The sequence below is a fragment of the Danio aesculapii genome, chromosome 7 (genome assembly GCF_903798145.1).
Source record: "Danio aesculapii chromosome 7, fDanAes4.1, whole genome shotgun sequence".
NCBI classification, from domain to species: domain Eukaryota; kingdom Metazoa; phylum Chordata; class Actinopteri; order Cypriniformes; family Danionidae; genus Danio; species Danio aesculapii.
In genome coordinates, this window is record NC_079441.1 from 33,949,474 (window position 1) to 34,089,544 (window position 140,071).

A 140,071-nucleotide genomic window follows, 5' to 3' on the forward strand; every position below is an offset into this window, starting at 1 on the left:
AGTTGAAGATTACAGAAGTTTTCTTTTAATAGGTTTTTATATCTGGAGACACTAATCCATTGGTTCCTTATACAAAAGTATGCATGTTGCAATAATCCTCATTTTGCTAAGCTTTTTTCAATTGAGAAGCAAGTGTTTGTTAGATGTTAAACCTGTAGCTAATCCTGACTGGAGCAGTTCTGCAGAAGCAGGATCTGTTTTGCTCATGTTTTCGGTTACATAATAAGAAACAGCCAGTGTTAACAGTATTTCGTAATGGCGATTACAAAACAGACGTTCACATTACTGTAATGGTCGCAGAATTGTTTCTAATAAGTTTGCAGGTTATTAATGTGTAAAAGCCTCACTGTTAAATTGTGATATCCATCAGAAACAGTTGTTATTCATGATGGGTTTTTTATTATTTAAAACCGTAATGATGCTTTGAAGATAAAGGCCTGCAGGGTTTATATGAGATGTTTAATAAAAGTTTAAAGAACTTGTAACTATGAATACTATAAAATATTACTGCTGGAATTTAATAATGCCTCTCTAAAGCCATGTGTTGAGTCTGTTCATCTGATGTTTTGCAAACTGTCACTTTAGGATCAGGTCTGTTCAATCAGTGTTTCAAAGCTAGAGCTGCCTGGCCTAGGAATAAAAATGATCATAATAAAACCTTTCATCAGTCAGAAGCAATAATTATCACAATAAATGTCAAATCTCGTTTAGAGGCACATTTTTGCTCCTGAGTTTTTTTGAGAAACCAAGCAGTTAATTGTGGCTTCAAACTAATTTATTGTTACATGACAAACTCTTGCCAGACAGGTGAATTAAGTCTTGCTCCAAGCGCTTATAAAAATATATTTTGATGACAAATTTCTTCAAGCATATGTTGAATAATGAAGAAAACAGCTGAAGTAGAAATATAATGAATGTAGAGATATGTATTTCACAAAATGCTTATTTCTATAGGGTTCTTTCTTTCTAGCTGCCTAACAATTTTATGGTCAATAAATGGTAAAATTGAATGTTGCGTGGCATGTCCAAATGTTTTGACGTCTTTATGTGGTTGACAGACTGATTGAGTGATTTACACGAGACGTGACGCATTCAATAAGTTGTAATGTTTCTTTCAACACCGTTTTTAATGTTCGTTCATGTTTGTTTCGTGTTGTTACTGTATGTGCCTCTTAAGTTGAAGCTCCTACAGCAATCTGTCACTGTACATTAAAGAGCAACAAACACACATTTATTGACTATATTTCATGGTGATTTTTTTTGCATATTAAAAGCAAATAAAGCCAAAGCACATGGTGAAAAATTATTTTAGCATAGTTCATTTATCAACAGAAAACAGTATAGATTTAAAAAGGGATCTTGAGGTTAAACAATTAAGAGAACGACTTCAGCTTCCAAAATTTCTATGCATCTTTAAAATCATGTGCAGAAGCTTTATTCTTCATCATTCTACCATTTCAAATGGTCTCATAAAATCTTATTTCCTGATAAATTAAAGATGGAACCTTCGTGAAATCGGATGTTTTTAGAGAAAGGCAGGATTACACTTTTAAATGGAGGATTTGCATTTCAATTTACTCTGTCTAAGGATGACATGTTAAAATTCATGTGCTTAAAATGTTGTCTTATAGCTTACCAAGATATGATTTTAAAGTTTGTACTTTTTGATGTGTACATGAATGGAACAAGGTCATTTTCAAAATAGTCTGATCTATATGTTACTTCCACATATGTTACTATTGTGCATCGAGTGTCTCTAGTTCAAGTCCCGACTTGTGGATCTTTCCCGATTTCATCTCACCTCTCTCTCTGACTTTGAAGGAAACAACCTGTAAATGTGGACACATCTTAAATTTGCACACCTTATATAACATTACATTATTTTTAAGATTTAAAAAATAATCACATAAGGTATAATATTTATTATAGCCATTTGAATGATGTGTTATTTCAGTGCTTTTGGGAAACGTTTGCAGTTGTCTTCAAACCATCATAGGTGACCGTGGACATATTTCTATTTGTATAAGAAGTCTATTGTATAACGTCTGATGGGAATTTTTAAATGAAATTAGATTTGTTGTCTGTGTATAATGTCTTTGATTAATTCTTGTCCCTCTGCAGGCGTTATGGCAATGGCCGGATCAGATGCTCATCTGAACACATGGATGAAGAAGAACACCTCCCCTCTGTCTTAACTGAGCAAAAAGCATCACCTCACCCTCACAAACATGCACAGGTTTGACACACTGGCACTCACACACCACAACCATAAAAATTACAGTAAAACCTACAGAAAAACAAATCTAATTTCTACATTAATTTAGTTAAGGCAGGAAAATAATATATATTCAATTTAAGCTTTTAGAAATTAATCTTTGAAGTTGTAGGTATATTTTTCGTGGAATTGTTTGTTTACAAGGATTCTTTGAGGAAATATCAAAGTAAGACAATTAAGTAAAACTTGGTCAACGTTCTGATACTGGTGTTTCCATTATTCATCAAAATCTGATGCAACATATGTAAACACCATCGGATGCAGCAATGATGATTTGTCAGCTGAATTTTTGCTGAACAAAATGTCTAATGCTGGTTGTCATTGGTCATTCTTAATTTCTCATGTTTCATAAAGTTCAAAATCAGTGAGATTGAAAAAGTCTCCAACCACATTTTTTTTTTATAAAACTGTGGTACAGTTTGAGTGTGAAGCCTTGCAAGCCCTTCACTTCTTAATTAATATTTTGATTAATTCAAAACATTGCATGAATTAAGTAATTCTTTATACTTGGATAATAATTTAGTTTTCTTGTTGCTTTTGCTGTTAGGTGTAGTAACTTGCTGTTACAGATGCCATGGCATCTGGGGTTCATTTTCGATTAAAAGTTACATTTATTATTGAAATTATTTACATTTATTTACTAAATTTACTTAAAAATGTAGCATTTTATACAAAAAAAACATTGATTGTTACTAGAGTTTTGTGGTGTGCTTCAAGAATTGAGGTCTCATCATTCAGTTAGGTACTGCAACTCATTTGTGTGGATATGTTATCATATTGTAACAATAGATCTATCTTTTTGGTTACATAATTGTTTTACAGTAGGTACAACTTCTTTTATTGTTTGAATAAAACTTACAAACAAAAAGAGTAAAATCTACTTGAAACAAAGTATTGCAAAGTAAAATTGCCAATGTAAGGAGTACACAACATTTCAACTAGCTTAATTCCATACATGGCATTTATTAAGGAAAAAAACAGAATGGAAAACTTGATATTTATTTTGAACAAAAATTTGACTTGTTTTTTTAGTGCAAACACAAAAAATTGATTTTAGAATAAATTGAGGACATTATTACATGACCATGGTCTTCCACAGATGAAAGTTTATTTATTTCCACAGAAGAAAAAGAGGAAAGTGCGCAAACTTGCAGCAGAGGTTAACGGCGACATGTCCATTGACACTAGCACCACAAGAGTCCTACAAAAGACTTCTGCTGAGCAGGGTAAGACACATTTACTCAATCCACTCATGACTGTAATGAATAGTCAAACATTTAAACAAAAGTAGTCTACAAAGACTACAAAGCTGCTTACACACGAGGGATACAACAAAATAATTGAATGCAGTGACGTGTTTTTAAGTGATTTCAAGATCAGAATTGAAATGAGAATAAGACATAGTGAAAGTAAATTGTGAATTGATATATTTATATTTGCAACAGATAATGTATTGTTGCATTTTACATGCTGAACACCAAAACCAAGACAGAAAGTGGACTAATCCTAACAGTGCGTCACTGGTTTAGGAGATTAGTACGTTATGGAAGACGTTGCTATGTTATAATATTAAACATTGTGGTAGATCTTGATCATTGAACACCCTGTTTGCTTTAGAGTGAAGTAACTACTATACTACAGTATGACACTTAAAACCAGATTATAGAGTCTTTATTTGATGTATAATTTAGCTTCCAGTGCTTTGTTCAGTGGTGGTTATATTGAACAGTTGTGCTGTCTTTAACTGCCTCTGTGTCTTGATAATTGTTTCATTTAAAAATTTTTGAAGCCATTTCTTCCACATAAGTCGACTAGTTCTTATGATGACACAAAGGGTCAGTGAATTAATAATAATAGTTAATAGTAATTGATTAATAATAAGATATGAATTAATAAACATTGCATTAAAAATGATCAACTCAACACGCTAAGTCACACTTTTGTCAATACTGTTTTTACCTTAACTGTGTTTATATCTCATAATTCTGACTTGTATTTTAAATTCACAGTATTGTTCTCTTTTGATCTATTTTTAAAAGTGATTATGGGAAGTTATGACTGTAAAGTAAAGTTAAATTGTGACAGCTGAAATTGTGAAAATTAAAACATAAACAAATTGAGAGCCAGCTCGTGTCATAATATTTAATTTTAGCATTGTGATTTTTTTTACAATTAACAATCTCATAATTATGATTGGCCAGATCTACACTGTAAAAGAAATTCTTGCTGGCTTCGATTATTTAGTTGAATCAGATTAACTTTTTTTAGTAGTGGTGTAACGGATCACACATCTCACGGTTCAGATCACATTATGGGTTTTTAGTCAGGGGTTGGACCATTTTTTCAGCTCAGCCAAAAAGGGGAGGAGACAAATATAATTTGCTTTCCATTTATTATAAAAACATATTAAAATATATTTAAAATATAATGAAGAAATAATCAGCTGAATAAAATAAATTGTAAAATGATCAGTACTTTGAAAACTTCACTGTAACTACTACTGTTGCTGATAACACTGAATGTAGAAATCTAACAATATAATTTGTACAACTTATATTTATTTTAAATCTAATTTTCAATAAATTATTCAGTTATTCACTCATAAAACTTCATGTTTTATTGCTAGATGTGTAATTTATGACGAATTATTTAGGGGCATATTTTTGATCGCTGGTTGTCGCTACCTATTAGTTACATAATGTAATTGCTGCCTAAAACTCTGAGTCAGCAATTTCTAAGCGTCAAGTTAAATGCATATGATGATGATTTTAATCTTTACCATAAACATCAGTGGTTTTATCTAAACTATAAACTGTTCTCCCAGTACTTCTGTGTTATTTGACTGTTCGTGACTTCATAACTAACTCAAAACACTAAAGACTGAATCTCTTTTTTGATTTATATGTTTTTCAAACACAGATTTGAATGCAGCGATTCAAATGATTGCTAAATGTATGCAAATCACCATCATTGATAATTTATGTCGTGTGGATTTTGAGATCTCGAACTTTTAGTGATTAATCATGCAACTTACAATGAGTGCATTAATACAAGCTGAACATGTAGTGACAGAAAACACCTTTAATAACCCACAAATTAAAAACTAACACCTTTTAAGAAACCCACCACATCCCAAATAACCACAACTTCTTCCATCATCATAATATTTTACAGGAAAGCCTAAATGCTTTCATACATGTGATTCGAATTACACAAGAGCCAATTTCTCAGCGGTCGTTACAAATATAGGATACAAGTGAAAAAATTTATTAATCCGTGGGTCACGCATGTTCCGAACCGTGGGTTGTGACCCGTATGAATCACGGATCAACAGTGATCCGTTACACCACTATTTTTTTTTCATTTCAACTTGCATCAATCAATCTGATTAATATTGAAGATCAACCTGATTAATGTATTCAAAAAATTTAAATCAACATAAAATATTTGTTGTCTTGACCTTTTGTCATTCCATTTTTATACAGGGTAGTTTGTTGTGGAAATTTGCTTTCATAAATAAGCGGTGTGTGTGTTTTCAGTGGTCTGTATTGCTGAACCAGTGTTTGAGTAGTTACCTGTGTGATTTGTGTCTGTGCTTTACACAAATAGAGTCCTCTGTAGCTGCCGCCACTGTGTCCTCTTCTCTCGGCCAACGCTTACCCTTCCCAGCATTCCCCCTGCGGGCCTCTCTCCCTCCTCTTGCCCCCGTACAAGCCGCTGGTCCCCCTGCTGAGTATCATTCTGACTCCGCAGAGTCTCTGGAGGAGATCCCTGTAGCGATGGCTCGGCTTGGCAGTGCAGCCCTGGCTGGAGCTCAGATTCCCACCACTACTGCTACTGCCTCCTCCAGCTACTCCTCCATGCTACAGTGCACTTTGCCCTCCTCAGCAGCCGGCCACTCTGCGCCCTCCCCTCAGCCCCGGACCAAGAGGAAAACAACTGCCCGTAAAGCGGCAGAGCAGAGGTTTGAGATGCTGTACCACAATCCATCAATGTTCATGACTCGAGAAAGCGGCGAACCAGCCATTCCTCCAGAGGAGAGTCCTCGAGCAGCAAAACGCAAACAGACAGGTAAAAAGAGAAATATTGAAGACGCTAAACCCAGTTCCAGGGTAGGAACCTCGCTGGCGTAGTGAACGCTATACACTACAAAGATGTCAGGAGACATCGGGCACATCTGCCTTGCCTCTTTGTTAAAAAGCTTGAAGATAAGCTGATTTGGTAGGATCAGATCAAAACTGATGTAGCCTATGCAAACACCACTGAACGTCAGCAATTAGGGTGGAAAGAATGTCTAATGCTGGTTGTCATTGGTCATTCTTAACAGCCCATATTGCAGGATGAATGCGTTTGACAGAAGTCTTCAATCAGAATCGCTTATATTGTATGTATTTAACTTTCGTAAAGTGATTAAGCCTTGGAATTGGGCCTTATATGAATATGAATTAGGCCGCTATATGAATCATATACTTATGTAACTTTTATGAATTACAGTGCATTTCACTATGACTTTGTTATAGCATTAACTGTAACACTTAAAGGGATGGTTAACTCAAAATTTTTATTTACTCTCTTTTCACTCACACTCAAGTGGTTCTAATCTTTTCATGAATTTCTTTCTGGTGATGAACACAAAACAAGATATTCTGAAGAATGTTGGGAAACAGCAGCTTTTGACATCCATAGTGGAAACAAAAATACCATGGAAATCAATGGCTGTATGTTTCTTTTGTGTTCAATGGAAGATATAAACTCACATGGGTTTGGAACAAGTGGAGGATGAGCAAATGAATTTTCATTCTATCCCTTTACTGCAGTGCTGCACTTTTAACTATTTATTTATGTATGTTAAATGCCAAAGTTGACTTAGTTTTCCATGATGAAACACCTGACCACTGATATTAATTTTCAGGGATTTTAGTCCATATTTATATATTATTATTCATTAAGTTATCTTATTTTTTAACTATTGTTGATGATGTGTTTTTTATAAGCTTTTACTTGTCTGGTTGTTTGAATCAGATCCAGTTGTGATTAGGTGAACATGAGGTATGTACAACAGATTTTACTTCTAGTGGTATATGAATGTACCGTCATTTCTGTCATTCCACTTTATGTACTTACTCAAGTGCTTTAGTCACGTTTATATGATGCAGTGCCACACGATGTCGGCATTTGTGATTGTAGTTCACTCCCTCCATCTCAAATGCTGCTCTGACAACCCAATAGCATTGTGTTCAATCTGTGAAGTCAGACATTGTTGGTACATGATGTTTTGGGTGGAGGGAGTGGTTGAATGATGGCAGGATGAGGAAGCAATATGATTTTTTTTTTTTTAAGTTTAAATAAAATCTATTTCTTTTTATTTGTTTTGTAACACGTCATCAATGGTTGTATGTTGTTTGCATTTATTTAAGGTTACTTTTATTTGTTTTTAAGCGTCTAAGTGGTACTGAACCCCTTTACCTCTCTGAGCTTCTCTGTCCTTACACACCTTCTCGTTCGCTCAGGTCAGCCAACCAGCTTCTCCTGGGTGTGCCCAGGACCAGTCGAAAGCTCAGAGGGGATCGGGCTTTTGCTGTGGCTGCATCAAAATTGTGGAATGAGTTGCCGTTGTATATTAGACAAGCCTCTTCCATTACTGTTTTTCAATCTGTTCTCAAAACCCACTTGTTCAGTTTGGCTTTTAGCACAGCGTGAGATCTTGACATTTTATGTTTGTTTATTTGTATTTTAAAGTTTGTTTACTCTCTGTTGTCAGCACTTTGGTCGACTGTGTTGTTTTAAAGTGCTTTATAAATAAAATTGAATTGAAGTTATTTATTTATTTTTCATTAATATATCTTTTTTTTTTTTGGTAAATTTGCCAAAAAGCCAATAAACTTTAATCAATGACTGCACTGCAGAAGACTTTGCTGGGTAAAATTATAATTTTCAAATCTAGTCACAATAATTCAACTCGATTTTTTTCAATTCATTTTTATTTCTATTTCGCTTTTACAATGTAGATTGTGTCAAAGCAGCTTAACGTAGAAGTTCTAGTAGATTGAAACGGTGTCAGTCCAGTTTTTAGAGTTGAAGTTCAGTTTAATTCAGTTCAGTGTGGTTAAATTTCACTGATGAAAGTCCAAACACTGAAGAGCAAATCCATCAATGCGCAGCTCAACAAGTCCCAAACCAAGCAAGACAGTGGTGATGAACAAAACTTTACCAATTGACAAAAGTGAAAGAAAAAAAAACGTAGAGAGAAACCAGGCTCAGTTGGGCACAACTATTTTTCCTCTGGCCAAACTTCCTGTGCGGAGCTGCAGTCTAGGTGCCGGAGGCTGGAGAACACTGGACGTCCATTGTGGAGAAGCTACAGGTGTGAGTAGGTCACCGGCTGGTGTTCAGGCTGGCCCACGGGATCAATGCGAAGACTCTTATGTCGCTGTGGTCTTCCAGGAATCAGTCTCATGCTCTCCGCTCCTCCATGACCGCCATAGCATCTGCTCAGGATACTGCCTGGTCCAGGATTATAAATACCTTGGCATCATTTCTTTACAGGTCTTGGATCTCACCAATGGCACGGCATAATCTTTAGAGGCCCTGGGGATTGAAGACTATAAACAGGAAATGACTCTTAAGGCTCAGGCTATTTTTGTTTGAAAAAGAATACTAGTTTATGATGTATAATTCAAATAATACTTGTAAATATGGGATCTGATTGAATGCCTTGTGCCTTCCAGTACTGTCTTTTGCCATTAAAAACTAGAGGCTGGATTTACTAACATTGAAACAATGATGATTTTGTGTGTTTTCGATCGACTCTACTGCATAGATTGGAGTTTCTATTTTAGATGCTATATTTATGAGGGAGAAAGTATTTCATAGAATCAATCAACATGAAGGTTTGCAGTAGTTTTCTAATGATTGTTCATCATAAAATTCAAAAAGAAATTTAATTACTCAACCTCAGGCCATTCAAGATCTAGGAGACTTTTTCTTCAGTAGAAGATTAAATAAGATTTTTAGCTGAAACTGTAGTCCTTGGTGATTCATGTATTGCAAGTCAATAGTTATCATTCCTTTGCGAGTAAAAAAACAGACAAAACATACTCGTATGAAGACTAAAGAAGTGAAACAATCAGACTGTGCAAGACATGTCAACACAATCTCACAGCAATTCGTAACTTTTTGATTTAGTGGATAATTCGTATGAATTCGTACGATCTAATTCGTACAATTTTGTATGATTTGCTTATCCCCCAATGACGGTTAGGGGTGGGGTAAGGTGCCTCCTTTTTAAAATCGTAAAATTTCATACGACTGAACTTGTACGAATTCGTACGAATTAGCCACTAAACTGACAAAACGTAAAATACGTAAATTTGACAAAACGTTTTCTGGTGGACATATCAGATAACTTACTTTTATTTGCTAAAGACTGTACAATGTCTGCAGCACCTTTAACAGACCACTGTTCCATTTCCTTAATAATACAAACAGTTCATACCTCATTAAAAACTAAGGGTTATTGGAAATTTAACTCTGATTTAATTAATAATGAAAAATTTTGTCTAAAAATAAGGGAGCTAATTCTAGATATTAAAAACAGTAACAATTTTAGTTCTAATAAAGCCAGATGGGAATTTCTGAAATATAAAATTCGTGAATTCTCTATTAATTATAGTAAAATACTTGCAAAAGTCAGGAAACAACAGGAACTTAATATTATTTACGAAATTAATAAATGTTGTAATGATAGTACATTAACTGAGTTAGAAAAGACAAAAATAATTTCTTTACAATTAGAACTTGACAACCTCTACATTAAAAAAGCTAAGGGTGCCTATATACGTTCTAAGGCTAAATGGATAGAAGAAGGTGAGAAAAGTACTTCTTATTTCTGTAGATTAGAAAAGAGACGACAACGGAATAACTCTATACTTTCTCTATTGATAAATGGCACAGAATGCTCAGACCCCACTATAATCAGGGAAAACGTTTTTAAATTCTACAGTGACTTGTATTCTTCCAACCTCTCTCATTCTGATTTAAATGAATTTTTTTGATAAAATATTACCTAATATTCCCCATATCAACAACGAGTGGCGAGAAGGCTGTGAGGCCGATTTACTAATTGAAGAACTTGACTCTGCTGTTCAAAAGCTTAAATTGAATAAATCTCCTGGTCCTGACGGTCTCACCGCTAATTTTTATAAATTTTTCTGGAATGATATTAGATCATTACTATTTGATGCTTTCCGTGAATCTATTGAAGATGGATCTTTAGGTCCAAGTATGAACCAAGGTTTAATCACACTAATTCCAAAACCTGATAAAGACTTAAAATTGATTGATAACTTTCGCCCAATCACTTTACTCAACAGTGATTATAAAATTTTCACACACGCATATGTTAATAGATTAAAAAAAGATATTCATAATTTAATTAACGAATCCCAGTCTGGCTTTCTGAAAGGTAGGTCTATTCATAATAATATAAGGTTGGTGATGGACTTGGTAGAGTACTGTGACTTAATAGAGGATGATGGTTTTATCCTTTTTTTAGATTTTAAGAAAGCCTTTGACATGATTGAGCACACTTTCATTTTCAAGTCCTTAGAATTATTTGGCTTTGGTGAGAAATTTGTTAATATTATCAAAATGATTTATGGAAATATGAATAGTTCAGTATCTCTCCCTTCTGGCACTACGCATAGATTTCCGATTGGCCGTGGGATAAGGCAGGGATGCCCTTTGTCACCTTTTTTATTTATTTTAGCGGTAGACATGTTAGCCACAAAAATTAAATATGATAATTCAGTGGAGAAACTAAATATTTTCGGAAAAACAATAGGAATTAGTCAGTTAGCGGATGACACCACATTATTTTTAAAAAATAAAGACCAAATTTCTCCAGCTATCTCTTTAATTAGTTCTTTTTGTAAAGCATCTGGCCTCCAATTAAATTTAAACAAATGTGAACTTTTAGCTCTTCACCCTAGTCCAGACCTATCCCTGTATAACATCCCAGTTAAAGAAACTGTGAAATATTTAGGCATTTTGATCTCAAAAGATTCAAACACTAACATCAAAGAAAACTTTGAAAATAAAGTACATAAAGCTAATGGTATCCTGAATTGCTGGCTGCAGAGAGATATTTCAATTTTTGGACGAATTCTTCTATCCAAGGTTGAATATCTATCAAAACTAATTTATCCTGCTCAGGCTTTAGCTCCCTCTTCAGCAATCATAAAAACAAGTAACCAAAAAATGTATGACTTTATTTGGAGACACAAAACCCATTATATTAAAAAATCTGATATTATCAAATCGTATGAAGAAGGTGGTCTTAATATTATTGAGTTTGAAAGTATGAATACCATGTTAAAACTGAAATGGCTTCAAAGGTTTTTGAGTAATACTGAAAGTTTCTGGTACAATGTTCCTTGTGCCTTGTTTAACAAACTAGGTGGCATCCGATTTCTTCTTAGATGTGACTTTGATTTGCCTAAACTCCCAGTGAAGCTTTCAGCATTCCACCAACAAGTCTTGTTATCTTGGAAACTAGCGCACACACACAATTTTACACCACACAATACCCCTATCTGGAATAACAAGTATATTCTACACAGGAACAAATCCATTTTTTATGAAGAATGGTTAAATAAAAATATTTGGTCAGTGACAGACTTAATGGATGGAAGGGGCAATATTCTAGATTACAATACTTTCACTCTAAGACACGGATTTGCTTGTCATCCAAAGCAATTTTTCACTGTTATTAATGCTATACCCTCAGGCATAAAAATGTTAATGAAAAGTTACCTATCCTATTCCAAAATTACTCCAGTTCTTCCCTTATTATATATTGGTGAAATTGAATTTGATAATAAACTTTGCACTAATAAACATTTAAGACAAATTATTATCCAATCTTGTTTCCCTCATCAAGTATTAAGAAATAGGTTATTTCATTCAGTGGATAAAAACACTGTTAAATATTTTAGAACAACATATCTTAAATTTCCTATTCTCCCCAAGGTAAAAGAAGTACAATTTAAAATATTAAATGATATATACCCTTCTAATAGATTCTTACACCTAAAATTTAACTTAGAAAACTCACCATGCCATTTATGTAAACATCTCAGTGAAGACACAGAACACATATTTTTCTCTTGCAGCGCCATTCAATCATTTTGGGAAAAACTACAAGACTGGTTGACAATAAAAAATGTGAATGCTGAAGGTTTGACTTTTACATTACAAGACATACTATATGGAATTACTAAAGATTGCTCTACTTTGCACGATTTGATAAATATGATAATTCTGTTAGCCAAATATTTTATTCATAAATGTAGATACTTCAAAACACCTCCATTACTAATTGTATTTATAAAAGAACTTAAAATATTTTCAGATGCCCTGGTTAAAATGAAAACCAAAATTGCCTTAAAAATGTTCAATTTATTTGTAGAATATAACTTGCCATAGTTGATATATATGCTGTACTTATTTTTTATTTATTTATTTAATTTTTGCTTTTTACATTTACTCTTGGATTTATTTTACCTTGAATGTTTTTTGTATATTACATTTGTATCTTTGTATATTATTTTGTGTTGAGCCTTCCATATATGACACACAAGTTGTAAAGTTGAATCCCACTTTGTTGTATTTGGATTTTGGATTTTCAATAAAAAAAAAAAAAAAAAAAAAAAAAAAAAAAAAAAAAAAAAAGTTTTCTGGTGGACATGTTCATCCAGAGATGAATCACTTGGTGGTGAGTAAATGAACAGCAAATTTACATTTATTGGTTGAACGATTTTAATGACCAAGAAAACGTAATTTGTGTATGATGTCAGATTGCCCACACCTATTATGAGCTCTTATTTGTGACCTAAGCTAATATGTACTTTGCTGTGCATTTAGTAAATCGGTCTCATTAATGATTATCAAAGAGATGTTAAAAAAATTGTTTGACACTCCTTTCTGATTCATACTGAAAAATGGACATCGAGTGTACAGCTGTATTACAAAATGCATTTCACAATGTCTGTGACATGGTTGCATTATTGCACATTGAAAATTTGGTGGCATGTAGTATACAGTATATACTGCAAAAATAGCATGTGCTTTTTAAATAGCATTTAAACAGAACCAAAGTTTAACTGTCATTACCTTTATACTTTCTTAACTCAATTTGTACTCCTCGATAAGAACAGGAAGTTTAATATCGCAATATAGTTGTCTCAAATTTAAGTGTCAAGAATCAAGTATTCAATAATAAAAAAGACAGACTATTGTAGCATCAGCATGTTTACTGCAACACGAATGACAACAGCAGTCTACAGACCCCGCTTAAAAAGAATAAGGATATTTTGTACATTTAGTTGGACAAAAGTATGTACTGTTGCATTCAAGGGATAGTTCACCCAACTATGTATATTTACTCACCTTCAAGTGGTTTCAAAACTTTGGGTTTCTTTTTTTTCTGTTGGAACACAAAAGAGGATATGGCTACTGGTTTCCACATATAATGAGAGTAAATATCAGAACCTCCCTTTAAATCTTTACCAACAAAACCTGCACACCAGTGTCACGCAAACCTGCTGTAGCTTCTGGTATATTTTAATGCTATTCATATTTATAGGCTTATCAGCTAAGAACACAATTACTGATCTCTATCAGTTGTCAGAGAGCCTGTTGCCAAAGCAATAATGTACAGTAGGTGCAAACAATAATCGGTAATGTGCACAAAAATAAAGTTAATAAAACTTTGAAGATAAAAATAAAACACGCTCTTTGCAGACATGATAGAGTTTGTCAGATGTTTCTTGAACTCATGGCATTCACTGAATAAGACTATGGCAAACTACGGAAGTTTACTTACAAACTGCTTAAGTATGATATCATTGGCAGAAACGCTTGTGATTTCCTTGCCTTGAGAATGGGGCTATTGTTTTGGTCTTGAAAATAGTACCGGCATGATAGATCCTGCTCCCTGAGCAGCTGGAGAAAATCCTTCCTCTCCTGCTTTTAACGCTACACTTCATGTTCAGCTCTTGACATCCATTTAATGTCAAGCTACTATGAAATATGCTGCCTATTCTGTTTTTAATAAGCATATTAAAAGACTTTCATTGGTATATTACTTTACTCATAACCATTTTAAATGTAAAACCCTTTTAAAAGGCCAATTGCAAGTGTTTTTTTCTTTCTCTCTCCCTCCAGTACCGTCCTTCTGAAACACAGGTGGCTCTTTTGGCAGTGGTGTGAATCCAAAGTAACTATGGTATTAGGATACTATAACAAGGTAAGAGTTGCTCTGCTGAATAGAGGATTTGTGACAGGACTCAAAGCGACATTGGCAGCATTACTGACGCAAGCCTTTTAGCTGGAGCCAGCGGTAAACTGACTGCATACACCAGAGATGAGAGCTCAGTTTCACCTTGCTTGATTTATAATGTGTTTAAACCATTGTCACTGGAGCAAATTTATTGGCTGTGCTGATCATCACAGTCAAACAAAGGCCTTATTGTGACTTGCATTACGACTGCTCATGAATTACTCTATCAGCACACTGAAGGGAATTTTGCATTGTCAGGATGTGATAGTGAGATCAAAGGATTTTATGCTCAAAGCTCTAACTGTTGTTATTTTTCTTTTGCACATAATTTTCTCACTTTCCTTTTTTATGTTTTAAATACCATTGATTGTAGTTTTCAATCTAGATCATGTTCTCTCTTACCGTTATATAAGATCCTGTAGTCTAGTATTAAACAATAGTATCAAACCTCCTGTAGGAGATACTCTTATCTTCTGTATATGCACCAGACACTTTCTTATAAACACTCCATGTTTCTGGAAAACACTGTGCAATTCGGAGAGAGCATCACACAGGTGAGTGGGCTTGACAAACCACCTGTAGGAGAAAACCTCTTTCCTTTGTGTCTGCGTGCATTTATGACATATCAGGACAAAAGTGTATATTGACAGGGGTATGATAGGTCTATTATGGTGAATTATGAGGACATTGCTGATTGCACATTTCCAAAAGGCTTATAAATCCTACAGAATGAGCTTTTTCAGAAAGTAAAACTGTACACAGTTTGCTGTAATGTGTGGGTTTGGGGTAAGCCAATAATAATACAGTTTGTACATTATAAAAACAATGAACACCTATGGAATGTCCCCACAATTCACAAAAAACAAACCTGTGTGTGTACTTGTTTATGTAGTTTACGAGAACACAAAATTGTACAAGGGCATGGGTATGACCTAGTTGTATGCTAGTAAGCTGGTTTACGAGGACATGCCTTGTGTGCTTGAAATTTACAATGCTTAAAAAACATTTTTAACAGGGTCCTTTGACATTCAACATTTGTCACAGGTTTGCTTTAGGAGTGGGGTTTAGGGGTAGGGGTGGGGTAAGGCAGCATAATAAGCGTTTTTTTTACATTATAAACTACATTGTGCCTATAAAGAGTTCTTGTAAACCATATATACAAGTGTCTCTGTGTATGTACGTATGTATGTAACAAGGCCATGCAGCTAGCGAAGCACTATGCGGGTAAACCACACTCTTTTGTCCTTGTTAGAGCAACTGACTTCCATACAAAGAATCGCCATTTCGATCCCAGCTCAGACAAGATTGGGTGCAGTAGGACTGGTGGGTTACACGTGGGGGCTCGTCCGGGATGGGAGTGAGGTTTAGGGGGTTGAGTGTAACTTGAGGGCAGTTAGCGAAGCTCTGTGCAGGTATACCTCACTCCTCTGACCTCAAAAGGTGCTCTAGCGATAGCCAGTTCGTAATCGCCGGTTCGATCTCAGCTCAGACTGGGTTGGCTGCAGTAGGACCGGTAGTCTAAAACTAACTTAGACTTTTCATGGCATCTAGATTGCTGCTCTCTGGTGAAATGTTTCTTTATCCTCATTTGTAAGTTTGGATAAAAGCTTTCAGCAAATTGATAAAAGTAAATGACAAATGTAAATATTAAAGGAACAGTGGCACACAAAAAATTGCTCCAAAAAAATACGGTTTTAAGATGTAACTCGTCAAAATATCTAGGTAGTTAAAAAATCCTAAAGCCTTTGAAATCACTAATAACTGAAAATACTGAATAAACTGATTACTGTTAATTCAAGCCATGTGAGGAGATTTTTATTATAACACAGATTGAGACCATAATTTAGTGTAAAAAAGAATATCGATCCAGCAATGGTGTCGTGTATATGTCAGCATTAGTCCTGTAGAATCTACACAAGTAAACCATTAAAGCAGGAAGTTCAGCAAATACCTTTAACCCCTACCTACGCAGGAATAGTCAGATAAATAACAAGAAATAGCCTCCACATGCAGCTGAGAAAGGACTGACCGAGAAAGATTGGTTAAACAGAACTGTGTGTCCTTTCACTTATCAATGTCTCTCAGTCTGTTTCATTCATTTCCAGCGGTGACCTCATCATCTGTAGTCCTCAAGCAGAAAAAAGGGAAAGAAAATAAGCTATTTGAGCAGCAATCGTCTCTATGCCAACAGTTAAAACAAAAGAAGAAATATGAAGTGAGTGTTTGATGCGATTAGTTTGACCCTCACATCTCTCATTTTTGTCTTATGTGCTCATTCAATCAGAGCATTGTTGTGGACGCCGGCGGTCATACATGTTGTACTCAATAAACACATTCACACTTCATATTCTGCCACATGCAAAAACAAGATACTTCAGTGGTTGGTGGAAGGTTTTTTCCCCCATTGTACATCAAATATGTAAAGACACATGTAGAAAAGGCACGGCCTCAGACCTTTTGTTCTGAGGTGCACATCTGTTTCCTTTTGGCTATGGGTTAATCCACTTTCACAGCACTAAGTGAGCTGAAAAAGGAGAGACGTTAGTTTACACTGAAAAGCAGCTAAGTAATTGAAGCAAATGAGAATAGGAAGAGTTGGTTATATGATGTTTTTAGATTGCTGCAGCAGTAACAATAACATGGACATTGACTCACTGCATAGATTAAGGATGATCAAATATTAAATGTTAATTTAATGTACACACAGCACCCCATGTTGACAGAAAAACATAGAATTGTCGACATTTTTGCAGATTTATAAAAAAAACTGAAATATCATATGGTCCTAAGTATTCAGACCCTTTGTTGTGAAACTGTCATACTAAAATTTAAGGGGGTCTGAATACTTTCCATAACCACTGTATATACAGTATATGGGGGAGAGCGAGGCACAAAGTAACACTCTTTGGTTTTGGCTAAATAATAAACAAAGTAAGGGGGTTAGACAAACCAATTTTTTTTACCAACAACACACAAGCTTCTCGTAAATGAGCACTGGTTGTATTGGTTGTAAGACCTATGGTTTCTGTGCAGTATTGCCAAAAGTGCCAGCGGTTAAAAGTTACTATTTACCCCACCTGCGGGGCAAGTTGAAACAGACAGGGTTAGTTGTAACACATGCTTAAAAAGTCAGATTTTAAACAGCTTAAAGATAAAAAACAGTATTGAACAGTACTTAACTCATTTTTTTATGAATCTATTAATTGATTTATCTATTGGAAAAACACGTTTGGATTTATTTGCATTATTATCCATTATTATACAATGCATTTATTAGCATTATTAGCAATATTTTTTCTATTAAAAGATATTTTTATTAAAAACATTACACTCAAAATTCAAAAATGATTTTGTTTGTTTAATTGGTGTTCAACAGTGTCTTGCCAATTTGTAACACCCTGTTACAACCAACCCCGCTGTGTCATGTTTTCCACAAATCTTTCAAAATGGTTCCATCTTTTAGCCTAGAGGACGATAATCACAACAATATAAGAATTTTATGTACATACTTTCTGAGATATCGACTGTAATATTAAATAATTCTATGATGCAAAAATGGTTTCTCCTATGTTTCTCATCCAAATTTGGCCAAACTTTTTCAACAAATGGCAGGAAGATGTCTGCCAACACTGTGGTGAGAACCTCGACAACATGCCATGGTTAGCCCTGAGCAAATACTTTAAAACTCTGTGTAACATTTTACCCCGAGTTACTTTGTGCCCTGCGCTTCCCTTATTAGCCCCCAGTTTATTTTTTCCCCAATTTCTGTTTAACGAAGGAAAGATATTGACTAGATATTTTTGCAAGACACTTCTATACAGCTTAAAGGGACATTTAAAGGCTTAAATAGGTTAATTGGGTTAACTGGGCAGGATAGGGTAATTAGGTAAGTTATTCTATAACATTATAATATTGTAGCTTGTTCTGTAGACTATCGAAAAAATATATAGCTTAAAGGGGCTAATAATTTTGACCTTAAAATATATATTTTTTAAAAATTAAAAACTGCTTTTATTCTAGCCGAAATAAAACAAATCTGACTTTCTCCAGAAGAAAAATTATTATCAGACATACTGTAAAAAATTCTTTTCTCTGTTAAACATCATTTGGGAAATATTTATAAAAGAATAAAAAAATCTAAAGGGGGCTAATATTTATTCTTCAGACTTTAACTGTATATATATATATATATATATATATATATATATATATATATATATATATATATATATATATATATATATATATATATTGTGTTTTATTACAGTCTGAGTCAAATTCAGATTTGTACTTAAAATGTTCATACTCTGTATCATCAAAAGTCTTTAAATGTTCTATATTTGCTTTTATTCTTTATTGCATTTATATTTCTCCAAAATGTTGATTCTTATTGTTATTATTTTTGTCATTATTCTGAGGCCATGAGTGGTTGTGTAAGCATTTCACTCCATATTATACTGTGTATGGCTCTGTATGCGACAAATAAAAGTAGAAATTTGAATTTTTTTAATGGCTTTAAGACCATTTTGACCCTAACATTTTTGACTACTTGAACATTCAAATGGATGGATGAGTTACATTTAAACAAATTATAGCCTATATAAAACAGAATTGAAATCAGAAGTCAGAAGCCAGCCCCATAAGTCAAAGCAATAGTTAAAATCTGTAAACAGAATTTACAGAAAACTTGTGAGATGTAAACCCAGAATTAGAATTGCAAGAGCGAAAAAGAAAGATGAAAACTCAGAATTCAAACAAAGTAAGCTCAAAATAAAAGTGCAAAATCACATGATATAAACTCAAAATACAGAAAAAAAAACATTGCAAATGCCATTGCAAATGTATGAGAATAACTCGCAAGTTATTACTTAGTGAGAAAAAGTAACTGAAACTATGTGCTAAATGCATGTCGCGTCCCGCCTGATGCGCTGAAATGCTGTAGTGCTAGTGTTCAGTTTGTTTGACATGTTAAGCACTGTAAATGTCACACCACGGTAGATACTGGACCGTTCACTTTCTGCACGCCATTTTGACTGTGAAGTTTTTATATCACAACAAAAGTGTTTCCATGACAGCTAGCATACACCCACTAAATGTGTCAATCATCAAAAGGTCATGCAGATTTACAGTGTGTGTCTTAAAGCCGCTCGATGTGTAACACGCATCACTCAACGCTTTATTGAAACATAAAAGTTCAGTTAATAGGGCTACGAGTGCATATCACACATCTGCGCTTCCAGCTCATTGTTTTTACAGAAAGAAATAATCTAATCCAGCATGTTTCCATATTAGATGATAATGTCTAAAACAGAGCGTGTGTCTGGGTTTATGTGAGCAGTTTTCAGAAGAGTAGGATGGATGGGTGTTTATTGGCGAGGCTTTTTAAGCTCTTGTTGTGGATGGGTTCTTGCTTCTCAAAGCCAAAATACAAAAAAAAAGATGTGTGGAGTTCTCACTCTCATAAATGTGAAGAGTATGCAGAGGCATTACACTTTCAAAGGGGTGCTACCTCTCAGAATAATCAATGGTCTAAACCCCATCATACCTTAACCCTTATTTCAATGCTTTTAATAACAGAGTACTGCCATATTAAGATAATTAACCTGTTTTTTCAAAACATCTGACATTGCTATTCGGCATGTTCTTCAATAAAAGCAATAGTTAGAGAAGATTGGTGTTTTCTTACATTTTAATTAAGTTAATTCATCCAAGTCATCCAAATTTTCACTCACAATTCTGAAGGCTACACACTTGGGCTGCATGATATTGGAAAAATCTGACATGCGATATTATTTCTGCGATATTCTTTGCGATATGAATATAATCATGTCAACAGATGACTTGAATATTTCCATTTGTAAAGAACTCATCATTTTATATTGATCGGGATGATTTCATAGGCCAGATCATCTGCATGAATTTTAGTATTTTTTTGGTGAGTCTAACTGTATTCAGTATACAGTAGTCAACATTTGAAGTGAATCAAAATCTTTCATCAAAGTTGTCCTAAAACTATTCAACAACACATATTTTTCTCCTAGGACAATTTTGAAAATTGTTTTTGATCCTCACTTCAAATGTTGAATACTTTAAATGTAAGTTGAATAATCAACAAGCAAATAAAACTGCATAGTCTTTATTGTATAAAAGTTAAATGAAAAATATATTAAATGTATTTTAAAATTAAATAGCAAATACCACAGTTTTACGTGTATCAAAATAAACTACAAAATACAGCAGCTGCAACATGTATCAAAATAAAATACTGTATTTTGTATTTTGAAAATACTACTAATTACTTTTACAAGGGAGCATGACGTTTCTTCACAAACCTTCCATCAACAGGCATATTTGATCAATCCCTTCACCGTTAAACTGACTTTCTCTTTCATTTTAGCATAAATTTTGTACATATTTCATACAAAAAATCCCGTCTTGATCTCTGTAATCACTGTAAAAACAATGTAATGCAGATAATGAGTTGGAATATAGTACTATATCTCTTTGTGTTTCCATCCATTGCGTGGCCATAAAACTGCAATAATCACTTAACAGTCTTATATTTTATAGGGTGATATCAAACAAGTACTCTTTTACTCTATTATTAAGGTTAAACCTCACATTCACTCAACAATATAGTTCCTGGTCAGCTGTATTTCCACTCAAATTTCCTGAGGGATGAATAAACAAGCTGAACTTGCGATATCGATGCCGAAACGATATACATTATTGTGCAGCCCTACTACATACAGATACAGTACATAACATTTTATTGAGAGAATTAAACAATTGCAAGTTAGGCATTCAATTAAGCAAATAAAAATGTATTTTTTTTACAGTTTACAATTTTGGCCATTTTGGACCCAGTTATGTGACATGTACAGTTGAAGTCCCCTGGAACTAATAGCCCCCTGTTTTATTTCTGTTTAACAGAGAGCAGATTTTTTTTCTGGGGGGCTAATAATTCTGATTTCAACTGTATGTATTAGATGTCAAATGATTTTTAGTTAAATTATCTCAGAAAACCTAATTTACCTAATTACGTTCACACACATAATCTTTTTCCTGTTTCTCACACATTTTGTTAGTAATTATGAAAATGTATGACATTTAATGATCCATTGCGGTATGAAAAGAAATGTATCCCTAGCTTGTTTCAGCTGAAAGTTCATTCATTTATTCATTTATTCATTTATTCATTCCTTCATTCATTCATTCATTCATTTTCTTTTCGGCTTAGTCCCTTTATTAATCCGGGGTCACCACAGCAGAATGAACCGCCAACTTATCCAGCACGTTTTTACGCATTGGATGCCCTTCCAGCCGCAACCCATCTCTGGGAAACAACCATACACACTCATTTACACTCATACACTACGAACAATTTAGCCTACTCAGTTCACCTGTACCGCATGTCTTTGAACTGTGGGGGAAACCGGTACATCCGGAGGGGACCCACACGAACGCAGGGAGAACATGCAAACTCCACACAGAAACGCCAACTGACCCAGCCGAGTCTCTAACCAGCGAACTTCTTGCTGTGAGGCGACAGCACTACCTACTGTGTCACTAGGTCACCAGCTGAAAGTTTATGCAAGTAAATTATTTATTTATTATTTGAAAACATTTTTATGCTGTTTTGAGAAATCATATTTTGAAAGAAGTGATTTAATTTAATTCAGTTTATTCCGTCTCAAATTTCAAAGTAATTTTGTCAAAGTAAACTCAGTTTTATTTAATCGAAAAAATGGGTATATACTAATATATTAACTAATATACATTTTAGATAATAGTATGCAATTGTTATTAATGTGGGCAGTACGGTGGCACAGTGGGTAGCGCTCTCGCCTCAAAGCAAGAAGATCACTGGTTTGAGCCTCGACTGGGCCAGTTTCTATGTGGAGTTTGCATGTTCTCCTCGTGTTCATGTGGGTTTCCTCTGGGTGCTCCGGTTTCCCCCACAAGTCCAAAGACATGTGCTATAGGTGAATTGGGTAAGCTGAATTGTCTGTAGTGTATGTGTGTGAATGGGAGTCTATGGGTGTTTCCCAGCTGGAAGGGCATCCACTGTATAAAACATATGCTGGATAAATTGGCGGTTTATTTTGCTTTAGCGGCCCATGATTAATAGAGGGACTAAGCCAAAAATGAATGAATAAATGAATGAGTCACACTTTACAATAAGGTTCATTAGTTAATGTTAATTAATGCATTTACTAACATAAACAAACAATGAACAATACATTTACTACAGTATTTGTTCATGTTAGTTAACGTTAGTTAATGAAAATACAGTTGTTCATTGTTAGTTCATGTTAACTCACGGTGCATTAACTAATGTTAACAAGGATGGACTTGGATGTTAATAATGCATTAGTAAATGTCCAATTATGATTAATAAATGCTGTACAAGTGTTGTTTATGTTTAGTTCATGTTAGTAAACGCATTAACTAATGAACCTTATTGTAAAGTGTTACCAATGAATGAATGAATGTTGTTAATGTGTACAATTTAGGCACCAGTATGCTGTTTAGGGGAGAAATGGGGTACAAGGGCTTAAATTGAAAATTTGTGTGTGATTTACATTTTTTTTACAATCACACAAAAAAGTCCCTTTAGATGTTTGCTGAAGCCTTGTTGCTTAGAAGAACATCTCTAAATACCAATCTGTTGAACGGCCAAAATAAGAGTTTTGTTTCTGAATAATGTCAGATGGCTTGAAATCTTGGTATTTCAATATTATAACGTGCTGACAAAGATATTCTCCGTTTTTAATGGCTTTGATCCCATGAACACGCTGTCTCTCAACTTTGCTCTTAAATACACACCCCACACCCAAAGTATTGCCGTGGTATGCAGTTTTCTTTTCTCATAGCAAGCCACGGGTTCTGGTGGAGGCATTTGTAATGTAATCTGGTCAAGTGAGTGATGAAAGATCATTTCGTTAGATCACTGTTTACAATGGCAAGACTCCAAAGTTCCTTTAGAGAGCTCCTTAGAGTACAAACACACACATAAACATATAAACAGCATAGCCACATGCCTGAACGGACTCATAAGGTTAATTTGATTCAGCTTAAAAATTTAGGGCAACCAGGATTTTTTTTTTCGTGTGTATATATCAGTGTGTGTGTGTATAATTTATACAACAATAATTATCATAATAATTTATCACGTTTTATACTATATTTGTTTTGATTTGATAATTATTTTAACATGTTTATACATTTTGTTTATTATGATTTAATTTAACATAGCTATTTTATATGAAATCACATATTTATTACTGTATTATACTGTCAAATATAGCAGCCGTAAGATGAGATGTCAGGGCTTTAAGAATCCTAGCGGCGCAGCTGTGGAAAGATAAATGCAGAGCAGTTTAAACAAACCTCTCTGCAAAAATCTGAATGTAAAGCTAATCATTGAGAGAAACAGTATGTCTTTCAGCACTGAGATTCAGCAAATGAACAAAAGTGCTCTTTGTGTACAGACTTCAAATCTACATTTGGCAAACGTTTCTTAGAAGGGCAATTTGATCAGACTAATGTACCATAATAGAACTGGCAAGGCGAATACTCCATCACACTGCTGTTTGTATGAGCCTGAATTATTCATTATTCAGAATTATTCAGCTCGTGCAAACTTTTGTTGCGTGTTGTTTGTCATGAATATTTTTTGGATTGATGCTTCAGACTTGTACAAACCAGTTTAAAAGGCTCAAATATGGTCTTCGTTATGTATCACTCACAAAAAAGTAATTCCAAAAGTCCAAATGTGGTTTAAAACTAAAATAACTCACAGAAAAAGTGCAAAACAGACTCTTCTCAAGCACATTTGGCTCCGCAGGCTGTTGCTGAATTGATATTTTGGATTTTATATGTCCTGTTCTTCCGACAAAAAGAGGAAAGAGACAGACAGTGAGGGCAACCATGGAAAATATTAACTCAGTGGATGAAGGAGAAGTGCCAAACAAGAAGGAAAGACAGAACGAGAAGTGCAGCATGCAGAGAGAAATAGTAAAAATAGATCTGTTAGGCCATCTTAAAAGTGACATTGATCTGCACCTGCAGCAGTCAGTTAGCGTAAAACTACCTCAAGTAGGGATCTCAAATTACTCTGAAAGATATATTCTGAGTATCTGATTATGCACTTTTCCACTTATTACATGGCTAGCTAGATAAATAAATGAATACTTGAAGATGAAATATTCACGAGCATTGCTCTGAGCACTGGTAGGTTTTTTTTTACAATGCTGCTATTGATGAATCCGAACCAAGTATAGCGAAGCTTTGTGTTAAAGTCCCTGTGAAAATCAAAATCAAGTTTTTTATATGTTAGTATCAGTGTGTTAGTCTTAAGGATATCTACTCCGCTCCAAAACAGTAAGAAAATTTGCATTAAGAATATATAAATGTCCAAAGTTTGCAGTTTTTTCACTTCCACCTAGAGTGTAAATGATCTGTGATTGTTTTGACGTCACAGATCAATAAATCTTCTGACCAATCAAAAGCCCTCTAGTATCTGGGCTTTAAAAATCATATATATTCTGTCGCCTTTAAGACAAGCTGTGACCAAAATAAAACACTTTCTAATCAATTTTACAATCTGTTTCAGATTGTATTTCGAAGGCTTTTTTTATAGACACTTTTTGTTTTAGTCAGACTTGAATCATTCCGATTCATGAATCCAAACACACTGTAGTGTTTACATGAATGCTATATAAAGTGACTGGGTGATGTGTGTATTTGTCATAATTTCATCTTCTGGCATATGTTTCATGATGTGCATTCTAGCCAATCAAACTGCTTTTCTTTGTTTAAAATGTCTTAATATTTACCTAAATATTATAATGTTCCGCGTCATTGCACATGTGCACAACTTCAGCTTTCAGTCTGATTATGTGTTTACATGTCACGAATGGATAAATGAAAAGATTTAAAACACTCTTCACAAACCCATTGTAATATTGTTGGTATCAAGCTCTGTCATTTAGAGGTGTAGGTATTCCAGTCTAAGCTGTCAATCCTATTATTAACCAGTTATTTTGTTGCATGTATACAGTATGTCAAGTCAAGGTTTGGTCATGCTAAATTGTTTACATTTGATACAATACTTTGGTGGCGAGAGTGCTTAATGTGCTGCAATTTAAGAAAACACGTGCACACGTACTGCAAATCATTACAACACAAACACATTTAAAAAAAGAAAACGTGCTGCATTTTCTCACAACACAAACAATTTATGAAAACACACTGCATTTTCTCTAAACACAACAGAAATGTTTCAAGGAGACTAAAACATGGCAGACTTGACTATTTAGGTTAGGGTTATTTAGGGTAATAACATACAAAAGACAAGGGAATCGGAATATTAAAATAAACAAGCAAAAAAACGTACCTTTCAAAGATCACCTACAACTCCACTGAACAATAGTCACAGCACAGCGACATCCGTCACGTTTTTGTGTCCCTTTAAAAACATTTTCGTTGTGTTCCATACTTTTTGTGTTGTGAGAAAATGCAGCGTATTTCATTAATTTGCTTGCGTTGTAGGAAAATGCAGCATTTTTTTTTACGTGTCTGCATTGTGAGGATTTACAGCATGTGTGCTGTCTAAAGGATGGAAAATGTTCTTAATTTGCTGGCGTTTTTGTAATTGCATGTGTTTTCTTAAATTGCAGCATGTTAAGCTCTCTCAGCCACCGTACAATACAGATTTTTTGGTTGCAGTTTTAACAATGTCAATAATGCCTCTTTTTTTAAGTATGACATTTTAAAAAATAATTTATTCATTTATTTATTTATTTAGTTTTAGCCTTTTAACTTCAATGCTGTATTTTACAAATATATATTGATTTAATAATTTATTATTGATAAAATTATTCATTCATTCATTTTCTTTTCTTAGTCCCGTTATTAATCAGAGATTGCCACAGCAGAATGAACCGCCAACTTACCCAGCATATGTTATTATGCAACGGATGCCCTTCAAGCCGCAACCCAGTAATGGAAAACACCCTTACACTATTTCATTCACACACATACACTATGGCCAATTTAGCTTATTCAATTCTCCTATACCACATGTCTTCGGACTGTGGAGGGAAACAGGAGCACCCAGAGGAAACCAACGCGAACACAGGGGAGAACATGCAAACTCCACACAGAAACGCCAACTGGCCCAGCCGGGGCTCGAATCAGCAACCTTCTTGCTGTGAGGCGATCGTGCTACCCACTGCACCACTGTGACGCCCTGATAAAATTATTTCAGCACAAATATGAATAAAATAATCTCAAAAAACCCCACCCTCTCAATGTAAACAAATGAGATGGGAAGCATAAAAGGAAGAAAAAAACTGTTTAAATACATTTTCCCAAACAGGCAGTTGTCGTTTAGGTTCAAGTATTTATTTCCTAAGTTTATTTCCTTTTTTTAATTTAATATTCTTATTTTATAGCTCTCTCAGTTATAACTTTGTATTGTTTTTAGCTTGTATTCATGTCATGCTAAAAAATGGAGGTGTGGCATTATGAATGTGTGCTTGCGGTTGGGTGAGTCTGCAGGAATTTGGGGCGGATCCTCCACACCATCAATACAGCACAAGATGACAACAGCCATATATGACATTTTGGCTTCTATGATCACAATAGAGCAGAAAAGATCTGCTGCTACTTTTTTTAAAAGAGCTGCTTGCTATATTTTAAAAAGTCTTACTTAATATCAATATGCAAATGAGGATTTTTCAGACCGTCGTCAAAACTTGGTTTAGTCAGATTTGGCTTTAGCACTTCTGGGGACAAATCAGCTTCCAAAGTGTTGCTAAGTCTGGACAAACACACAAACAGGCAGCAGTGGATGAGCATTCTCACACGCACACACTAACACATGCATGCGGTGCTGGATGAATCACATTCCTACTGTAGCTCTCTTCTTACACACTCACACTGATGAATGAGTAGCATTTACATACAAACACAACACAGCAAAACAGAGGATAAACACAAACCACAAAGAAAACAAATGCGCAACCCTGGACAGCACTCAAGTCTTTTTCTGCCTTTCTTTATATATTGCTATGCTCAAGCCTCCAGTTCACCCCAACTGATAAATGACCCTGGTCACTACAACTTGAGTAGGCTCTCTTTCTTTCTCTTTCACACACAAACACTCTCTCTCTCACTCACACACACACACTCTCTCTCTCTCTCTCTCTCTCTCTCTCTCTCTCTCTCTCTCTCTCTCTCTCACTCTTTTATTGCCATCCCTTGATGTTAAACAGGACGTCTCCATGGATACAGGAATAAACAGATGATAACAAGCCCTCAGCCTTTTAAAGCCCATTTCAGAAGGGAGCAACAGAAGAGACAGAGAAAAAGAGAGAGAGAAAGAGAGCAGGACGGGACAGAAGTTGGACAGACCTGGGAGTGTGTGTGCGCGTGTGTGTGGATTGCCAGCAGCTGGAAGCCAGAAACACAGGTAAGAGTGATTTCACTGATATTAATAAGATAGAATGATCATCATACAGTATGCATCATGCATCCATGAACTCATCTTATATATGTAAGCATGCACACATAACATTATATAGATCCATAATAATATACCATGCACTGCATTTAATGAATGTCATATATGCACTTCTTATTTGTTATGCATTGCATACACACATAACATCACATAGATCAATAGTATAGCATGCAGTCAGTCTATGAACATGCATATTATACATGCATTCATCTTATTTGTATATGCAAGCACTCATAGCATCATGTTGTCTCAAATCATGCCATGCACTCCACTTATGAACATGCATACATGCACTCATCTTAATTGTCATATGCAACACACATACAATACTCTAACTTCATATTTTCTCATAATATGCATTGTATCACAGCAGCTGTCGTCTGCATATAAAAATGAGCATCGGTGCACAGCAGAGTGCAAATTAACTGTGAAATTACACATAACAAACATAACATGGTATTATTTCAAGGCAAGATGATATGTTCTTGATTCTGCCCCTCTCTTCTAGACTGTTCCATAATTTCACACCACATACAGACATACACACATTTTTCAAAGTTGTGCTTGTTTTCAACCTCCTAAAATGTTGTTCTTCTCTCAGATTATATCCCCCTTGTCTTTCTTCAAAAAACATTTGCATGCATTTCAGAAGTAATTTCCTAGCTTTAAACATAAATTGTGCTGTTTTAAATTCAACCAAATCATTGAATTTTAGTCTCTTCAATTTAAAAAATAAAGGATTTGTATGATCCAAATATCCCACATTTTCTATCAGTCTAATAACTTTTTTCTGCATTGTACATAAGGATCGTAAGTTAGATTTATATGTATTCCCCCAAATTTCAACACGATAACTTATATAAGTGTTATATAATACAAACATTGATTTATTGTCCAGACTAAGTCTTGCTTTATACACTATTGCTACATTTTTTTTTACTAATTTTGATATCACATTATTTATTTGAGGTTTCCAACAAATGGTATGATCCAATACAACACCAAGAAACTTAACTGCATATGCTCTTTCTATAACTTCATTATCATTTTTTAAATCTATATTATAACTACTTCTTAACTTCCCAAATAACATAACCTTTGTTTTACTTATATTTAATGACAATTTATTTACGTCAAACCCCAATTTCCATTTATTAATTTCTGTTTTAATCAACTCCATAAGTTTTGCTAAATTATCTCCAGAACAAAAGATACTTGTATCATAAACAACTCATAATATAGTATAGACCAGATCTAGCCCGGCTACGTGTAACCCAATTTTAGCCCGAATAACCTTAAATTTGGTTGCATGTTGTTTTTCTGCTAAATAAAGCTTATGATATGTATGATACGTCGTCATGCAAGAAAGGTCAATAACAATTATGAGGTTCCTGCAAGTAATAGACATAGTTTCAGTTTCTCGGTGAAGTATAGACCCAATCTAGTCCGGCTATGTGTAACCCATCTCTAGCCCAAAAAACCTTAAATTTGCTTACCTGTCTTTTTTTGGCAAAATACCTTGTGATATGTATGATATTTCTTCAAGTAAGGAAAGTCAATCGCATATAAGGAGTTTGGGCTTTTAAAAATATATGCTATTTTCATAGTCTGAGCGTAGCCTTGAATTATACTTGTATCATAAACAACTCATAAGCAACCTAAACAACTCTGATATCTACACATATCATTAATGTAAATTATAAACAATATTAGACCTAAAAGGCAACGCGGTGGCGCAGTGGGTAGCGCTCTCTAAAGTCGCTGGTTCGAGCCTTGGCTGGGTCAGTTGGCATTTCTGTGTGGAGTTTGCATGTTCTCCACATGTTCGCAAGGGTCTCCTCCACGTTCAAAGACATGCGGTATAGGTGAAATGAATAAGATAAATTGTCTGTAGTGAATGTGTGTGAATGGAAGTCTATGGGTGTTTCCCAGGGATGGGTTGCAGCTGGAAGGGCATCCGCTGCGTAAAACATATGCTGGATAAGTTGGCGGGTTATTTCGCTGTGGCGACCCCTGATTAATAAAGAGACTAAGCCAAAAAGAAAATGAATGAATGAATGGATTGGACCTAAAACTGATCCTTGTGGTATGCCACAATTTACATTTAGATATGAAGATTTATTGTTGCCAATTTCCACAAACTGTTGCCTATTTTTTTTTAAATATATTGGTAAATAAATTATACATAACAAACATAACATGGTATTCTTTCAAAGCAAGATAATATATTCCTGATTCTGCCTCTCAGCAAACATACACATTTGATGCTTGAAGACCTTGTACTCCCTGATATATGAGATACTTATGATAAAAAGAGTGTTGAGCACTACTATTTAAAACAGTTGCTATTTGTTTTGCTCATAAATATATAAAACACTTGCTAAAATGAACCTTAAAAAGGTCGTTTAAAATCTGCTGTTTTCAATTAACAGTAGTAAGATGTTCTGACTGCAACATCTGCAGTGTGACTAAAGGCCGTCAAGTGCCAGAAGATGAAATCATGTTCACTTTGGATAATTGCAACTGCCACTGACTAAAATGATTTAGATTGCAATTATACGCAGACTCTCTCTCTCTCTCTCTCTATATATATATATATATGTACAGTATTGCATGATGTTTTCCCAGTGGCAAATTGGCACGCAAGGATGCTATTCATGATATAAAAGTTGAACAAAACATTGTTGACATCATCGAGTTAATTATAGGATTGCTGTCTGTCTGATCAGAAAGTAAACACTCGTTAAATTGTCTATCATGCATATCAGTGTTTTATGGGTCGTGAAGTGGATTATCGCATACTTAATCTATTATACTTGAGTATGGAATAGGGAATAAGTGTGAAGAAACGTGTTGTGTGAGGAATACAGGTCTTCTGCGGGCAAGACCACAGAGAAACACAAGCTATAAAACTCTAGGGCTGGAGATTATGGAGATTATGATCTGCTCATAAAGACTTCAGGACATGCCTTTGTTATTTGGATGCATCTACTGTGTGTTTGTGTGCTTGTATGGATGGGTGGGTAAGTGTGTCTCTGTTTCCTATTTTAATACAATGGTTTCCATGGACACTTCCACTAAGTCTTGTCCTGAGTGAGGGGATCTCTTGGGAGCTGGGCAGTGTGTGTTTATGTGGACGTTTGATTGTGTGTGTGTGTTAAATGGGTGAGGTTCATACTCACAATGATGTCTTTATTCGCCCGACTGTGTGGGAATAACCTCAGCAGCAGCTCACACATGATCCCTCATGCTCTATATTTTGGGAAATATATACAGTGGCACACACATGAAACATCTTAAGCATGACAACGCATAACATGAGATCACATCAGTGATTCAATGACTGCTATTATTGGACAACCAAGTGGTGATTACAACATTGCACAACTATTCTGCATTAATTATAATTAACAAGTCGTAAATCATTTAAAAAGACACACACACACACACACACACACACACACACACACACACACACACACACACACACACACACAAACACACACACACACACACACATACACACACACTTTTTTCAAACATTTGGGGTCAGTATAAGGTTGTGAATGTGCTTGCTCATAAAAATAATGTTTTTTTATTGGCATTGATGGTTTATTCAACAACTTTTCAAATCCATGGAAACTGTCAGTTCCACAAAATAAGCTTTTTATAGAGGAAACAGGTTCTTTAGATTATGAAACGGTTATTCGTGATGTGGAAAAAAATGGTTCTTTGAAGAACTTTTAACTAAAAGGGTTTTTGGAGTTTTTTCCTCCAAAAAAGTTCTTCCATGGCACTACTGTGAAAACACCAGTTTTTGTTTTTCCAGGTACCTATATTTTTGAGTGTGTGACAGAAATGTGATATACATAACAACCTACTATTTCAAATAAATACTGTTCTTTTAATCTATATTTTCTTTAATAATAATAAATTAATTAATTATAAAAAGTATTTAAAGATTATATTATAAAAATAGTTTTCTTTAAAAAAACATGAAAAAACTACCCCAAACTTTTGACCTGTAGTGTGTATATTTTTTTCTTTCTTTCTTTTTCAAAGAAAACGATTCTGTTCATCAAGGCAGCATTTACTATATGTTAAAAAATAGTTAAATTGTTAAATAATTATTTGTTAAATAATTATTTATTACTTATTGTATGTAGTTTTAAATCAAATGATTACTCCAGTAATAATAATTAATAATAATAATATTAGAGTGATTTCTGAGAGATCGTGTGACTCTGAAGACTGGAGTAATGAAGCTGAAAATTCATCATTCAAATCACTAGAATCAATGATTAAATTAAACGATAAACTACTTTTGAACAGTTATTTTATAGTGCAATAACATTTCATAATTTTACAATTTGTACTTTATTTTTGATTAAATAAATGCAGCCTTAGAGAGTAGGAGAAGCTTATTTTAACACATTTAAAAATCCTACTGACCTCAAACTTTTGACCGGTAGTGCATATATATATGATAATAATAATAATAATAATAATAATAATAATAATATTAATAATAATATATATATATATATATATATATATATATATATATATATATATATATATATAGTTCTAAGGTGAAATTTGAAGCAATGGTGCTAAAAATTTAGCTTTGCCATTAGATATACATTTCATTTTTAGAACTATTATTATCAAAAAAGTCTAGGTGCGCATTGGACACTACTTAATGCAACACGTCAGTCATTGTGAGTAAGTGGAGAGGAAACTACAGATGGCTGAAGGAGTTGGAGTTGAAGCCAGGGCAAGCCCACCCACTGCTGCTGTATACTCATCGCCTCTCTATGAGGCCATCGGCTGCCAAACTTCTGACATCCATCTGAAACATTCCACAATAACTCCCAGACACATCAGACCATCCACACACCTACTCTCACCTCCATTAACAATGGCTGGACTGTGCAGACACACCGAGAAAGCCCAGAATCAGCCTCACTTCTGAAATTCCATGTTATCCAAACAGATCCACAGAACTACTGAGCTTTGAACAAATGCAGCTGCAAATACAGAGGCCAGGCATTGGTGTATATTACATCACTATGTTCAACGGTCCTATTTATATTTGTTATTTTACTTTTGCCTGTACAGTGACATGCATATATATCAAAGAGATAGCTCATCCAAAAATTTGAATGTATTCACTTTCAAGTACTAACAAACCTGTACGACATGTTTTATTTTGTTGAACATATAGGATATCTTGAAGAATGTTCACCAAATAGCTGAGAGTAGCCACTGATTAAAAATATGTCACAAGTCAATGGCTATACCAAAATTCTTCTCAACAGACGAAACTCAAACTCATCGAAATGGCAAAACTAAAACAATTCCCTATGATGCTACTGTGCTTTTCTCTATACAGTAGACTATATAAATAAGAAGGCATCACTGAAAGTTGCCTGTGCCCACTACAGACGTAACAGTTGTTGGGCCACAGCAAAAGCTGTCTACACCGGATGCCATGAAGTGACAGATATGAATCCATTTGTCTTTAGTGGCAGCAGTTGTGAAAGAGGCAGATATGAAAAAAATGGCATCAGGTGAAGCCGTCTTTCCACTATTCCAACAAGTGAGAGATGGGAAGTCATTCTTTTCTCATTTCTAGAGCTGCATGGAGCTTTGATTATGTGATTAAGCAGAAATTGCGAATCCAGTTTGAGCTTTAAATTATTTCAGTATTTGAAATTCTATGACATTAGTCATATGCAAGTGAAGAGATCATTCAGAATGTGTTATTTCTAAACAGTGACCTAGGCTATGAGCACAAGGGTAGATAATTATTCTGTTATTCCACACCATTAATATAAAATGAAAGTTATGATTATTTTTAAAAATTCTCACTGTAAATTATTATTTACCTAGTTTAACTACCAAAAACTAGACTATTTAAATGAAGTAGAATATTTAATACAACTAGAAAATGTAATATTTTGTAAGACTAAAGTTAATAGGGTTGTTTCTCAAATAAAGTTTATTTTGTGGTTCCACAAAGTACCGTGAACATCAAAGGAAACTATAAATAATTAATTAATATAAATAGCTATAAATAATTAATAAAATGTTCTTTACACTAAGAACAAAAAGGTACTCTTTAAGATATGTTCACTAAAAGGTTCTTTCTGGAGCCCAGAATGGTTCCCCAATGACAATGCTGCAAAAGCACACCTCTGATACTTTATTTTTAAAGAGCCTCTATATGCATTAAAAGGGTCATATTTTGGTTTTAGGGGTCTCCAACAACAGGCTGAATTGCATACAAGGTCAAAAAACACTTGCATTGTCTTATAATATCCATTTATTTTGATCTAATTATCCCGACAATTCCTATATGAATAGCTCAGCGATTCATTTGTTCCCAAACCCCAATAAAGCGATGCTGATCTGCACTGATTGGTCCGATGACACAGTCTCTTGTGATTGGTTGACTGCGTTTATCGTGAGACAGAGAGAAATGCCCACCAAGGCTTATCAACAATTTTTAAGGAGTCAGAATGCAGAGTGTATGTATTAGCATACCTGCCAACACTCTTTTTTTCCCGGGAGTCTCCTGTATTTCAGACCCATCTCCCGCCCCCCTCCTGTTTTGTTATCTCTCCCAGAAAACTCCCGTAAATTACATTTTCCCGGGTCTGTGCACGCAACAAATGGGCAGGGCTGGAGTTCTGTATCGTCATCACACTGACACGGCTAATGACATTGGAGCCACTATGAGTTGACTCTTTTATAGATGAATCAACAGTTTTAAACACGGTGCACTTTCAGATTTATGCCTTAGTTGGATATTTCATTTCACTTAGAGTTGTGTTACGCACTGCACAGAAGATCATTTTCAAAAACCCATAATAGGGGCTCTTAAACAGTAGAAGCACAATCATCAGAGATGCCAGCTTTGGTGTTGGAGATTTGTTGTTGCTTTGCACCCTCAGTGATTATAACAGCTTAATTTGTTTCATGCTCCATCAGGTGTAGACACTCTGTTAGCATTTAGAAGCTTGTTATTTTCTGTTTAAAAAAAAATAAAAATCAGCAACATGCTATGAATGAATGCAGGAAGGAACGAGACTGAGACTGTCTGAAAATGTGTAGGAAATTCTAGCATCACTGTTTTGTGTGGAGTAGAGCTCTTTAGTGAATAATTAGCAGTCTACTGAGTGCTGATAATCACCTCATTAACTTAATCCTTATGGCCTCTGAATTCTATGCCATTCTCTGTCATTTCATCCACACACACACACACACACACCCACACACACCTAATGTGTTACTTTTGGCTTGTTATTTAATTGCTATTTTATTCATTCAACCCATTCAGACTGCAACGGAAAAGAGGGTGACCTGCTGAAAACACTTGCCAAAACATTCTAACAAAGAAGATCATTAGTGTAATATCTCAAAGTCAAAATCACAGGACAATCTAGATAATGCAAACAACTTTAATTGGTCAGAATCATTAAATCAGAACTTAAAGTCTTCTGTTGAGGTCTGAAACTCATCAGTACACTTGAAGCTGTCTATGTTATTTGTAGACTGTATCGTACACATCTGAGATTCTTATGAAAAGATAATACTATGTAATCAACCCCCTCCCCCCTTCCCTTTTTAATGAGTACCCCAGTAATTTTCCTTCTCTTTCATCTTTTCAAGCTAAGACTTCAAAAATGTCTGTTTATCATGCCTATTGCAGATGACTTATATGGTCAGCTAACACACCCTTTTTTTCTCGAGAAAGGGTTCCATTAGGTCATGGTCTTACTATTCGTTTTGCAGAATACCCAACATGGCAGAAAGCACAGACATGGACCAGCTTCTCAACTCCTTCAAAAAATTCGCTGTTCATGGTGACACCAAAGCCACTGGCAAGGAGCTGAATGGGAAAAACTGGGCTAAACTGTGCAAAGATTGCAAAGTCATTGATGGCAAGAATGTCACCAGCACTGATGTAGATATCGTCTTCACAAAAGTCAAGTGAGTTCTGCATTTTTTTTTTCAAATATTTATTATTGTGCAAATAAAATACCCAGCTGGCACACAACATCATAATGTTGTCATAATCACATTAATATCATAATCATAATCACATTAATATTAGGTTAGCTTTTGGTTGTGACGTCAGGTGACCAAAATCCTAAGTAAAGCCAACATCTTAAACTAGCGTTATATTGACATCAAATACTGGAATTTATTCATCAGGTATGGCAACCAAAATCCAACATCTAATAAACGTCATATAGTTGTAACATCCATACAACGTCTAGCTGTAACATCATTAGACGTTGACATTTGGTTAATTTTAGGTTGGACTGATGGTCAGACATTGGGTTCTAATTAGGCCTGTCACAATAATCAATATATCGACTTCTCGTACAACACATGGGCATGACCTCAAACATTTTTGGTGATATATATATATATATATATAGTTGAAGACAGAATTATTAGCCCCCCTGTATTATTAGCCCCCCTGTTTATTTTTTCCTCCAATTTCTGTTTAATGGAGAGAAGATTTCTTCTATACATTTCTAAACATTATAGTTTAATAACTCATTTCTAATAACTGATTTATTTTATCTTTGACATGATGACAGTAAATAATATTTGACTAGATATTTTTCAAGACACTTCAATACAGCTTAAAGTGACATTTAAAGGCTTAACTAGGTTAATTAGGTTAACTAGGCAGGTTAGGGTAATTAGGCAAGTTATTGTATAATGATGGTTTATTCTGTGGAGAAAAAAAAGTAAAAAAAATAGCTTAAAGGGGCTAATAATTTTGACCATAAATGGTTTTTAAAAAATTAAAAGCTGCTTTTATTCTTGCGGAAATAAAACAAATAAGACTTTCTCTAGAAGAAAAAAATATTATCAGACATACTGTGAAAATATCCTGAATCTGTTGAACATCATTTGGGAAATATTTAAAAAAGAAAAGAAAAAAAAAAAATCAAAGGGGGGCTAATAATTCTGACTTCAACTATATATATATATATATATATATATATATATATATATATATATATATATATATATATATATATATATATATATATATATATATATATATATCATCCATACAGAAAACCAATTCTAGCAACATTTTAGCTGATTGTGCAACATCTCTATGCCTATTGGAGGTGTGTCTGACAACTGAAAGTAGATCTGGTAGCAGATATCGCAGCCTCTGTTACTTTTTTGGTAACATTTATTATTGTTCATTTGTTTAGGATATATGTTTTCACATTGCCTAATTCCAATGCCTAATTATTAAATTGTTAAATGACTATATTTAAATGAAATATTCTTAAAAATAAAATATTATGTGTTCTTTGGAAGAGTCTACTTGTATTGTGATGATATTATAATATTCTGGTATTATATAATGAGTGGCATAAAATGGTCTTAAAATGACAATAATGACGTTTATCACAATATATTTTGGTGCAATATATCGTACAATAAAATATAGATCACGTGACAGGCCTAGTTCTGATATCAACACAATTTTTCTTTCCAAACAAAATGCAACGTCCCCACGATGTTGCAGTACAACGTCAATCTGACAGCATGTTGACGTCCTGTGCCTGCTGGGTAAACATAAAATGTAGATATGATTTTCTAAATTACTATATAATAAATGTAAATATATATATATAACTACACTGTATTGGAAATGTACACAAGATATTGAAAATCCCCATTTATCTTATGATTCAGAGCAAAGACATCTCGAGTCATAACATATGAGGAGTTCCAGAAAGCTCTAGAAGAACTGGCCCCAAAGAGGTTCAAAGGTCAAAGCAAAGAAGAAGCACTGGACTCTATATATAAGCTAATTGAGGGCAAAGAACCCACCAACATTGGTGTAACGGTAAGGGTCCACTTTTGGAACTTTTTTAAGAGTGTAAATGACATTAAGAAATGAGTGGAAGCAAATCAGCAAGCTAGAATGATTTATGGCAGATTATGGCATCATGCTGAAAATTCAGTTTTAAAATAATGAAATTGAAAGTTTTTAATTAATTTTACACTGAAACATGTTTTGCTTTTCTCAAAATAAATTGAATGCCATCTTTAAAATTCTCAAATGTTGGTTTGCCATTTTATCCAATATCACTGCACATTGGTATATTATTATCCCACTAGATTGCCACATAGTTTATTCCCTGTAAGTCACTATATTTGTACATAAATATGAAAGGGGATTTCACAAATATCTAAATGCAAGACAAACTGAGCAATATCATGCCTTGAGAATGTTCTTAAATCACAACATGTCTCCTGTATCTCAAAGATAATCCAACTCATTTGTAGTTGCAGAGCATTAAATGAACTCAATGGGGTGTGTCAAATTAGTGATATATCTAAAATAAGCTGTGTTAGTACTGGTAAGTCTCCAAGAAAAACATTGAGAAACACTATTAAGGTACTGCTACCGATTCATAAGTGGGCTCAACACTAGAGGGCAGTGACAAATTAAACAACAATAAATCAAACCTGGCAACAACTTAAAAGTTGAAAAGGAGTTGCAGGGATATGGGATGTGGCAGTCACGGTTCAGGGAGGAATCGGCTAGTGCAGACTGAAAGAGTGGGAACAGTCAAATTTTACATGTATGAAATAGTTTATTAGAATTTTTTTTGCAAAAACAGACTACCACTTTTTTGTATGCACGATTATTTTTGTATATATTATATATATTATGAATATATACACAGCCCTTGGCATAGATACAAATTGTAGTCTGGTACTGATCACAAGTTTTATGATGATAATCGTAGTCAGTTGCTGCATATTTTTGGATGTAATCTTTCTACTTTTGGATTACTTTTCACATTACCTGCAAGTCCCCAAACTCAGAAACATGGCTACAAATGTAACATGGAAATCTGTAACTAGTAGACCGGTGTAACAAATGCTGGGTTATTTCAACTCAAATCACTGCAAACTCAAGTATTATGTTAAAGCTGGGTTCACAACATATTTAAACAATTTAGCCTATGGTTGCATTCGTCCGTATTTTACTCAAATTTGGGTTGAAACAACCCAGCAAACTCAAATCAATGCAAACACAAGTATTATGTTAAAGTTGGGTTCACAATATATTTAAACAATTTAACATATGGTTGCATTTGTCCATATTTTACTCAAATTTGGGTTGAAACAACCCAGCAAAAAAATGTTAGAAGTAAAAAAAAAGAAGAGAAATTCAAAATGAAAAATATTTTAACTAATCTGAAATGGGAGGCATGGTGGCTCAGTGGTTAGCACAGACTGGGCGTTGCTGTGTGGAGTTTGCATGTTCTCCCCTTGTTTGCATGGGTTTCCTCCGGTTTCCCCCACAGTCCAATGACGTGCTATAGGTGAATTGAATAAACTAAATTAGCTGTAGTGTATGAGTGTGAGAGTATATGGGAGTTTCCCAGTACTGGGTTGCAGCTGAAAGGGCATCCGCTGTGTAAAACATAAGCTAGATAAATTGGCGGTTCATTCCGCTGGCGACCCCTGATGAATAAAGCCGAAGGAAATGAATGAATAATCTGAAATCTGATTTTTAAAATGTGATTATGTAATCTAGATTACCTGTACTGTGTGGTGTATACTGTATAGTTCTCTAACTTTGACCTGAACAGAATTCACTATCTTAATATATTGCTGTTTCTTTGTTCAATCATCATAGAAAGTGGCAAAAACTGCCGCTGTGGACAGACTAACCGACACATCAAAATATACGGGCTCACACAAGGAGCGCTTTGATGAGACCGGAAAAGGCAAAGGTAAAGGTGGCCGAGAGGAAATAGTGGAGCACACGGGTTATGTAGGAGCATACAAGAACGCCGGGACGTACGACGAGAAGACAAAGGCCAAGTAAAGTCTCCATGTCTGAACTCCATCTTGATCAGCACTTAGGTCTGGACCAAAGCCAAACTTGAACTGTGTCCTGTAACATCATACAGCCACTATGCAGTGTAAAACAAGAAGTGTTGCAAATGTTTGTCTTTAAGGATAAAGAACATAGTATTACAGTCGGTTTTCTTTAGAGAGTTGACAGAAGGGTAAGAGAAACCGGTGAGAACTGGTTTGACTCCTTTCATGCAGTTACCAGCCCCTGCTATAAGTAAAATATCAGGTGAAAATCTCAAAAAGCAAGCATAAAGATGCTCTGTTTGTGGGGACACAGATAACTAGTGTATTTGTTATGTATGTTTTTGTTCAAAAGCTACATGAAATGTGCACATGAATATCATAATGCGAGCACAGGAAGCTCTTTAAGAGATTTGAACTCTTACTGAATTGAACTCAGACTCTTACTGAATTGCTGTCATTACATTGACTAACAATATTCGCTGCCAAAAGTCAATCTTCAATGCATATTTCCTAAATGGTGAACCAGCTTAATTGTGTATCATCTACCCTTCTGTTATTTGCAAAAAATATCTCCAAAATGCAATGTGTTAGTTATAGCTTACTGTGTTACTGAAACTGGAAACTGCCTTTGTATAAAAAACATTACTAATCATATTTTGGTGTGTTATATTTTGACATTTTGTTTTGTATTTTGGTCTATTTTATATAACAAATAAAATTCATAAACTGAATTTTTTTTTTTTTGGCTGTAAAAAATTCTAGCAAATTGCAGTCCACAAAATGGACACAGACAACACACAAAACATTGTGCCAGAGAAATGCATGCATCATAACTACTGTAATTATTTTAAAAAGATCATAATTTCACGTTCTACTGCATGTTTTACCATATGCATCATGTTAATATGCCGTGAGTTTCTGAATTAGGGATGCCTGTTTTGTTAATGACATGTGCCATGTTTTTTCATATACATACATATATATACACACACATTATATATATATATATATATATATATATATATATATATATATATATATATATATATATATATATATATATATATATATATATATATATATATATATATATATATATATATATATATATATATATATATATATATATATGTATGGGTTGGCATCTCTGGATTTGTATCAGAGATCTGGATGTTGTTATTTTTTTAAATAACGAAGATGAAATGCCTGTATTTGTAAAGGTTTCATCATTCACGCCATTAAATTAATTAAAAGATTAAACTATAGCACGTACTGTAGCCTCGAAAAAACACATTTGCTTTCATTATTATTGCAGGAAACTTGTGGTAACGATAAAATAAATCCAAAACTCCACAACAAGGTCAAAAGCGCGACCTTCTGTTGCGTTGTTTACAGTTATAATGAGCATTACGCACAGCGCGTGTCCATTTGTCCATTCGCGATACCCCCCGGGGGACAGACAGGACAGGACGCAGCCGCCGGTCCCCTTGTTGCCCTGTCAACCGCTGCACCACACACAAACACAGCGGCCCGACCCGGCACCTGCTCCCGCTGCCTCCCCTGCCCTCTGTGTGTTTATAACCAAACACACTCGTTCATGGCAACGTTTGTTTGGTTCATCTCCTTGGAAGCGTTTAATCAAAAACATCTCGCTCCATTCCAGCTCGAGCCTTTGTTGCTGCTGTCACGCGGTGATGAATGGCATCGCACAGCAGCGTCGCAATCGCCTTTAGTCAACTTCTGTGCTGTAATCAACCGGCTGATTAATTGCCTGTTAACATGAATTGCAGAGCCCGACAGGCTTGACTGGCGCTGTTGATATAATGTGCCGCACATGCGGGCGAATGCCTGTCTGCTTGGCGCTTTCAAAGAGCCCTGTCCCAGCAGCGCGCGCGGCGTAAGCGCCTCTAGGGGGAGAAACTATTACAGTGAAATATTATATGCGAAATGCCTGCGCTCATAACAGAGCTCCATTATATGTGATCATAATAACTTGAAGTGTTTATGCGAGACACTACACAAAAAATTCTCAAGTCTAACTGATAAAGGTCCAATATTTGTCCCATGCATGAGCTCATTTGTCCTGTTTTGACTGTTATGCTATCATATCAAAATAACCCATCGAAAACATAGAGACCCAGAGAAAACATATTACAACTTTCATTCTAAATTTTGGACCTTATTCTTGACAGAAAAAAAATTACCAATAAAAAGATGTGAAGCACCAAAATGGCCCATATTAATACTTATTTGGCTATTGTTGTTATCCATAAATGTACTTTTTTACAAGAGAAGCTAGAAAATTGCGAAGCTTGCCATTATTATTATGTTTATTTATTTATTTTTATTATTCAACTGGTCAAACTCTAAGACTGAGGAAAGTTGAATGTGCTGGTCAGTTTGTTATTTGCCTAATAAAAGACAATAGGCCACAGTTTTAAATTTAAAACTTTAACAGATTGCTATTTTTTCACTAGTGATATATCATAAAGTAGCCTAAAAATAAGTAGCCTCTTCATAATTCTTTATCACAAATCTTTAGAAAATGTTTTTTGTTCATCAAAAAGTGTGACCATTTGACATGCTAATCCAAAAAAAGTGCTTAAAATGTCATTAAAATGCAGTATTTGAATCTCATAATTAAATGGAAAATTAGTGAAACAACTGCAAAAAGGTCCACTTTTTGAGAAAAAAAGAATGACCCCTTTCACTAGTCTGGCTACGGGCCTGCTGATGTTAAAGAAAACACCAAAACATACTTTAAAGTGTAGCTTTTGTCAAGTGTTGCAGTTTTATCAATTTAGGTCTGTAGATTTCCATTACAGTATTTTTAAGGATTTTTTTTGCAGTGCGTTTGTGTAGCCAATTAAAGTTGCATTGTGGATATGGACATTTTCTCTTGCAGAGAATTTGTGATGATTATTGGATTGCATCATGTTCAGCTCTCTTAGAAATTTCTACATAATGTATTTAATCTTAATATTGAAATAAAGTGTTAATATTAAATTGGTATAATGTGCTACAATTCTATAACAAATGTGCTATATATAAATATTTAAAACATCAAAAATAAAGTAATAAAAAGTCACTGTGTAATCCACAATCAGACATTTTAAAATGTTCCCAGTTTTAGATACATGTTATTTGCAATTGTAATACAATTTTGATACATCTCTGAGAATAGTCATCCACATAACTCATGCTGTAGAAACACGGGACAAGATTTCCCCCTTAGCTTTTGTGTCTTGCTTGCACATGCTATACATGCTATAAACGATGTAGCACTTACAGTTTTTTCCAACTGCTTACAAGTGAAGTTTCATAAACTAACTTCGAGAGGAGCACGTGAGATGATTGAGCACGTCTGGCCACTCATCTGTAATCAGTAATAATCCAATCAGAGTGATCCTAGTTTACCATAAATGGATCGTTTTCTCCCTACTGCTTCTATCTTCGTTTGGAAGAATCCCCCCTTCCACCTCATCTCCTCCTTTTCCTCCCTTTTCTAAAGGGGGAGCTCTCGAGACCTACCTGATCTCGGATCTCCTGATATGCTAATCGACCGGGCGGGAGCCCTGGGCTCAAATATCTCAGAGCTCAGGGTTCTCTCCCGGGACAGCATGCCAAACCTGCTTTATATGCCAAGCATATCTGGGAACTCTTAAAAATCTTTTCTTGTCACACAATTTCTGAAACCTGTCAGTCAAAAATGCAAAACTACACAGCAGATCTCCAGCACCAGAAGCTGAAACTGAATTTCTCAGCCTTGAACTCAATTTTCAATTGCAGAAAACACTTTCTTCAAAATTCTACACACAATTCTCTACCTAAAACACAAAAATCTGACAGGAAGCCACCTGCGTTTCTTTTCCAAGCCCAACCAATCAAAATGCTACACTTATTCACCAGGTCACTCACTCACACACTCTCTCTTTACCCACAATTAGCAAAACCGTACACTCAAGGAGCAAAACACAAGGCTAGATCTGCACAACTGTAAGCACGTTGTCAGCTTCACACTTTTTGCAAAACATTACACACAGTGATATGCAAATCACTAAACACACTTGCATGTTTTTTAAACAGAAATCTTTCATAATGGAATTTCCTTGCAATTTCAAAGCAAAGGCCTTCAAATTAACACACACATGAACCATAGGTTAAACACAGCCATCAGGTGTGCGCACACACTGCTGCAAAACTGTAGACACACCAATCAGCTGTAACCACAATAAAAAAGCAATAGGTATAAACTATTAGTCTTCAATAAACATGTTTACAGTAGTATGGCTATAAATAGTAGTCTTCAATAAATATGTATTACAGGAGCTATAAATATTAATCTTCAATAAATGTCCAAGCCATTGTTGGGTGACGCAGTGGCGCAGTAGGTAGTGCTGTCGCCTCACAGCAAGAAGGTCGCTGGTTCGAGCCTCGGCTGGGTCAGTTGGTGTTTCTGTGTGGAGTTTGCATGTTCTCCCTGTGTTCGTGTGGGTTTCCTCCGGGTGCTCCGGTTTCCCCCACAGTCCAAAGACATGTGGTACAGGTGAATTGGGTAGGCTAAATTGTCCATAGTGTATGAGTGTGAATGAGTGTGTGTGGATGGGACCCAGAGATGAGTTGCAGCCGGAAGGGCATCCGCTGCGTAAAACATATGCTGGATAAGTTGGTGGTTCATTCCGCTGTGGCGACCCCAGATTTATATGTTTATATGATTTATACCCCAATGTTGCAGTATGGAAGCGGAAGCACGAAAGTGAGGAAGATTGGTAAACAGAAGACAGGGGATGAATTTTTTTTTTACATTGAAATGTAAGCATCACCAGAAAGCTGAATAAATAAGCTTTACATTGTTGTATTATTTGTTAGGATAGGGCAATATTTAGCTATCAGTCTATCATGGTTTGGTGAATACAGTATGTTCATGTACTTAATAGCAATATCTCTCAAACCCTGATTATATCAGTATTAGTCAGTTAAAAATGATACAAGTGTTTAAGATTGATTACCGCAGTGTGTAAATGAAGCAAACAGATTTCCATTGAATGAGGCGTGTGTGTTCTGTACGGTGTTAAAAGTGTGTTTTGTTATAGTGTTGTAAAGTTTTGGATGAAGTGTTTGATTTTGCAAAAGTTCTGAAGTGTTCTGCTGTTTGTGTGTGTGGATGTGTAAATTGTGTGTAGTGTTTTGACAAAATGAGCCTTAATTTCAAAATTGTGCTTATGCAATCAGTAAAAAACTTATCAAATAAGATTGATCCAAGCCTACTATAAATAGACTGAAATAGACTCTTCTTTTGGAAAATTCCCTCCGTCCACCCCATCTCCCCCTTTACCAGGGGGAGCTCTCGAGAACTACCTGATCTCAGAGCCCCTTACATGCTCATTGACCAGGGAAGAGCCCTGGGCTCAATTATCTCCAAGCTCAATGTTCTCTCCTGGGTCAGTGTGCCAAACTGCTTTACATGTTTATTTATATATTTTATTTATTTTTTTAACCTTTTTTGTTTGGCCTAATAAATATTTTCTGTTTCTACATGTGATTCATGTTTACAGTGTACCTGTTACTTCATGTTCCCTGTTATTTTCACCATAGAACATTGTATTGAACTGTAAATATAAGCCTATAAAAACCAAAGAGCTTTAGATTTAGAATAACAGTGTTTACATGGTGTACCCAAACATTTACTGTTATAAAAGATGTTTACCATTTGATGCAAAAAGCTTCATTCTGACATGTGTTCATGGCATTTTGAATGCGATTTTTGAAGGAGCTGTGAGGCATTTTGCATTTTGTTGTGTGCAGTTTTGAAAGTTGTGTGTAGACGTTTGAAAAAAGGTGACCCCGTTTTGAAAACGTGTGCAAGCAGTTGGAAAAAACTAATAAATATGGCAATGTTGAGACATTCTCATTGCTACTCAGACAACTTTCAACGAGTCTCATTGTTGACTCAATTGCACCATCTTGTGGCGGTTTGTAGAACGGTTTTTAAATTTATAATTCAGTAAATAATGTCAACATTTAATTAGATATACGGTCTCAGTTTTTAAGAGACTACCCGGAAGTTGATTTACTGTTTACATTTAATATGAATAACGCAGATTTTTTTAAAATCTAACCTGAAAACATTCTCACCTGTTCATTTTTCAAGTTCACTATAAAATACATCTCTATCTTAAGTATCCTTAATTTATCCTAAAATAACGCCATTTCAGTTGATTTTAATGAGCATGTTCGACATCTGTTTTGGAGGTAAATCAGTCTTGTTTACGCCCTCTTCGGTGACACCGCTGAAGTCTCGGCTTGAAGAGAAAGTTTAGTTTCTGCTAATACGATTGAAATCAAATATTAACGTCTGTATCTGATTGTTATATTGATTAGTTAAAATAGACAGAAAAACATCACAGTTATGGATGCGTTATCCTGGCCTTGGTCTCAGGCGTACACAGCTTTCAGTGCATGTTTACTGACAGGATGCATCTACACGTTGTATGATGAAGAGGACAAAGATTCGCTCATTGAGAAAAAACTCTCTCAGGACTCACCCGCCGGCAGGACAGAAGACGATAATGTCAACAAAGAAGACTTATATTCAACCGCTTTGTGGTGTCACACTACAGAGAGCTTATGTATGTGGGTAAGTGGTCCAAGTTCTCACAAGAGCCAGGAGTAGCATATGGGTCAGTGAGTCAACATATGGACCTACAGTATATTATATCCGAAATATTCTTGTAAATAGTCTTTCATTCAGTTTTGATTCTGTTTGTTTTTGCAATATTTACATTCATTCGTTTCTTTAGTTATTTACATCTATGAATTCTCAATAGCAATGTTAAGAGTCAAAACCATTACCTTGGTTCATTTTTCAATGCAAATGTTTGGTATTTTTTAAAAATAAAAGTAGTGTTTTTTGCCAGTTTAAATTATAATCAATATAATATAATATATATATATATATATATATATATATATATATATATATATATATATATATATATATATATATATATATATATATATATATATATATATATATATATATATATATACTGTTGATATATATATATAAATACTGTTGATATATATATAGTCTTTTTTCTATGACAATTTGTGACATTTTAGAATATATCAATTGAGTTAGTTCAACTATTCAAGTTGCAAGGGTAATATACTTTCTGAAGTGAACATCTATTTACATTTTAGCATGATTAATGTTTCACATTTTTGCTTTTTAAAAAGCATAAGTGGTGAGATTAAATGTCCAAGAATGTGGCACGTACTTAAATCTAGATTTTATATATTCCAGTGCCGTTACTGTAGTAATAGCCAATATTGCGTTATTCTCCTCAGGTCCTTGTGAACACACTGTGCTGTTTTCTCCTGCTGATGGCAAAATGTATCCAATTTGTTGTGTTTGGTGATCTCAGAATCATAGAAAAACAGGTAAAATTCATGCAACAAATCGATTAATATGGATATTAAACAACGACATAATTATGTTTAATTGCATCCCTAATGAACTGTTGTGTCTGTTCTATTTCGTTTTGGCTTTTGATATTTCTGCTAGTAGAACCTCAAGGGCAAAATCTGGAACTTTCTATTCAACAAGCTGATCTTTCTGTTTGGTGTGCTGAATGTACGGACAGAAAGAGAGCTGGCCATGTGGTGTCTGTGCTTCTCTGCTCTTCTCTTTCTCCAGCTGTTGGCTCAGCTCTGCAAAGATCGCTTTGAGTATGTAAGTAAATATATTATTTCAGTCAATTCCAGATACCTAATACTCGAAATCCAGTGCCTGGAAACCTGTGCAAAACACAGATGACCTGCCATGTGACCACCACCAAAATCCATATCAATTTCAGGTTGGACATTATAAATAGCATTAGAGCTCTGGAACTCTAGTGTGTTTACTAAACAACTTTTCAACTTAGTTTCATCATTAGATAAGATTATGATTTCAAATCAGTGTTTTTTCCCCATGTGTGTGGTCAATTGCACAGTAATAGTGAATAGTTTCACTGCAGCAACATAAATCAGAATTTTCCATTACCATCTTAGTGTCATTTTTACATTGTATAATCTGAAGCCGTCATTTGAGCATGATGTTGTTTGTTTGTATTTTATAGCTCTCCTCTTCCCCCTCCAGCACGGCTCTGGGAAGCCATTTGCGTGTGTTGTTGGTGTTGATGTGTTTGTTTGTGTCCTCTGGAGGGCTCACAATCATTTGCGTACTGCTGGGGTTTTCCTTTGGTATGCACACACTCTCCTTTATGGCAGTCGAAGTAAGTTTGTGCGCATGTGAATCTGTTTACAGTCTCAGCCTCAGACATCACACCCACAGACCGCTGAATGAATGTCTAAGAAAATTTCAAATTCTTCAAGTGATTTAGTTGAATGAGACATCTGTTTTGCACTTAAACAAAGCCATTATGATCCCCTCAATCCCTCCTCATATGAAAAAAAGACAGTTGTACATTTACAACTGTAATGATTAAAGTTTGCAATGATAAATGCTGTTTTACAAATTCTGTGTACAAAAGAACATACTATTTAAACTATATCTAAGACTTTTTCACATTGGTCTTATTTTGTTGCAACATATAATTTTACACCTTTAATGCTGAACAAAATTAACTATGATTGGTTGCTGTAAAATGCCAGTCAGGCAGGCTGTGGGTGGTCCTTGACCAGTCAAAGCTGCAATAGAATCTAGGGCCTGTATTCACAAAACATTTTACCTTACCACTAAGAGTTCTCCTAAATAGCAGTGAAAGTTTTTAGCTAAGACTTTTCTCTTTGAACCTATTCATAAAGCTGCTGAGACAAACTTTTACTAAGGAATAGAGATACATTTTACGTTAAGAGTAAGCGCGGAGTTGACCATGTACTGTAGCTATGGAGGATGTCAACATAATTAATAACTTTGCACACAATGATTGGCTAAAGGGGAGAGAAGACATCTTAGTCAGAGGTTTATTCATTAAAACTCTGTCGAGCACAATATTATGTAGTCATTTTTTAAATAATGGTTCAGAAATAAAACAAAAAAATCCTATATTCAAATAATGAATTTAAAATACAATTTTTAGAATGCAAGTGAAGAAGTGCATTTTAAAAATGATGTTTCTTGCTTTTTATTGTCTTTTTGAAATTGATTATAAATTGTTATAGAAAAGATTTTCTTCTAATTCTACAAATTACTGTATATCCTTAAAAAAAATTAAGTGAATATATTTTAAATATTTTTTAAAGTACAAAAATAGATAAACAATTTTTTTTTTAAATAAAACATATGTTATATACAGTAGATGAGATTTTTTTTGGGACTTTTTGTGTATTTTAAAATTAATTTAAATAAATATTTGTAAACATATTTCTTTCAATATGGGAATACCTCTGTGATTAACATGATAACTTGTTAAAAGCTCATTATGGTTAAATATTATTACATTTTATATCACTTTTTTTTAAATTATCATAACAGCCATTTTAGGGCAGTTTGTGGTTTGTTCTTCTTAGTCCTCTAACAATTCACTGATTTAGGAGCTAGTTTTAGCTTTGTGATATCCCCTAGAGCAAAATTTAGGAGTCCTAAAATTAGGACTGACAGACACTCCCATTATGTTCAAGATTTTCTCCTAAATTCACAAATTAAGAGCTACTTTTATCCTTAAGATGTTTTGTGAATAGGGTCCAGACATTAAGCTGTGAGTCTGAAAGTCTGGCTTTGAAAGATTAGTGTGTTAAAGTATGTGAAAGCAAGCACTGTGTGTGAAAGAAAGCACTGTATACACTTGTTTTTTTTAATACACAGATTCTGTTTTTCTACACTGCCTAATAGTAACTGTTCATGTGAACCATACAATTCTTCGGTAAGTATTTGGAAATGTGAGTTTCATCAGTAACATAATAAACTAACATTTATTAACAATAAGAAATAACATCACAGTTGTCAGCACTGTCACCTCACTGCAAGAAGGTCGCTGGTTCGAGTCCTGGCTGAGCCAGTTGGCATTTCTCTGCAGAGTTTCCATGTTCTCCCCGTGTTCGCGTCGGTTTCCTCTGGGTGCTCCGGTTTGACCCCACAGTCCAAAGACATGCGCCATAGGTGAATTGAATAAACTAAATTGGCCGTACTGTATGATTGTGTATAGGTGTGTCCTAGTATGGGTTGCCGCTGGAAGGGCATCCACTGTGTAAAACATATGCCGGAATAGTTGGTTCATTCCGCTGTGGTGACCTCTAAGATAGAGACCACAGATAGATTCCTCCACAGTCCAAAGACATGCACTATAGGTAAATTGAATAAACTAAAGTAGTTGTAATATATGTGTGTGAATGAGTGCGTATGGATGTTTCCCAGTGATGGGTTGCAGATGGAAGGGCATTCGCTGTGTAAAACATATGCTGAATAAGTTGGCGGTTCATTCCGCTGTGGCAACCCCTGATGAATAATGTGATTAACCCAAAGGAAAATAATGAATGACTGAATGAATGAATAAACATCACAGCAAGTTCTAAATACAAGTTCTATATACAGTGTAGTGTCAAAGAATTATATTGTTGCTTTTTATTGAAATATTGAACTTTTCTAAGCTTATTGTATAGTTGAGTTGGAGAAGGTTACTTGTGTTCATGGAAACATGTATATTGAAACATCATCTAAAAATCTAATCAAATACAGTAGAGAGTTAATGGAATATTATTTCTTTATTGTTTTACAGTGTCATGAACAGCTTAACAAATGAACTGTGCTCTTCATAGATATTTATTAATTAAGAAAATAATAATTCATTGGAGCAGGGAATGTTGAAATAGATATATTGTATAATAAACAAAAAGAAAAGCAGTAGTTGAAGAAGAAGAATCTTCTAGAGAACTGTGTCCCAAGTAGCGTTAAGCAGACTGTTACAAGCTTTTATGTTTAATATCACAGATTAATCACATCATTATTAAATATATTAACATTATACTGCCTCTCAGAAGTAGTCAGTGGAAGATTGGCTGTAACAGTAGTGAATGTATACTTACTGTATATGTGCACACACACGCTTGTAGTGCATTTACAAAAATTGGAATAAGGGAATATTGGCTCATTATTTGCTTTTAACGATGATAACATGGATGTTTGGGGGGGGGCAGTGACGTCACTATAGCTCTATTGATTGCACCTCTGAGAGATGCAATCTGAGCTTGCATCATAAAGACCGCATCCAGATGCTGATGAACTCATGCAGGGACTGATTCATACACACCTGCTAAACAAAAGCCTCTATAATTTGGAATTTATCTTATACACATACATTCTTCTATAAGTTGCTTAATATAAATGACATATCATTTTTGTTTAGGTACGCAATTCTCCTCTATGACCTGATGTGTGACAGTTCCTGGGAAGGTAAAGAGGTCTTTATTTATTACACAGACTTTGTCATGGAGATGGGTGTTCTCCTCCTAGATTTGATGCACCACATCAACATGCTGGTGAGACAATCATCTTTTTTTGTTAGAAAATATTTCATTTATTTAAAGCAGTGGTTCTCAACTCCAGCTTTGGGGAGTTATCTCTGCACATGTTGTATGCATGTCTTAAAGGGCACCTATGGTGAAAAATCTACTTTTAAAGCTGTTTGGACAGACATATGTGTAGATATAGTGTATAGACCATCATATTTGGGGTGATATAAACACACCCAGTCCTTTTTTTTCAATTTAGCAACATAAAAACGGTGGACCAATTGGAGCGGTTTTCAGACCGACCGCAACTTGAAAGCTAAACGCGCTCTGTCTGTCTATGTGTGTGTGTGTGTATCTGTGTGTGCGCTTTGTAACGACATTGTGTGTGACTCATAGATGCAACTGCACAACAAATACTCATTGATAAAGTTTTTACTATAGTATTTCTCACAAACGCTACGTGAGATCTGCTTCCTTTAAGTCTGTCTGTTGTCTGACGCAGTCGAGGGAGGAGATTAAGGCACGCAGAAAGGCACGTAGAAACGGTGGGAGGGGAGGACTAGCCTTAAAGGCGCAGTACGACTAAACAGCCCCCTAGTGCAAAAATGTATAAAATTTAATCTTGTAAAAGGTATAATGAAAAATCTGATGGGTGTTTTGAGCTGAAACTTTACAGACACATTCTGGAGAGGCAAAACACTTATATTAAATCTGAAAAAAGGGGTAACCTAGGTGCCCTTTTATTAACACAACTGTTACAGATCATCAGATCATAAACAATGAGCTCCATCAACTGAACCGTATTTGTCCAATTAAAAGACAAAATTGGAATTAAGAACCACCGATGAAAGGGGTTTATGTGCAGAATTCACAAACCCGTGACAGCATGCCTGTAGTCAGGGGCGGCCAAAAGGTCCAGAATTTGTCCTTTTAATTATTTTATGTAATTTAATATTATATAAAATATCTATTATATAACTAATATAATATATTTAATGTATATTGTATTAAAGAGTAATTTTAAATAACTATGGCCAGTAATTCGAATCCCATGGAGCCTCAAAGCCACAATAATGTGACGCGAGTCACGTGACATAACCCACTGAGTGGTAACTTTTGAATCTTTGATGCCACATCCATACTGAGTAATGCTGTGGGTCGAAAAGAGCAAGAGGAGCAGAAAAGACAGGCAGCGGCATCATTATCACAAAATATTGAACATATGTTCAAAAAGACTGCCAAACGGTACGGCAAAAGTTACTTACTTCCTAACAGATGAAAATATGCCCCATCCATGTGGTTCTAGGCTATCTGGCTGCATTAGCCGGGACGTCCTGTATAATCCCGTCACGTCTGTGTTTTTAAGGCTGTTTGGTCACTTCATTCCTTTTATTCTAATCGGATATACATCTGATCGCTCAAACCACTTCAGAAAGTGATCTGGGATGCATTCCAGATGAAATTAGACTGGTATAATCATTCATAAATTAATATTGACTTTCATAAATTAAATTTGACTTTTGCATGCTAAAAGTACTTGAGTAAGAGACATTTTACTTTATTTGGGTCATTAAAATACATGCTGTAGTCAATCTAAAACCTACAGTAGTTTGACATAAAACCAAAACAATACCCATTTTTGTCTTAGGACATTTTTTATTAAGCAATTTTTTGAATAACTGTAAGTTCATGACATGTTAAATATATATTAAATTCTGCTGGTTTTAAACATACAGAATAATAATAAATGTAACAACCAAAGCATTACCATTATGTGTCAGGACATGTTTGATTAGCTTTTTATTACCTACACCAAATGTTGACTAATGAAGGTACAATTATAACAACTATTTATTTGTTAGACTACTTTGTTGTTAAACCATATTGCATACAAATGCATTCAACAGACTTATATAACAGTGTATTGCTGTAGAGGACCAATAAAACACGAGACAGGTGTTTAGAAAGAGTAAAGTTTATTTTGTTTGACCTGCAAAACTAAACAAGATAAACTTTCAGAAAACAGCACGTAAACATTATAATGCGCGCGCGCTCATGAATATAACCCGCAGTTGTCTTCAACGGATGTCTTCAGTAGTCCTTTGCTCAACAACTCTACTGAAAAACAAAGCAAAACATTACAACAGCCAGACATACAGTTAAAACATTACAGTTACCATGGTTTCTATTTTAAACTATAGTAAACTAAAGTTTGAAACTATAGTTTAAAATAGACGATGAGTGGGCCTCGCTGCTCCCACCCACCATAACCCTCGCAGCGGGGTCCCACTACCGGCCTCCCGTGTTTCCCTGAGGGTCCTCAGGGCCTGTATTGATCCCTGCCTAGGGTTCACAAGCCGCCTCGCCCCAGGGAGTGCACGAGCTAACCGGGCGCCAGTCCGTGCCAGTGTTCACTGGAATGTTGCTCGGCGGCACATTTCGAGCAACAAACACGTAATATTCTTCGCGATATTGCGTTTATGTACGCAAACCGCAAGGAACTACAGCACAGACGGGCCCGAGTGAAGCTTCACGAAGCGGACTTCGTGAGATTGGCGTGGCTCCACTCGTACCGTCAGGTATTGAACTTACCTTGGTCAAGTACAAACAGCAACACCGAGCGAACTGACAACACTGAGAGAGAACCGATGAGCTTTATAGGAATGCAGATGCAAATGTTTACAATGCGACGTCACTGCTGAGAGTCTCGTTGTCATGGTGAGCGCTGAAGAGAGCACATCTCATTGGAGCACACAGGCTCGTGAATCTCCGTCACGGCGAGTTGCGGTCGGCTGTGGACAAAAACATATTAAATATATATTTTTACATTTTTGGTGCTGTGTAATATTCTGGGATGCAGTACAATATGGAGACAGATGCATATAATTAAAGACAGATGCGGGACATTAGAACAGAAAGTGAGCCCGGCTACTCCTAGTGGTGGTAAGCTTCTTATTATCTAAGTACGCCATCTAGCGGTCACATAACCTAATAGCATGTTACTTGGCTACTAACCACCCCCACGGCCAAAAGGTCCAGCATTTGTCCTTTTAATTATTTTATGTAATTTAATATTATATAATATATTTATTATATAATTAATATAATATATTTGTATTGAATATATATTCCCGTCACGTCTGTGTTTATGAGGCTGTTTGGTCACTTCAATTCGTTTTATTCTGATCAGATATCCGATCGCTCAAACCACTTCAGAAGGTGATCTGGGATGCATTCCAGATGAAACTGGAAAGGTATAGTCATTCATAAATTAAAATAAATTATGACCTGGAGAAAATCTGACCTGCGCCTGAAACACCTGTAGGTGCGCTTTTACAACCAAAATCCTATTAAAACATGTTTAGTATAAGCATAAAACATGTTCTAACTTACCAGGTTCGGAAGACCCACCCCTCACTGACACAGGATCAGAATTTGTCCCATACAATGAGCTTATTTGTCCTATTTTGACTGCTATGCCATCATAAATAATGAAAATAATTCATCGAAAAAGGCTTTAAGACCAAACAGAATCATTTGCCAGCTCTTAAAATAATAATAAAATAAATTAATATGAATATATTCAGGCTATTGTTGATATCCAGGAATTTTAAAATTTACTTTTTTTTAACCAAAGAGGCTAGAAAAAATCTAAATTGTACTAAATTATTATTGTATTATTATTATTATTATTATTATTATTATTATTATTATTATTATTATGTTTTAATTATTGTGACTGAGGGCAGTTGCATGTGCTGGCCAGTTTGTTTTTTGTCTAATAAATGACAGTAGGCTACAGTTTTTGTACTTTAAAACTTTACAGGTTCTTATTTTTTTCCTAATGATATGATGTAATAAATTTGTTTTAATGGTTCTTTATTGCACATTTTTATAAAATATTTCTAGTACATCAAAAGTGTGCTTATGATGACATCTGACTAGTTAATCCAGCAAAAAAAATGTCACTAAAATACAGTATTTAAATCTCATAGTTAAATAGAAACTGAGGCGTATAATAGCAAAAAGGTCCACTTTTTTCCAAAAAAAAAAAAAAGAACCACCCCTCTCACCAGGCTGGCTACGGGCCTGCCGTGATATTAGCGACACTGGTGGGTGTTAAGTGAACTGCAGCCGCAACTTGTACACATTTCATGCCAAAAGACTGAATGTGATTAAGTTCGTTGATATACTTTTTTAAAAACCTTTCATTGGAAGAATAAAATATCTTTGCAGCAATATAGTGATGCTTAGTTTAACATTTAACCAGTGTTGTGTAACACATTACAAGTAACACAAGTTTCATAATATTACTTTTCTAAGTAACGAGTGAAGTAATGCATTATTTTAAAAAGAATAAGTAACATTATTTGAGCTACTTAAAAATGTAACGTGAGTTACTTTTTAGTTTAATTAATTAGCTTTTAAAAAAATAAATTGCTGCATTCTAGGAAAAGCTAAGAATTTTCAAGTAGACTTACACTTTTTTTTTTCGATTACTCAGTTTGAGACTATGGACTTTAAAGCTTTATGAGACTGTAGATAATTAATTATAATTAATCGTCTTTCTTTCTTACTTGAAATATAGTTTTTCTTTCTGTCCTCATTGCATAACATTTGTTTCATGTGTCAAAAAAGAGATGTTTCTTTCTTGGAATAACATCCTTCATGAGTCCAATTCCTAATAACAAACAAAGGAAATCAGCCAAGGTCTTGTCCCATGAGTTTCATTAGAAGCTGTTTACACACTGACAAAAAAAGCTATTAATCTATGATAGTTGCTGCATATAGCCCCTGTAATGAATCATTAAACATGTAAGTTTTACAGGATTTTATAGCTAGTAAATAATATACTGAATAGCACAAATTATCCTTGATTTTTGCCTATGGTTTCTTTCTCAGCTATATGGAAACGTTTGGTTCTCAGTGGCTGATTTGTTTATACTGACACACTTACATTTCTTGGCAAAAGAAATGCAACGCAAATTATTTCAACACAAGAACTACATGCATATATATGATGTTTTGGACACAAGGTATGTTTTACAGGACTTCTAAGCCTTTTTATATAACCCCATTTGCAATACCAAAATAAATACTTATAATTTTCAAGGGGTTGGGGAAGGCATTCAGAAGAGAGAAATGTCCAATTTAATGTCAATTACATGCATTTTTGCTGCCGTGTTTTTTATATAGATAGTACTAAAGTATATATATATATATATATATATATATATATATATATATATATATATATATATATATATATATATATATATATATATCACTATAAAGTACCAACACAAACTTGTAGTGTTGTAAATGTAAATTAATTATTGTAAATGTAAATGAAATATCAATAAAAATATAAAAAAATGTTTTTTTTACATTGTTAATTAATGTTTTATCAAAGTCTGTGAAAGGAGTTGATTAATATTTAATGGTGAACATGAATAGTAACTTTCTCCCCTAACTGTATTGTGCTGTATGTTAATTTATTTGTATATGCATGTAAGATAACTGCTATGCACTGTGTTTTGGTCATTTGCAGCATTGAAGAGGGAAAAGACAAGCTTATTAATCATAATGTCTTTTGGCAGGTTTTCAATGGCTACAATGGAAGAGCTGGCATCTCGTGATGACAGATGTGTTATTTGCTGGGAAAAGATGTACACAGCATACAAATTGCCCTGTGGCCATCTTTTTCACAAGTACAGTATAAAACAGACCATGTGTTTACTTTGTTCCAATAAATGTCTTTACCAGGGAATAACATTAGGTAAATGTGAGTTCATTTGAATGGGTGGTGGATTCATTGTTTCTGTGGAATATTTATTGTTCATTTGCTAATTAAGACTACGACTATAGTGAATATGTTCTGTTGTTTCCCAGGTCATGCTTGCGGTCCTGGTTTGAGCAGAATATGTCATGTCCTACATGTAGGATGTCTGTAAATATGAGTGGCGGTCATACTGGAAATGAGCAGGAGGGGGCATTGTTCGGTTTTGAAGCAGCTGATGTGCCAAGCAGACCTCCAACCAGTTACCACAGTCAACTTTTTCATTTTGATGGTAAAATTTGTAAATGCTTTTAAAAGTAATCATTGCACTTAAAAAATGTACTCTTTAATGAAATTCCACTTTATGCACAGTTCAAACTATGCGTTCTTTTGAATTAATGCTTAATATTAATGTACTTTACAGCCTCGTTTTTTTAAGATGATCATTGCTTTAAAGTGGAATCTTACACTTTTTTTCTACAGTCACTATTTTAGTTATATTTAAAAGTGTTTGAGTGTCTATTGGAAAATGTCTTACCATTTGTACAACAGTTACACTTTCATTTTTCAGGTTCCCAAATTACAAACTGGCTGCCTGGCTTTTCAGTTGACGTTTTGCACTCTCCTAATTTAATTATTCTACTACAGGCAGATGACTCTCAGGTAAATGTTACAATGTCATTATGAATTTATTTATATTGAATTTGTTGTATATTGTATTTATGATGTACACTACCGGTCAAAAGTTGTTGTTTGTTTCATGTTTTTTCAGAAAATTATTTTGTTCATCAAGGCAGCATTTATTAAATGTAAAACAATTGTTAAATTGTAAAATATTTATTTATTAATTATTTATTTATTACTTATTGTATGTAGTTTCAAATGAAATTATTACTCCACTCATTATTGCTTTTAATATTATTATTATTGCTAATAATATTAATAATAATGACAATGATAATTAATATTAGAGTTATTTCTAAAGGATCATGTGACTGAAGACTTGAGTTTAATGAAGCTGAAAATTAATTTTTATAATTACTGGAGTAAATAATAAAAAAATAAATGAAAAGCTTCTTTTGAACAGTTATTTTATAGTGCAATAACATTTAATAGTTTTACAGTTTGTACTGTATTTTTGATTAATTAAATGCAGCCTTGGTGAGCAGGAGAAGCTTATTTTAACACATTTAAAAATCCTACTTACCCCAAAGTTTGACCGGTAGTGTAAATATACTGTTTTTGTCTAATAATCATCATCTGTTTACTGATTTTCAGGGACATCAGGATGAAGAAATTTTACCTCCATTAGACATAACTGAGTAGTCAATTCTACAGCTTTGGAAAAAATAAGAAATAATGTGCCACTGAGCACATTTCTGGATGATTCTATTGAACAGCTCAACACAAGGTTTACCTGAAGGTTTACCTGCAGGTTTAAAAGGAGTAAAACTTTCAGCTCAAATGTCTTGATGACATATATTGAAAAGAAGTCTGTGACTGTACAGGATTGATGTGATTTGGCCCAGTAAGATACAATCTTGTATGAACATCTTTGTGCTTGGAAAATCACGCTAATCGAGTAGTGTATGACACAAATGTAGAAATGTGCACTAGACTGTATCAAGACAGGCATTTTTTAAACATTCATGGGTACATTCTGCCTATCCATTCATTTCTTGATAACACTGTGAACACTTGAATTCACTGTTTATTGTAGTTTTATAATATAAATGATCTCAATCTAAACAATTTGTTGAAATACATTTCATCCTGTTTAAAAAAAGAAATTCCAATAGACTTAACAAACAAGATGAAATTGAGGTGCAGACTCTCACTTTTAATTTAAGTGGTTGAACAAAAATGTGAAATATTTAGCATTTTTTTTACATGGTTTCTTTTTCATGGACTGAAATGTAATTGTGGCAAATTAATATAATAATAAATAAAGTGCTCTTTTAAAATATGTTTTGAGAATATTTGGACCCCATGCAAATCACCAAAGGCTTCCTTCTTATCATGCCTTTCTTTTATTTTTGTTTTCAGTAAGTACATAATCTTGTTGACATCACTAAGACTGAATATGAAACTTCTTTGCCTTAAAAAATCATACAGGGTTGCTTTTGCGCGTTTTGTGTTATTATTGCAGTCCAGTCAATTGCATAACAGAAGGGGGCGACTTTTCACCGAGAGCGTTTAAACTGAGACAATGCGTGTAAAACACATTGGCATGTTAAATTTCCGCACAGAAAAACAGAATGTGAACCTCTTCACGTCCATGAGTACATCAAAGCAGTCTTCTTCTTGACGCGGTGAGTTACAGCTATACTTCTCATATATTTAAAAAGACGTTTCAGACGTTTTTGTTGTTGGACAAAGCCGAGTATGGGAGGTAGGGACGACTTTATATCATTACTCATCTAGCCTAAGTGGTGGGTTACATTTTTTAAAGACAGTAAGTTTACTAAAAATACGAATTTATATTATGTATGGTGTTTAGACAAAAATATATATTGAACACACGCTCACTCGAAGCGTGTCACACTTATAAAATATGTCTTAACACGAGTAAAATATGTTTTAACACGCTGAGGAGAGTATGACATGTAAATTACAGTACTAGGTCTACTCTATGTTCCATAAATTTCACTTTAAACATGGTAAAGATACAACAGATATTAGTCTGTATATAAATGAGTATTTTTATACTGCAGGCTTGCTGAAAATCTTTTAAGGAAAAAATAACAATAACAGCAATAATAATAATGAACTGAACGTTTATTTATTTATTTTTTTCTCTCTCTCTTTTGTTACAGAAAAAAATCTACTTTTGAAAACAGCACTTATGACATCATGAATCTTTAAACAGCCATATACAGTAGCCCAAAGTGAAATCTGATGCATGTAGCCTATTATATTTATTTTGAACAATTTTCATGGGCATGCTAGTTGCTGGCAAATTATGCATATTTGAAGTCAAGTTCTTCATGACTTTTCATTCTTAGTGTCAGAGAATGTTAATTTATAAAGAAGCAGGCATCAGTGGGGCATGGCTTCAGTGGTTCTTATGCATCAGTCTCTCACTTATTCATGGAGTCATATCTGAAACCAGTAGAGCCCTGGATATAATGACAAAATATCCACTAATTGATGGGTAGGACACTTTTCACTGTATTGCTTACTGAAAATAATTAATTACAAATAACTTTATAATAAAGTTGTAATTGCCAACATATTTTACAGTAAAAAATGTATAAAAACTATTTAATGTGATTTCATACTGCCTGTTTTTCTCTTTTCTCAGACACAATGACTGGGCACTACACTTGAGAAAACATCATGACAACAAACTGACAAAGGTCAATCTCTACAATTATCCTCAGGGGGCTACAGATATCACTCGCCTCATTGCTGGCCATGTTGGAGGTCAGGTAATTTCTCTTGGTTTATCCTGATTATGATTTATGGTTTTAAAATATTTAATAGCTTCAGCTGCTTCTAACTATCATTTGCGTATCTCACAAAGGTCATAGCCTATATTTGTTCATACCTAAATTTGTGGTAGTAAACCTATAATATAAAACTTAAACAGAATAATAAAAATTGTGCAGTTAATGCTTTGAAAATTTAGTTGAATAATCACAGCAATATAAAATAGACAGTTAAAAATATGAGCATTAGTTAAAATAAAATATATTTTTAAACACCCCAGAAAAAATCCATTATATCACTCATAGTTATGTTACTAAATAAATAAATATTTGAATTGTGACAGCTCTCTAAATAGATTTAAACAATATTTATTCCTAAGATTTGCAAAGGAAATTTTCAAATAGGTACCATAAATAAGTGAAGTTATACAACTGTAATGTAACCAAAACCCCTTAAAAATGGCAATCCCTGACACAAATGCAGTAGTACCCTATATATGAAAATGGCAGAAAGGCCTCTCTGCAAATTTATATTAAGTAGTCTTAACTACTATGTACTTACATCAAAGAAAACATATAAAGTACTTATTGTGTCTATATTGTATTGCACAACAGTTATGATGATATTGAGGTGGAATACAGGTATGATTTGGTTTTGTGCAATTGGTAGGTTTATAGGTGGGTTAAGGTGTAAGAGATGGTGTAAACAGTCTAATTATAAATGTAATTACAGAAATTAAGCACAATATAAAAACATGTATGTACATAATACGTGCATTTTACAAATTATTATTTCAAATGCAAGTACAAAGTAATATGTTCAACTTAATATAAAGTAGGCTACCTCATTTGACTGAGCTACTGTAGTTTAGTTGCCCTGTATAGAAATAGTTTGACATGATCATAGTTTGACATGATCTGAGAAGTAGGTTTAGTGACTTTCTCACAATAATCAAAATTGTATTGTTTAAAAAAAAATAATAAAAAATAAATATATTTAAATAATTTATTTAATGTATTGCTATTTTTGATGATAGGCTAAAATGTTATTGTAATAAAACTTTTCCTTAAAATGATCCCTAAATGCGAGTGGTCATTTTGCTTTTTAAAATTATTTTATGTATGCAAAGTTAAGCCTTTCGTATTTGTCAGGTTTTTTCAGCATACGTGTTGTGCACGGCTCAGGACAAAGATGCTGTCAGACTGACCTTGGAACAGATTGATGTCATTCGTCGTATGTGTACTGAAAAAACAGAGATGGAACTGGTCACCACATCTGAAGGTACTTTTGCTTCCACTTAACCAAACATATTTTCACTTGAGCCTCTTTCACTTGAGTTTTCTTAAACTTTCACTCCCTCTGAATTTTATGAACATTACTGTCCACTCACAGGTTTAGAAGAGCTTTTGTTTTTTTTGGGTGAACTGTCCATTTAATGTTATTTAGTTTGTACACAATGACATTAATGATATGAAAAGTTGCTTCGATGTTACAGTACAATAGACAACGGTTGTCACTATCTGGAGAGGAAGTAGTAAATTATATCCAGAGCAATTTACTAAATTCTTGCCTGCACTTGAATAAGTGAAACGTAAATAGACCACTTGCAATCTCATAGCGACCTGCCTAAGGATATTATCGCTCAACATGTCAAACCAATGAAGGCCATATGAAACATTGCAAAACATTATTTCACATTCATCAACATCTCTTACTTCGGTCTTCTTAAGGATTTTTAATATATAATAACAATAATAATGTTTTAATAAATTGAATAATAATTTATTTAAATTATTTCCATTAACGTTCGAATGGTAGGTATTATTATCATTCTGACAAAAACTGTGCCAATAACATTTAGGGAATACTTGAACCATATTCAATACATGCATGTTTACAACAAGCTATACACCTGTTTCCTAACAAGCCCATTGTGTGTTTGGCATTTGAGGGCACTTCATGTTTGAGATTCTACTCAAAAAGACTGAAACAGAGTCTTAAAGGTGCAGTAGGTGATTGTCTTCAGAATTTTTTTTGTTGTTGTGCTGGTTGAAAGTCTCTTCACATTCTGATAGTAATGATTAAAGTAAATAATCTAAATGTATTCATATGTAATTTTATTACATTTGATATTTTGATAAGCCCAAACTGTCTGTCAACGAATGTAGATTTGTACATCTGCGTACCCGTTCATGCAGATCTGCCGTTTGCGTGTGGACGTGCACCGCATTCATTGCATGCACATGAGAGAGAAAGTCACAGTGGTAAAAACAAATGCTAAATCAACTTTTACAAATCCTTAATCAATATTGGAGTTAGCGTTGCACACTGGAGGAAGGATGACACCATGGCTGAAGTACAGTATTTCTGTTAGACAGGTAATGTTCTGTTTTGAAACTATTTTAGTCACACAAAGCTGATGTAGATTGTGTTGTTTTATGAATGGGTTATATGCACAGAAGTGTTGTTCAGCCACTGAAATCTTCCGGCTAATGACTGATGTGACTATATTTTTAATTTCGTAAAGAATATTGTACAGCATCGATAATGTAGATTTTTATTTAGCTTAACAACAAAACATAAGTAAATAGCGCTATTCTGCCTAGCCTGCTTTACTGAGCTGAAGTTGCTTTTATAATCACATTGGTTCATTTTTGAACAATGACAACCTGTGACGCGCTCCCTATATTGTTCAACATGCTACTCTGAATATTCGGTCTGATATAGCATGTAAGTATGGCTTAGTAATAATTCTATTTCCTGCACGCCACCAGCCAAACACTAAGCATACAGTAGTCGCTTTAGGACAAATCGCGTGAGAGAGTGAGACCAATGATTCTTGCATACATAAAGTATTAAACATTATGACAAGTTTTGCTTGCTACACAACTGAAATGGTGCTAGATGTAATATAGTTTTTCATTTAGAATTTTTGTATGAAAAAGTACTAAAGTTTTCTAACTGGCTAATGACATGATCTAGTGGGCTGTCAGCTGTGTACGTTCGTGATTTCAGGAGGTGTGGTTTTGGACGGCACGGAGGGACTGTTTCAAAGATATTATGCTAATAGATAGCATTTTGGCAGATCACCTACTGCACCTTGAAATAATGTTGTGCTACACATAATAAACAGACTCCATCATCTGTCATTTTTAGATGTCAGGGAACACTTGGTATTTTAACGTGATGTGGTGTAACAAAGAATCTAAAAATAGTTTTTTTATCCACTACATTGATTTTTTCTTGTTTCCTTTTTTTTCATTGTATTGATTGTGACATTGTAATTAATTAATTTACAATATATTTCATGAATAATTCACTACAATTCTTTAACTCTTTATGTGGCACTATCTGAAATACTCATTGGAGTGTGGAGTGTAACTTGGCTTTATTAACATACTTTTCAACTTTTGTAAGTCAATTGCAGTCAAAATTAATGGTTCACCTGAGAAAGGGTTAAGAACATCTATTTTTTTCTCTCTCCTCCATTCTTTAGATCTCATTCTAAGTATGTTTGCACAGGGATGTTTTAAAAGTGTTTACTGGAAAGTTTCTAAAACAAGCTAAATACAGAATGATGGAAATCACTTTTATATAATATCACTCATGCGGCATGGTGGCTCAGTGGTTAACACTGTCACCTCACAGCAAGAAGGTCACTGGTTTGAGTTCTCGCTGGACTAGTTGGCATTTCTTTGTGGAGTTTGCATGTTCTCCCCGTGTTGGCGTGGGTTTCCTCCGGGTGCTTTGGTTTCCCCCACAGTCCAAAAACATGCTATAGGTAAAATTGGATAAATTGTCTGTAATATATGTGTGTGAATGAGTGTGTATGGATGTTTCCCAGTACTGGGTTGCGGCTGGACGGGCATCCGCTGTATAAAACATATGCTGGATAAGTTGGCAGTTCATTCTATTGTGGTGACCCCTGATAAATAAGGGACGAAGCTAAAGGAAAATGAATGAATGAATAATATCATTCAGTGTTCCAAGTTATAAGTATTTTTTATTTAAGGCATCATGTGGAATATAATATAAAAACACAGTACAGTGATATTTAACTGTTGCTGTGGAAATACTGAAGCTAAATGTACATGTGTGTACTGTGTACTGTGTACTGTGCATGCCATGCTGACCGCTGATGATCTGTTCACCTTCTGGTGCAGAATTATATAAAAACACTTTTCTACATTGTGGCCATATAGTGTGAGTAAGAAAATACATGTTTTTTTAATATATTGGTTTGTTTCATCTGTTTATCTGTTTTGTTGTGCATTTTAGGAATGAAGAAGAGTACAAAAATCGCATGTCTGATCAGTGTGGAAGGAGGCCACTCCATCGACAGCAGTTTAGCAGCTCTACGCATGTTTTACCAGCTCGGCGTGAGATCCATGAGTCTCACACACACCTGCAACACACCGTGGTAAATACTCAACATGCCATACAAATTACTGTCATTTAGACATACTGCCATTTAGATAAATATTTACCATTTCTCTAATGATGTCACACATAGGGCAAAGAGCTCATCTAGTTATTATCAACATTACCAGTGGGTGAACAACAGCCTGACTGAATTTGGCAAGGTAAGATTTTTTCTTGATGGATTGATGGTAAATAAAACAATGTAAAACAAAACAGACCGCACTGAAAGATAAAGGTTAATGAACCAATGAAGTTTAAAGAGTTACAGTTATATTTAGTGAAGTATTTGTCGTCCTCCTTCATCCACTTCTATATTTGGAAATCACTTTCTTGTGTCTCGGATTTGAACCCCAAGGCTGGATTTACAGGAAGTCCAAATCTGTTTTCTTTTTGCTAAAGCAAAACAAAATCTGAAAGTTTTGTATTTTTTGTATGGAATTTATGTATTTATATGACTTGAGTTATAATTTCTGACAGATCCAAGCAAGTTTATTTATATAGCCCATTTCATACACAATGGTAATTCAGAGTGCTTTACATAAACAGTACTAAAATGGTGATTGCAAATATCTGTTTTATTGATTTAAAATGGTTTGTGAAAATACTGGTAACAACAACCCGAAAAGATGAACATACTTTTACCCAGTGTAGTGAGAAATAAAATACAGTCTCAAATGAAATCTTATCAAGAAATGCATCTGATGGGTAGAAAAACATAAATAATTTGCATTTTAAGAACCCACACTCATCACAACTACACCCAGGACAGGAGGCCCTGCTTACACCCTTACAAAAAGCAAAATAAAAATAAAAAATGTAACATTAGCATATAACATAATATTACAATATCAACAAAATCTGAACAAAAATCCCATTTAATATGTCTAAACAATATTTGAGTATATAGTTCAATATATTTTTTATGATATCTATGATATATCATGAAATATATAATATATATGAAACTATTTAATAACATGTGTGAATCAATAAATAGCTATTAAAAGGTGATTTATTAGGTGATTGATAAATAAAACATAAATAAAAACAGAATTGATTGTTGATTTTCTTTTTTTAACTGACACTCTTAACACTTGATCACATCCTAAATATCTTTCTGATCTTATGAACATAAATAACTCTCCTAGATTTATGACATTAAGATCATCTCTAAAAGGTTGTAGATGGTCCCAAGATTCAGACTTAAATGAAAAGGTAATCATGCTTTCATCATTGTTTGTACGAGTTTGTGGAATAGTTTTTTTCCTAAAGGTTAGTTTCCACAGAGAATGAATTAAATTTCAAAAGAAAACTTTGATTTTAAAGTCAAATGTTTCTATTAAGGGTGGCACGGTGGCTTAGTGGCCATATGCATGTCACCTCACAGCAAGAAGGTTGCTGGTTTGAGTCCTGGCTGGGTTAGTTGGCATTTCTGTGTGAAGTTTGCATGTTCTTGTGGGTTTCCTTCCGGTGCTCCAGTTTCCCCCACAGTCCAAAGACATGCGTTATAGGTGAATTGGATAAATTTAATTGGCCGTAGTGTATGTGTGTGAATGTGAGAGTGTATTGGTGTTTCCCAGCACTGAGTTGTGGCTGGAAGGGCATCTGATGCATAAAACATATGCCAGAATAGTTGGCGATTCATTCTGCTGTGGCGACCCTTGGTAAATCAGGGACTAAGCTGGAGAATGAGGAAAATTAATGTTTGTATTGGTGTTTTGTACACCCTGTTTTTGCATTCTTTTATTTTATTCTATTTTATATGCCTTAATTTGTAGGTATGTTCTTTTAACACAAAAGAAAATAACATCTTGATAATAAAACGACATGACATGAAAGATGTCTGTTTTCTGTGAACATATCATTACAATGCTGTGGACAATGAACCCATTATGTTACATGAATCAAGTACAGTTACAGTACATGAGGAAACAATTCTGCACATTCTTCAAAATCAGAATCCAAAAAACATAGTTATGGTGCACACAATTATCAGAATTAAGAGTTAAATAACTGAGTTAAATGTGGCAATGATTAAAAATCCACATAGGTAATGTTCCACAAGTATATCCCAATTTCCATTGTGTACTCAGAAAAATAATGTTTGTTCAAACAACATAAAGAATAAGCTGAAACAACACAATTCTTGAGTTTTTGAGGACAACTTAATTGCTTTATGTTTAATCCACTTAAATTGGTTAAAAAACAACAATAACAACAACAACAACAACAACAACAGTGTTAAATGTTTTTTACACTGTGTGTTGAATTGAAGTGAACAAATCAGAATGTAATCATATTTTGTCTGCTCTCTGCAGGAAGTGGTACATGAGATGAACCGATTGGGAATGCTGGTTGATCTGTCTCATAGTTCCTGGGAGACAGCCAGAGCAGTGCTGAAACATACAGCCGCTCCAGTTATTTTCAGCCACTCCTCGGCCTATGCTGTCTGTAACAATGTTCGCAACGTACCCGACGACCTGCTGCTGCTGCTGGTGAGATACTACGTTAGACAAAAACATTAATCTCCAGAATGTGTAAATGGCAGCCACCACTTGCATTTTGCCAATAAAAACATGTATGGTCATGTGTGAAATTTTGATCTAACTCAACAGAAACTGCTTTCTTTTGTAGAAAAGAAATGGAGGGCTTATCATGGTGAACTTATACAACAGTTTCATAGCATGTTCAAGTAACATAGCAAACGTGTCTATTGTAGCTGGTAAGCGAGCAGACATATTTTTTTATTTGATATATTTTATGGATTTGTTTGATTAAAAATGTTGCTTTTAGATCACTTTGATCATATAAAGCGAGTAATCGGAGCTGAAAGCATTGGAATCGGAGCAGACTATGATGGAGCTCAAGGGCAAGTGAACATCTCTACATCTCATTTATTATTACACTGTATGTGTTTTGTTTATGCACACTAGCAGGGATGGGCAGTATTTATCATTTTGTAATTTGTAATTTGTATTTGATAGGGCTGATAAAAATAGCTTAATATTTCGCATCAAAATACTTTAGTGTCTTTTACTTTTGTAGTTTTAAAATACTGTGAAATACTTTGCAAGACGTCTAAAGTACACAATGACATCATAAAATTGCAGCCTCCGATTGGTGCTTTCTCAGTTATTTGCCTAAGCTTGAGATTCATTCATTCATTCATTCATTTTCTTATCTACTTAGTCCCTTTATTAATCTGGGGTCGCCACAGCGGAATGAACCGCCAACTTATCCAGCATTTGTTTTACGCAGCGGATGCCCTTCCAGCCGCAACCCATCTCTGGGAAATAAGCTTGAGATTAAAACAGAAAATTGATTTATGTTTAAGAAAGTGGTCACTGTTTGGAACATGGTTGGTTATTATGCTTAAAGAACTAACAGACAGATGGCTTGGTTGTATCCAGGAGCAAGTCAACAATCATTGACAGTAGGTTCTTTTCAGTCATGTGGTTCTGGTGACGCGCAATATTCAGATGGAGGACAGGAAGTAAAAAATAGTCTGTATTTTTGTGATTTATACCATATTTCAAAAGGAGATATAAATAGAAAATAACCACATATGTTGGGAATGATCCTTATATCATAAAGAGGACAGAGTTTTCTACTAAACTAATATATGCTGCGGGCAGTAGATACTGCATATTCTATTACATTACATAAAAAAATACTACAGTAAATACTACAGTGTTTGGAAGCATACTATAGATAATTACTTAATTGAGTAAGTCTATCAGTTTACTATGCTACAGTATTCTGTAGCGTTCATTAACAAAGAGTTGTACACATTATACACTTTACTATGCCGTTCAAAAACATGTTCATTGTAAATTACTATAGTTTTTCCCCATGTGGATATCTTCCAGACATCACAAAATAACAGATAAAAAAAGCATACAAAAGCGTGTCACATAGTTTACATTATTATTTATTAATTTTTCTAAGGGTAAAAAAGTGCTCCACAATGAGGGTTGCACTTTCTTTGTGTTCGGTCAATGAACTTAATTTCAACGAATATTCACCGCCGCTGCGCATATAGATGTAACGTTTTATAGACGTATTAACTTTATGGTTGTTTATTCCACAAAAATGCCAGTAAAGTCATGGATTATTGCAAAACAAGACGGATATTTCGTTACAGTGATTACATGGCAATGTACGTTATGTATATTCTCCTGGATTTTGTATAAATGTGGTGGTGTTTGTATCTAATTTTTATATAACACGTTAACATATTTATACACATAACTAGGCCTGTATATAATCTTTATTGGTGCTGTCAAATGAAATGAATTATCGCGTTCAAAAAGGTTTGGACACATGGATGTATTGAATAAATGTTTATTACATGCTGCCTTTTCTTCCATTTTTCAGCCAGCTTCTGGAACTCCCCCCCCCCTTTATGAGCAAAAGCGTTTGGTAGTCCAAAAACTGTTCGGCCTTTCATATTTTGGCCGATTTAAACAGTTATAAACAATATAAATCAGAAACATTTTGATGTTCTGATAGCGATTCCTATGTAGAAGAATCACTTCCTGCCCTCCATCTAAATTTTGCGCGTCATAAATGACATCACGTGAAAACAACCTATAGTTTACTGTTCAATGCTAAGACCAGTAATATATAATGGCAGTGTAGTGTCCAATTCAACATCAGCATCTTTGCTTAATGAGATGGAATAAACTCTTAGTCCTTAAGAACAGGATAATCAGTCTCAGTGCTGCAGGTAGAAATAGCAGAGGCATTTCTGTGAACCTTTGTCGATTAAATAAATGTTTTCTGGAATTGTAAATAATAGCCCAAATTAAATTACATATAAAATTGTAAAACCAGTTTGCACATTTAATTTAAATGATCTTTAATCTAAAGAACCCCGTATTCATGCATATGGCATCTTATCTGTGTGTGCACGTGTGTTGACGTCCTTCGGTTATTACAGATTCCCTGAAGGCCTGGAGGATGTCTCTAAATACCCTACACTAATTGAGGAGCTGATAGCAAGGAACTGGACTGAGCAAGAGTTGGCTGGAGTGCTGAGACTCAACTTCCTCAGAGTATTTGAGATGGTTGAAAAGGTAAGGAACTCATCTTTTGTGCTCATTTCCCTGTTCAGTTAGGCCAGTTCAAGTACACTGAAAAAAAAAAAGATTTCTTCAAAATTGTTACAAACAATTTATATGGGTTGAATTTAAACAAACAAATTAAATTTAGTAATGTTCAACTTAATTTGTTTGTTTAAATTCAACCCAAATAAATTGTTTACACCCACTTAACATTAAAGGGCACATAGGTTACCCCTTTTTTCATATTTAATATAAGTCTTTTATGTCCCCAGAATGTGTCTGTAAAGTTTCAGATCAAAACACCCATCAGATCATTTATTATAGCTGTTTGAAGTGTCTATATTATAGCTGGGAAAAAGGTTTTGCTGTTTTTTTGTATTGGGCCTTAAGGCTAGTCCTCCCCGCCCACCGTTCCCACGTGCCTGTCAGCAATTGCCGCCCTCGGCTGCCTCAGGAAACAGATCTCACGTAACGTGTGTGAGAAATACTACAGTAAGAACTTTAACAATCAGTATTTGATGCATTTTTTGTGGAGTTGCAACAATGAGTCACACACAATGCCATTACAAAGTTCACGCACACACTCAGCGAGGACACAAACACATAGCGCAGACACATACACACACACACACACACATAGAGAGAGAGAGAGACAGCGCGTTAAGCTTTGCACTCGTTTTGCACGCATATGTGTCATGATACTGGTAATATCCACTGCTTTATGGATATCTCTTATATTAATGAACAAAATAAACCCGATTTAACGTTCACAAACCGCGATTGAAGCGTTTGATGATGATTGATGATCCTAGCGAACTGAACAGACCTTTTATTCCCGGCTGCTTTGTGCTCGTCCTCTCTCGTTGATACGATTATACACGTGACTACCAGGACATGTTAATGCGCGCAGCTGTCAATCAATATTGGTGGGCGGGGGGACCGCACTCCTACGTAAAATTGCGGTCGATCTGAAAACCGCTCCAATTGGTCCACCGTTTTATGTTGTTACATTTGAAAAAAAAGGACTGGGTGTGTTTATATCAGCCCAACATGACAGTTTATACACTATACTTACACACATTTCTGTCCAAACAGCTTAAAAAGTAGGTTTTTCACCATAGGTACCCTTTAAAAAATTTATTAAATCTAAGCAATCACCTTTATATAATTTTTTTTGTGTATCATGTGAAATACAGCACCGACCCACTCTTAAAGGGATAGTTTATCCAAAAATTTAAGTTTACTCACTATTTGCTCTCCCTCAAGTGGTTCCAAATCTTTATACTTTTTTCTTTATTCTGTTGAACACTAAAGAAAACTTTTTGAACAAAGCTAAAAACCTGTAACCTATTGGCCTCTTCAAAATGAAAAGTTTACTCCACCTGAAGATATAAGGGATGTTTTCTTCAGCAGAACATGAAATAAGTTGCAAATTGTGGTCCTTCCTTGGTTGATTAAAGCACAGTAAAAACAACAACAACAACAACAACAGTACTAATTATTTTTGCATTGAGTTTTTTAAACAGATGTTGAATGCAACTTCCTAAAAACAATTCTTTTTTTAAATGTAATAAACAAATTTCTTGAGTTTTGTAAGTAATCAATGTGCTCATCAATCTGGTGTGCCATCATGGTGCACACAAAGCCGGCATTACAGTCTCTAATCCATTTTACACAGTGACAATAACTAAAATAATAACATAAAACATTTTTGTGATTTTAAAGGTGCAGTAGGCGATCTGCCTAAATGCTAACCGGTTAGCATAATATGTTTAAAACACAGTCTCTTCCCTGCCGTCCACATTAAAGATAGCAGAGACCCACTAGATTATTTCATTCACCACTTAGAAAACTTTATAGTACTTTATAATACTATAATTCCGAACAACAAAAAAAACTGTATTATATCATGTTTTCAGTTGTGTAGCAAGCAAAACTTATCATAATGTGCAATATTTCATGCATGCTTGGATTGCTGGTCTCACGCATTTTATCCTGAAGCAACTACTGTATGCTTAGTGCTTGGCTGGCGGCGTGAGGGAAGTAGAATTATTACTTACATGCTATTTCAGACCGAATATTCAAAGTAGCATGGTAAACAATATAGGGAGCGCGTCACAGGCTGTCATTGTTCAAAAATGAACCAATGTGATGTGAATATAAAACATACCTTACCTCAGTAAAGCAGGCTAAGTGGAATAGCGCTATTTACTTATGTTTTGTTGATAAATAAAATATTAAAATACATATAAATCCATTTAGATCATTTACTTTAATCATTACCATTGGAACGTGAAGAGACTTTCAACCAGCACAACAAAATGTTCCTGAAGACAATCACCTACTGCACCTTTAACTTTAACTTAACTTAACTTAACTTAACTTAACTTAACTTAACTTAACTTAACTTAACTTAACTTAACTTAACTTGAGAAACAGTTTGTAGACTATGTATTTATTTATTTCTGTGAATATTTGTGCCCCATGCATCTTTATACTTTACTGGAAATGACCTTACAGTCTGTACCAGTTGTATGAGTTTGGCTTTGCAAGATGTAGTTGCTGATTGTGGGCCCCCAGTGCATGGATGCACTTTTTCGATTTTTATCATTGGAACATTTCTATTTGTAACATTTTCGAATAGTTTTTATTCAAAACATTCATTCTTTGGGGAAAATGTTTTAAACGAACCTAAAAAAATCGTCCTGTCCTAGTTAATGGGCATTTATTTGTTCTCATGTCTTCCCAACCACTGACAGAATCTGTTGAATCTCCTGTTGGTTTTCTGTAAATAGAGCAAACATTTCACATCATGGACTACTCTCTTGGAATGTTTTCAAACTCCAAAAGACAGCTGTGATGCATTATTGTCTAAACCTTCTCACACACATCCTTAGATTATCTTATTCCACAGCCTCTTCCTTTTCTTGTATAACAATAGTGACTTTTGCAGGGACAATTCCTTCCAGTTCCTTTAATTTTCTTTGAAACATCTATGGACTCTCTGTCCCGAACTCTATGATCCCAATTAATGATGATAGTCTTACACTTAATACATCTAAAGAGAAGCGCATATTGTCTTATCTTCAACTGTCTTCTGACTCATCCTCGGAATCTGAAAATCTTATTACAACCTTTATTAAAAGCACCTAAAAGCCTTGCATAGCTTATCTGTCTTATTACTAGGGCCAGAAAGTATCTGCAGACATTTTTTGCTATTTCTGTTGAGGATTTTGTAAAAAATGTGCAGATTTCTGCAGAATTATTGTGTGTATCGTAACTAAAAACTTAACATATGAAATAAAAAATTAGATCTGCTTATTTGGTAAACAAAGCAAGTCTCTCATATAATATATCTACTAAAAGACAGAACATATTACTTTACAAACTGTATTGTAAATAAATCATATGAACATTTTCATATTATTAATATTATATTACAATAATATTAGTGAAATTAATTTAAAAACTCAGTAAATATAAATTTACACAAGTGAATACATAGACTCAATGATGGAATAAAAATCAGCTGAATTTTTGCGTGCAAATTCCGTGAGGGCCTAATTCTTACCCTACGTACCTCCTTTTTACTCAACCACTCTAAAGCGCAGACAGTATAGATTGATATACATGTCCCAGCTTCCCATGCTCTTCTTGATAAGGTGTGATAAAGTTCCCCCAAATGTCATCCGCCACGCTAAAGCGATTTTATCTTAACATAGTTTGTATTGCAATGCCAATGCAGGTATTGTTCATATTCTATTACAAACTGCTTAGCTTCTCTCACCCCTAAAAAATTCTCAAGAAAACCTAGCCACCTTGTTCGATTCACCTCACTTTTAAGATGTGTGTGCTGAAATAATTGTGACATACACTTATACTGTAGTTTATTAGGCATGTAAATGTGTTTTCCTCAGTGTGGTCAGAGCTCAAGTGGGTTTATTTGAAATATTTGTCTCATGTTCAGATACGTGATGATATGTTGGACATTTCTCCCAGTGAAGTTGAAATCCCGTTTCTGGAAGCAAACAACAGCTGTCGTGCGATGCTCATCCATCCAAGCAAACTCGGCAAAAGCGTTCAAAATGGAAATGCTCCACTGATGCCTGCAGGAGCTTTTGCCTGGTTCATCTTATTTTTGATCCATTCAATATAATATTACAAGAACAAATCAGAGGTAGACTGTATACAACTGGTGTTTTACTACAGACTACTTTGCTAATGCACTTGAAGTAAAATGCACTTGAAGTAAAATTGCTGACTGAAGCCTAAACAATTACATTTAAGACATTTTCTGAAATTCATACATATATTGGTGTCTTAAAACGTATTGCGAATGTGTAGATCACTTTATGTAAAGGATTAAAAACAGGAGCACTAGAGCGACAGTATATCTTTAGATGATATATTTGTTTCAATTATGCTTTATTCATTTATTATTGAAGAAAAAAAATACTTTTATAATTGCTAGCTTTTTTGTCAAAATAAGATCATATAAAACATTTAGCAATTTGTAGTACACTTTACTGAAACAATTTATTCCATATATTTTTATTTTATTTTATATATATATATATATATATATATATATATATATATATATATATATATATATATATATATATATATATATATATATATATATATATATAAACAATATAAAAAAACCTGGCAGCACGGTGGCTCAGTGGCCAGCACTGTCGCCTCACAGCAAGAAGTTTGCTGGTTCGAGTCCTAGCTGGGCCAGTTGGCATTTCTGTGTGGAGTTTGCATGTTCTCCCCATGTTTGCATGGGTTTCCTCCTGGTGCTCCGGTTTGCCCCCACAGTCCATAGACATACACCATAGATGAATTGAATAAACTAAATTGGCCATACTGTATGAGTGTGTACAGGTGTTTCCTAGTATGGGTTGCCGCTGGAAGGGCATCCGCTGTGTGAAACATATGCCGGAATAGTTGGCGGTTCATTCCGCTGTGGTGACCTCTAAGATAGAGACTAAGCCTAAGAAGGAAAACTAATGAATGAATGATTGAAAAAAATTGCATGTCATATTAAGTGTTTAATCTTCCTCTTCAACATGTAACTCTGTACAGATGTAATACAACCATTAACAGATAACTTCCTTTATATTACAGATATAAATGTTGTTAGTCAGTATATCCTTCTGTATATTTTTCTATTTGTATAACAAATGTATATTTTCTGTACAGTAATCATACCCTAGAAAAAGAATAAAGACTATATGTATATATATATCCAAAATGTCTGCTTCTCAATGTGAGTTGTGTTGTCTAGAATTAAAAACGTTGAAAATGATTTGTTCATTTACAAATAATCTCTTATATCTTATAAAAGTGATACAATGCAGTAATAACTGATAAACGCTGCCAAAAACAAACTATTCATATCCAAATATCCATCCCATTCTAGCTCCTTTGGTTCTTTTCTAAAGCTTACTTTAAATACAATGGGGGAGATACTACAAATAAATAATGAAGACAAAATAAATAAAAACACAAGGACTCAAATGGAAATACTAGTTTGCGTCCAGAATTGCAGTCTTAGATTTGATCAGAAAGCATTAGATTGTTACTTGGCTTTCAGAAGTCATTATAATTATGTGTGCTCTTTTAATTTAATCTTACTATACAGAAATTGATGTGCATGTAATTGTATATATTACAAGGATATGGTTTTTCTTCAGGTGGTATCTGTTCACCACTGGCAGCAAAAAGGGGATTTTGTCCACATCGTTTAACGTAAGACTTGTTGTTGCTGGAATCCTCAGTTATTTTGTGTTGTAAACATAGTCTAAATTCCAATGTGATTCCCATTGTTATGATGTGCGTTGGTAAGTTCATAATCTTACACAGCTCAAACATGCCAGTGAAGGATTTAGAGTGTATTTCTTGTATCAAATAGTGCACTTCAGTTTAAATAAAAAAATATCCTTACAATTTAGGCTGGGATAGTTTGCAATTTTTTTAGATACCGCTTTCCACTATGGTTTACGGCAACAACACGCAGTAAGAGTGGTTCAAGTGTTGACCTTTGGCCTTTCAAGAGTAGATGGTGATGACCTCACGACCTCCACCTCTTACAAGCAGCACTCGTTCTAGACCCTCAGTCAAGACCTCGAGAAACTCCATATCTGAAGCCTAAGAGTTAAAGAAACAGACGGTTGTGCAATTTTGCTGAAATGAGGCATGACTTCATGGTGGATTGATCCGTATCTGCCCAAAAACTAAGCATGAACTTCTCAGACTAATTTGTTTTCAAATTCTTCACACAGTGTGTACAACATTGATGTAGGTTGACAGATTTATGGATCAATTAAGACTGTTTTGGCACAACATAAAATAAATTAACTTACAAAACGTTTCCCAGTCAAACACAAAACCAAAAGCATACACAAACTGCTGTAAGTAAGCTTAAACACTTAAACATCTGGTGAAATCAAATCATAAAAACAGTAAAACTTGTGGCTTAGTTTAAGAGTGAAAGTAAGAGCATTTTTCCACATGCAAAATGCGAAGGGGACCTAAGGGATTAGGACTAAACAGCTGTGTAATATTAAGAAAACCCCTTATCAATGAGGCTAATCAGAAAAAGGAATGAATTTGCTAGGGAACAAAGATTGGACTTTGGAGCAATGGAAGGAGGCCATGTGGTCTGTTGAGTCCAGATTTGGGTGCACTACGGTAAGAAGAGAGATGGATGAAGTGATGCCTACAGTACAAGCCTATGGGGGCAGTGATCTGGGGATGCTGCAGTTGGTCAGGTGACAGGTCTATAGGTTCAGCAATATTATGGCCAAATAATGAGGTTAGCTGATTACCTGAATAAACTAAATGACCAGTTTATTCCATCAATGATCTTCCCCAATGGCACATTGGTGATGGTGAGTGAAAGATTGGTTTAGGGAGCATGAGGTATCAATTTTATACATGGATTGGCCCCCACAGAGTCCAGACCTTAACCCTATTTAGATTCATTTAGATGTGCTGGAGGAGATTTTGCTCAGTGTTCTGACTTCCCTATCACCATTACAAGATCTTAGCAAAAAACAAATGCAAGTATATGGAGAGGAAAAAAATGTTGTAACATTGCCACAGCAAATGCAGGCCGTAAGTTCATTCTTGTCAACAATATTTAATGATCCAATGAAAATGTGTGACTTTTTGTTTGGACAAGCAATACTATATATCTTCTTTTGCCAAAGTATAGTAATCAAAGTTTTAGGTGATTTTAAAAACACATGAGGCAATGCAGTTTTCAGGACATGATTCTATTAGAACAGGGGTGTCCAAAGTCGGTCCTGGAGGAACGGTGTCCTGCTGAGTTTAGCTGGTTCAGGTGTGTTTGATTAGGGTTGGAGCTAAACTCTCCAGGACACCGGCCCTCCAGGACCAAGTTTGGACACCCCTGTATTAAAAGGTACAGTGCTCAGCATAGTTGAGTACACCCCATTTTGAAAATGAATATTTTTATCAATTTTTTAGTGAACATAGACATTGTATTTTTGTGCATTTAAACAAAACTATTTAGAAACTGAAAGATAATACAATTAAATTCCAGCAAAATATTGCTAAATTACATCCTACAAAATTTCAATTAAATAAAAAAAAATATTTTTTTGCTTCTCTTGATTATTCCTCTTTTTTAAAATTTGTATTTAATATTTTTCTATAACATAGGGAAGGGTGTACTAGTGTTTGGATCACAAGTTATTTTGATAAATAAGCTCCAGATTTGGCTTTAGTACCAACTATTCTAACGTATATGCACAAATATAATATTGTACAGCTTCCTAATAAAAGTATGAATTTAAAAGAGAGATTTGTGAAGGGTGTACTTATATATGCTGAGCACTGTTTATTGTATACCTTTGAAAAAATATCTATTGTACACACTGTAGTTGAAAGATTCCTTCTTGCTGATATTTTTTGCTCTACAATGTGAACTACACATCCCTATACTGTAAGCATACATTTTCAAGCTAGTATGTTTATTTGTTTACTATAAGTTTAATAAGTGAATAGAAATAAGCTTTTGGGATGTCAGTGTGCAGAGACTACCTAGTGAAGCAAAATGTTTAAATATCAGGTTATGTTTCTCAAAGACCAGATTTTACTCATCATTTGAAAAGCCCATAATGAAATAAGAGCTTAATTTTAATGTTATTCCGTCAGTACTGTTTTGAAGTTCAAAAGAAAGATCAGAAGTATTCGTTTATTGATTCCCAGAGCATCTGCATTATAGATTAAACCCCAATTGACGAAAAGTGGTCAACCTTAAGATTACGTCAAAGAGATAAATTGAATTTTCATTTGATGAGAAACTTGTGACACTTACATATTTTGATATTCCTGGTTAATGAGTGTATTTGTGAGCTGGAAAAAGCTGGAAACATGACCCATGTCATAGATGTGTCACTTTTTTTCAGTAAAAATACTGCAAATACTGCAGTGAAATCTAAACAGTAGAGTGTGTCATTCTTGTTTTGTGAAGAAGAAAAAAAAGAATAATGTTGCCGGATTTTAGGGTCAATTCTTTATGTATCAGTTGATCAGAAGCTTATATGAAATGTTTTGGTAGCTTTAGAGAATTTTGAATGCAAAATAGCTAATGTGCCAAACTTAAAGAAAGTTAGAAAAACCGTGTGAAGAGTTTTGAGAAATAGATCCTAGTAATTGTAAATAAAACTGTAATAAAGTATTGGTAACACTTTACAATAAGGTTGTATTAGTTAATGCATTTACTAACATGAACAAACAATGAACAATACATTTACTACAGTATTTCTTCATGTTAGTTAATGAAAATACAGTTGTTCATTGTTAGTATGTTAATTCACGGTGCATTAACTAATGTTAATAAGCATAAACTTAGATGGTAATAAAGGATTAGCAAATGCTGAATTATGATTAATATATGCTGTATAAGCAGGGGCGTTGCTAGACCTTAAGCTCTACTCTGGCACTGCCCCACTCAAACCCCAAAATATAACAATATATATTGTTTTTTAATAAGTAATAGAAAAATATTTATTATAAATAAATAAATAAAAGTATTATTATTATTATACAATTATTATTCTAAATAAATAAGAGAAATTAATTGTAAATGTAACTGGAAAACAATGTAAAGACACAACTGAAGTGATATGCTAAGATCATTTAAGAAATATTTTGCATGAATATTAATTTCATTAGAATCAAATTCTACACACAATTCTATAGAATTCAAAACAGGTGTTTTATAGAATTATCTGTTGTCTTAGACTTGACACATGGCCAAGGTTTACCTCACTGACTCATCATCACCATCATATTATTTAAACTTTTGTTTTATCAACTTGCAAACTCACTGCATGTCGACACATAAAAGGCTGTTATGCTGGTTTCACTAAGCATGAGCAGCGCGTACTGTTTCGGCATGTATGTACGGGATTCAAACTGGGAGCAGAGCAGCGCGTCAGCTTCAATCAGGAGCGTTGTGTGAGGCGCGCAGATATGGTTCTCTGCATGCATGCATCAGTTTTCTTTTTGGTTAAACTACATTGCTTCTACCAGCGTTGGTTCGGTTGCACATAAATAACGTCTTTATTCTGAGATCACCTCTCTTAATAAAAACACTTTCAAATAAAGTAAATTGTATCTCAAAGCATTAACTGGGGCACTGGTGATCTTTACTGGGCCACGTGCCCCAGTAAATGGGATCTGGCGACGCCCCTGTGTACAAGTATTGATCATTATAAGTTCATGTTGGTAAATGCATTAACTAATGAACCTTTTTGTAAAGTGTGACCAAAGTATTACATTGTTTTCTGTGAAGGATACAGTTTTCATCTCCCTCTTGGTTGCGTGGAGGTCCTGGCATATTTAGCAGCACAAGTCTGGCATCATGGGATTTGTTGACAATAACCTCATTCAGCTTGACAGCTGTGTGCATCCGCCGGACATTAGACTGGTCACTGCAACAAACACATATTCAGTGTTGAGTTAAGGTGGATACTTTTTGTGTACATTTGTGTAATTAAAAAAAGAAGGGCAAGGACTCTTTTTAGCTTCTGCAGATAATAGGCACATTGAAGCTAAGCAAGCATGCATACATAGCATACATAGTTTACTTAGGAAAAAAGGCAAACACAAACAGAAAGTCAACGTCAGCGACCCTCTACAATTCACGCTATAAAAAAGAAATAGGGCTATGTTACCAGGATTAAAATGTAAAACTCAAACCTTTTTGCAAATAGTGTGTCAAGAGAGTTCACTGCTTTCTTGCCAGTTCTTGTTGCTGCTTGTCTACTCACGGTTTAATGCTTATTAGCTCTCTGAAGTTTTCTGGTGCGTTGTTTCGGTTACGTCTCTCTGCTTCTATCTTTTCACTAGTCCAGGTCATCTGGTTTTTCTCTGGTAATACCTCAATGGTTTCCTCTTCTTCGTCCGAGTATAAACTGCCCATCCTTATCAGTGAGTGTCTGTCCTTCACTAGCTGGGCCTGTAGTGAAGAGTAATGACTGCATTTCAAAGAGCTACTGGAGGATTTCTTTGGCTTTGAAAGTTAATAACTCATTGAAGATTTGTTAGACTTTGATCTATTTTGTACACAAAGTCGAAAGCTTTTTTCTTCTTTTCAAATATTATCACATTATATGTACCACATTTATAAAGATAAACTAGTTTTTGTCGACAGACTTAAGAGAAAGCATCTTCAATTTGGTGGTTTTAGTTTAGTTTAAAAATTGTATCATTAATCCCACCAGGGGCAATTAAATTAGGGCAGTAGCATCATGATACAACAAACACATAAATAGACAAATCACTCACAAACAATATATATATAAAAAAAATAACTACTTCATAAATAGCACAAAAAAATAACCAGTAATAAGAAAAGACCAATAGATTAACTTTTTTTTTTAAACTTGCTAAAATGTGAGGTTATAAAGCCTTATTGCCTCGGGAATAAAGGTGAATTTTTATTTATTAGAAGAGTATTTAGTGCATCTAAACCTTCTTTCAGAGGGCAATAATAAAAAAAAAAGGCTTCAGAGGCTGGGAATCATCTCCTATCACACTTTGAATTTTCCTTATCATTTGCTGTTCATGTAACTCTGCTAGACTCCGCAGAGCCAAACCAATAATCTTGGAGCAAGTCTTGACTAAGTTTTGAAGGCGCTTTTTGTCGGAAAGCGAGGAGAACCAGCATAAAAAAGACAAGCTTCATCTCAAAATAGGTAGTATAAAAGTTCTTAGTATATATTTTTCTACACAGAAAGAGTTCAGTGTCCTAAGAACATACATTCTCTGATGCACTTTCTTAGTAACAGCTTCTGAGTTCTGCTGGAATTTTAATGTGGTATCAAAGATTGTGCCTGGATATTTATATTCCTGTATCCTAGACCTGTATCCAAGGAGATGGTTATTGATTTTAGAGAGAAAGCACAAAGCAAAACTCATCCCACAATAATTAATGGGGAGCAAATTCAGTTAGTAACAAACTATAAATATTTAGGTGTGATGTTTGACAATAAACTGTATGTATGGACATACATAAACTGGATGTATGGACTGACTGTGCCTCAACAAAAAAAAGCCTCAACTTAGAATGTACTTCTAGAGAAATTACTGTCTTTTAAAGTTGACAACACATTGTTGATCATGTTTTATAGTGCTTTTATTGAAAGTATTGCAACATTTTGTGTGATCTGTTGGTATGGAAATGCTTCTGAGGCCCAGAAGAGGCAAGAAATAGGACATAATTTCCAGATGTGTAAGAAACAGGACAAAATTATAAATTAAGCAATTAAGTTTTTTTATTCGTGCTCCCTCAGTAGCAGTTGATGGGCAGTAGACTGGAAGTCAGAGGTCTCTGTGAGTGTATGCTGCAAATGAAATTTCCCTACTGGGACAAATAAAGTTAACTAATTAACTAACTACCTAACTTGTTCTCCGTTGAAATACAATGGTTTCATCTCTGAGACATTTTTTTCGAAAATCAATTACCATCTCTTTCATTTTGTGATGTTCAGTTGTAAATCAGCTTCTTTGTGCAACTTAAAAAACAAGGATAAAAAACTGTGTCATCAGCATATTTGACTATATGGCAATTGTCCTTAGTGCTGCGGCATTCATTTGTGTACGGTATAAAAAAATTTACAATCAAGAATTTGGATCAAAGTAAAAATAAAAATAAAAAAAGATAAAAATATTTTGTCCATTTTTGTGGTAGTTTGGATGTCAAAATGCATTTAGTCAACAACAAAAAAGCATTGACAGTCAAGTCAAACACTGCAAACAGTATGCAACATCACATTATACTGTAAATACATACATTCTCATTGATTGAAGTAAAAAGCACAAAATCCTGCACTCAAAATGCTTTCAAATATGATTTTAAGACACCATAATAATAATACAAAAGTGCTTATTCACTAGGAAGACATAATTCTATCAGCGTGTTCAAAATAAAAAACAAAAGGCTTCCAATGAGTTTGAATTAAAGAGATGAAGCTGACTGTAGCCCAGTTTAAGAGAATTTGAGCACTAAAACAACACAGGACATCTGTTAACATTTACACATATTTTTAGAACAGCAAAATACAGTATTTTATTCATTTAAATTCATATCCAAAAACAACTTCATTCACTATTAATTATGTGGACTAATATTTTGTGTTCATGCGCACAGGCAAACTTCCCCACCTAATTCATAATAAAGTTACACACATGAATATGTTCATATTTGTATGTCATAGTGGAGTATTTTAAATATAAGTCATTTGCATGACTAATCATGTCTATTCATTTGCATGACTAATCAACCACGCACACATGATGTCCAGATACATGTAAGCTTCCCTTTCAGCCTTTCCTCACTCATCAAGCACATGACTCTTGCCTGATTTTTGAGCAATGCCATGTCTTCCACTCACGAAAAACAAAACCAGTTCAAACACAATATATGAACACACACCCAAGATTATAGAACTGTACGTAAATGGCGTTGTTATTCAGAGAAACCTCACAGCTTAAACTTTAACACAGCTTTGGTGATTTATCTGTACACATGCTGATGTCGTGCGCAAACTTGCTTGATTAGTGAATGACCTGTATTTTCACAATATCTAAAAATTAAAAGTAGGACAGTTTATATGATTTGAATGAGTGAATACTGCTGTACCTCTCTGTCTCTCTCTGCACTGGAGAGCCTCATTTGTTTCAGCATCTGTGACCTCTGCTCCATCATCAGTGTCCGCTCATACGTATATGCTGAGATGTCGCTGTCGTGCTACGAATAACAACATTTGACAGAATGAAATTATAATGGCGTATACATTTTTTGTGATGGGCTGGGATATGTGAAGTATAAGTAGTAAAATAGTGTATCGTTTTACCATCTCAACAACTTCCACTTCTGCTTCTAATCTGAGCTGGTACAGGAAGGTTGCCAGATCCTTCTTCATCTGAATACTGTTATCATCCATTTGAGCCACAGTGAAGATTCGCATCTTACATTTACGCCACACCTGAACGACAAGAAAACCAATATAGTCAAAAGATGTAGAACCATAAGATTTTTTATAGTTTTTATAGTGCTGACCAGGCTTTTATTAATTTAATACAAAATATAGCAAAATAAAAAGATTTAAGACAACTTTTCTATATTAATAAATTATCAAATCTATGTAAAAATTTAGTATAGGGATCAATTCTCACTATTAAATGGTTGTTTAATAGCCTGCTGATTATTAAGATATCGGATGTTTTATTTGTAGTTTGTAGACATATTCTGCATGATCATGTTCTACATTCCCTAATCCTACCCCACACCAAAACCCAACTACAACCTTAATAACTATTAATAAGCAGCAAATCAGTACTTTATTGAGTTTTAATTAATGGTTTGTTAATAGCAAGAATTGTACCCTAAAATAAAATGTGGCCCAAATGTATTTTCAAGAGTTCCCACTTAGATATGCTTGGCGTATAAAGCAGGTTTGGCATGCTGTCCCGGGAGAGAACCCTGAGCTCGGAGATATTTGAGCCCAGGGCTCCCGCCTGGTCGATAAGCATATCAGGAGATCCGAGATCAGGTAGGTCTCGAGAGCTCTCCCTTTAGAAAAGGGAGGAAAAGGAGGAGATGGGGTGGAAGGGGGGATTCTTCCAAATGAAGATAGAAGCAGTAGGGAGAAAACGATCCGTTTATAGTAAACTAGGCTCACTCTGATTGGATTATTACTGATTACAGATGAGTGGCCAGACGTGCTCAATCATCTCACGTGCTCCTCTCGAAATTAGTATATGAAACTTCACTCTGTGGTTTTTACAGTCTTTCCTAATTGTTTACATTTTCTGAAAGCATGTCTCAAATTGTCAGAACACACAAATCAAAAAACACACACACATTTGGCAAAGCCCTTGAATTCTCCTGCAAAATCGAACTTTACGTTCAAAACAATGTAATTTCTTTTCAAAATGGTATTTTGTTTTCAAATGACACACACAAACCATCACATGAATAGCCATTTATAAGAACCAGTTGATCACTGATGTGCTTAATGTAAAACATTATGACCACTTCTTCTCCATTTATCATAATGACTTACTGTAAGCCTTTTTTGTTCAGTGTTACGCTTACTACATACAGTAAACAGGCCTACATAATTGTTACACATTGTATAATATTTCAGAATATTGTTTTTAAACAAAACATACAAATACACGGTACCAAATATATTTTACTGTATTTTTCCCTCAAAAACAGCGTACACAGTGTTCATCCCAACCAACACAAAGTTGCACATAATGTGGTCTACATATGGCATCAACAGAAGTATTTACTGAATACAGTTACAGTAAAAAACAACAACAACAAAAACAGCTATACTGCATCCTCTTTTCTGTTTTGGTCTGGCCAAGCAGTGTGGGAAATGTCACCTTGCATGCCGAATCCAGCCATGAAAAGCATCAACTGCTACGACTTGGAGAAGGGGTATACATGTGTGTGTGTGGATTTCGGTCATACACTTTATATCCAATAGGATTGAGGAATGGAGAATATGGAGGGAGATAAGCAACTAAAAACATGGGTGGGCAGTGAACCAGTTATGAAGCAGATTTCTAAATTGCAACTATATGAGACAGGTGTTTACCTATTTGATGAGTTAGTATGCAAAGTAGGGCAAATGACTTTACGATTTTGAATGACAGGGTGTTGCTTGTGAAAACAAGAGATTTTCTGCATGAAAATTGTGCCAAATGCAGAGAATTGTGTGTAGTGTTTTGAAAAAAGTGTGTTTTAAACCTGCAATTTGAGTGTAAAGCCGGAATTGTGCTTGTAGTTTAGCAGAATTGGTTCAGGGGGTTGGTGCATCAGTTACATGTTGTAGTCATTGTGTCTGTAATTGTGTGTAAACAACTAAGAAAAACTGTAAGCTGATTTGAACACAATTACTCCAGTCATATGATTCTTTTGAAATCATTATAATATGCAGATTTACTGTTCAAGAAATGTTTATTATCAATTATGATCATCATCTATAATCTTTGACAAGTCATTTTGTAGGATTCTTTGATCAATAGAAAGATACAAATTATCCTGCACTGGTAAAAAAGTCTTTTAAAAAACACATATACATATATGTACATATTTGTGATAAATTCCTCTGTCTTCTGTTCATTGACAGTGATAGTTTTCACTAGTTTGCACAAAGCTTCTTGGCACCATCTAAGCATTGGCAGTGGTTCACTGAAAACTGTCAATCACTTTCCAGCTCAACCAATAATAAGGGTATGAGGTGTGGCTACTGCTGCAGGCAGACTGAGCCAGAGAGTGTGGGATCGACATGTTACTTAAGAATCTAAATCCTTATAGAGACATTCACAAAACACACAAGTACCGTTAACAGCCAAGCCCCATATAAAACAAATCAACATTATAAATGTAAGGAATAACCCCTAAAGGGATAGTTCACTCAAAAAATTAACATTCTGTCATCATTTACTCATCCTTTACTTTTTAAAAACCCGTTTAAGTTTCTTTCTTCTTTTGAACTCAAAGGAAGATATTTAGAAAAATGCTGAAAACCTCTAACTATTGACTTCCACGCTATTCATTTGTTCTACTATGGAATCCAATGATTACCTGTTTTCAGCTTTCTTCAAAATATCTTGCTTTGTGTTCAAAAGAAGAAAGAAACTCAGAGATTTAGAACCACTTAAGGCTGAGTAAATAGTGAATTCATTTTTGTGTGAACTACCCCTTGAACCCTTGTGCTCTTCATTTCCACTTTAAAATAAAGGTGTTTATATTTTATTAATTTATATTACATATAATTTAATTTGATTTAATTTATAAATCATTATAATTTATATAATATTGGTTAAATGGCTTATTTTAAATCACACTGTTTTTTACCTTGTGTTGTTTGAGAAGGAAAGGCAAAAGCATGAGCATTCCACCGTCATGCACAATCCACCAGACATCAATATATCCATCAGTGAAGCGCTCGTGATTGCTGGGATAGAATGACACATTCTTTGGTACCATCAGAGCCAGGTGTGCAGCTGTGGTACAGCGGACTGTATCTGTGAAAGGGGAATAGATTAACATCAGCCTTTCTCAGGAAAATGTTTGTTCACAGATGATTACAAGCACACATATTTCCAATAAATCTTGCTCTCACTAATAAAGGTTTTCCAAGCCCGTGGGTCTTCACTCTGTCTCCAGCCATATGGCCAGCCCATAACAACCGTATTGTGCTTCATGCCTCCCAGACCACAGGACTGGATGAGGTGCGCAATCCCTTCTCTGACTTTAGAGGCAACCACCACCTGACAGAAGCCCTTCACCCGCTCGATCTCCATCATGTTCTTGATCGCCTGATAGCACAAACATAAAACACAATGTAATATCAGTATCCACTGTTTCCACTTTAATATACAAATGTGGCTTCTTCTCAGGTGAAATAAGACAGTTAGTTAATTGTTTATTTCAATGCCATGCTGGCATTAAAGGCTATCAGGATAGCAATAACAAATAACAATAATACAAAGTTAATAAATAAAAAAACAGAGCAATTAAAATGTTCATTTTTAATTCTAAATATTTTTGGCAAAATCCTATATTAAACAATTTCCTGAGTGAGTATACTTCATTATATATATATATATATATATATATATATATATATATATGTGTGTGTGTGTGTGTGTGTGTGTGTGTGTGTGTGTGTGTGTATGTGCGTGCGTGCGTGCGTGTGTGTGTTTTTTAACATTTATTTTGTTTTGTTTTTAGCATAAAAAAATAAACGGTAACATAAACAGAAAAAGGGCGTGCAAAGGCAATTTCACAATACACAAACATAATACAGTATCACCCAGAAAGTACAAGTAAAAAAAAAAGGGTATGCCAAACCAATCCCGCCTATTATGAGTTACAAGTCAGATTTACTGATGTAAAACCTAATTGGGTTCCAGATCTTAAAACTTATATTTAGTTTGTTTGCTATACCTTATTGCATTTCTTCCATGGGCAACACATAACTTAAGCTTCTAATCCAGGTTTTAAAGACAGGCACATGATCTGACTTCCAATTTTGTAAAATTATTTTCTTTGCTAATATCATACACAAAGATACTTCCTGTGATATATATTTATCTCCCGTTTCTGAGGTGTCTCCAAAAATGCCCAATTTTGGCTCTGGTGACAGATCAATCATACATATTTCAGATATAAAATTAAAAGCGTTCTGCCAAAATGAACTAATTTTATGGCATGACCAGAATGAGTGAGTCAGTGTACCTTCAAAGTTTTTACATTTGTTGCACAATAAGGATACATTTGGGAAAATCTTATGTAATTTTACTTTAGAATAATGAAGTCTGTGGGTAACCTTAAATTGAGCCAGTCTGTGTCTCGCGTTGAAAGAACAACCATGAATTTTGGAAAGATAATCTTTTCATGGCTCATCTGATATCTCTGTATTAAGCTCCTTCTCCCACTCTTTTCTAATTTTGGTGTTTGAATTAACTTTATAATAATAAGTAACAAAAAAGAGACAGTACCTATTTTCTTTTAGGTTGTGTTTTGTTATATTTTCAGGTGTCTAGTGTATGGTTATATTTTCAAAACCAGGAAAAATTTTCCTAGAAAAAACCCTTATTTGTAAATTCATGTAATATGGAAGATCATGTAATATTTAAGATCATATTTTGATTTTAACTGACTAAATGAGCCAAATTTATTATCAACATATAAGACTCTTATATGTACTAATACTTTTTCTTCCCAATGTGAAAATGTGTTGTCTTGAGTTTCAGGAATAAAGGCATGGCTTGAAATTATTGGGCAGGTCAAATAAGTATTTGGGAGGCCGAGAAATAATTTAATCTTTTTTCTATTCTTAAGTGAGTTATTTATCACAAAATTTACATTATAAATTTTTGATTCAACTTTTATTGGACAATTCAATATAGCTTCCAATGATGTTGCCTTACAGGAGGTTCTTTCTAGTAAAACCCCATTCTGGTTCATTATAAATATTAAATTAATCGAATAAAATAATAATAATAATAATTATATATATATATATATATATATATATATATATATATATATATATATATATATATATATATATATATATATATATACACACACATATATACATATATATATATATATATATATATATATACATACATATAATATGAGGAAGTATTTCATGCCACAATATGTATTTATTCATATTTATTACTTTCTGGTTTAAGATCTGATGGACTCTATATATCCATATGAACAGCTACAGTATAAGAACTACAACACCAGAGGATCTGATTTTGATTGCAAATCCAGGATATGGCTGCAGGTTATGAAATCGTGGCGATGCAACAAGCCCACGTAAATCAGGAAAATTCCTTACCTGTTCTGAGGCTTGTGTTTCCCCATAGCATTCCAGGAAGTTTCCCTGAATCACAGATCCTACAATGGTGAGGCCTTTACCTGCCTTCAGCTGTGAGGCAAAGGTCAGCATTCTGGGATATTTTACATGCAGATCCTCATCCAATTTCAGCAGAACCAGCAGCTGAGGCCTATTAACAAGATTCGAGTTTAATCTCATTGTGGGGCAAAAGTATATATAAAATTAGAACTGTGATGCATTATGTCTACATGGAGCATTAAAAGTGACTGTGATTTCATTTATAATGTTACAAAAGTTTTAATCCAAAATAAGTGCTAACAGACACTTTATTATAAACACTCCATGTTCTGGGAAAACATTTAGCAATTCTGAGCGTACTTTATGCAGGTGAGTAGGCTTGACAAACCTACTGTAGAAGACACACTCTCTGTGTGTTTATGTACAGGCATATATGTGTGTGTGTGTGTGTGTGTGTGTGTGTGTGTGCGTGTGTGTGTGTGTGTGTATGTATGTATAAATAAGTGTATTTATGTATTTAAAAAAGCTGCAAAACTAACTTAGATTTATCTATATTGTGCTGCTCTCTGGTGATTTCAAGTGCTGCTTTTATCTTCATTTGTAAGTCGCCTTGGATAAAAGCATAAGCTAATTAATAAATGTACAGTATGTAAATGTGAATGTAACAGTTTATTAAATAAATACATAAATCTTTAAAAATTCACCAAAAAAAAAAAAAAAGATTTGATTCCACAGGACTTTGATTCTGCCTCACAGCAAGAAAATCGCTGGTTCGAGTCCCGGCTGGGCCAGTTGGGATTTCTGTGTAGAGTTTGCATGTTCTCCCCATGTTCATGTGGGTGTTCGCGTGTTCACAGCCCAGACATGCGCTATAGGTGAATTGAATAAACTAAATTAGCCATAGTGTATGTGTGTGCATGTGAGTGTATGGATATTTCCCAGTACTGGGCTGCAGCTGGAAGGGCATCTGCTGTGTAAAATATATGCTGGATAAGTTGGCGGTTCATTCCGCTGTGGCAATACCTGATGAATAAAGGTACTAAGCCGAAGGAAAATGAATGAATGAATGAATGAATGATTAAAAATGTTTTACGATCACCAAATCGCAATATTGGATCATGTGTTACAAAAAATCTTAGAAATGTTCCAGCACAGGAATAAATTAGACTGTAAAATATATTAAGATATTATTCTACAGTTGCTGTCAATCCTAATATTATTAATAATAATAATAATTCACAGTATTATTATTTTTACTGAATTTTTGATGCAGGCTGCATTAAGTTCATAATGGTAATGCAATTACTACTGTATATGGTAATATCAGCGCAAACATCCTCCAGCTTCTCAAACAACTTTGAAGGTGTTCCCCAGTCATTATCAAATTCATTTTCAAAAGTTTTGGATAATGGCCAAGCGTGATATTTAAGTTCAATTTTACTGCAGTGACACTCTGTATATTTCTAGTTTTTTTTGTAAGAATTATTTTACACTGGAACACAAACACAGTTGTCAAACTAAGACACAACCTCCAGTTTTTGGTGTGGGGTGGTCCAGCCTCCAGGCGAAGCAGAGAGTAACGGGCGGCGCTCAAAGACAAACCACGGATTCCATCACCCCATTCCTTCTCTGCTCTAAAACACAAGAAAATACACCAAGCAGAGATTTGGACATCAAATGTGTGCAGCTGCAATTCATCTTCAAGTGCTTTCCAGTGATTTTTATCAATTTAATGGGTGCGATTAAGAAGCACTCACCCCTGATACTCAATGTACTTGTAGATCATTCCGGCAATGCCCATTGCTACAATGGCATAGTACCAAGAGGAAATGAACATAAGGGCTAAACACATACTCATTCCAAGGAAAGACAGAGCCCTGAGAGAGAAAGACAACATATCAGAAAAGACTGCATGATTGTTACAATAGCAGAAATTGTTTTAAAGGGATAGTACAGTCAAAAATTTACATTTAATTATTCATTGACATTTACTTTTGTTTGGTTGAACTCAAAAGAAGATATTTTGAAGAATGTTAGAAACCTGTAACCTTTGACATCCATAGTATGTTTTTACTCTACCAAGGATGTCAATGGTTACAAGTCTTCAACTTTTTACTTTCTTTTGTGTTTAATAAAGATTTAATTTTTGTGTGAACTGTTCCTTTAATAAAGTTCATTTGTAAACAATGGCTGGAAGTGAAAAGTGGAAATCAAGGGATGTGAATTTTGAGTTTGAGACAGTTTGACCTAAATTCAAATGTGACTACAAGAGAAGAATTTCCATAAGTAAGATCAAATGAATGAAATGTACACATACCAATGGTAATATCTGAACCGTGGTCTCCAGTTTGGTGTCCTTAATAGTGTTTGTACTGCACATGCCAAGTTTACAAATAGATAACACATCAGGAAAAACCTGTCAAGTGAACAAGCATACAGTATATACCTATTAAAATAAGTGACCTTTAAAACATGCAAGGTACAAATAATAACATTTTGACATAAAGGAACTGATACCGATGTGGTTGGGTGGTAAATATTTTGCATATAAATATGGTTGCTGTTGATAGCTTGAGCTCAAAATTACACCTATAAAGTGCTCCATCTTTAATTTTATCAACAGAATCTGCTGTATTTGCCATTCAAAATGCACTTCAATGTAAGCTACACTTCCTGTAGTGCATACAGTATTCCAGTAGCTATGCCAAAGTTCAAGATCTGGATCCAAGGAAAAGCAAAATAGCATCATAAAATGTAAAATGTGAGGCTTGAATTCAATGTAAGTTGCTTTGAATAAATACGCCTGCTAAATACGTAAATGCAAATCTCCATTAAATGAACCAGATAATTATTAAACCCAAAATAAAATGCACTGGTTCAGGTTCAATGTGAAAAATAATGTAAAATAATAAATTACAAATGAACGTAAAAATGTAAACTTTATATGCAAATTAAAATGTATTTTATTAGTAAATTGGAATGATTCAGCGTGTGTATATTTGCAGTCTATCCTCACATGGAGAGAATAGGAGCGACCATATCCAGTGATGCAATGAGGATGCCAAGCTCTGCTATGAGTCCCGTCAGCAGCAGAGCCCATGTAGGTTCTCCGTTAGCTTTACCATGTCCAAAGACCTGTGCATGTGCAAACACATAAACAGAGATGGAAAAGCAGTCAGCTGTAAGCATCACATATTTACATTTTAGGAACAACATTTTACATATGACATGCAAATGCATGCTATGATGGCTTTTGTGGTTTTCCAGCCCAGAAAAGGAAGTGAAAATTACATTTCCATCTCTTTGAAAATTTTCCAACTCCTCTGCCTGTTGTTTTAACATGTAAAATTGGTATTATGTGGTATTATGTTAATATGAGGGACATGAAATTAAACACAAGGACATGAAACTAACACTTTGTCACACTTGTCCTGCCATATTGTGTTTATTTATTTAACGAACTATTAAATAGTACATGCATTATTACAGAAATAACCAGTGCTGGTATCTTTTATATGTCATGACATGTCAAAATCAACAGACACAAACACTGGAGAGTTTTAATGCTTCCGAAAAGACAAGATGTCAGCACTGTGAGAGTTTGTGTGTATATATTCTGTGTATTCTGGCTCAGACAAAATACCAATATCTATATCTATCAACCTACATAATTATTATCATCTTATTGTCATATGTCTTATAAGTCAGTAACTGACAAAATTACCACATCAGTGCCCCTCTATGGGAAACACATCTAATTGCATATTATTATTACTTTCATCATCATCATCATCATCATCATCATCATCATTTTTATTATTATTATTATTATTATTATTATTATTATTATTATTATCATTACTATTATCATAATTATTATTATTATTATTATCATTATTATCATCATCACCATCATCATCATCATCATCATCATTATTATTATTATTATTATTATTATTATTATTATTATTATTATTATCAGATCACATTTTTTAGTTACGATGATGTCTTTGTGACTTTATAATCACGCTAAACTGTTCTTTGTATGCAATCATTGCTATAAAAAATTCTGACCAACTGGCGAGTAAATTGCAATTAATAAATTGCCATTGTGAAAATGATGGGGAATGAATAAATACATAAATATTTATTGATCATAAATCAGCAGATGTCTTACTCTTAGAAAAGGAATGATGTTATCTTTAGCGATGGCTTGCAGTAGACGAGGAGCTCCGGTCAGGGACTGAAGACCTGCTCCCACAGTGGAGAAGAAGGAACCAATCACAATGACCCAAGGTGAGGGCCAGGACAGTGTGCCAACCACCAGGTTTTTACTCACTGCATCTCCAAATCTACAGTACAAAACATACACAAGAACGTATTGGACATAACGTGTTTGTTTCCATCTAATGAAATGTTTTGCTGTTTTTTTATACTCTGTAGACAATGACTGACTTATCTCTGAGCACCACACCCTCAATACAGGCCCCGAACAGAACCACAGAGCTAAAATCTGTCAGATGAGTCAAGGAAGTCACAAAAAAAGCTATCTGCTGATAAGAGCAATGGGTATTGTTTTAAATGTAATGTAAGTACTAAAAGCAATAAAGGATACAGACGAGAGAGGTCGTTGTTATGGCCAGAATTGTCCCAATTGGTATAGACTTCTGTGCATCTCTTAGATCTCCAGATCTGTTCGATCCTGCCATAATTCCTGTTTTAGAAACCGAGAGGGAAAAACAGACTAAATTAATACATTTCAAGTGTGAACTAACAGATATAATGAAAAAGATGAGCTCTACATCAAATGCCCCTTAGCAGATTGGTGACTGCATTCTGTCATTTGCGGTCAAGGGAGGAGTCAAACAGAAATTTCAAACGAGATGCTTATTTTTTTCTTCTTTTAGCTAAAAAGGACTATATGTAGCGATATTAATCAGATTATTAATCATTTGGTTTTACTTAAGGTACATATACATATATTGTCATGGTTCTGCTGTAAATGTTCTGTCTGTGTTGTCTATGTTTTATGTGTCTATGCTTGTCTTGTGTCTGAGCACATATGGCTCAGTCTTTGTTTGTGTTTGTGTTCCTTTGTTCCTAACGCATTGTTTCCGTTTACCACACCCCCTTGCCCTCATTCAGTCCTTGTTAGAGTAACTGTCTTCACCTGGTTCTTGTGTGCTTTCCTGCCTTTATATTTGGCTCTCTACCCTCATGTCTTTTTTGATTTTTATTTCATTTAGCTTTCTATAATAATCTACAATTTTAAAAGATTGTTATTTATCTCTTTAAGTTTATTGTATTGCTTTTAATTTCTCTCCTTGTCTGTCTTTGTGTGTTTTCTGTGTTTGTCTTGTCTCTATTGGTTCTTAAATTATTTTGTGGTACTCTCCCATTCACTGATCGATAAGTTTACACAACATTGATGACTTTCGCTGCTGAGATATCCAGAAATGTAAAGGGTCTCCCAGCCTGCTGTCAACTGTGGCTGCCATTGGAACCACTTGGGGGCTCTCCTGCACAACCTACTGTCCTCGCCCTGTTACTGTTTGTTTACCTTACTTCTGTCTGTCAATAAGCCCCGTTAACTCTACATTTGGTTCCTTCCTTCCCGAACTGTTCTATGAACTATGTTTCAACATATTAGTCAAAGATTTTTACAATGAAGTTTTGGGGAATCTCATCTTTTCACTGCATAATTCAGAAAAAATGCTACAGTAAAATGTTGTGAATGTAATCGGGCTAATTAAAAACCTCCCTCTGTAAAAACTTTAGAATATAGATATGAATAAAACTGTGTGGTGTGCTGCAGAGGTGGAGATTTAAAAATACTTCTTTTGAGAAAACAGCCTGTAAAAATTGGTACTGCAATTGAATGTTCAGCCACAAATCAAAAAGTGCAATGAAATAAACACTTAAAGGTGTATTTTGGATGTTTTCTTTTGATTAGACTGAAAAAGATTTCATGACCAAAACGGTCAAAGTCCGACAGTTGCATAACATCAGTTTTGTTTGTGTGTCCCTTCTTAGAGCTGAAAATGCCTAATATTTAACCCATGTACTACATATATACCAAAATCAAAGTGGGCAGATGAGTTTTACCTGTGGCAGAAGGAAAAAATATCCCCACTAAAAGGGTGAAGGATGTTGCGATGTCAGCAGACACGTAGAAGCCAAAGGTCTCCATGGAACCGTGGACATCAACAGAGGGTAGTTTTGCCTTCTCTAAAATCTGCCCTTTCTCCATGTAATCCCCCCACATGTTTTCTGAACAAATACACAAACAAATTCTTAAATTAATAAATCAATTAATCAAAAAATTTATGAATCAATAAATCAAAGCCACATATTATGTGTAATAATTAGGAATTGGCCAGAGAAGTAACTGTATTATGCTTTTAGTACTGTGTAATTCTCTAATCTGCTCTTTATGACATGCTGGACAAATTGAGTGTAACCTTACCTTTAATGATGCCACTGGCCAGCCCAGGAATTCCCTTAATCTCTGTAACATTGTTGTGGAAAAAGTACTCATCGCAGTGAGCACTGCTGATGTTTTCAGAGCTGCAGAAGTTCTTCCACAACTTGCTGGGGACTGTTTCATTACCGACAACTACCGTCTTCTCACAAACATCAAACAAATCACGAACCAATGTCCGGTTTCCTAACATGCAGATCCTATGGAATTGAAAGAATGAAAATAATGATATAATTATATATTTAAAATATATACAGTATATATGTCACTGAAAAGCAATGTTACTGTTGGCTTGTTTCCACTGAGTGCTGTGTTTCGGTTCTTATTTCTGTTTTTACTGTCAAGTACAAAATGGCGAACCGTACTGTACCACTTTTTGAACCATTTTGGTGTGGTTTGGTACAGTACAGTATGGTACCAAAAGAGTGGAGCTAGACTTGCTGCTCTTTTTTATTTAGAATTGAATTAATGATAAAAAAAGATACATGTACAGCCCAAATGGCTTTTTTTCCCCAAGTGATATTGACGTCATCAATCTCAACTGTCCATCGACCACTACGCATACCAAAGGTACTGTTGGCAGAGGAAACACAAGTCTGATGAGTCTATGAGGGACCCATAGCAATTTGGATTTTATCAAGGGTAAGAGGCATATGGCACATAATGTATAAGGATCAAACATCACAATTTACACAACACACAGTTTTATAATTTAATTAAAAGACATGTTTAAAGACTTCAGCTGATCAAATGGTATTTGAAATAACAATTTAATCCATTGATTCAATACATTTTCAAAAATAAATAATAAAGCCACCCTGACTAATGTCTATCATGTCTTTATAGTATATCCCAAAAAATAAGTAAATGAAAATATCATAAAAAAAGAGAATTTTGAAATGTCCCAATATTAATCCAAATATTTAAGTTTGTGTGGAGCAGATAAGCAGTTGAAGATCAGAATCAGAATCAGAAAGAGCTTTATTGCCAGGTATGTTCACACATACTAGGAATTTGTTTTCGTGACAGAGCTTCTACAGTGCAACAGCATTACAGAGACAGGACAAAAAACAGATAATAAATATGTTTTAAAAAATAGAAGTAAGTAGTGAGTGCAAATATACAGATTGACAAGTGTATGTACATGTTTATTACTATATATACAACGTTATATGTGCAGCTGTTATGTGCAAATTGGCATGTAAAGTGTGTTGTTAAATAAGTGTATATGTGTATAAAAGTGTATAGCAAGTAGTGATGTTGGTTTCGCAATTATGATGATGATGATGATGGAGTGGACTATCAAAGTATTAGAGAAAGACTTACGGAAACTCAGGAGGGTGGAAGATGGACTTGACTGCTCCAGCGTAGATAGAAACAATGGAGATTATGACACAGGCTAGGAACAGCGAGGCTAATTTGTTGACATATTTGACCCCCACAAAAACAACCACAGCCATGAGGCTTAAACATATTGTGCCATAAACCCGCATGTTATTAAGCATTGCGCCATTTCCTGCGTGAATATCTGCTGGATGGAATATGGCAGCCTGAGGAATCAGATATTTCTGTGGAAAATAAGAGTTGAGAAATTTTTATTGTCAGATCTGGGTTGCTTTGAGTCTGGATCATTATTTGTGTGATCATAATAAAAAGAGACTGACCAGAAATATTTCAATTGCTCCCAATATGTACATGGCAGCAGCGAAGGTTGTGCCTAAATAAAAACAGAGACCAACCGCACCACCAAACTCAGGGCCCAGAGAGCGAGAGATCATAAAATAAGCCCCACCAGCTGAAAGGAAAAAGTAAACAAATAAATAACTACAGTTATGTTAATTTTATAGGAATTATCCATTCAGAAGAATAACTATTTCCAGTTGTCCTGGTGGCCGTTAGTATAAACATTTCAAATTACCTGGAACTACACCATTGGTGGCTATGGCACTCATCGAGATTGCGGTCAACATTGTCTGTTAAAAATAAAATATAGATAATAAAACAAATAAGACAATAAAACGAAAAAGAAATTAATCATACAGAAGTTGTAATACATAAGAAGTCAAATCATACAGTTAAACATTAATAATAACAATAACACTTTGTTATATATTGTCCTTTTGATCAAGCAGCATTTTCTTAAAGGGATAGTTCACCCAAAACTTCATCATTTACTAACCCTTCACTTGTCATAAACCTGTTTGAATATCTTTTATTGAGTAACACAGAAGTTATTTTTACAAGTTACAAGTTAAATTGGAGCCCATTCATTCATAGTATTAGTTTTTCCCACTATGGAAGTCACCGGTTTCTCACATTCTTCACAAATATCTTCTTTTGTGTACAAATAAAGGTTTGGTAGCACTTGGGGGTAAGTAAATAATAATTTTTTGGGGGGGGGGAACTTTCCCTATTAAAAGAGAGCCAGGCTGCCATTGGCACACACAGACTGGTGACTTGAGGCAGTGAAATGAGACAGTATTTTGATCTCATCTATTGTAAAAAGATCAGTAACAGATGATAGTTTCAGATCCACTTTCAACAAAATCCACTGTATTTAAAACTTCTGGTCCTGCCACAGCTGTACTGCATTCCTTACTAATCAATAACCACTGCATTTGAGGATTAGGCACTTTTATCTGCCTTTTTTTAGTAAAAGTAGCAACTTAATCTAATAAATGAACTAAATTCCTTTAATCTAACTGATTTAATCTAGCCAAATATTAGACTTTTAATAACCAAACTTACAATAAGTTTTTCTATATTTTACATTTTTTAAATCTACAGACCATGAGGCTATTTAGCAATTAGTTTTACCCTCATGATAAATTGTGCACATTTTTACTGCTTTACTATTTAATCTGATTCATATTATTTGACATTATTTGAGTCATATTTTCTATTAGGTGATATGACAGTACTGTATGTAAATTAACGTGGAGTAATATGTCATTACATCATGTCCATATTTTATATTATGCCACATGTCTATGTATTGCTTTGCAGAATAGTTTATTACCAATGCAAGTTGCATGAATGCAATGGCTGTTTGATCCTGTGGCTGAAACAGCAGGAAGAGCCCTGATCCATTGACGGTGTATATATGAGGGTGTGTCTGCATCAACTTACGCAGGAACAGCACATGAGAACAATGAGGAAGGACTGGACGACACCTGCTGTTCCTACTATCCAGGTGAGACGCAGGAACAGAATCACACCAAATATGTTCTGCAGACACGGCAGGTAAACTCCCATCAGCGTGCCCATATTTGGAGACTAAAGAAAAAAGCACAGAAGAGAATAGTATATCAGAGCCAAATTTTGAAAGGTGCTTCAATTACAGCGAAAATATAACTTATTTGATTTTAATGGATATAATATTATCTTACCTTGGGTGCTTGTCTTCTGGACGCGTCTGCACTTTCTGCCTCTTCATGTTCTTTGGCTCCCTGAGTGACGTTTGTATAATTGACCAGGCGGCTGAGGAGAGACGAGACCTTCGGCCGGATGTCCAGTTCTTCCTATTGAAATGCACAGTACAATTGAAGTCAAAATTATAATATAATGTAATATATTATTAATTTAATTTAATCACTAATTAAATTGTTGTTATTGTCATTTTCTTTTTCAAATATTTCCCAATTGATGTTTAACAGAGCAAAGGATTTTTCACAGTATTTTCTATAATATTTTTTCTTAATTGTTTTATACCGGCTATATTTTATATGTTTTTTTTAAACATTTTAAGGTCATTATTATTAGCCCCTTTAAGCAATATTTTTTGTCATTTAGCTACAGAACAAACCATTGTTTTACAATAACTTGAATAACTAGCCTACCTTGCCTAGTTAACCTAATTAACCTAGTTAAAATTGCACTTTAAGCTGAATCCTAGTATCTTGAACAATACAGTATCTAGTAAAATATTGTGTACTGTCATCATGGCAAAGATAAAAGAAATCAGTTATTACAAATCAGTTATTAAAACTATTATGTTTAGAAATGTGCTAAAAAATCTTTTCTTTGTAAAACAGAAATTGGGAAAAAAATATAAAAGAATTCAAATTTAACAGGAGGGCTAATAATTCTGACCGCGACTGTACACCTCAGAACCAAACATAGGAAAACATATGGTATTCTACACATTTTGTCTAACATTTCATTGATGAATTTGGGAAAGTTGATAAGATTGTGAGATTAAGAATGAACCTCAAACAGGGCCAGGTTTTTGTCGTAGAAGTCATTCCTCTTTGATGCAGAGTCTGAACTGCTGAGGAAGGGACTGTCTTCTTTATGATTACCATGACCTGTAGGAGGGAAGGCATTATACCTGGTGAATTTAATGGGAACAGGCACTGCTTATATATTCTAAAGGCTATGACTGTGTCCATATACAGACATTCATACACTAGGGCTGCACAATATATTGTTTCAGCATCGATATAGCGATGGGCGCATTCGCAACAGTCACATTGCAAAGATATGCAATGCTGAGTCTAAATTATAGTTGACCAGGAGCCACTGGAATTACATGAAATTTATATGATTTATGCAAAAAAAACATTTCTTAATAGTTTCTAGTGCAAATATCTACGTTTCAAAGCGAAAACAAGATTATTTTACTTACCGCAATGGCAGATAATTTCCTTAAAAGTAAAAAATAAAAACTCTTAATTTTCACATATTTCTTCTGACGGTGTAAACTAAACAATATTTTTACTTAGACTCTAAACAAGACAAAACAAAATAAGAAAAGCATGTTTTTGCTTTTTGATTATTCAATTTCTGTAAGTGAATACCGTTAGACTCCACAGAAAACCATCAAATAGTGCTATTCAAACTGTCTTGTAAAATAGTATTTGTATCACAATATTTATCGCAGAAAAATTAAATATCACAATATCAGATTTTTCCAATATCATGCAGCCCTATCAAGCACTTTATTATACCATTTCTTTCCTTAATAATTAAGCTGTGATGCAACAAATGAGGTCTGCCCCTATGGCTTACAAGAAAAAATTGATTGGATTTACAGAAAAGGTACTAAATAGTGGCTTATGAGAGGACTCAAATTGTAATATGAGTTTTTTTGTAAATCACCCAGTAATATCTCGATGTGCTATATTCTCCATGTTGACACACTGAAGCATTTTTTTTTTTATTTGGCTTTTGAATTCTGACATATTTATGTTGTGACATATAGTAGGTGTTTTTCACTACAGTATAAAATTCTGCCTACAGTATAAAACAACAATGGTTTGCTGCTAACTACTGCCAGGCTTACTGTAGTTGCCTTTCTAAAGTGTCATTTCAATTAAACAATTTCAAATTTATATAATACACTTTTGAAATGAAATAAACACATCTATTCAAAAATAATAATCAATTTAACGAGGCAAAAATGCTAAAGTTTCTGGAAAGGAAACAAAATTACATTTAATTATTACAACAACAACAACAAACAGTTAATCATCGAGACAAACTCAAAAAAGAGAGAACATTTCCCTTTTTGATTTTACTTATGAGATCTGCACCGGTTCAATGACAGTGTTGTTGATCTCTTCTTTTCATCAAGGAGAAAAAAGGAAAAGCTGTATCCAACCATTTTAAGGGTGGAGTACATTCTCTCAGAATAAAAACCACCCACATTTAATTTCCTGTTCCACACCCACTGAATTGCCACTAATGTTCCATTCTTTACACTTTACATCATTTCATTACTGTATAACAATCATCATTACTGCACATAGCTCAAATAATAAACATATAGCTCAAATAAGCATATATATATATATATATATATATATATATACACGCTTTATAAAGGCACAGAAATATGCACATCATAAAAAATTGAAAAATAAAGTGAACCTATTTGTTTCGACATCATAATTTCCACAGTATAATGCTTCTATCAGTGGTTAAATACTGCATCTTTATTCATCATGCTTTTAAATCCTTAACTTTAATAAGATTTTAAGGGTGGATCTAAAGAAATAAATAATGCCTTGCAGCTGCTGAAGTATGAGGCCTTTTCTGGCATTTGCACTGACTATTAAACCCATTTTGTCTTTGGTTTTCTCCCTCTCCCTGTCTGACCTTTTCTTTAGCTATTTCATTATGTCCTTTAATCAGGTCACTGAATCTGAACACTTAATCAGTTTGATTGTTTTGTGTTCACACGCTCTAGCCTTTCAAAACAAAAGTCAATACAAACACTGCCATAACAAGGCATCCAAATACAGTGCCAACCTTAATGCCAAGCACAGTTAAACAGTTTGGTCTGTATTGCACCATCATTTTATTTAAATATTTATTCATTTATTCACTCAAGCCTGACACCCACTCTAAACACGTTAGGTGTTTTCAGATTTAGTGCTTTTGATTCAAGAAATTGGAAAAATGAATTGTTATATCCCAACATAAAAAAAAATTACACTAAACTAACAAACAGTAGATGACATGAAAGAGACATCGGGATTAATAATTATACATCACAGATTCACAGTTAATCAGATCATCTCAAAAATGGACTTGACATAATACATTTGCTCACAAATATATCATTTACAACAAATAAGAGAAGATTCAATGGGTCGGATTTTAAAGATTGTGTAGAAATCTCTTTTTTTGTTTGTTTGATTGGTCTCACTCACCTGTGTCCTGGGTTAAGGTGCCATAATAGGTGATATTAGCATTAGCATGGTTGTGGATCAGCATGTTTGTCTATGGACAGCAAGGCAGTATGTAAGCTGTGGTCATAGTCTATATCCAGGTCACTGCAAACTATTAACTGGTACTGAGAGAGTGATGGCGATCAGTATTTACACACACACACAGTCAAGCACACACACACACACACAAACACACATACACTGTTTCTGTTACATTTTCCAATAAACATTCTAAGCATTTTTAATAATTTTTTTCCACCTTAGTGTACAAAAAAAAATATCAAGTTTTACTGTCCTTGTGGGGCTCACAATGTTTTTAACATGTTGAGATGAGTGGGGATGTCATTAATGAACAAATACTGAGCAATCCTGATGTGTATTAAAATTTATTCATTAAATTTCATTCATAGTTGAAAATGCTCTGGGAACAAAATTAATGCAGTGCTTAAATTAGTTAGACTGATTTAGTCACAAATAAACAATCAATACCCTTTGACTGACCACATTAACCTCTTTCAACTGTGCTGATGTTATAAAAGCAAAAGGGCACAAATACTAATAAATCCTGAACTTTATTAAAAATGCATCAATTTAATGCACACTTTTAAAATGCTGGGTTGTTTTAACTCAAATATGGGACAAATAAGGACAAATAAAACAAACGTAATTTAAAAAACTAGCAATTATTAAAATAACTGAAATGACAACCAAAACAAAATGGTCAAGTGCTGCCATCTAGAGTTATACTTTGACAACTGACCCTCTCTTTAATCTGTGAGAGCCAATGTGAATCAGTTTTAAATGCTGCAAGAATTTTGCAAGTATAAACAGCAAAGAACACAGGTCTGAAATGCTTTCTGGATTCTATCTCAACAAAACCTAACATAAATGACTTGAAAGTCCCAGTCTCTGGCTGTGTGACTGCAGGAGGGCGAAGCTGAAGCTTTACTGCCGCAGGTCTGGACACGCTGGCAGGACTGTGTCAAAAGCTGCTGATCAAAGGCAAAACTATATTATACTAACCACACAGATGGACATGTTTAGTGTGAGATGAGAGACTTAACATGCTTACTATTGCGACATTTATCCCATCTAGACAGCAAGAACGTCATACTTGTTTACAGTTTAAACTGTATAGACATATTTTTGCATGCTACACGGTCATTTGATTTCAACAATCTTTAAACACGCTCAAAAAATGACATTTGCTATTTTAATTGATTGAATTGATTTGCTATTTTAGTCAACTGACTTAATTGATTTATGTTCAATCCACTTAAATTGGTAAAAACTAATAACTTAATTTCTTCATGTTGTCCCAGCATAAATCGACTGTGTGCACAGAACCCAGCATTTTTTGTTTACAGTGCACCACACGCACAGGCTGTTTTTCTCTACACTCGAACACATTTGGTAACCAGCTGTAGAAATTAGTTCTGTTCAAACATCTGTAAACTATTGCTCAGACAACAGCCAAAGGTAGATTTAGGGCTTTAGCGTGAAAAGTAAATTCACCTCCAAAGAGGAACATTTAAACAGGCAAAACATATTTGTGCTGATTGAACTTAGAAAGAAATTAACTAGCAGCTAAGAAGCTTAAATGTGTGTAATTGGCCAAACATCCCATGTATTAAACATTTAAAATCTTCATTATGAGTCAAAGTCATGCTGTTAAGGCCGATTTAGTCCCGTTTGGCAAAGCATTGTGTCATGATGGCATATTTGCTTGCTTGACATAATTGATATAATAATATCTGGTGTACGAGTGCATTATTAGCTCTACACTGTGAACTGCATATCAATCTTATGATCCTTTATTACCAGTCAACCAGCACCAGTGAGTTTCTTAAAGGGATAGTTCTGTCATCTTTTACTCACCCTTGACATGGTCCAAATCACTTTGAGTATTTTACTATTATTCTTTTTTTTTTTGTGAACACAAAAGAGGAAGGATAACAACAAGGCTTGTGTCGGTATCAAATGTTCTAGTTCTAGTAATTAATTGTGGAAGCTTTTATCACAGTAAAAATATCTTCATTCATTTTAAACCGAACACAAAACTCAAACTGGTGGATTGGAACAAGTATAGGGAGAGTAAATGATGACAGTGTTTTCATTTTTATGTGAACTATTTCTTTAAGAACTTTAATATTTAATATCTGCAATGTTATAACGCAGTGAACTTCAGAAATGATATGATTTGTCACCATAATAATGCTAACCAGTTTGACCATGTTTAAAGCTTTTTAAGATGATGTCTTTCCATATTGAAACTTTTAGAAAAGTGTTCTAATATATTCGCAAGCAACGATGGATTGCCTGTTTTATGATCCTTCCTGAGAAGAGACGTTTGTTACACAATAGACTGCATTACAAGAGTACAGTTGAATAAGTCTGTGGAATTAAACCCTGCTGTGTGTGCAGAACATACCAGGACTTTGATGTGTGTTAATGAGGGAGAAAAAGCTGTACTGTACTGATAAAGCTACAATAATTAAAAACATTAGTAAAAGACAGAACAAAGTACTGATACTTACTCAAAAGCACTATGAGAACAGGATTTTTAAAAAGTGCAATGTCAATAAAACCACTAATAATGTACAGTAGCTGTAAACAGTTTACGTTTTTTAACTGTTAATATTGAACTAGATATTGAAGTCATTATACTATTTTTTTGCTTTCGAATAATAAGCATTCTAAGATGTAAAGTTATTTTTTATTTATTTATTTATTTATTTATTTATTTATTTATTTATTTATTTATTTAAATAATTAATTTATTCTTTGCATGAGTATTCTAGTTTTTGCAGCAATGTATTTTTTAAATAAGTGATATAAATGTCAAACCAACATAAGGTGTGCACTTATATGGTTCAACTTCAATATGTTCGTGCATTTGACAATGAATAATTAATAGCATTGCATTGTTTTGCCAGCTTTTATTTGCACTGCTGATTTTGTTGTCATGTTATCAACCTGTTATCTTGTGATGTCAGAGTTCATTTGTTCTTCATACTTAAAATTATTAATTATAGCTAAGTGTTACATGTTTGTGATCTATCAACTGTTAAAGTGTATTGTGTATCTCAACCACGCTCCTGGAGGACCACCAGCTCTGAACATTTTCAATTTCTCCTTTATAAAACACACCTGATTCAGGTCATCAGCTTATGAGCATAGACTGAAAGACCTGTAATAGGTGTGGCAAAGGAGACATCCCAAACATGCAGTGTTGGTGGTCCTCCAGGAGTGTGGTTGAGAAACACTGATTTCAAAGATTGCCGTCTATGATTTATGATGATTGTTTGTTTGTGGCTTGTGACTATGAGTGTTTTTTTTTCAAAACACAACCATGCTGCTCTCCAAAACATGTGCATTTATTCATGTAAAAATGACAGCAGATAACAGGTAACATATAACAACTCTATATAAACCTCGTACAACTTTTATTATCTACAGTTGCATGATCAAATTATGGAGTGTATACTGTATAAATGGTTGTGGTTCGTACAAAAATTCAGTGACATTTTATTACAGTTATATAATAAGCGTTTTCAATTTCAATGACTTTTAATGTCACTTACACTTCATTTCAGCATCATAACCCCAGTATTGAGTGTGACATGATCCTTCAGAAATCATTGTAATATGCTGATTTAGTGAAAATAAATTATTATTATTATTATTATTATTATTGTTGTTGTTGTTGTTATTATTGAAACATTATTATTATTATTATTATTATTAAAATGTTTAAGCATTAAAAAACTGTTGTTTGCTATTTTTGTGGCCACTGTTATGCCACAGTTTTTTTTACAGACACTAGGACACATTTCTCCATACTTAGGTCACTTTTGCAAAACTCTTCACACAGTGAGCACAACAGAAGTCTAGGTGGGCTAAACTGAGGATCAATTATCATTGCTTTGGCACAAAATGCATTCAATGACTACATCTCCTAAATTTCATGAACTCTTTTCTCACTCAGACACCACAGCAGCCAAAAATCTTTGTGCGTACAAGACATTTCGCACGTGCTTACATACTGTTTTCAAAACTGTTAAACTTATGTTCAAAACAATAACATAATGCAAAACTGAACAAGACAGCAAAATTCAACAGCAATATTTTCTTAAAACATATTTCACAGCTAAAAATGCAGTTTAACCAGCCAGATTAGCATTACTATTGTATCAGTATCAGTGCATGGTGTGTTTACAAATTCTTGTATTTTGGAATTACTTCCAAAATACAATATCAACGAATTCTGCATCATGTCTGATTCATTCCAGTCACATATATTGCAGTTATAAACAATATATATATTGCAATTATAAACAGAGATGTGTCTTTGTTTTACACAAGTAAATCTGTGTAATGCTACATGTAGTTAGTGTTTTGTGGGTGACAACATGTGTTTGTCGGCTGTTTTCATTATTTGATGAATTAAAAGCATTTATTGGTAAACAAAAATAAAAAAATTGCTTCCTTAAAAATGTATTTACAGTCACTTTTGCTGAATAGAATTATTAGCTATCAATTTTGTGTGTGCGTGTGTGTGTGTAATGGCGAATTTTGAGAGCTCTGTGCTTTCATTCAGCACATGAGTATCAGATAACCCTTCAGTAGGCCCCAAAGCATATCAATGACTGCTTTTATACTTATTTATTAGCTCTGTTCCTGATCTTAATCAATTCAACAAAACAATGTCATATATGAGATTAGCAAGAGATAAGTCAAAGACATTCTGTGCTTTTCGGGTACAGCCCTCTTTCAGCAAAAACTAATTTGTGTCCTCTTTGTGGAAAGTATTGTAACCTTGAGGAGCCAAATAGATTCTTACTGTTAAGGACTGCCAGGCAGCTCTCAGTTGAAAGTAGAATGATGTTGATTTAGTTTTTTCCTGTATCAAATAAGTCCTTTAGGTTATGAAGTGGATGACCACCTCTCTCGGCCTCGGAAGCCCATTGTGATAGAACACAGCAGCTAAATTTGTATTATGCACACTCAAAAAGCAAACCTTGTCCATACCTTGTCAAATAGTACATGCAGTGTAGTAATTCATCCTTGTAATGTATACATTTTAAAGAGAAAAGGTGGGAAAATTGGACAGCTAATGTACACCTGTGTTTGAACATGCTATCAAATTAATTATACATTGAAATTTGTCTAATGCTAATGAGTTATCAGCATGTTTAAGGATCTCTGGAAGCTTGTTGAACACCCAGAATAAGGATGTAATGATTTATTCAATATATTCAACAAAAGTCTCTCCCTTTTAGTCTTCATCTGTTTTCATGAAAGTGAGGCGTGACGTGGTGTATGGCGTTGACTGAGAGCCCATGCTTTTCCATTACAGGCCTATTTCAGCACAATGAGGGCTATGTGCTGTCCTTCTCTAAACATGGCTGAACTGGCAAACTAAAAAACAAAGTTAGCAGTGTGAACACCCTGCTACTGCTGTGCCCCTCCTGAAGTAAAAAAAATATATACATCAACCAGCAGCTGCCACATAATCCTCCTTCATGCAAACCCATTTGATACAAGAAGATCTACAACCTTGTTTCTCATGTCTATGAAGTCATCCACAGGCAGTGAAACTGAATGTTAAATCACTACCACAACAAACATGCAGACAAATTAAGGACCAGCTGAGGGTTTATTATATTTAGATCTGCCGTGTTATGTGCAAACATATCTTCTACTAGGATATTATAAACACAGAAACAGAATTATGTAATGGTACTTTTATAGTTTTTGAGCCTGTTTTTTCCACAGTGTAGTGAAGAGGTTATTTATTTTATTTAAAGAGACAGTGATAAATGTTATCTATCTATCTATCTATCTATCTATCTATCTATCTATCTATCTATCTATCTATCTATCTATCTATCTATCTATCTATCTATCTATCTATCTATCTATCTATCTATCTATCTGTCTGTCTGTCTGTCTGTCTGTCTGTCTGTCCGTCCGTCCGTCCGTCCGTCCGTCCGTCCGTCCGTCCGTCCGTCCGTCCGTCCGTCCGTCCACCTATCCATCTATCCATCTATCTATCTATCTATCTATCTATCTATCTATCTATCTATCTATCTATCTATCTGTCTGTCTGTCTGTCTGTCTGTCTGTCTGTCTGTCTGTCGGTCGGTCTGTCTGTCCGTCCGTCCGTCCATCCCTCCATCCACCTATCCATCTATCTGTCTATCTATCTATCTATCTATCTATCTATCTATCTATCTATCTATCTATCTATCTATCTATCTATCTATCTATCTATCTATCTATCTATCTATCTATCTATCTATCTATCTATCTATCTATCTATCTATAAAACAATTCTGCCAATATTTATTTATATCTTATGGAGACCTGTAAGGCACAAACTTACATGTGGAGTAAATATTTTGTTTTGTTTAGTATTGGTAAGGTGATTCATTCAGTGAATCACTTTGTTCATGCATTTTAACATGCAGGCTCAGCATTTTATTACTTTTTTAATGCCTAAGGGCAAAAACAAGACGTGACCTGCTCCTTCTTCAACACTCACATTTTCACCTCACTTACAGTAAAACATTTGTAACAAGTGCTTTGGTGGTACTCCCAGTGCAAAAATGGTACATTTAGGAGTACAACAGTTTGTCGCTGGGGCAGTATCCTTTAAAGGTACTTAATTTTACATTACTTATCCATTAAAGATCATAGTAATACCTTAAGTGTACACACACTCTTTTAAAAAGTTGTGGATTTTTGCTCTAATGCCTTTAAAGAACTATTGTTGGTTAACTAAAGTGTGAACTTTGTGTAAACATGTTCTTCAACTAGCCATTTTAAGTTTATATTAATGATCTAAACGTCTGTATGACTGTTTTAAATAGCTAAAACACACCTTTAGAGGTACAGTAGATAAGGTACAAAGCAATGGCACTTTTAAGGACAGTGTGTGGTGGTGTGATCACATTTACATCACTAGCATATGAACCCCAAATTCACTCTTTTTACTCTAACACAAAGGGCAATTGCGAAGACAACGCCATCTTCACATAACTGGTGGTCTCTCCATATGTCGGATACAGATGTAGAAAACATGCTGATATGCCTAAATCATGCCTCGGGGGCAGCACATGGCTCTTTCTACCATTGGCTTTTGTCTTTTGAATTGCAATAGAGAAACAAACATGTTGGAGGAACGAAATGCCAGTTAAACCCTCAGCTGCTGTCTTGGCACAAAGAAAGAGGGCTTCATCTTTTGTGTCCATGAATACTTGAGGCCTGTCCTATTATTGCAACCCCCCGGTCCCGCCTCTGCTTGGGCCCTTGATTGTTTTCCTTTGTCAGCGCACTGATGTCTGGCATGTCAGAACTGTGCCAAGAGTCTCGGCTTGAGTTACAGTAAAATCCCTCCCCTTACATCAAATATACGTCATTTTATATAAAGACAACTTCATCAAAGTAAATAAGCTCCTTCAGTCTTTCCTGGGATGCAAGCAGTAATATGACGTCATATGTCTCGACAATTGCCATGGTTACCATTGCTGATGGTTTGAGAACGTCTGTCAAGAATTCATAAGTTAAATAAAACACTTAATCTAGTTTTAAAACTATTCAAACTCAGCTACTGTTTCAGTTAAAGCCAATTTTCATACCTAGATGGGGGTGTTTTGAAAAACAGAAAACTTACCATCTGAGCTAACTGTGTCTCCATGTCCAGGGTATCCTCCCTGTCCTGTGTCCCGATAATCAACCCAGTTTATTCCTTCCAGGCTGTCATAGTTGGACGGTGAGTTATCCTGCACTGGTACCACAGTGAAATGAGGCATGTTTTCATGTGTTTATTGTGCGTATCAGTTCTTCTGTTTCTCTTCTTTTGGCAGATATCACGTTCCCAGCTGAACTCTCCCTGAAATCTCCAACACATTCCTCTAGTCTTCCCTCACTTCCTCTGAATCCATTAGCATAGTCACCACCTTCCTCCCCCGGCCCCTCCTCCGGGGCCAACAAATAGAGAGGCTCTGACACTTTGGCCTGTCTCACTGTTTCCCCTTGCTCTCTCAGCAGTCTTTCTCACTCCATTTTCCCGGCTTAAAACACGAGTCACAGTCTGGAAAAGACAAGGAAAATGAATATTAATGATTGCTTGATTCTTTAGACAGTTAAAGCCCAAATAGATTACAGTATCTGTATAAATAGAGATTAACATTTATTTGTTCAAAAATTCTGTCAGAGGTTTTTGTTCTTAGGGCAAACACATTTGTGGATTTTGTCTGCATAGCAAAAGGAAATAGTTGGCAAGGCATGAGCGTATAAAACTGCAGCCTGTTCCAACAAGTTAATAGGTAACAGCTTGATAACATTGTAGTTTCAACCTATTTCGGGCATCAACATCTGCACTGAGAATGAAAGCTTGAGTCTGGGACTTTAGGTTTTTGAATGCTACTGAAATGTTTCCTTTCAAGGAACGGGATGCAACATGACCACAGAAGATGTGGGACTGATGGAGTAGTCTGTAATTAAGGTTTCCATTTTTGGTTGCCTAAGGTCAGGTCCTTCTGTCGCCCTGCCCTGAAGAAACTACATGGATTTGAGTTCTTTTGTTTAAGGAATTATAACTGTAATTGCAAATTATTTGGTGTTTATAGACTTTAAACAATATGAGGTGTATACAATAGGCCTATATATTTAAATATATAAATTAAAACATAAAGGTATATACAATTGTAAAATATAACAGCATTGATTTTGAAGTAAAAACTAGATTTATTAAACAAGCTTTTCTTTCATTATTTATTTTTATTTCAATAATATTTAACCAAAGCTGTTTCTCATTACCATTACCTCTGTAAAGTATATTACATTATTCATTTATTCATTTTCTTTTCGGCTTAGTCCCTTTATTAATCATGGGTTACTAGAGCAGAATGATCCGCCAACTTATTCAGCATATGTTTTACGCTGCGGATGCCCTTCCAGCTGCAACCCATCACTAGGAAACATCCATAGACACTCATTTACACATATACACTATGGACAATTTAACTTACCCAATTCATCTATACCACATGTTTTTGGACTTGTGGGGGAAACCAGAGCACCCAGAGGAAACCCACACGAACACAGCGAGAACATATAACTCCACACAGAAATACTAACTAACCCAGCCGAGGCTCGAACCAGCAACCTTCTTGCTGTGAGGTGACAGAGCTTACCACTGTGCCACTGCATTTTTCATTCATTTTCTTTTTGGCTTAGTCCCTTTATTAATCCGGGGTTGCCACAGCGAAATGAACCACAAACTTATCCAGAACATGTTTTACGCAGCGGACGCCCTTCCAGCTGCAACCCATCTCTGGGAAACATCCATACACACTCATTCACACTCATACACTATGGACAATTTAGCCTACCCAATTCACCTGTACGACATGTCTTTGGACTGTGGGGGAAACTGGAGCACCCGGAGGAAACCCACGCAGGGAGAATATGCAAACTCCACACAGACACGGCAACTGACCCAGCCGAGGCTCGAACCAGCGACCTTCTTGCTGTGAGGCGACAGCACTACCTACTGTGCCGCACGTTGCCTCCACCACATTATATTATATTATATTATATTATATTATATTATATTATATTATATTATATTATATTATATTTAAATTGCACAAATTTGGACAGGAACTTTGAGTGTTAACTTAAAAAAAGATCAAATAAAAGTAATTAAAAATAACAAAAGTAAATAAAAGTCAGGTGTTATTATCCTTGTGTGAATATTCACTGAACACACTTCTCAACAGGTCTCTCATGGGTGTTGCTCACACCTTTCTCAGTTTGAAAGACAAAACGTCTACTTGGAAGAATCTCTATTGTCACTGATTACTGACTCTTGGGTAACAGCAAATGAGGACACTTTACTACTGCGGTCACCATTGGGTAAGACACCGTGTGCTTTTCAGTCAGAAGGCTGTGTGTCCTAGTAAAGTATGGAAACTTTAGCTGTGCGTAGTAAAGATAAGTAAAGTTGCCTAACGTAGCTGACTTCATCGTGAATCTCAGTTTGAAGGATCTTTTGCCCAAACATTCACTTACTTGACTGTCTCATTGCACCATTTATGCTGAGCAGGGTCTAGCATTGAAGCTTCAAGTTTTTTTTTTTTTTTTTTTTTTTTACATAATCAGGGTTTTCTTTAAACTTACTTCTTTACATTCTGACAGGAATAGCTAAAGGCTAACTTGACAAATGCCTGCCGTGTTGTGCCTCTGGCGCCCTCTTATGGCAGAGATTTTTACATTGTGGATGGAGACCATGCTTTGCCTTAAGACATTTCCAGGTAGCACATGGAGGTCTTTTTAATAATAATAATAATAATAATAATAATAATAATAATAATAATAATAATAATAATAATAATAATAATAATAATAATAATAATGGATATAATTATGAATTATATAATTTGGATAAAGCAATTTCATTGATTTAGTTGTATCTTTATTGTTGCATATAATTGAATTATTAATGCACATTTTGCACAGAAGCTGAAGTAAGAAATGCTCATGGACTCTTTTAGACAAGTTACAATGTGTCTTGTTGGCATCCTGCTGACTCTAAATGTAAAAAAAAATCTAGCAGCTATTAACCTACCTAAAAAGTGAAAGAGTCAGTATTTTACAGCACTGCACTTTTTTCTTTTATCCATTTTTATACATAAAAACTATTTGAAAATGCTGTTGTTCTTGTTTTTATACATTACAAGTATTTGTAGCATTTTCAGTTTCTCTGTGTTAGGCAGAGGTCTCAGCCCCATGAGATTTGCTGATGAATGTTTTTCCAGTTAATGATTTATTATGAGGCAATATATTTGACCTAAACAGCATCTCTTCTTATATTTGTTTTATTTATTTATTAAACCTCTCTCAACACGCTACTGTTATAAGCAGCTCATAGACTGTATGCTGCAGCCTCTCCTTTCAGTAGTTTTAAAGACAGCTGCTGCTAATTAGGGTATGTTGCTTCAGGGCTTGTGTCCAAGCGCATACTGTATATAACTGCTGAAACTTGGGCAGCTCCATGAAAGATTTTACTGGAATTTTTGAAGTCTCACAATAACAAACAACATCACAGATGCAGAAAGAAACAAGTTAACAACAGATATTTTTTTTTGATTGCTAATTATTATTGTTATTTGTAATTTTTATTATTATTTGTAATAGGTTTTATTATTATGATCATATATAATTCAGTCTCAACTGTAATCTCAAGATTATTAATGCTCAGTGATTAGCACTGTCGCCTCACAGAAGAATGTCGCTGCTTCGAGTCCCGACTGGGTCAGTTGGCGTTTCTGTGTGGAGTTTGCATGTTCGACCCATGTTTTATGGGGGTTTCCTTCGGGTGCTCCGGTTTCCCCAAGTCCAAAGATATGCGGTACAGGTGAATTGGATATGCTAAGTGTGTGAATGAGTGTGACTGGATGTTTCTCAGTGATGAGTTGCGGCTGGATAGGCATCCGCTGCATAAAACATATGCTGGATAAGTTGGCGGTTCATTCCGCTGTGGCGACCCCGAGTTTAATAAAGGGACTAAGTTGAAAAGAAAATGAATGGATAAATAAAACTGGCCATAGTTTAGGAGTGTGTATGGATGTTTCCCAGTACTGGGTTACAGCTCGAAAGGCATCCGCTGTGTAAAACTGGATGAGATGGCGCTTCATTCTGCTGTGGAAACCCCTGATGAATAAAGGGACCAAGCCGAAGGAAAATGAATGAATACATTTCCGGCCACTGCTCTGTAGATGTCGTTAATATTCTTCTAGTAAAGTCAACACTTTAAATGTCGCTTACTTTTTCAGAAACCACAAGATGGCGATATTTGCTCAGTGGTGTTTACAAAAGTAAACATTTAAGCATGAGGCAAATGAAGTGTGACAGTATATAATAGATAAAATCATGATTTTAGATTTTTTTTATTATAGGAACATTGTCTTAAATTATATTTCCTACTGGACTTAATTGAATTGCTTGTTGATTGTATAAAGTGCAGATTCCCAGGAAGTCCAGAGGGATCCAGACTTTAGTATGAGATACAGCCTGTTGATCTGATGTGAAAAAGAGACAGGCTCGGCTGAGCCAGTATGATGCCGATCAGTTTTACATCCTCACAAACGTAAATAAAAACAATACATATTTTTTTAGATGACTTTAACATTGTTACCTGATGCGCTTTTACATCTTGCCTCCATGCACCTTCAAATTACAACTTAAAATACTTTAAATCTCAAATTTTTCACCTTCACAGTTTTTAAACATCTCCTGAAGTAAATCAAAGCCAGAAATGCTATTTAATTGCACCCTGAGGCCATTTAGGAATTTGCAGCCATGTGAATTGATTCCCATCTGAACAGTCACTTTCACTGATAGAGTGTTTTTGACTGAGAGCCAAATAAAACAGACATAAATCTGGTAGCAGCAGAGTTTCCCTTCAAACAGACGTACAGACCAGCATTGTCCAAGACTCTTACAGTGTCTTTAATGAGCGTGCAGGAATAAAGCACACTTCTAATGTAGGACTAAACAGGGCTAAAGTCTCTAAGAGGCTGTATTAATGTACTTCATGGTGTGTTTGTGTAGGCTACGTCCACTTGCGTCAAGGGGGTTTGTGTGTTTACATGATTTCTGAGTTAATATTAGGTGAAAATATTTCATTTCAATGGCTCATTTATTAAGTTAATACTACCAGGCTTCAACCTATATGAAATTCACATATAATTAAAGCTGTTCTCCTAACGAATAAGCTGTGAGCTCTCAAGGAAAAAAGAGAGAATAACTAAAGGCCATATATGTTTATGCCTGATATTCATATCAGTTGATCTAATCAGAGGTGGTCAGTCAGACACATCACCATTAAAAAATATTATAAAAATCTCACAGAAAGTGCACTTCTTTCCCCAGGCATCCTTGGATTTTAGCATAGTACAGGGTCATCCAGAAAGCATGCAGAGCTCATTACTTTTTCACAATTTGTTATGTTATAGCCTTATTGCATAATGGATTAAATTGATTATTTTCCTCAAAGTTCTACAAATAATACCCCATAATGACAACATGAAAAAAATGTTTAAAATATGAACAAATTTATATTGAAAAATGACATTTTAAATTTTTTATTAGAAAAAAAAAAAAAGGCTACATGGTGGCTCAGTGGTTAGCACTGTCGCCTCACAGCAAGAAAGTCACTGGTTTGAGTCCTGCCTGGGTACAGTGAGTTTCCTCAGGGTTCCACGGTTTCCCACAGTCCAAAGACATGCGGTATAAGTGAATTGAATAAACTAAATTGTCCATAGTGTATGAGTGTGAATGAGTGTCTATGGATGTTTCCCAGAAGTGGGTTACAGCTGGAAGGGCATCCGCTGCATAAAACATATGCTGGATAAGTTGGTGGTTTATTCCGCTGTGGCATGTGGCAACCTCTGATGAATAAAGGGACTAAGCAGAAGGAAAATGAATGAATGAATGAATGAAAAAATAATAAAATAAAATATATAGTTGCCATGACCTTCAATATTGAGTTCAGGTCCACCCTGTTTCCACTGGACATCCTTGAGATGTTTCTACAACATGACTGGCATTCACCTGTGGTAAAATGATGGTGCATTTGAAACAGGAGATAGTAAAAATGAATCACTGTCTGGCCAAATAGCTTCTGTTTTTCTATAGAATAAAAATTAGGATCTTTTTTTGCTGTTATTCAATAAATATAACTACAAATTAACATGGTCTGCTGTAAGTTTTTTGGCTTTTAATGGGGTTTGCATGTGAAAACATTTTTATGTTAAAAAAGTCAAATTTAACTTACAAAATAAAATAAAAAACTATTATGACTATACTAAATCTTTAACTTTTAGACCAGCTTCTTTGGTTAAAATGTGTTAATGTGTTGCTGACACCTCTCTAAACACATTTTGAGTTTTTTTATTTATTTATTTATTTATTTATTTATTTTTGTTATTTTTTAGGGCTTTTCACCTTTAATGACAGGACAGTGGAGATTAACAGACAGGAAAGTGTGGGGAGCAGAGAGAGGGCAAGGATTTTATTTTTATTTTTTTTTTATTTTATTTAATTTTATTTTTTATAAACTATGGACAAAAGGTCTACCAAACAGTCACAGTGCAAGTTAAACGGTAACTGTTATGCAAAAATCACTTTTATAAGGGGTGTAAAAGACAGTTGTGTGGCAACAGTCTGTGAATATAACCAGCTTCTAATGGTAAAAATGTAATAATTTAGTTTTTTATAACAACACTTCTTCAAAACAGAAATACTTTGATAGACATTCTTCCTTTCTACATGTCATCAGAGGGGAAAATGCCCCGCCCATTATTAACAATCTCTCTATCATTAGCATAGTCTTGTTTTTGAATCTGCCACTATGCTGACTCATAGGCATTTTGAATTGTGTCACTATTTCTTTGGGTTGCTGTAGCACACTTCCTCGAGATTGGATTTTGTGTTTATTATACTCATAATTTACATACTCTGGAATTTGCTTTGGCCACAGAGGCTAAATGCAAAGTTTAACAGCAGGTAAACATGGCCAAAGAGAGCTGTTTCACCCTGTGGTGTGGACAGGACTAGGCAAAGACGAAAACACCTACAGTATGTGGAGGCAGAATGTGGAGTGATACGCAAAACATTTACTGAATTACAGAAGTGCAGTATTTCCTTTGCTTTCTCTGTTGTGTGTCTCTGTTTGTTCTTTTAGCCTGAAGGGGTTATGATATCATCTTAGACAGTCCACTGCCACTGTGGTCTCTGACATCCAGACTCCAGCCAGTTCTCTGTTTGTTTTCCTTTAATGTTGTTCTTGTCACAGAGGTTGATGAATTTACAGATGGGAAAATAACCTCTGTGATGTCTCATCACATTTGGTGATGTTTGAAGATGATTATATAATGACGTGTAATTCGATTAAGACGTCCGATAGCAGAAATGATTCCTCTGATGCTAGTGGTGGACTTGTTGTAATAGAGCCATCTTTTAAGTGATGCAAAGGAAACTGATTCTGAGAAAGATTTAAAACATAGAAAGATATGTGGTGGATAGACTATGAGAGAGTACACACAAACTCTAAGTACAGAGAACTATATGCAGATTTGTCTACAGTTTCTTTACTTTAAAGGGTACCTATGATGAAAATCTTTTCTGTGTAGGTGTGTGTAGGTATAGTGTGTCCACAGTCATATTGGGGGGAAATGAAGACAGTAAGTCTTTTTTAAAATTTCCTGAAGTTAAAATAGGTTCCAAATCCCTCCCATTTTAAAGCCCACCGCAACGTGATGTACAAGTGCGGTTTCCCCGCCCACTGAATTGATTGACAGCCACGTATTAACCCTCTACAGCACAGTGTTGCCCTCAGGCAACAGAAAGTTTTCTAAGGGCTCATGCTAAGTACAGATTTTTTTAAATGTTTGCAACCAAAAAATGTTAGAAAAGTATCAATAAAATATCCAATAAGGTGTAGAAGTCACTATCTAGCACCGCTTGAAGGTGGGACTTCATTGTCTGACTCATGGTGACAGGAGCACATGGTATGAGAAGAAGTTAAGATTATTTGCTTAATTAACCTTATTAAAAGTAACATAAACTGTACAAAAAAGTTGTATTTGTGAAGTTGTAGTTTTTTTTATTTTAGATGTTTAGAAATTTAAATTTTCTTTTCGCTGCCTCAGATCGACGTTGTGCGATAAGTGGTACTTTTCAAGAAGTGTTTACTGACATTACATGTGGGTATTTTCACATATTATCATTATTACATATTGTATTATTTTTCATTTAATTTTACTTTTTTAACATATTTTGACAGAAAAATGGATGTAAGCTTGTTCTATGGAAGTAAAGAGCAAGATCCTAGAGTTAGGCAAATCCCATCTAAGAACAATGAAATAGACTGCAGTGACAGTGAAGAGAACAAGATTTGAGCAGAAGCGTTAAAAATATCTTCAGAATTTCAAAAAGTAGCACTGACTATTATTTAATAACAGGTGTCAAATCCAGTTCCTGGAGGGCCAAAACTCTGCACAGTTTACTTCCAACCCTGCTTCAACACACTTACCTGTACGTTTCAAAGATCGGTTTACACAGCAGGCAGCACACAAAATAGGGGTCAAATATATTCAACTTATTCTCCGCGTACGAGCGGGCGCAGCCATTTGAATCATTTTGGCTCGAAACTTCCGGTCACATTCACTTCCATTCATTTTTAAACGTTAAAAACAGCTCGTTTTGCTGCTTGGTGTTGCAAACTGATATTTTCTTATTATATTATTCTACTTTGTCTGTATTGTCGTGCAAACACTTGTTTGTAGAGTAAGTATTTTAACCGTTTTCTGCGGTTTATTACTCCTAGTCATTTCTCCCATAGGCAGCTGAATTGGAAGTTCTAAAACAATCGCAAAAACGTGCACACTTCCGCATTGAAGAATAAGGTCAATAGGCCAGTAAGAAATCACTATATACAGTGCTCAGTATATATAAGTACACCCCTCACAAATCTCTCATTTCAATTAATATTAATATAAAAGGGCTAATCTAACAAAATAATTTATGAGAATGGTCTAAAATTAGTACACCTAAATTGATATGTTAGAGAACAAAAATTGAACAAAAAATGTTAAAGAGCAAAATTTAATTGAAACAAAAATTATAAAAAAAATTTTAAGTTTTGTAGTATTTATATTTTTTCCAATATTTCACATTAATTTAAATGTATTATCTTCTATTTCTGAAGATGTTTGGTGAATAAAATATTATTTTAATAAATCGGCTGCATGGTGGCGCAGTGGGTATAGCACGTTCGCCTCACAGCAAGAAGGTCGCTGGTTCGAGCCTCGGCTGGGTCAGTTGGCATTTCTGCAGTTTGCTTGTACTCCCTGTGTTCACGTGGGTTTCCTCCGGGTGCTTCGGTTTTCCCCACAAGTCCAAAGACATGCGGTACAGGTGAATTGTGTATGCTAAATTGTCCGTAGTGTATGTGTGTGAATGAGTGTGTATGGATGTTTCCCAGTGATGGGTTGCAACTGGAAGGGCATCCGCAGCGTAAAACATATGCTGGATAAGTTGGTGGTTCATTCCGCAGTGGTGACCCCATATTGATAAAGAGACTAAGCCGAAAAGAAAATGAATGTATGAGTTTAATAAATCTGTTTTGTTCAAATGCACCTAAAGATATGACCTATATTCACTGATAAATGGATAAAAATATTTACTTTCAAAATGGGGTGTATTCGGTTATGCTTAGCACTGTGTCTGTTTTATGTGTTCTTCCCTATTTCCTTAATGATTCTGGTACAATTTGAATAAGATTTGTAAATTATTATTGCTCTCTGATCACTGACTCATGATATTTGATATATAATATGTAAAGAATTTTCTCTGGGGTTTTTTTTACCATTGTTGCATAACGTTGCCTTAAGGCAACAAAAAAATATTATGGGGTTGGGGTGGGGGTCAAACCAAAAACAACTTTTAACAATAAAATGTTCCTAAAAGAACCCCAAAAATCTTGAGGAAACATTTTTGTCATGTACCATTAAAATAAGTGCAGTAGAGGGTTAACATGTCTCCATAGTAATGCGTATAATCCATATCAACAAGAGTGTAAGTGCACAAAGCAACTGATATTAAAAGATCTGTTCAGCTTTCTGTGATCATCAACCATCATCAAATGTGATCAAGAATGAGTTTTACAAGTTCAGCTCAATTATAAAAGAAGATGCTTCAATCCCGGTTTGTGGACATTAAATAAGGTTTATTTTGTACATTAACATAACAGATATTCATCCAGCAGTGGATATTAACCTGTATCCTGTCACATTTGTGCAAAAACAGTGCAAAGTTAATGTGCGTGCTGTGTGTGTGCGTGAACTTTGCAACGACATTGTGTGTGACTCATCATTGCAACTCCACAACAAATACATCAAATAATCATTGGGAAAGTTCTTACTATAGTATTTCTCGCAAACGTTACGTGAGATCTGCTTCCTTCATGTCTGACGCAGCCGTGTCGGAGACTAAGGGGGTACTTACACAATGTACAGTTGCCTTGAACCAGGCCAAAGCACGCTTGTCCTGTCTCCCCCCCCGACGGCCCGCACTCACATTACAATCAGGCCAGGGCATGCTTACATCATCGATGATGCTCTGGTCAGAAGCGCTCTCGCTCAGCACAGTGGAGATTTCTTTAGTTATCTCGTTTGACATGCAGTCAAATATTTCGCAGAACAGATCAGCCACTTTTGACGCTCATAAACAATTATAAAGTCCTCGTGCTGCAGTAATTAGGAGGTTTGCTGAAGGTGCACAGTTTTCGTGCCTAGTGAAGGGTTTGCGTCTTTAATAATCTATGACAGTTTGTGTTCATTGAACAGTAAGAATGATTAATAAACACATATGAAACAGTGACTTAAAAGTCATGTCTTGCTTTCAGTTTCGGGCTCTGGCGCGTTTTGCACTCACACTACAAGCATACTGCGCCAAAGTCCAAGTGAACTGCACTCGGATGAGCCCGATTCAGAGCACTCACACTTCTCAAACGATCCAGGAAATGGGCCTGGGCACGGTTCGGATAGCATAGTGTGAGTAGGCCCTAAGGCACACTCTGACAGTCACGTGGGAAAGGTGGGCAGGGAGAACTAGCATTAAAGGTACAGGCAACAAAAACAGCCACATAGTGTTCAGTGCAGAAAATCTCAATATTCTGAAATGTATAAGAAATAATCTGATGGGTGTTTTGAGCTGAAACGTTACAGACACATTCTGAAGACACAAAAAATTATCTTAAATCTTGAAAAACAGTAAAATATGTGCCCTTTAAAGGGCAGTTTAAAAGGCAAAAATATCTAACAAATATATACTAAGATAGACCTATTTGATGTTTTACTAAAGGTGATACTGAAGATATATCTTTGTATCAACTACTGTAAGTCCTGTGCTTCTGAAAATATGATGGTTGAAGTAACTTTTGCATAGTTTAAAATTGGTTTCGTAAGTTAAATTAACATCGAAGTGGCCCCAAATGAACCATTGAATTGCCTCTTCCTAAAAAAGCACCGTTGTTTAATCTGGAAATCGCTGGATCTATAATTACTAGTGTTTACTCTGTGCTATAATTAGTTTACTTTGAAAGCCTCTGTGCTGTTACAGTACATGCATAACCAAACTGGAGCATCTGAGAACAAATTACACAACCCTTTAAACCAGAGGAGATTGTGACACACTTCGCTTATTTTCATTTCAGTTGTCACATTTAATTAGAACATTTGCAGAAAAGCTCATAAAAAGTTTGGATTGCAAATGTATTGACAAGTTGATGCGCTCACTTTAAATTGACTTGATTTTTTGAAGCGGTCTGACACAGGTTCTGGAGGCGATCTCTGTTATTTGGGGAACACCCTTCATACTGTCAGTCTTCGTGTTTGTTTTGGCTCCTGAGAGCTTCCTGAGTCCAGTGTGTCTCAGGTTTGGAACAAGAACATAAGTCTGCAAGTCCTGCCTTGAAACAGTGTTTGTCTCTTCTTAAAGTATTATGATGGGAAAAGTATCTTACAAATACAATAGATGTTATGTGTTTAGTTTAAATCACTTCCAGTGAACTTGACTTATGCTGTGATCTCTTGACTTACACGAGGCCAAACGGCAAGATAAAATAGTTTTTGTTAATGTTGGAAAGTGTGTTGTTAATAGATAAATTGATATTTCATAAACATTCTTGACCAAACGAACCTTCAACCTTCATTTTTTTCTTTTCCTTTTTTTTGATTGTGTGTGATTGTGCTTACGTGAGATGCACGTGTCAAGCCTGATGGCAAATGCCTGCAATAACCCTGGGAAAAAAAATGACTGTTTATCTCCCATTTCCTCTTGAGTATCACATCAGCATGTGTTCTAAAAGTCAATGTCATGCAATCTGTAAAACCAAACACATCTCAAAGCCAGTTTTCCACTTGTTCCGTACAGAATACAACTTGGGAAAGTAAAACACTAAAATGGCACAGTGGTTTGACAGGAAAACTTATACAGTGATGGCATCTCCTTGAATCTTCAGATGTGTCAACAGGCCCTCGACAGACAAAACACTAAACATCTGTGCCGGAAGCTACTGTATGTAGTGTAAAACAAATTTACAGTATGCGGTGCTGTAGCAGGAAAGTGTGTTTTCATGCCAAACACTGGCCTGCTGTAAGAATGAGAAACAGTTGTACCCCCCCTGTGCTGTGACCTGACGGATTTCCTTCTGCGTTTCTGAGGCCGTTTTGAAGCATCAAAATAGCCACAACTGAACAGACAGAGATAGAGCGTGTTATCGGGCTGAGCAGCTGATAGGAATGTGCGATTGTTACTTTTTAGAAATCTGCTATTAGTTTATAACGCATTGCACAGATTTGCTCCAGACCATCCTTCAGAAATGCTTAAAAGATGTGAACCCAGAAGGAGGTTCTCCATATTCATTTATTCTAACTGTACCTACTGAAACAAAACTAAACAAACAAAGCCTTTTTAGCCATAATTCTCCTAGCCTCTAAAAGGAATGGACCCTTTTCACAAGCCTGTTATGACGTGTTTAACAGTCATCAGCATCTTAAATCCTTTAAAGTTTTAATATTTGTATTTTTTTTTTTAAACATACGGACATTTGTATCTATTTATGTATGTAGTATATCATCTTTGCTTCAATTGAAAAAAAAAAATGAATTACCGCATATGCAAGGGGTTTCTAATGCAGCGTCTATGGGTCAGGACAGCAAATTTGACGTTATTCTTTCCTCTGGCTGCCGTCATCAGTCTTACACAATTCTTTCCTTTTTCTGAAAGTCTTTATAACATCATCATGGAGTTTTTCTTTTATTAGTTGAGCAAATAAGATTGTAAAAATTACAATGTATTTGTTGTATTCACTGTGCTAAGTTTTCCCAACTCTGATGACTTCTGCTACTGAGAAACCTGGAGGTGTGAAAAGGGTCTATAGCCAACTGAAAGTATTAATAATTACATTGCAATCAAAAACATGTTTTTTTTAGTCTGGCCTTCTTGTAATATCCTGTAGTCTTTGCATATTGTATGTGTTTCTGTTGCCTCTATTTTTTGTTCTATACTCCATATGTACATAATAACATTAAAATGTTGTTCTTGTATTTACAATTGGTGTACTTTTAATGTTGTTTTAGTCTTATTTGTTACTCTGTGTTTGAAGCACCTTGAACTTAATTAAGTTTTTTATTGCTATAAACTCCTGAGACCCCGCCCATTGACTTTTGTCCTCTGTAGTGGGCATTGCGTTTGAGCTACTTTGTCAAGTCCTGTTGTACCGTTCAGAGGACATCCTGGGCTTTCTAGTGATATGTCATTTGATTGGCTGCCATGCTAGGAACCACTTCTTACACTGCATCCAAAATGGCTGACATATAAAAAAGCACATTTTATGGGAAGGAGAGAGGCATGTAAAAATTAGCCTTTTAAATGTTTTTTTTACAATTATTATTACATATATATTAGTTTATTAAAGTGTCAGGAACAATAAATATAGCTTTCAAAGCTGTTAACTTGTTTGTGTTTCAAATAATCATCCTTTTTAAAATGTCCACTATAGTGGACACCAGGACCATCTTAATGTAATTAATGACTGCATGTTGTAGGAGGCAGAAATGAAGCAGAGGATTCTTTATAAAATAGTTGAGGGAGACTCTGATTTAGAGTCTGACAATCAGACAATTAGAGAATTAGAGACAATTAGAGATTGACAATCAGTTTTAAATCACTTTTATGTTAAATTTGTTTTGGATTAACATCACTTCTTTTGTTGTTTTTTTAGTTCGGCTCTCTTTCTGACTAAACTGTTTCAGGAATTTCAATACAAAAGGAAAAAATGGCTTTTGTTTTGTTTTTGTTACATTATTATTGGAGAATTATCCCTTTACAGCCATATCCTGTACAGTTTTGTTATCTGAGTGGCGGTCGTTTTGAACTAAAATGGTCTTATGGTCCACTACAGTGGACATGCTGTAAAATTAAAAATAAAAACAAAACGTAAAATCTCTAAATTGTAGAATTTTTTTAACCCAAAGGATGTACGAAATCACAGGAAAAAAATTATTTGGGTCTCAGGAGGATATAAATAAACATTTAATTGATTTAATTGATTGATTTGATTCATTTTAAATTCAATTCATCTTCAGTTCAGTGTGATTTAAATTTTCACTGCTGAAAGTCCAAACCCTGAAGAGCAAATCCATCAATGCGCAGCTCAACAAGTCCCAAACCAGGCAACCAGTGGTGACAGTGGTGAGGAATAAACTTCACCAATTGACGAAAGTGAAGGAAAAACAACCTCGAGAAAAACCAACTCAGTTCTCCATTTCTCCTCTGGCCAAACTTCCTGTGCAGAACTGCAGTCTAGGATTAGATTTACTTGTACAGTGAAAAGTACCAACATGTCCTCGTGAAAAGCTATAGGTAAAACTTTTTGATGTAATCGACAGCCATTGTATTAATTTATGTCATTTTGATAATAAACTTGTCATATTATATTATTAATACTACCTTTTAGTTTTTTAGCATTAGTCCAGTTGCTTAGCATTTGCTACTAATCATGTCTTTCTGCTTGGTCAATTTCCAAGTGGTCCACAATACTGTAGGTCAATTAAAATGATTTAATAAGATATTAAAAAAATAATATTAATTAAAAAAAAATATATATATATATATAGTATATTAATGGGGACTTTATATTGTTCAGTGAGCGCCGTCTTTCGGATGAGATGTTTAACTGAGGTACTGACTCTCTGTGGTCATTAAAAATCCCAGGATGTCCTTTAAAAAAGAGTAGGGGTTTAACCCCAGCTCTTACCAAATTCACCCACTGCTCTGTGTTCATCATGGCCTTCTCACCATCCCCATATCATAATTGGCTTCATCTCTCTGTCTCCTCTCCACTGATCAGCTGGTGTGTGGTGTGCAGTCTGGCGCAATATGGCTGCCGTCGCATCATCCAGGTGGATGCTGCACACTAATGGTGGATGAGGAGATTCCCCCCAAAAATGTGTAAAGCACTTTGAGTGTCCAGAAATGCGTTATATAAATGTAAGGAATTATTATTATTAACAGGTTGTGTTGACAGCATCTACATGCCTAAATACATTAGGTTGATGCCATGTCATCATCTGATTAGATACGTGCATTAATGAACAATTGAACAGGTTTAGGAGAGCTAGAATGAGTAGGAACAGCCAAATATTTAGAGCATATATGCTTTTTTTACAGTTTTATTGAAAATTCAAGGGAAAGGGGAAGGTGTCTAAGAAGTTAATTCACATTCCTATGGAGCAGTGTAATAAAGCTAATTTAATCCACCGATGTTTACTTAGTAGTTATAAAAGATCGACTAGTCGAAAAGTTAGCTTTTTGTACTTAAGAGACACAAAATTTAATTTCAAACCAGATTACATGGATTGGATGTATTAAAGCGATTTATCTCCAGGCATTCTCAGAAAGATGATTGCAATCTCCCAAAAGTTATAATAAAGCCTAGAGCCCGTGGCTTTACTCTGTCAAAATTATAAAGCAACATGAACAGTGACAGGACATTACTTTTTGTTGTTTATTACGTCTAATTGTAAGTTAAAGTATTTTGGGGTTACCTATTATAAGTCTGTGGTGACCAAAATAACAACAACAAAAAGACCATATTTTGACCAAAGAACTGACTGAATGCTCTATTGCGCATTCAATGTTATTTATAGTTCAATGTTATGAGAGTCCAATTAGTTGTGGATTTTGGTTTAGTCCACAAAGTCTGTACTCGGTGCCAGTCTCTTCGTGTCTCCTTTTTGAGCCTCAGTGGGAGTCTATTTGATGACAAGTGTGCTTCTGTGCTGTCGTGTTTTATTAGGGCAGAAAAACAACTTTGATTGAGTGTGCTTCTCCATTTACCATGTAATAAAAACACCCACCTCAGTGTTCACAACTTCACTTAAGCTTGTGTGTGCATGAACATACATGCGCATCTCACTTTTGAACATCAAGATATGACAATTCCCTCTGTCTCTCTTTCTGCCTGTCTCTCCCCATTATTACTAAAGTTGATCCTCTTTTTCTACCAGTTTACAACTGCCAATTACTTACCCACCAGGGAGTCCTTGAGATAGGAAAATTCCCACAGCAGTACAGGGTTTTTGATGTTATCAGTCGGAGCTTACATCTTTGTTGTGAAAAATCTGTCTTCTGTCTCTGCTTTTAACTTGCGTAATCTCTGCCTCTGCTTTCTTCTCCTACTTCGTCTCTCCAGGAATGACTGATTGCATCCTTATACGGAGCAGCTTTCTTTCAGCCTTTAAACTTTGTGAGAACCATCAGATTATTATTAAAGTACTGTATAAACCTCTCCAAATATTTTAAACATCTGACTCAGGGTTATTATTTGTTAACTAAATCTAAAAGCAAAATCGTACAACGAGCAGGCTCTCTGAACAACATAACAAGGACTTGAACCCTCTTGTGGCTGCATCTATTCACTTTTGATGGCATCACGGGGCTTGAGTGTTTAATACAACTTTCAATTTGAGTTACTCCCTGAGTCCTTAGACAGTGCAGCAGACCTCCTGTCCACTCTACCAGCTCTCCAGAACCAAGTTATGAGGCTATGCTGGACAATTACTTTCTCTCCGTAGTATATTTTCTGAAGTTCAGTAAGTCTTTGGACATCTCTGCAGTTAATCGCTGGTTCCAGAAGAGAGATAGAGAAGGTCTGGGACTTTACCATGCTCGGTGGGCAGTGCACCATACAAAAACCCCCACAAAAATTCAGAAAGCAGGGACTCCCACCCTTCAACCAGGGCTGAAGGAAGTTTTCTCCACTTGTGACATTAACATTCATCTGTCCTGCAAAAAGTCTCTACTCTATTCCTCTCTTTTCATTTTCTGCCAAATCAATGCAGTTACAACTCCAACTTCTACCACACAAGCCCTAATAAACACACACCTGTCATTTCTGCCTTTACAGAGTCTGGTGCAGTCACAGATCTTCCCCTGTTTTACTACAAGATGTTGGTCCTGTCTATGATGTTTCTGGAATTCTTGGACTCCCTGTGGCGTGGTGGTCTTCTTGAGTATTTGCTGGATTGGAAATGATATGGACCTAAAAAATTCAACATTTGTGTTTGATTCAACATTCAGGATCCTTTAAAAGCAGGCCGTGGGAGATGAGTAATATCCAAGACTCTTTCACCTCTATCATCCAAATACTGTAAACAATGGCCACCTTCTAATTTCCCCCTCTTGTCAGCAGTCCTGCCTGAGTGAATCAACTAACATAGGCTTATTCTGAAAAGGTAGCCCTATCTTGATTTTTGGAGATCACAAATTATGTAGCAAGAAGTACATATGGCTGCATTTCGTCTTTAAAACAAATGCTATGGGGCAGTATGACGCCATTGCTTTGTGCGCTTAACAGCTGACTGCTTACCTTTTTATGAATGTCTTTCCTGCTGTTACCAGTTTGTCCAGTTAGATCGCAATGTTGGCGGACTTGAGGCACAGAAAGAAGTTGACCACGATGATGGGGTTCAGGTCCGGTAAAGAACGGTTCCAGAAAGTGGGTAAGACAAAAACAGAATCCAAAAAAGAAATTAAACAATAAATAACAGGGTGAGAATGTGGTAAAAGCTAAAAACGTGGTAAAAATCAGGCGAGGGCTTTTCTTTTTTTGGATTGCTTTTGAAAACTGTCGGTTGGATTTAGGGAAGTAGGTGGGCAGGTCAATCGGTGCTTTTGAAAACACTATTGGTTGGGTTTAGGATAGGAGGAGGGTGGGTCAGTCGATCAGTCAGTCAAACAGCCAGTCGTCAGCACCCTCTGATGGATTTATGTGAGAAGAACAGGTGCAAAAAGCGTACATAATGGCTTTTGGTGCACCATCATTCATTCTACATATGGTTTATGACAAGGAAAATTACTCCTTATACTCACCTTAATGTAGAGCCCATTAGCTTAGCTGCATTGTCCTATGATCTCTCAAGTGTTTAGTCTCCTGTGTTCTCTAACGGATGTCTCCAGTGTCTAAAATTGACCACAGAAGTCAATGGGTGCCAGCCACAAGCATTTTTTTAAATATCTTATTTTATGTTCAAGAGAAAGAAACTGAAATAGGTTTTGAACAAGTGAAGGGTGAGTAAATTATTAGAGATATTTTAATAAATGCCAGAAACCTTTTAGGATGAGACAGAGGTAAGACTGAGTATACATTCAAAACCAAGGCAAGACTAAGACCCATGGAACATTTAATAAGTGGTGATAGTGAAGTATGGCAGATTATTTTGTTTTCTGAAACAATAAAAACCTTCCAATTATGTAGCAATGTTAAAACCTGTTGTATCTTCATTACTGTTCTATGAAATGCATAACAAGGAAATGCACTGTATATACTGTAGCATGTAGCCACATATATAGAATCTAAAGCCCTGCCAATGCCATTTCTCTTGAAGTTTGAGAGGTTTGTGTCAGTGATAGCTGTGTGAAGTCACAAAAAAGTTATGGTTCTTGAGGGAGTAAACAGGAAACACAGCTGAACATCACCACCAATCTTTCCCCAAGAGAGCGGAACAGGATCATGGCAGAAAGGAATGGTTGGTAATTAAAAGCACCCTCAGTGGTCACAATCGCTATTACTGTAAATTCCTCAGTATGCAGCAGCCACAGCATGTTCTCATCCAGTTGGAGTGTTTTCTTCTGACCGACTCAAGACCCATCAGTCCTGCATTAGCTGCATATATTCTCTATAATTTGCTAATCTGTAATGCTAAGGCTCTCAAGCATATATGTGAATCACTGAAATCTTCCATGGAAAGTCTGATAATATAGAGGTGAATTTCAGCTAAAATATTATGTTTTATATATCAATGTTTTATTAATATTTTTCACACTTTTTGAAATATTTAATTTAAAAAAAGAAATAAAAGCATGAATAGAAAATGCACAAACAAGTCTGCTCAGTTTATTAAAATTTCTGAAAAATACAATTATGTACATTTTTATTAATAACAAAATTGTAACAGTAACAATTACTTTTGCTATTATTATTATTATTATAGATTTTTTTAAATGCATAACCTTATTGTTATCATAATTGTAATAATTTATTTAGATTTTTAAGCAAATTATTTAATACTTAAACGTTAAATAATCTTTACTACTTGCATTTGTGTGTTTGACCAAATATCAAATAATCAAGTAAACAAAATAGGTTGCATTCTTTTTTTCTTTTTTAATACAGGCTTCAGGGAAAAGGTAATAGTGCATCCACTGTTTTGAATTTTTGGAGACAACAAGGCTGCAGTGCTGCTACACATGCACATGTTTGGCCCACCTCACTGGAAACTAAATGGAATATTAGAATCTACCGCAGAACAAAATTCCATATCCCTCATGACCAAAATCAGTTATCTGCAGTCAACCTTGCAAAGGTAACTGACTTTTCCACCATAGCTGGACTTAAAGTCCACACTTTTACTTTCTGGCACAGACTAACAAAATAATCAAAGGGAGTATTTATTCTACTGAAGAAGACCATTGATTCCTGGCTTCCTCTGTTACTCCCCAAATAATCCCTGTTAAGGGAGGAAATGCCCTGCAGTGACCCCATATTCTAACATTTTTAGATGTAGCCCTCTTATAAAATAGCATCTCTTAACAGTGTTTGGCAGCAGCATCTCTACTGGATGCAAAACTTTTAGTTTAAAGTTCCCATAACATCAGAATGGAAGTTTTTGCCTTTTGTGATTGTTAACTCTAAAATTTCTTTATGCTGACAAAATTCACACTTAGATACATGCATGTATCTTGCAACATTACTTTAAGGACATCATTCTGCAATTCAGCTTCTCATCAGATTTTTTACTCTCTACAGTCTTTAGCATCCCTCCCTATAATAGGTGCTTAATCTGCGGCTGAAGTATTTCACTTCTTACTATTTTCTAAATTACTATTTTCTAAATGGTGAAAAGCACATACAGTTATCTGTTACCTGAATTATTATTCCCCCCCTGTTTATTTTTCCCCCTATTTCTGTTTAATAGAGAGAATATTTTTTTCAACACATTTCTATACATAATAGTTTTAATAACTCATTTCTAATAACTGATTTATTAAATCTTTGCCATGATGACAGTAAATAATATTTGACTAGATATCTTTCAAGACACTTCTATACAGCTTAAAGTGACATTTAAAGGCTTAAATGGGTTAATTAGGTTAACTAGGCAGGATAGGATAATTATTGTATAACGATGATTTGTTCTGTAGACTATCGCAAAAATAAAAAGCTTAACATCATTTGGCAAATATTTAAAAAATCCCCCCAAAAAAATCAAAGGGGGCTAATAATTCTGATTGCAACTGTACATATAGTGGATAATCTATTCAGACATTTATAGCTTCAAAAAACTAAATAGTGTCTAAGAAAAACAAGCTCCTAAAAATTCATCAGCATTACTATCTCAAAAGAATTTGTATATAAACAGTCAAGCCCGGAATTATTCGTACCACAGGGGCTTGACTATATATTTGAAGGCCAATTTTGTTGTATTAGTTTGGTTTACATTCCATTGGTTAACAATAAGAGAGTGGTTGAAATGTAGTAATTTCAACATGTTCCTGCACTGGTGTACATTCCATTTGTAACAAGTAAACAGTGAATTATATGGAGATGCAGAATGGCAATGCCATACCTGACAGTAGTTTGAAGAAAAGCTGCAGAAGGCTGGTAGTCTCAGACTAGAAGTTAAGGTAGAGTTTATGATTAACTATAACATGTCCAAACACTAAGCTTTACATCACTAGAACTCCCCCCACCACTGAATCTATGCAATAACCACCAAACCTGGATTACTAGTCTGAAGGTGCTGTAGTGCTGATGTCCTGAAACAGATGGGCGGATCTGCAGTTGGTCATTATTATTAATAATAATTGCAAATCTGTCAGAAGCATCAAGTAAACAAAATCGAGCAAGCAACATCTTTTAAGCTCGGATTAGAGGAAAACACCTATTGAGTTTTTTTAAATTCAGTTTTACACAAAAAGTATGTTTGCTGTTTGTTTAAACTACTTATTTAAAATGGAAACAACACAACTCGTGAGGTTTTATTGGGACAACCTAATTGTTTTATGTTCAATTTACTTAAATCTGTGAAAACAAGGTTAACTTAATTCCTTCATGTTGTCCCAACACAAATCGATTGTGTGGAACTCAGCAATTTTTACAGTGTATAAACTACATTTTAATTTCCAAATGCTTAAACTCAAGGCTTAATTATTTACCAATTCCGATTAAAATGGATTCTAAAATGCTTAAGGTTATGGTTTGTTTGTGGTGCTTAAAAAGAAAATGAATTCACAGTCTTTTATTGTAAATTGCTATCTGTGTAATTAAAAATAATGAGAGGAATTATCCGGAGATGATTTAGTGCTGTGGAGCTCTTCTTGTTGTCAGCAGGCTTTTTCATTTTGGCTTTTGCTAAATGTTGAATTAATCTTCTTCGGACAACAATACACTCTCTGTCTCATTTGGTGGATTTAGGTCTTCTCTGGCTGTCGACAGAAAGTATAGATTTTATCAATGCGGTCACATGGATTAATCTCCAGCGATTGGATTACAAGGAGAGAACAAGGCCCTCAATATGAAGAGAACCAAAAAACCTCTTTAATTGCATTACGGCTGCAGAGAGTCTGCAATTAGCCCGCTGTCTGTGGAGAGCCGACTTGACTTTTATTGGCTAAGCAAATTTGATGAAAGTTTGTGGTTTTGACCTTTTTGGTGCATTAAGCAAGAACACAGGGCAGACCACAGCAGATAAGATGAATAAGAGCGGAGGAAGAGGAGAGAGAGAAAGACATAAGCAGAAGGAAAGAGGCTGGGAGAAAGTGTTATCAGCATTGAATATCTTCCTGTATCAGGAGCACTGGATGAACAGAGTGCGGAAATTCAGAACAGGTCATCTCTCTCTCATCAGTACAGGATATACAGACAAGAATAAACGAGTTTAGCAGGATTACCAAACACAAATAAAATAAAATTCAAGACCGCTTCCTGCTGCTGAATTCATACGAAGTAGATCATTCTCAGTTCTTATGCTGGGGAACACAACTCTACAATGAAGAGCGTCATTTAACTTTATTCAAAGTGTCCTGAATCCTATTCATTATTATAATGAATAAAAAAGAGTGTGTACTGTTTAATCCCATTAATAATATATTGACGACACGTGTATACTGCACTGTAAAATAATCCAACTTGAAAAAAGTTGAATTTACTTGCTTTTTTTGTTGGTTTGGCAAAAATCTTAACCAAAATCAAAATGTTCTTCAATAAGTTGAAAAGATTAGTTTTGTGAGCAAAACTTTGCAAGTTCACCCAAAAAAAAAGCATTTGCCAACTTGTTACTTTAAGCTGAGTTCATCACAGGCCTCCTCACTTGAAAAAATAAAGGTTGCAGTATTTCTAACCCTAAAAACAACATCAAAAATAATAGTAACATCCATAATGATATTAATGTCATTGATATTAATGGCATGGCTTAGCGCATGTGGACTGTTAGTTTGTATTTAACTGTTATGTGGAATTTTTTCCCTAAACTCTAAGAAAAAAAAAATTTGTTCATTGTTGTACCAAAGAAGGTACAAAGCCTTGTCACTGGGGCAGTACCTTTTTATGGAACAGAAGTGTACCTTAAGGAAAAGAAACAAATTTGTACCATTGCAATTTGTACCTTTAAGGACGTGATTTGTACCATGGGAAACCAAAATGTACCTTTGGTTTTTAAAACCTGCAGATACAATATTGTACCTTCATCAAAAGTACAAATCTGATCCATGAAGGTACCGCTACAGTGACGAGACACTTTGTACATTAGTGCCAAATGTGTTCCTTCAAGAACTATTTAAAGGCTTTTTGCTTTATCCAAAATGTGTCAATTTATTTTCAGTAATTATAGAACATCAAGGGGCAGCACGGTGGTGCAGTGGGTAGCACTGTTGCCTCACAGCAAGAAGGTCGCTGGTTCAAGCCTCGGCTGGGTCAGTTGACATCTCTGTGTGGAGTTTGCATGTTCTCGCCGTGTTGCCGTGGGTTTCCTCTGGGTGCTCTGTTTTCCCCCACAAGTCCAAAGACATGTGGTATAAGAGAATTGGGTAAACTGAATTGTCTGTAGTGTGTGTGTGTGAATGGAAGCGTATGGATGTTTCCCAGTGATGGGTTGCAGCTGGAAGGGCATTCGCTGTGTAAAAAATATGCTGGATAAGTTGGCGGTTCATTCTGCTGTGGCAACCCCAGATTAATAAAGGGACAAAGCCGAAAAGAAAATGAATGAATAAACATCAAATACATTTTTAACTGATGTTTTTTTTTTCAAGTTTCTCTTTGTGTAAATGCACCTTTTCCATTTACAATAAAGAATAAAAAATACTTCAACATCAATCAAAAGATCTATTTATTTCTAAACATTTCACAACACTTTTCACAAAAATGTTACAGAAATGCATTCTCTGATGGACAATATAAAACTTTTTTTTCGTAATCACTTAAAAGAGAGATAGAATTATGCAAAAGTATTGTAACGACATATGTACAATGTTTGATTAGTTTTACAATACTAAAAAGTCTGCATGAACACTTTGCATGTACAGGACTTGGTAACACTTTATAATAACTACACACTATGAATCATTCCTTAGCATCTTGTGAGTTCATTATTTGTTAAGCATTAACTCTACATTAATAAACATTAGTAAGTAGTTTATAAATACAGCTACAAATGCTCTATTCTTGACCTATAACCACATTTATAATGTGCTTAATAATTGTACTTTCATAATCTGTGACTGGCTGATTTTTCATGACTAAATTAAGTATTGCATTATTTACAAACCAGCTGTATTTAAGAGTGATTATTAAACTATTGAAATCAACATTTATATATCTTATTATTCAGGCATATAGTAATGGTTAATATGTATGTTAATAAATGCTTTATTAAGTGAACTTCATCCAGTTTTGTGACCTAATCTAAAGTGAGGACTATTTATGCTTTATTAATCACTTATAAATGACAATTACAGGCTTGGTATCAAATGAACAATACTCTTTGCAATCTTATCTAAAAAGTAGAACTACTGTGAAGTTAAACATTGCTGAATAAGTGAAAAATTCAGCATTAAATTGGATAAAACAACAATATAATAATTTAACAATATAATAGGATGCAATGTTTAAACTGTACATTAATTTTATTACATAAGATTGCAAAATTTATTTTTCATTTGATACAGTTTCATTTGTTTATCTTCAAATGAATAGAAATGATTTGCAAGTCATTTATGTTCTTTTTCTTGTTTAGAATATAACGGAGTCTTTAATTGTCATTTATAAGGGATTTATAACGCATAAATAGTCCCCACTTTAGATTAGGTCACAGAACTGGATGAAGTATAAAGCATTTATTAACATACAAATTAACTATTAATATATGCCTGAATATTAAGACTTATAAATATTAATTAGAATAGTTTATTAATCATTTACTAACTCATTCTGAATGATTTATTAAAAAAAACACAAACTACGCTCAAATAAATGCTTTGTAAATAATGCAATACTTAATTAGTAATGAAAAATAAATCATTAACAAAGTATGAAAGTACAATTATTAAGCACATTATACATGTGCTTGTAAGTCAAGAATACAGCATTTGTGGCTTCATTTATAAACAGCTTACTAATGTTTATTAATGTAGAGTTAATGCTTAACAAATAATGAATTCACTATATGCTAATGCTTAATAAGTGATTCATAGTGTGCAGTTATTATAAAGTGTTACCGCAGGACTTTTGCCAGCTCATGTGGTGGTGGAAAGCAAACGTCAAAAAGTGTGAAGTTTAATAATGAAAATGTATTTATCAGAAAATGTTTACCAAATGTTGATTAAAAATGCCTTCAATGTTTAGTTTACAATACCTATAGTTTTGTTTTAGCATTTATGTATTTGATATATTTGATTTGTATATTATACAACTTAAATGAAAATTCAAATGCCTAAAAAGATCAAATAATAAGTCGAACTTTCAAATCAGCTACCTAAATGATAAATGTGATGGTCAAATGATCAAATAATAAATCAAAATAAATCAAACCAGTTTCTGGTTCCTCCTTATTATGCACACATACAGCTGAAAGCTGTTGATGAACTGAGTGATTACTAGAACTATAAAGACACCTCATTCACACAGACTCTTTGCTGAGTCTTGTTTTTCCTTGTAAAGCTTTACGAAGCATTTCCCTGTTTGTCCTGCCATGTTTTGATCCTTGTCTTGTTTTCCATTATTGTTGTTTTGCCTCCTGTGCTGTTTCTAATTCTGTGTCTAATGTTCCGTTAACGTTTGTCTCTGTTTTATTTATTTAACAGCGAAAGGAAATAAGAATTAAGAACCTTTACCTCGATACACCACTATTTCCTGCTTAATAATAGTTAGTAAGGTAAGAGTCGGATTTATGCATTAGGTGGGATCAGGGATGTAGAATGAGATCATACCTAAGAAGTTCTAAAAAGCCAGTATCTGAATAATACGTAGATAATAAGACAGCATAGTGGGAATTGGTACTTAAACTAAAGTGTTACCATGTCAGCTGTCAAGATGTCATTCTATACTCACTACCTTCCAGATCTTTAGTCAATACAGAACTGGATTAAAGTACAACCCATTCATGGATTAACATGTTCACTGATTCTGGAACTACATTCTAATTAGCCAATCAGATTTGGGGATCTGTTTACAGTTTCTGTTCAGTTTAAGCTTACACTTTTAGGATTATTTGCATCTACGTCATTGTTAATCATCTATTATTTCCCTTTGATACTAAAAACAACTTAAATAGGTACAGGGGTAGTGATTGGGTTTGATTTTAATTTCGGGCAGGAATTATGTTTCAAGTTACCAAAATATGTCGATGCAGAAACACATTTAACTCTGCCAAAATCAGGATTTACACTGCCTGATCAAGACAAACTCTAAAGAAGGTTGCACACTGCTGGCAAAAAATGCAATGCCATGTCTTTATATTTTACACAACACAACAGCAGCTATTGAAAAGCTCACCCTGCCACTTAAATAGTTTTTATTACAATATATTTTGTGAAGAGGGCAATGTTGTTTTCATTTTCAAAAAGGAACAGGCTCTTGAACCCAAAGATCCCTTAATAATTAAAAACAAATTAAAAACAATTAATATGGATAATTCTTACAAACCTGATGCAGTAAGTAATACATTAACAAAAATAAGAAGTCAACTATTTTGAAAGCCACTACAAATTTTCAATTTGTTCAATTTAGTCAGATTAGCAAATCACAGTAGCATTCAACAAACTGGAAATCACCCTTAGAGAATGTTAATCGTTTTGCAATTATTCATACGTTTTCAATATAGCTGCTCCAGTGACTCGCACAGGCTGTGTTCATTATAAATTAGGATCAATCTTGCTACTGTTTGCTTAATGTGTTTTTGAAAATCTCAATCTTGAGAAGTAATTATACAGTAATCTGACAAACTCTACTTACAGCACAGAGACAGAAAGAGAGAGTGTTAAAGCGCTGCTGACCTGCTGTCTTTGCTTTTTAAAGACATGTTTGACACTGTAGTTTTTTTCACCACCAGATTTTCAAATTTTTGTCATTCAGTTTACAGCGGGATTTCTCACTATATTCAGCTTTTACCTCTCATGTTAGTTGTCTTTTAGTTTTCCATATGTTTTTATTTGCGTGATGTTGCCTGTCTCTTCCAGTTGGTGTCCATCTCTCCGCTGCAAAGGCCTGTCATTTTCCTTTCTTCATTCATTATTTTCTCTCCCAAGATAAAGGGAGAGAAAGCAGAATAAAGCCTCTAATCTCCTTTCAGGCACTTAATTCCTGCTGTCTCCTGCTCATGTAGTCTGTCTGTCTTTCAGACTAATTGGCATCATTCCCTCCTTTTTTTCATCTTTTTTTCCTAAGCAAATCATTAAAATCTTTTAATTTCTCATGCCAGGTCAAGAGTGCAATGCTTTATTTGTCCTGTATATGATGACCTACTGTGTGTGTGAACAGAACAGAATCCCTTCAATCATTCCAAAAATTTTACACCCATACGCCTTACTAAAATTTTGCATTGTGTGTCCTAAAAATATTTATTTTGAATGAAATCAAATGGTTTCTTTGTCCCTTTTTTATTTACTGTATAACTACCGATACACCTGTTTACTTCAGATCACTTACATACAATGCATATCAATTTGGTCCCACTTTATTTTAAGGTTCAATTCTCGCTTTCAACAATCCATTAACTATGACTGTTAGCTCAATAAACTCCTAATTTGCTGCCTAATAATAGTCATTAAGGTAGTACTATAATCCAATACAATAATGACTTACAGATAGGCATTCGTCAAAAGCCTAATTTGTTACTTACATACTAATATAATCTTTCCAAAAATATGTTTAAACAATGAAGTACACTTAAATCACTTTAATCAAGAAAGTATTTCAGTATTTCAGAAAGTCTTGAAGTATTTCAGTCCAAAGTTACATCAAGTGACCTTAATTACTATGTGCTTACATTTAAAATACTGTACAATGCACTAATTATATATACATACAGCAGTTTTTTAGGCTACTTATATTTACAAAAACATAAATATTGTAATTACATCTATAATTAATTTCTGTAATTAGATTCTTGAGTTATTCCTTACACCTTAATCCAATTTAAACAAACTAGTTAAGTTGAACATGACTACATTTAATTTGTTTAAATTCAGCCCATATAAAGTGTTTGCAATCACGTAACTTAAAAAAAAAAGAGTAAATCCAAATGAACTTTTTTTTCAGTGTACCCATACTACCAAACCTACCATTAAATTTACCCATATGACAACTCAAGAGTATCATTCATATTATGCAATACAATATGAACAAAATCCTTACATAGTACTTTTTATGGAAGTATAGTACCTACAGTAGTACACAGAAAAAAAATGATTCTTTTGATTTACTATTTTTTTAAGGTAAGTGGTTGCAAACAATTATGGCCTGAATTTTAATCTTCAACTAAATTTGTTTGTTTAAATTCATATAAATTTATGCAACCACTTACCTTAAAAACTTTTAGTAAATCCAATGAATCATTTTTGATTTCAGTGTAGCTAAGGCTAATAATATAAAGTAGCCACTAATGAATAAAGCTGTTAATTAAAAATAAATGTGAAATATAAAGTGGGACCAAATTATTTGACAGTAATTGTAATAATATGTTTGATAATTGTCTTTATGTTTAATCAAAAATGAAAGAATAAATTTAAATATATATAAATGACCCTTATAGCAACTCCTTTCAGTTTGCTGCGAGTGAGATTCAATGGTGAGCAGGATTGATTCTATTTTATTCTATTCCTCTAGCTTTCAATTTCAGGTGAAAATATTATACAATACTGAGGTAAAGTTTGTAGGAAGTTCTGGATCATTTAGACTTTAAATCAGGGGTCACCAAACTTGTTTCAGGAGTGCCGGTGTCCTGCAGAGTTTAGCTCCGACCCTAATCAAATATATCAGAACAAGCTAATCAAGGCCGTACTAGGTACTTGAAACTTTCTGGCAGGTGTGTTGCGGCAAGTTGGAGCTAAACTGAGGACATTGGTGACCCCTGCTTCAAGCAATCAGTATCCAACATTGCATACAGTCTGACTGTGCACATAAATAAATATGCATGCACTAAAAGTGTACAGTAGTATCAATGTGGTTAGGGTGCATTAAGAAAATTGTCAGTTGCTTCAGTTGTGTTCACTATTCATAAATCATCTTCCATGGCTGCATGGGATAGTAGTGTCCATCATATGCATACTTCAGAATCTCACCAAAACAAATCCATCAGGACACTTTTTGACCACTCGTGTTTTATGATATGCTTCTTTTCTTGCATATTAAAGTCTGCTATTTAGAACACAGCCAATGAGCATACACTGTATGTTGATGAGGCTGTGATAAGCTGTCAGCATTACTGTAAAAATCAAGATTTGTTCATGAAAATGCTTGGTTTGGTGTCTGTGGTACAAAATCAATGAGTTTGTTTAGTGTCCCACTAGAGATTAGTCAGTCAGACAAATAACTCAACGCTAAATTTCACATAATACATTTTTTTTACATTATTATAATTTATAGTTGTGAAAATTTGGCTTTATCTAATATAGTGTTATTTACTAATTGCTGATCCTTAATATGCTGACAAAAATATTTAATGTTTGTTCGTGTAATACAGTAATTCCCAAATATGTTTTTGCTGGGCCAAAGTTTTTAGAGGGTACTTTTTTTGCACAGCAAGTTAACGTGTTTGCTTTTTTGCAGTTCTCTGGTGGTCACGTGACATTCAGTTAAACAAAAAAAATCTGTTCAAGTGTTTTTGACTACAGCTGTTTATTTAAACTCTATTGGATTGAATTGATTATCTTATCAGCTCCCTGCAGCACTTTCACAACCCCAAGTGTATCCTGGGGAACCTGAGGTAAGGTACTGTTTAATGCACTTGATGTACTTGATAACAATGAACGAGAGGCTAATTGATTTTTTTCTTACGTTGCAGATAAACATGGTACTAAATAATCAAATCAATGTGATAAATTAGGTCAAACATAATCTAAAAGTAATCCAATTTTTA

At 34.6% G+C, this 140,071-nt stretch overlaps 5 protein-coding genes across 6 annotated transcripts in view; 4 read left to right on the forward strand and 1 right to left on the reverse strand.

The window, feature by feature from the left end:
* zdhhc1 (zinc finger DHHC-type containing 1) overlaps window positions 1–7,657 on the forward strand; it is a 20,184-nt gene extending 12,527 nt beyond the window's left edge. For both annotated transcript variants that reach the window (XM_056461767.1, XM_056461768.1), the window contains exons 9-11: window positions 2,122–2,236; window positions 3,399–3,501; window positions 5,885–7,657. In XM_056461767.1, the coding sequence (XP_056317742.1) occupies window positions 2,122–2,236; window positions 3,399–3,501; window positions 5,885–6,408 (742 nt within the window). In that variant the 3' untranslated portion in view covers window positions 6,409–7,657. The remainder of the gene's footprint in view (window positions 1–2,121; window positions 2,237–3,398; window positions 3,502–5,884) is intronic.
* A 20,208-nt stretch (window positions 7,658–27,865) lies between these two features.
* On the forward strand, window positions 27,866–40,772 carry tppp3 (tubulin polymerization-promoting protein family member 3). Its single transcript, XM_056461769.1, has 4 exons — window positions 27,866–28,095; window positions 35,947–36,144; window positions 37,891–38,044; window positions 39,854–40,772. Exons 2-4 carry the CDS (start codon window positions 35,957–35,959, stop codon window positions 40,043–40,045), a joined length of 534 nt encoding a protein of 177 aa, XP_056317744.1. The 5' UTR covers window positions 27,866–28,095; window positions 35,947–35,956; the 3' UTR covers window positions 40,046–40,772.
* Window positions 40,773–46,354: 5,582 nt separating this feature from the next.
* Window positions 46,355–59,223, forward strand: amfrb (autocrine motility factor receptor b). Its single transcript, XM_056462861.1, has 11 exons — window positions 46,355–46,678; window positions 47,392–47,484; window positions 47,612–47,776; window positions 48,165–48,324; window positions 49,853–49,910; window positions 51,390–51,522; window positions 56,398–56,531; window positions 57,096–57,206; window positions 57,388–57,566; window positions 57,846–57,937; window positions 58,553–59,223. The coding sequence occupies exons 1-11, from the start codon at window positions 46,451–46,453 to the stop codon at window positions 58,598–58,600; spliced, it is 1,401 nt and encodes a 466-aa protein (XP_056318836.1). The 5' UTR covers window positions 46,355–46,450; the 3' UTR covers window positions 58,601–59,223.
* A 133-nt stretch (window positions 59,224–59,356) lies between these two features.
* On the forward strand, window positions 59,357–74,735 carry dpep2 (dipeptidase 2). The gene is made up of 11 exons (XM_056461771.1): window positions 59,357–59,586; window positions 60,091–60,428; window positions 60,579–60,705; window positions 61,858–61,987; window positions 64,985–65,126; window positions 65,220–65,289; window positions 67,447–67,623; window positions 67,763–67,850; window positions 67,922–67,997; window positions 70,071–70,206; window positions 74,162–74,735. The coding sequence occupies exons 2-11, from the start codon at window positions 60,289–60,291 to the stop codon at window positions 74,348–74,350; spliced, it is 1,275 nt and encodes a 424-aa protein (XP_056317746.1). The 5' UTR covers window positions 59,357–59,586; window positions 60,091–60,288; the 3' UTR covers window positions 74,351–74,735.
* A 130-nt stretch (window positions 74,736–74,865) lies between these two features.
* slc12a4 (solute carrier family 12 member 4) lies at window positions 74,866–110,231 on the reverse strand. The gene is made up of 24 exons (XM_056461772.1): window positions 109,978–110,231; window positions 99,835–99,932; window positions 99,015–99,146; window positions 98,755–98,901; window positions 97,544–97,598; window positions 97,290–97,420; window positions 96,952–97,193; window positions 95,611–95,825; window positions 95,250–95,414; window positions 93,760–93,858; window positions 93,600–93,657; window positions 93,322–93,496; window positions 92,161–92,279; window positions 91,462–91,560; window positions 90,902–91,021; window positions 90,674–90,778; window positions 89,127–89,295; window positions 86,889–87,084; window positions 86,621–86,790; window positions 83,598–83,729; window positions 83,384–83,491; window positions 80,511–80,698; window positions 80,038–80,171; window positions 74,866–76,346 (listed from the first exon to the last, which is right to left on the reverse strand). The coding sequence occupies exons 1-24, from the start codon at window positions 110,114–110,116 to the stop codon at window positions 76,255–76,257; spliced, it is 3,288 nt and encodes a 1,095-aa protein (XP_056317747.1). The 5' UTR covers window positions 110,117–110,231; the 3' UTR covers window positions 74,866–76,254.
* Window positions 110,232–140,071: the final 29,840 nt, after the last annotated feature.

Bases quoted from the DNA above. Each gene is read 5' to 3' on its own strand.
- amfrb (XM_056462861.1), top strand. From the start codon at position 46,451: ATGGATGCGTTATCCTGGCCTTGGTCTCAGGCGTACACAGCTTTCAGT. The intron at 46,679-47,391 runs GTAAGTGGTCCA...TATTCTCCTCAG, and splicing joins CAGAGAGCTTATGTATGTGG to GTCCTTGTGAACACACTGTG. The intron at 56,532-57,095 runs GTATGTTTTACA...GTCTTTTGGCAG, and splicing joins TATGATGTTTTGGACACAAG to GTTTTCAATGGCTACAATGG.
- tppp3 (XM_056461769.1), top strand. From the start codon at position 35,957: ATGGCAGAAAGCACAGACATGGACCAGCTTCTCAACTCCTTCAAAAAA. The intron at 36,145-37,890 runs GTGAGTTCTGCA...CTTATGATTCAG, and splicing joins ATCGTCTTCACAAAAGTCAA to AGCAAAGACATCTCGAGTCA. The intron at 38,045-39,853 runs GTAAGGGTCCAC...CAATCATCATAG, and splicing joins CCACCAACATTGGTGTAACG to AAAGTGGCAAAAACTGCCGC.
- dpep2 (XM_056461771.1), top strand. From the start codon at position 60,289: ATGTTAATTTATAAAGAAGCAGGCATCAGTGGGGCATGGCTTCAGTGG. The intron at 65,127-65,219 runs GTAAATACTCAA...TGTCACACATAG, and splicing joins CACACCTGCAACACACCGTG to GGCAAAGAGCTCATCTAGTT. The intron at 65,290-67,446 runs GTAAGATTTTTT...TGCTCTCTGCAG, and splicing joins GCCTGACTGAATTTGGCAAG to GAAGTGGTACATGAGATGAA.
- slc12a4 (XM_056461772.1), bottom strand. From the start codon at position 110,116: ATGCCTCATTTCACTGTGGTACCAGTGCAGGATAACTCACCGTCCAAC. The intron at 97,599-98,754 runs GTAAGTTGATGC...TATTTTTAACAG, and splicing joins TTCTCATGTGCTGTTCCTGC to ACAATGTTGACCGCAATCTC. The intron at 91,022-91,461 runs GTATGTGTACAT...TTTCTCTCTCAG, and splicing joins CGGTTCAGATATTACCATTG to GGCTCTGTCTTTCCTTGGAA.